General features: G+C 45.3%; 5 protein-coding genes, 1 long non-coding RNA gene and 1 pseudogene across 8 annotated transcripts; 3 read left to right on the top strand and 4 right to left on the bottom strand.

The window, feature by feature from the left end:
* Positions 1-2,247: 2,247 nt before the first annotated feature.
* On the top strand, positions 2,248-15,389 carry TBL2 (transducin beta like 2). Of its 2 annotated transcripts, XR_009534630.1 has the most exons (8): positions 2,248-2,426; positions 3,900-4,030; positions 4,291-4,475; positions 4,963-5,114; positions 5,444-5,570; positions 5,929-6,081; positions 6,320-6,844; positions 9,708-15,389. XR_009534630.1 is itself a non-coding variant. In XM_060120244.1 (7 exons), exons 1-7 carry the CDS (start codon positions 2,297-2,299, stop codon positions 6,780-6,782), a joined length of 1,341 nt encoding a protein of 446 aa, XP_059976227.1. In that variant the 5' UTR covers positions 2,248-2,296; the 3' UTR covers positions 6,783-15,389. The 2 variants fall into 2 exon arrangements, 1 of the variants encoding a protein (XP_059976227.1); XM_060120244.1 differs by having other exon boundaries at positions 6,320-15,389.
* Positions 15,390-20,430: 5,041 nt separating this feature from the next.
* Positions 20,431-39,169, top strand: BCL7B (BAF chromatin remodeling complex subunit BCL7B). 2 transcript variants are annotated; one of them, XM_060078736.1, is made up of 6 exons: positions 20,431-20,658; positions 23,743-23,851; positions 34,704-34,800; positions 36,992-37,162; positions 37,757-37,836; positions 38,093-39,169. In XM_060078736.1, exons 1-6 carry the CDS (start codon positions 20,567-20,569, stop codon positions 38,183-38,185), a joined length of 642 nt encoding a protein of 213 aa, XP_059934719.1. In that variant the 5' UTR covers positions 20,431-20,566; the 3' UTR covers positions 38,186-39,169. The 2 variants fall into 2 exon arrangements, with proteins under 2 accessions (XP_059934719.1, XP_059934720.1); XM_060078737.1 differs by having other exon boundaries at positions 20,432-20,658; positions 23,743-23,818.
* On the bottom strand, positions 32,675-33,240 carry LOC132476574 (glycine cleavage system H protein, mitochondrial-like). The gene has a single exon (XM_060078600.1). The coding sequence runs from the start codon at positions 33,238-33,240 to the stop codon at positions 32,731-32,733; it is 510 nt and encodes a 169-aa protein (XP_059934583.1). The 3' UTR covers positions 32,675-32,730.
* A 3,114-nt stretch (positions 39,170-42,283) lies between the features above and the next one.
* Positions 42,284-44,854, bottom strand: LOC132476468 (uncharacterized). The gene is made up of 3 exons (XR_009530143.1): positions 44,777-44,854; positions 43,007-43,141; positions 42,284-42,462 (listed from the first exon to the last, which is right to left on the bottom strand). It is a non-coding gene; the product is annotated as an uncharacterized LOC132476468 (long non-coding RNA).
* A 185-nt stretch (positions 44,855-45,039) lies between these two features.
* BAZ1B (bromodomain adjacent to zinc finger domain 1B) lies at positions 45,040-112,568 on the top strand. Its single transcript, XM_060120321.1, has 20 exons — positions 45,040-45,513; positions 54,258-54,374; positions 57,905-58,049; positions 64,717-64,918; positions 67,720-67,841; positions 69,984-70,181; positions 81,596-83,297; positions 86,931-87,069; positions 87,567-87,700; positions 89,787-89,892; positions 90,848-90,946; positions 93,536-93,713; positions 95,433-95,615; positions 103,081-103,228; positions 104,311-104,458; positions 106,284-106,396; positions 108,702-108,847; positions 110,008-110,111; positions 110,367-110,740; positions 111,247-112,568. Exons 1-19 carry the CDS (start codon positions 45,407-45,409, stop codon positions 110,722-110,724), a joined length of 4,449 nt encoding a protein of 1,482 aa, XP_059976304.1. The 5' UTR covers positions 45,040-45,406; the 3' UTR covers positions 110,725-110,740; positions 111,247-112,568.
* On the bottom strand, positions 75,781-76,103 carry LOC132476402 (large ribosomal subunit protein eL42-like; annotated as a pseudogene).
* A 4,096-nt stretch (positions 112,569-116,664) lies between the features above and the next one.
* FZD9 (frizzled class receptor 9) lies at positions 116,665-118,648 on the bottom strand. Its single transcript, XM_060078170.1, has one exon. The coding sequence runs from the start codon at positions 118,646-118,648 to the stop codon at positions 116,876-116,878; it is 1,773 nt and encodes a 590-aa protein (XP_059934153.1). The 3' UTR covers positions 116,665-116,875.
* Between the last annotated feature and the right edge of the window lie 22,988 nt (positions 118,649-141,636).

The raw sequence follows: 141,636 nt of genomic DNA, 5'->3' as shown, positions 1-141,636 counted from the left end.
ACATCGATAGACTGGAGTCACAGACCTGCACGTGTTCCCAGGTTCACTCTTCATCTGTGTCACCTCTGGAAAATCACTTAATGAGCATCTCCTAGAGCATCAGTCCCCTAATCTGTGGGGTGGGAATGTGAGAAGATTAAATGGAATGCAAAGCTCCTGGATCAATAAATGTCACCTGCAAAATGCTTGGTGAATGAAATTCTGAAACGTACCACTTTGTCTCTAGGAGAAAGTGGTTCATGGCTGGGCCTTCGGTTCTAAATAGCAAATTAAGGAGGAAAAGCCCCAGAATGCTCTGGACACCCCCTCCTAGCCCTCTCCACCCCACTGCCCACAGCTGAGTCAATGCCAGTCTCCCCTTCTCCCCTCACCAAGGACAAAAGGGAAGGAAATGAGGCCACTTCACTTGCTCTCTGACTGGATCTGTCTCCTCACCCGAGGTTGTAGGTGAATCTGCCTGTCATCTAGTCTCTGCAGCAGCCTCTGTCCTCATAGGATCCTTCTAAAGGCCAGAGGACCTGCACTGCCAGGAAGGGCTTTCTGGTGGCCATGGAAACGTTTGAATCTGGCATCCCTGACCCTGGCATTTCGACTCGCTCTGGGTTGTGGGCCTGGGAGGCCCACGGAGCATGCTTGTTCTGGGAATATTCCCTCTCCAGCTAGTCTGCTCCAAATTCTATCACTAGTCTTTCAGAATCTCTCTTTTTTTTGGTGAATAAACTCTGTAGATTGTATTAATGCCAATTTCCTGTTTTTTTTTTTTTTTAATTGGGTGCTGTCTCAATTATCCTTTATTTGTAGTTTACCTTGAATTACTCTGGTAACCTATTGAGGGTTTTTTTTTTTTTCTCCAATTCGCGCTGTCTCGGCGCACGTACGTGTCACCAGCTCTTTTTATTATTTATTTATTTATTTATTTATTTATTTATTTATGGCTGTGTTGGGTCTTCGTTTCTGTGCGAGGGCTTTCTCTAGTTGTGGCAAGTGGGGGCCACTCCTCATCGCGGTGCACGGGCCTCTCACTATCGCGGCCTCTCTTGTTGCGGAGCACAGGCTCCAGACGCACAGGCTCAGTAATTGTGGCTCACGGGGCCAGCTGCTCCGTGGCATGTGGGATCTTCCCAGACCAGGGCTCGAACCCGTGTGTCCTGCATTGGCAGGCGGAATCTCAACCACTGCGCCACCAGGGAAGCCCCCAATTTCCTGGGTTTTATATTGCACTATAGTTATGCAAGATGTTACCATTGGGGGAACCTGGGTAAAGGATACATGGAACCTTCCTCTTCATTTTTTTTCCCAACTACCTGTGAATCTATAATTATTTCAAAATTAAAAGTGTCTTGTTTAAAATCACCTTTTCAACTTCCTTTCTCTCCCCAGGCCACCCCGAGTCTAGGCTCTTATCACCTCCCTCTTGGACCCTTGCAACCACCTCTTGGTTTTCCTTTTGTCTTTGGTCTTGGCACACACTAGTCCATCCGAAGAATCTCCAAGATCCCCATTTTGAGCTATCTCACCCTGAAATAACTACCAGAATCTACTCTGTTTGCTGGATGGAGCTGGCACTCAAGGCCCTCCAGACTTTTCCAATCTTACCTAATACTTTTTTTTTTTTTTTTTTTTTGGCCCATGCCGCGAGGTTTGCAGACTCTTAGCTCTCCGACCAGGGATCGAACCTGTGTCCCCTGCAATGGAAGCGTGGAGTCCTAACCACTGGACTGCCAGGGAATTCCCTTACCTGCTACTTTTTATTTTGCTCATGCCCTGCCTCCACACAGCATCCTCCTGCTCGGGAGGATGAGGCTGTCCCACCTCCTAATTCCAGAAATACCCTTTCCCTTCTCCATTAATAGTAAAAGCCCATCTGAATTTCCCCTGATACTAAGAAGACTTTCCCACCGCTTGAATGGAAGTAATAATTGGTCCCATGTCTCCTTGAAAGGATCCAATGTGATGACGACTGGAATAACGCCTTTAATAACGATTATCAGTAAATTCTTCAAGGGGAGGCCTGAGCAGAGACTGCATTACCTGCCCCCTATCCTGTGAGGCCACACAGCCGCAATGGCCAGACCCCCTTAAATAGCCAGGCCTCATCCTTCCGGACGCCCGACGGTCAGGCCCCGCCCCTCGGGACGCTCCAACAACAGGCCCCGCCCCCGGAGACGGGCCAAGGACTAGGCCGCGCCCCTCGGGACGCACTAACGGCCAGGCCCCGCCCCGCGTGCGTGCACCGCCCCACGGAGACGTGCAGGCCCTCGCGAGGCCAGAGGCTGAGGTGGCAGTAACTGCCGACATGGAGCTGCTGGAGATGCCGGAGCTGATGGGGCTGTCGCTGTTGCTCGGGCTGCTGGCCCTGGTGGCGACGGCGGCGGTTGCGCGGGGGTGGCTGCGCGCGGAGCAGGAGACGTGCGGCCGGTCCGCAGGTTAGTGGGGCGGGAGCGCGTGGGGGCGACCCGCCGGACCTGTCGCTCCCGGCCTCCCCGGCGTCCGACCGGCCGTTTTGGCCTGCGGGGGTGCCAGAGATCCCCCCCTCCCTCCGGCCTCAGTTTCTTCTCTTGGGACATCAGTTTCACTTCGGGACGACCTGTTAGAACCTAGGCCCCGCGCTGCCGAGCTCTCCGTGGCCGAGGCTAAGCCGCCTTCCCTCGGAGCCTGAGCTTCTCCCCGGGGCTGCTGCGGGGGCGCTAGGAAACTCTCCAGTGCGCTCCTTGATCGTTATTTTCTGAAAACGGGGAGGAGGGGACGGACATTCATTTGTGAACGCTCTGGTTCCCCGACATGCAGCATTTATTGAGTACCTGCTACCTCCTGTAGGCTTTGGGGTCTTTTCCTTTAGGGAGTCCAATGTCGGGTAAAAAAGAGCAGGTGAAAATGTAAGTGAAAAATATAGTGTAGTAGGTTTCATAGGAAGGTCAGTACTAGACACAGGAAACCCAAGGGTGGGAGTGGTCAGCCCTGCTTTTGACCGTGGGCGGGGGGGGGGGGGTGTCAAGTAGGGAACGCTTGACATGGGGTCTTGAAGGATAGACGTGTAAGAGCTTGCCAGGAGGCCAAGAGAGGGCGAATATTCCTGGCAATGGCAACATGCGTGAAGCCAAGGAGTCCTGGAACAGCATTTGGTTTGACTGTAGTGTGAGGGGAGAGGGGAGGGCTTGTTAGACAAGGCTGGAGAGGCAAGCGGAGGGCAGGCAGATTTGTCTTTGTATGTGGCCTCAGGAGCTTTCTTCCTGTAGGAATTGAGGAGCATCTGTAGCGATCTAACACATGCCAGCTTTGCTCCTGGCCTGATTTTCAAGTAAATTAGCTATTTGATACAAAAATGACTGGCACCATTTCCAGCACACGGGATGTACTCAACTCACGTCAACTACCTCTCACCTCTGGGTTCTCTCTGGGATTCCTTTGAGCCTTTTAATGCTTGTGTTGGGTATTGTGCTTGTCATTTTGTATATATTATCTCACCCAATTCTCAACTTCTCTTTTAGAAAACCAAGGCCCAGGGCAGTTACCTGAGATCAGGGTCACTAGATTCCAGTGTGCACATTATCCCCCACTTAGAGATGTCTGGCCAAGAATCTGCATTCCACTGGCCATTCTGTGTACTTGCTGAGCTGTGCCTGCCCAGAGAGGGTGCCTCTTCTGATGTGCAACGAGGTGCTATATGGTTATGTTATATACACTAACAGCAAGCAGCCTCCTCAAGATCACTCAGTGGTAGAGATGCAGTCCAAACCCAGGTCTGATTCCAAAGCCTCTGTTTTTTCCCATATCACTCTCTTCTTGAGAACAGGGGCCATATCTGGTCATCTCTTGTGCCTCCATTCAGTGCCAATCATAGGTGGTCAGTAAGTGCTTATTGAGTGTGAATGGACGAATGACATGGGCCTTCCTTATAGGCCAAAAAGCAAATGGATTTCCACCTGACAAGTCCTTGAGATCCAAGAAGCAGAAACAACATCAGCGGATTCACAAGGAAAAGCCTCAGCAACACAACTTCACCCACCGCCTCCTGGCTGCAACATTGAAGGTATGTGGTGCCCATGCACAGGACATGTATACAAAGACTCACACCCCCATAGACTTTTCCGTTGTAGTATTCTGTGCATGTTACAGACCCCTCTGCCTCTGACCAAAATCAGTGGGGATGCCCCATCCTATCCCTTCTCATCACATCCCATCAGCAGCTTGCTGGTAATCTAAGCAACAGGGCTCCAGAATCATGGCTGCATGGGTTTCCCCATTTGCCCAAGGGGTTCCTGTTCATACTTGCTGCAACCCTTCCCCTAGAGCCACAGTGGGAACATATCTTGCATGGACTTTAGCAGCAATGGCAAATACCTGGCCACCTGTGCAGATGACCGTACCATCCGCATCTGGAGCACCAAGGACTTCCTGCAGCGGGAGCACCGCAGCATGAGAGCAAATGTGGAGCTGGACCATGCTGTCCTGGTGCGCTTCAGCCCTGACTGCAGGTGGGACAGGATGGAGCCCCAGGTTTGCCTGCAGAAGCCCTAACCCAGGCTTATGTCTTTCCCATACCTTGTTTGGGGTAGTGAGGGGGGACCCAGGGTCTCCCTTGAGGTGGCAGAAAGGGAACATCCAGACAGCTTCAACACTGCCTGAGGCTCCTTGGAGGGCTATGGAGCTACATAGCAAGGAAGCAGAGAGGGGAAGATCTGTTCCTCCTTGGGAAGTACCAAAGCCTGACTTCCAGAGTAGTCTTGGAAGCTCTAATGGTTTTCTAAACCCTAGAGAGAAGCTAAAGGAGCCAGAGCTATGAGAGACTTACCTTGTAAGGAGTTTTAAGAGATTTTGAATTAAGGGTTTAAGTTGTGAGGCTGCACTATAAGTCCTGAAGGGAGATCTTGATTTTCCTCAGAGCCTGCCTAGCATAGGACCTGGCACACACAGGTCTCCGTGCCCAAAGGAGTGAGGGACTTGTCTGCTCCCTGTCTCTAGAGCATTCATCGTCTGGCTGGCTAACGGAGATACCCTCCGTGTCTTCAAGATGACCAAGCGAGAGGATGGGGGCTATACTTTCACGGCTACCCCAGAGGACTTTCCTAAAAAGCACAAGGCAGCCGTCATCAACATTGGCATTGCTGACACAGGTGAGGCATTCAGAGGATGGAGCTTGCCCAAGGCAAGAGGGAATGGACCCAGTTTTACTTACTGAGTGAGCGAATGCAGCCTGAGAACTATGCTTAGCCCCAGTGTGACAAAAAGGGCCCTGGCTCTGGGCTCCCCTGGAGTCCTGGGAGCCACAGCAAGTCCCCTGGGGGAGGCAGGTAATAGCCACAGTCTTCAGCCAAATCCTTATCTGTGGTGACCCTTGGCTTGGAAGGGAAGCTTGGATACATTACACTGGGCAGCAGACACCTTCATAAGTCAGTCGATCAGGTCATGGACCTCAGCTCATGGCACTCCTCTCGCCCTTCAGGGAAGTTCATCATGACTGCTTCCAGTGACACAACTATCCTCATCTGGAATCTGAAAGGTCAGGTGCTGTCTACCATCAACACCAACCAGATGCACAATACCTTTGCTACTATATCCCCTTGTAGCAGGTGAGGAAGGAGGGACTTTGGCCTCGGGCATGGGCAGAGGTTGGGGCTGGGGGGCCGGGGACAGAGCAGAGAGCCAGCTTCAGAGAGCAGAAGGGGCAGGCAGTGTGGAATCAGGACACCTCGATTCAAGTCCTTAGTCTCTATTTCTTCATCCATAGTTTTCAAGAGGTTGGGGTGGGGGTACTATTATCTTACAGCCTGGCTGTGAGGATGGACTGAGATCATGTATAAAAGCAGTTTTCAAAGGTAGTGTTTTAGGTACAAGATTAATTAACTTTCTCAAGAAAAAGTTTTGGCGGATTTGCAGAAAAAGATGCCCTTAAAATTAAGTTTTAACGCAACCTGGGTTGTATGGCAGGTTTGTGGCCTCATGTGGCTTCACCCCAGATGTAAAAGTTTGGGAAGTCTGCTTTGGGAAAAAAGGGGACTTCCAGGAGGTTGTGCGAGCCTTTGAACTGAAGGGCCACTCTGCAGCCGTCCACTTCTCCGCTTTCTCCAATGACTCCCGGAGGTGAGTGACTCCTCTCTGATTTCTTACCCATGACTTGCAGCCCCTCTTGGCGTCCAGGATCCTTCTGCCGTTCTCTGCAGCGGCTCTGAAGTGGGGCGGGGAGGGGGGGGTGCCTGGCCCTCAGCAGGAAGTAGACGTAGCAGTGGAATTGGCTTCCTAGCTGGTGTCCCTAGGGCTGTCCCAGTGCCCTCCCCTCCAGGGTATGTTGGGGCTAGAGCCGTGACTTTCCCTGCTGCAGGATGGCCTCTGTCTCCAAGGATGGTACGTGGAAACTGTGGGACACAGATGTGGAATACAAGAAGCAGCAGGACCCCTACTTGCTGAGGACAGGCCGTTTTGAAGAAGCAAGCACCATGCCGTGCCGCCTGGCACTCTCGCCTGACGCCCAGGTTTTGGCTTTGGCCAGTGGCACCAGTATTCATCTCTATAACACCCTGCGGGGTGAGAAGGAGGAGTGCTTCGAGCGGGTCCATGGGGAGCGTATCAGTGACTTGTCCTTTGACGTCACTGGCCGGCTTCTGGCCTCCTGTGGGGACCGCGCAGTGCGGCTCTTCCACAACACCCCTGGCTACCGGGCAGTGGTGGAAGAAATGCAGGGCCTCCTCAAGCGGGCCTCCAATGAGAGCACCCGCCAGAGGCTACAGCAGCAGCTGACGCAGGCCCAGGAGGCCCTGAAGAGCCTGGGTGCCTTGAGGAAATGACTCTGGGAGGGCACAGCAGGAAGGATCTGGCCTTCTGCCTTCGCTGCCGCGGCTTTTCCCAGGTACTCCCCAGCTGGAAGCCTTTTGAAAGGGGTGTGCTGATTTTCTTAATGGTGACTCCTCTCTCCTTTTTCCCATTGAAACTATTCTTGCCTACTTAGATCTCTCTCTCTTCTTGCTGGTGTGACTCCTGGCCTTACTTGACCTCCCAGGCCAACGACCAAGGTGCTTCTCTTTTTCCTGGGCCCAAGGGGTGGAATCTGTCTTCACCAGGCACTGAGGAGAGTGGTAATTAGAAGAGAAAGAGAACATGGTCTTTGACCTTGTGGCAACACACCCTGCTATCCAAAGAAGCGTGTAATTGTGGGACTTCCCTGATGGTCCAGTGGTTAAGACTCTGTGCTCCCAATGCAGGGGGCCTGGGTTTGATCCCTGGTCGGGGAACTAAGAAAAAAAAAAAAAGGCAAGCTTGTAATTGTGGAGGCAAAACCTAGGGAACACCTGAGTACTAACCAGCAGTCTTGCAGGGATGGGAGATTGGGATATCTTCCAATTCCATAACTGTGGTATGGCTCAGGGAAAGGCTGATCTTAACCCAGCAAAGCGCCTAACTTCATCAAAAAGTGATTAAGGGATTTCATTCTGTGCCTCAGTTTTCTTATTTGTGAAATGGAGAATAATTATCTCTTGACCTGATTACAAAGATGTTGTGAGAGTATGAAGTCCCTAGATTTGGAAGAAAAGTAGAAAAGAGTCATAACATATGTTACCTGTTGTCCCATATCAGTTATTAACTACTGGGTGAAAACAGGGCAGTTTGAAACTCAATTAGAAAGAAACATATCCCTTGGGAAGGCCAAGTTTCTGGGACTTGATGATACATTTCATATCTGGTTCTGCTTTAAGTTGTGTGGGAGAATCACAGAATCCCGAGATAGGGCTCTTCGCTTCCAGGAGGTTATATCCTGTTTGAGGAGAACTTCTTTTCAGTTCACCAAACATTTGAATGCCTACTCTGTGCCTAGCACGCAGCACTGGACCCTGGAGATAAGTATGAATAAGACATGGTTTCTGCCATCAAAGGTGGCTGGTGAGAGAGAGGTTCACATGTCTGTGAAGTGCTTTTGTTAGTTTATTCATAGCTGGAGAAGGCTGTTGTAAAAGTCAAAGCGAGAGAGAGAATTGAATCAGGACAGAGGCAACGAATATGGAGTTGAAGTTGAAGGGTAGATTTGATAGATTAGGTATTTCGAAGTTCAAATTTTGGGACTTTGAGGACTGCTTGGATGTGAGATGGAAATGAGGAATCTTAGGAAGACTTGAGCCTAGGGAAAATTTACTCATCCAGAACAAATTCTTCCTCCCTCTCCCTAAAACTGGGACCTCTGCTAGTCACCCCAACTCATAGAGATATTTGAACAAGTCACAACCTTGGAGTTATCCTTAGTTACTCCCTCTTCATACTCTCTCCGCCCTACTGCACTACTGCCGTCTACTCCACCAGAAAATTCTTTTGGTTACATTCCAGTTTATATCCTGGATCTGCTACCTCTCTCCATCTTTTCTGTTACCATCCTGGTCCTAGCCACTGTCGCCTACTAGACTGCTATAACATAGCTTCCTCATTGGCCTCCCTACTTCCTCTTTTGCCTCATTAAGTCACTTTTCTACGTAGCAGGGTGATCTTTTAAAAATGTAAACCAGATCACATTGTTCCCAAGTTAAAACCCTGAAAAGACTCCCCATCACAGCTGGAATAAAATCCAAAACTCTCACCATGGCCTACAAGGTCCTATGTAATCTGGCTTCTTCCTTCCTCCGTGACCTTGTTACCACTTTCCCAGCCACGCCAGCCTTGCTGTTCCTTCACCAAGCCAAGTTATTTCCAGCCTCAAGGGGGACTTGTGCCTATGCTTTTTCCCTCTGCTTAGAAGCATTTTTTTTCTTCTGTTGGCAGTCTTGTCATGCCTGTCATAATTCAGTTCTCAGTTTCAATTATACTTGAGAGAAACCCTCCCTGACCACCCAATCTGAAGTAGCCCTTTCCACCAATCATATCACATCCATCACATTAGCTTATTTTATTTTATTTTGCATTACTTAATGCTATCTGAAATTATCTTGTTTGGATATTTGTTGGCTTCAGGGGTTTTCAGTTTAAATGCTTATGGATGTCAAGTGGGTAATATAAGTGGGTGATTTGGGCCACAGTTGTCTGGGTGTAAGACAGTAGGAAATGGTGGGAACTGAAGTGATCTCTAGGGGGCATGTGTCCTGGGTAAGGGGCAGGCGTGGCTGCAACTTAATATTCAGGATTCCCGCAGAAGTTGCCTGTTTCAGAGAAGCTAGAAGTTGACAATTCATTATAAACAGAAAAACTTAGGCACTGTAGGGACCAAACAGAATGCTACTGTGGGCAGGATGCAGACCAGCAGTCTCATTGGCAGCTTCTGGATTGTTCATTAACCCACTGGAATGTGACAAGAAGCCTTGTCTGTCTGATTTGCTCTGTATCCCACACACGGTACCTGGGATAGAGTAAGCACTCAGTAAATGTTGAACTCAAACCAGGGCAGTTGACAGAAATTTCAGTACCCTCTGTGTATTGTGGTTTTATGTTCCTAAGAATAGACTTGTGATGGATAATACTATGCACCTGGGTCCTGGTGAATACTTGCTTTCTGATTGTTTGAAGAATGATACTAAAACACTTTGCATATCTGCTTGGCTCTGGCTTTACTCTCGTATATCCAGGAGAGGAAGTGACCACAGAATGTTGACTTACGGAAGTCAGAAGTCTTCAGTTCCAATTTCAGCTGGGGCACTTACTGACTTGAGACCATGAACAGACAGATCACTTGACCTCTCTGAGTTTGTTTCCTCATCTGTAAAATGGGAATAAATCCTGTCCTTTGTGCTTTGCAGGGCTTTGAATTTCTAATAAGATGAATGAAAGCACTACAAAAAAGTCATTACAGAGACTTCCTGAGGACAGAAAGCTCCTCTCACTAAAGATGAGGCTGCTTCTCTTGTAAGCATGGAGAAGTAACCTGGATATTCATGTAGCCTAGAGGCCACCATGTTATTTTGGTTAAAAATCCTTGTGTGTGAAGGCAGTGTTAATACTTTAATATTACTATTTCAATGTCTGTGGGTTTGAAATTTTTCAAAATAAAAATTTGGGAAAATATTTTTAAATGGTGGTTTATAGATTATTTTTATCAGTCATCAAAAATAGAAAAAAATATTTAAACCACAGAAGTGCACATCTAAACGCCTGTTGATAGTCTTCATCAATTTCAATTAAGGTAATGAGAATACTCTTATTTAAAAGATGTTCTGGGGGATTCCCTGCCTGTTCAGTGGTTAGGACTCCGTGCTTCCACTGCAAGGGGCACGGGTTCGATCCCGGGTCGGAGAACTAAGATCCCACAAGCTGCACTGTGCAGCCAAAAAACAAAAGATGTTCTGCAATTAGAGATTATAGGAGGTAAGTAGGAAACACATACTCTGGTGATGAGTTATCAATGATGATAGGTTGAGACTTCCCTGGTGGCCCAGTGGTTAAGACTCTGTGCTCCCAATGCAGGGGGCCCGGGTTCGATCCCTGGTCAGGGAGCTAGATCCCACATGCATGCCGCAACTAAGAGTTCATATGCCACAGCTAAGGAGCCTGCCTGCTGCAACTAAGACCTGGTACAACCAAATAAATATTTTTAAAAAACGATTATAGGTTATATCAGAGACCCAACATTGCCCCAAATTGGCCACATATCTAGAAACAATAACTTGGGATTCATGTTCTCCTCTAAAAAATTCCAGAAATATGAGTCTTCCAGGTGATCCTGGCTTGTTTTGAGCGCACAGCTCTTGAGGCTGAGGCCCACTGATAGAACAGGTTGGCACTGCAGAATCAACCACAGCAATTGAAAGCATGATTCATATACACAAACCTGGGAATGTCTTCTTGAGATTGTAACTGTATGTCCAAGTCTTCATTTCTTCAAGCTTCCAACTCTGATCCCAGGGTTCAGGGCAATTGGAAAATGAGTGTGGTTTCCATTTGCTTTCTATTCAGTATACATACCCAGTTTGAGTCCATTTGCATTTTCTTGGTCACATTAATAGTGGCTAAGATTGATTGCGAAGCCTTCAATCCCTACCAACTCACTATTGTTTTTGCCTCAGCAAAACCCAGTAACCAACCACATCTTAGTTTTTATTTGATGGAAGTCCCACTTCCCCAAATCTTAATCTGTACAATTTATAGGGGATAGACCCAGACCCTCCATGGTGGGCATATAACCAATCAGCATATTCCTGGACTTTGCCAGAACTTTAGAAAAGTGAAAATATGTTTAATTTTCTGCTGGGATTGCTTAGTAAGTTGAATGTAAAGAAACTATGTGTAGTCCTGTCCAAGAATGAAGCCAACACAGGAAAGCAGCCAAAGATGTAGAGAGATGTTGTGCTGAGGATGCTGCTTGTTTAGACAGCTGGATCCAGACACACCTGAGGTTGCCACCACTGGACTGTCAGTTATAAGAGCCAATAAATTCCTGTTTATGATTGTCCGTTCGAGTTGGGATACTCTTACTTGCAACTGAGAGAGCCTTACATCAGTATTATTAGAGTCCAAATAAATTGCCCAAAAGGCACATAACCAATAAATGGCTGGCCCAGATCTTTAAGTTTAGGCCTATCTAGTACAAAAATACATTCCTTTAGGGAATTCCTTGGCAGTCCAGTGGTTACGACTCTGCACTTTCACTGCCGAGGGCATGGGTTCAGTCCCTGGTCGGGGAACTAAGATCCCACAAGCTATGTGGCCCAGCCAAAAAAAAAATTAAAAGAATAAATTCCTTTCATTTGCAAAGCCAGAGGCAAGAATACAAATGAAGGTCCACATGCCATGCCATGTCTTAATATTTCTTATAAATTAAGCTGAGCTCAAATATGTTCTGTCCTCCTACCTTCATATAACTTCCTGGAAGGCCAAGTTCAAATTTAGAATTCTTAGACTGAGGTCTGTGCCACAAAGTGTTGTCAAAGCCAACCATCCCATGATCGAGGCTGTCCCCCTTTTCCCACCTGATTCTTTCCCACATTGCAAGAGATACCCCAGCCCACACCTCACATGCCATCATATCCCTGCAGGACACCACCCGCCCCTTGGCCACCAACCACTCGGGCCTTAGGGTGTGCACCATGGCAGCCCCACCTTTGGGAGAATGGACCTGGCGAGAGGCTGGTACAAGCCCTTGAAGCAGGCTTGTGTCTGTTTGGACAGGGAGTCCAGGGTCTAGTGGATGAGATGGGGACAAAAGCTCTGGGTGGTCACATTTCCCTGGTCCTGCAACTGAGCCTCGTGGGGAGGGGCATGGCAGGAGGAGGGCCAGGACAGGTCCCTCCGGAGGAGTCCTCTTTGCCCACATCTAACACTATTAAGACTGTGTTGACCGCACTCCATCTTTTCCCTGCAATTCCAAGTTCACTATGCTAAGCTCTCCTCAACACGTCAGAAATGTAATACAGTATTTTATTGTGAGTTCCTGGGGGTTCGACCAGGTATGTGTCAGAGTTTCTCCAAAAGTTCTGGATACGTGAAAGCAGTCTTGTGCGTTTTCTTTACCGGTATCTGTGGTCTGATTACTGACTCTCCATTCTCACCTTCAAATTCTTCCAAGCATCCCAGAGGCCAGCTGCACCCAGGGTACCAACATGGAAACCATGTACACCTTGATCCTTCATCACAGTCCTAACCACTGGACCGCCAGGGAATTCCTATACCCTTTGATTCAAAAGCCCTCTTTTGCATAGTTTCTGCACCCAATACTCAGTGCTTGCCACTGGGAAGCAAAGATGGATAGATGGCATTCCTTCCATCCAGAAGGTGCTTGATCTGGTATCAGGAAATACAGTAATAGTAACAACAGCAAATACTGATTATGTGGTAGGCAAGGTTGTAAGTGCTTTGTACACATTAGGCTATTTAAGCTTCACCACATCCTATTTGGTAGATATTGCTATTCCCATCTTAGAGATGGTGAAACTGATAAACGAAGAGGTTAAGGGACTTCCCTAAGTGACAGAGTTAGGATAAGAACTTGGCTCCAACGCTTGTGTTCTCAGCGCACTCTTATGCAGCCTCCCAGCCATGCCTGTACCCAGAACATAGGCCAGAATGTGGTTACCTGCCATCAGCGAGGCACAGCCCTGTGCCCAGCACAGTGCCTGGTACTCAGAAATGACAAAATGAGGACAGCCAGGGTATTACTGAATATCACAGAACCCGTGTGTAGAGGGGTCTGGAAGTAGCAAGAGAGGCTGGAGAGGAAGAAAAAACAGGCTTACTCAGAGAGGCAAATGGGAAACCAGACCCAGTGTCAGGAGGATGGGTAAGGAGAGCTCCCGCCCCTCTCCTTTTTTTCCTTCCTCCCTCCCTCCCTCCCTCCCTCCCTCCCTCCCTTCCTTCCTTCCTTCCTTCCTTCCTTCCAGGGATAGTTGCTAAACATCTTCCATGGGCTATATTTGGAGTATACAAGATGTTTCCTCCCTGTGGCTGTGGGGAGAAGGAAGGCCTGGATGTACATGACTAGGTTACAGCTCTCAAATAAATAATATTTTTGTTTGCTTGTTTTTTATTTAAGGAGACTATTTAAATAGTAAAACTGGGTCAGAGCTCCTTAGTCTGCCTTGCAGATTCTTTCTGATCAGGGCCTCCGCATTGGTTCCCAAACTGGGCTGCACATAAGATCATCTTTTTAAAAATACACTAAATGTACTTTCCTCTTGTTTGGACAAATTTCTGTGATGTGGTAGCAGAACAATGACCCCCCCCCCCCCCCGCCACAAAAATGTCCACATCCCAATACCTGGGACCTGTGAATTCGTTAGGATACATGCTGTCTTAATTTGGGCTGCTATAACAAAGTACCATAAACTGGATGCTTAAACAACAGAAATTTATTTCTTACAGTTCTGGAGGATGGGAAGTCCAAGATCAAGTTACTGGCAGATTTGGTGTCTGGTGAGAGCCTGCTTGCTGGTTCATAAATGACCATCTTTTCGTTGTGTCCTCACATGGCAGTAAAAGGGCAAGAGAGCTCTCTGGGGTCCCGGTTATAAGGGCATGAATACCATTCATTTATGAGGGCTCTACCCTCATGACTGAATTTCCTCCCAAAGGCCCCTCTTAATTAAAAAAAAATTTTTTGGCCGTGCCGCGCAACATGCAGGATCTTAGTTCCCTGACCAGGGATGGAACCCTCACCCGCTGCGGTGAAAGTGCGGAGCCTTAACCACTGGACCGCCAGGGAAGTCCCAAAGGCCCCTCTTAATACCATCACACTGGGGGTTAAGATTTCAAAATATGAATTTTGTGGTGTCACATTCAATCCATGCACATGCCAAAGGGGAATTAAGGTAGCAGATGGAATTAAGGTCACTAATCAGCTGGCTTTAAAATAGAGAGATTATCCTGTATTATCTGAGTGGGCCCAATGTAATCACAAGGACACAATGTCCTTAAAGGTGGAAGAGGCTGGCAGAAGAGAAAATCATAGAGATGGAAGCAGGAGGAGGACTCAGCCTGATGTTGTTGAACTTGAAGATGGAGGAAGGAGCCATGAACCAAGGAAAGTGGGCAGCTCCTAGAAGCTGGAAAAGGAAAGGAAACAGATTTTCTGCTAGAGCCTCTAGGAAGGAATGAACCTTGAACTTGGCCCAGTGAGATCCCTATCAGACTTCTAATCTACAAAATAACACATTTGTGCTGTTTAAGCCACTAAGTTTGTTGTGATTTGTCACAACAGAGAACAAATACAACAGTGTGTTACACAAAATATCAAAGTACAGAATAATGCACAGAGTGTGCTGCAACCGGTTGTGTGAATATGTACTTTTGCACATATGTTTGTAAACGGGGGGACGAGTGGGTCTCGACATTGGCTGTACATTAGAGTGATCTGGAAAGCTTAAGAACAAATCCCAATGGCCAATGGCCAGGCTGCAGTCCTGTAAATGAGAACCTCTAGGAGTGGGGGGATGGGGGAGAAGAACCCAAGCATTAGTATCTTTTGAAGCTTCCCACGTGCAGTCAGGTTGAGGCCATTGGTATAGACTGTCTCATCTCTGGAAGGTTAAGCATTGGGGAACAGGGTGACTGTGGGACCAGGGAGGGAAAGAGAGACAGACTTGCTTTAGTTTTTTAATTTTGAACTTCACTGTATCCCTTTTTTTTTTTTAATCATTTATTTGGTTGCACTGGGTCTTAGTTGCAGCAGGCAGGCTCCTTAGTTGTGGTATTTGAACTCTTAGTTGCGGCATGTATGTGGGATATAGTACCCTTACCAGGGATCGAACCCAGGCCCCCACGATTGAGAGCACGGAGTCTTAACCACCGCGCCACCAGGGATGTCCCTTCACTGTACCCCTTAAAAAAACTTTTTATCATGGAAAATTTCAGCGTATACAAAAATAGAATAGTATAACAAACCCCTACGTTTCCATTACCTAGCTTCAACAATTACTAACATTTTGTACCCTTTTAATTTTCTAGCATGTGCATGTTATATATCAAGATAAATAAATAAAATGAAAATAAAATACATGTGCCAAAGCTGTACCACAGAGAAAACCTTGGGGACAGGGCCCAGGAGCCTGCGGGGTTTTTTTGTTTTGTTTTTTGGCATGCGGGATCTTAGTTCCCGGACGAGGGAACAAACCCGCGCCCCCTGCAGTGGAAGCACAGAGTCTTAACCACTGGACTGCAAGGGAAGTCCCCGGAACCTGCATTTTAACAAGCTTCTTGGGGGTCCTCATGGTTGGGGCAGCACTGGGCTCTCTCTGCCTCTGACTGGCCCTCACTGGCTGTTTTCTTGTTTCTTTCTGGCACTTCTCATTAGCAAGGCATCAAGGACGCATGCCTGTGAATGTTTTGAGGGGCTTTTTGAACCGTTTCCATTTTTAGCCCATGTAACCTCTCTTTTAATGAATTCCAGTAGGTTCAATGTTGCTGCCTAAGGACACACAGGGAGCGCCCACAACCTCCTACAGGTCTCCTTGACTCCTCAGGACTGTTGCGTAGGCCTTGGTGGCCTTACAAAGGAGCACAGCCTACGAAGTGGCTTTCAGAGGAAGAAGACCTGATCCAGGTCCTCTGTCTTCTCTCTTAGCTGGGCTCTAACACAATCCAAGAAGGAGAAAGGAGAGAACATCAGCGTAGTTCAGGCTCTTAGTCTTCAAGGCTTTTCCTCAAACAGATTTTCATAGATACCAGTGTGGGAGATGAATACACAGATTCTAGGCTAGAACCACGAGACTCAGAAGGTTCCTCAGACCCTGTCTTCCACTGAAGCAGCCTGGGTGAGGATCTCACCTTTTTGGGGGGTAAAATAAAAGGAAAGGGCCGAGAGAGGTGAACTCAATGCTCTAGGGGGACCTAAGCAAGGGTGGGATTACATGCTTTTGGAATAATTGTGGAGGAGGTTGAGTCTTAAAAGATGGGTATTTCAGAAGGAGGATGGCAAGTGGGTAAGGAGAGGGGGTGGCATTCCTCAGGGGAGAAGCCTTGTGAGTAAGAGCACAGAGTGATGTGCAGAGTCTGTTCAGGGAACAGGGACCAGGTTTGTTCAGCTGGAGCTAAGAGTATGGCAGGAGCAATGGCACAGGAAGCCAAAAAGAGAATTTCTGCCTGCAAGGCACTTTGTGGTTTACAAAGCTTGTCCGGTCTCTACCTTACCAGGTCCTTGGTACAAGCCTATGAAGTACAGAGCCATTGTTATTGCAGTCATTTCACAGAAAACAAAACACAAAACAAAACTAGGATTCAGAGTGGTTAAGTGACCTACGCAAAGCCATGAGACAAGTTCATGGCTGAGCTGAGATTCCGACCCAGGGTTTCTGCCTCCTAGCATTCTTTTCCCTGTGACTGAGATCATATTTGGGACCCTGATTAATACTATGGTATGAGGTTGAACTTGGGCAGTGGGGAGGCATGGAAAGGATTTTGGAAGAGGCCTGGTCATCAAAGGCGCACTGGCCCTGGGCACATGTCCTGGTTGGGAGAGGATTGAGGATTTAGCTCCTAGCTGCCTAGGAGCTAAATCGCTCTGACAAAGAAAGTGGGATGATTTCCAGGTAATGTGGATGAGGCAGAAAGGGAGAAAACAGCTGATGGCAGGCCCTAGAGAGAGCCTGTGGGGAGGTGTGGTGGTCATTCTCTCATCCATTCATTCGATAACACTCTATTAAGCACCTCATCTGTGCCAAGTGCTGTGCTAGGCATCGGGTATGTGCTGGTGAACTTGACGATGGGGTCCCTGCCATCACAGGGCTGCCATTACAGGGGATAGCCAGATAATACAGAGCAAATGAAAAGTCAAAGAACTTCTAATTGTGATTAAGCTTATGATCTTCAGGAACATCCGAGGACGTCCACCCAGGTCATGTGGTCTTCAGGCTGGCTTCTCCTACCTGCCTATGGTGGTTCAGGGGAGCGAGGCTTCCTTCCTTCTTCTTGAAGTGATCTGGGGAAGGCTTCATGGAATAGGAAGCATCATGGCTGGGAATTCATTCATTCAACAGATACTTAATGATCACCCACTGAGTGCCAAGCTCTGTTCTAGGTGCTAGGGAAAATCAGTGAACAAAACAAAAGGGACCATATTGCTACCTTCATGGAGCTACTGAAAGGAGATAGACAGTAAACAAGACAGAGGGTAAAATAGTGTATCAGACGGTGATGAATACTCTGGAGAAAAATATATTGGGGGAGGGGGATACAGAGTGTGTGTGTGGGATTGCATACTGCAGTCTTAGGGTGGCCAAGAAAGGCTGAATTGAGAAGAGAACATTTGAGTAAAGACCTGAAGGAGGTGAGGGAGTGAGCCATGTAAATACCTGTATGCAGAATGGATGATCCAGGTAGAGGGACCTACAGTGCAAAGAGTTTTACTGGGTGTTTTCAGATGAGCAAGGAGGCCAGCGTAGTTGGAGCAGAGACAGCAAGGGGTAGATTGCTGGTGGTGAGGTCAGAGGATTAATGGGAGGAGGTAGACGGTTGGGGCATTGCAGGTCTCTGTAGCTTTTACTTTGAATGCAAGTTGCCCAAGGCAGAGGTCTGGGCTGCTCATCTCAGCACCCAGCTCTGCATCTAGCACAGGGCTTTCACCTAGAAAATGTCAAGGTGAGATCTCTTTAAAGAGAAGTATGTCAACAGAGGGCATTTGTGCAGGCTTCGGGGAATAGTTGGCAGGTGCCCATTTTGACCAGTCTCTTACACAGAGAGAACTTCAGTGGGAGATAGATGGGGAATGTAAGGCCAGGTGGACAAATGTGAGCGGGAAACAGGAGGATCACTGGGTCTTCAGGGGATGGCCCGAAGAAGCTGGTGACTGGCAGGGTGGGCTGGAGGAGAGATGGGGGCAGGAGGCTAAAGCAGCTGAGAGGAGCAGTGGGCTGTGGAGTAGAGAAACTATAGGCAAGAAACCTTGGGGTGGGAGTGGGGTGCTGGCCAGGACTTGGACAAGGGTAAGAGAGAAGTGAGACATAAATGTCTGGTGATGTGTGCCTAGACCAGGGGGCCCTATGAACAGAACTGGAGAATTCTAGAGAGCTGGCCTCTCTCACAACACTTAGCATGCTCTGCCTCGAGTTTTATTTTCCTCTTGCTTTCCTTATCCTTGCCCAAAGGGCGGGGAGTGTCTTACTCATCTTTGCGTCACCCAGTGTCCACTGCTGCAGGGCATATAGCAGGTGCTCAGACAGTTCTTCGGTTCAGTTATTTTGGATCAGTGGCTTTGAGAAACAGACATGCCACCTTTGATCCCGTTATTTCTAGAATCATCCTTCCCTCCACATGCTAGTTCAGCTCTTCCACTCCTCAAGTGCTTATCAAGCCATGATGTTGGTGGATTATGAAAGGGCAAACAGTTATAGAGGCTATGTCAAGTTCAGGGTTAGCTAGACACTTCTCTGGGCACACAGAAGGAAGTTCCTCTAGAGGTGAAAGAAGTAGCTGCTACCAAGCAATGCAAACTGTCACCTACTTCCTTTATGTTTCCTGAAGCGGTTGCTCCAGGACCCTCTCTGCATACTGCAAGCATCAGTAAATGCCTGGGGTGCTGGGGGAAGACTAGGGAGCTGCACTGAAGATTGAACATTCACCCAAACATCTACTGAGCATCTACAGTGTCTGTGGACACAGGACTTAGAGCAATTGCACCTACTGTATTCTCAAAGTTCAAGGTCATTTTTCCCGATGCCTCTAGACACCCCTCATCTAGATTAGGGTTGTCATAGCACCTTGTACAATACTTCTCTTAGCCTAGCGTTTATAAAATGGCATTTTATTTTTTATTTTTATTATTATTAAAATATTTATTTATTTATTTCTATTTATTTATTTTTGGCTGCGTTGGGTCTTCGTTGCTGAGCGTGGGCTTTCTCTAGTTGTGGCGAGCAGGGGCTACTCTTCGTTGGGGTGCATGGGCTTCTCATTGTGGTAGCTTCTCTTGTTGCAGAGCACGGGCTCTAGGCGCGCGGGCTTCAGTAGTTGTGGCGCATGGGCTTAGTTGCTCCAGGGCATGTGGGATCTTCCTGAACCAGGGCTGGAACCCGTGTCCCCTGCATTGGCAGGCGGATTCTTAACCACTGCGCCACCAGGGAAGTCCCCTAAAATGACATTTTAAATGCCTGTTTTCTGGTCTGCATGTTTTACTAAACTGGAAGCTCTTTGAAAGCAAAATTTTGTCCAGATTTTGTCCTCAGCACTGAGCATGGAGTCTTGCACAACGCAGACATCATATAATCACCAATTGCTGAATTAAATGAGACAGTGATGTAGAGCAGGGGTCCCCAACCACTGGGCCATGGACCACTACCGGTCCTCTGCCTGTTAGGAGCTGTGCTGCAGAGCAGGAGGTGAGCAGGACGGGCGAGCGGGTGAAGCTTCATCTGCCGCTCCCCATCGCTCGCATTACCGCCTTAACCATCAACCCCCACCCCCGCCCCCGCCCCAGAAAAATTGTCTTCTATGAAACCAGTCCCTGGTGCCAAAAAGGTTGGGGACTGCTGATGTAGTGTCAAGGATGCACTAAGTGGCACCCCAGGATATCAGGGGAAGACTTGTCGTAGTTCAAACAGGATGTTGGAAGAGTAAGTGGTCATTAGGTGAAGAGACAGAATTCCAGGTGGGGAACAGATGTGTGCAAACGTTGGAAGGCATACTAAAGGTGTGAAATTCTCTGTAGTTGGAGCACGATGGTGTTATCTGGGGAGCTAGGGCCCCAGACAGGAGCGGCAGCAGGACAGGATGGTGCAGACCCTCAGTAACGTTAGGGTCAAGCCCATAAAATACAGGTTATGACGGCAGCTCTGTCCAGAGGATTAAGATGCTCCCCTGGGAAAGAGCCTCCCACCACACCCTGCACACAGCACGTGCCACCAGCTCACCTGCTTACCCAGGCCTGCTTGGAAGCTCACTGGACTCGGGGACGCCCAGGGAGGGGTGCCCAGGCCGGGACGCCCAGGGTGGGTCGACGAGGGCGGGGCGCGCTGGGTGGGACGCCCGGGGTGGGGCACCTGAGACTGGGCGCGCAGGCGCGCTGATGCCTCGAGCCCCATGGGGAGGGCGGGTGCGCGCGCTTCCTCGCGCACGCGCGCACGGAGGGGGTGACGGCCGCGGTGACGCTGTTTGCGCCTGGCGGGCGGTGGCGCGTGAGGCGCGCGATTCCCGGTGCCTTGGGAGCAGTGCCCCGGCCCCCGCCGCTCTCGTTGCCGTCATGTCGGGCCGGTCTGTCCGGGCTGAGACCCGCAGCCGGGCCAAGGATGATATCAAGAAGGTGATGGCGGCCATCGAGAAAGTGCGGAAATGGTGAGGGGCCAGGGCCGAGGGTGCTGGAGGTGGATGCCCGCCCAGGCCCAGAGCGGCGGTGAACTGGCGGGTGGGGTGGGAGCAGACCGGCGGGCGCTTGGGGGAAGGGGGGCGGAGAAGGCGGGAGGAGGGTGCCGCTCGCGTCGGCGTGAGGTCAGAGGGCGCGCCAGCCGCAACCAATCAGCGGGTCGCCCGGCCAGCGGGTCCGCCCACCTGCCCTAGGGCAGCGCGGCGCCCGGAGGAGCTGCGGGCCTTTGGCGGCGCTCGGTCTTGGGTCCTGGTTCGCATGCCGGTCCTGGCGCTGGCCCAGTCCCCGCGCCCGCCTGCCTCGGGAGCCTTTTGCGTTCTGAACTGTCCCGTATAATAGCTAACAATCTCTGAGAATTTCCCGTTGGCCAGACTGAGCGCTCTACGTATTAAGTCGTCTAAGTTAGGTGAGAGCTTCTCGGCAAACCTACATGCCCCGGGACCAAGTGGTTATTGGAATTAAAAGCCCTGTGTTTCGCCTAATACGGACCCACACGAGCGAGCTGGGTAGGCATTTTCTCTTTCTGGCCTGGGAGCTGTTAGTAGAGGAGTCAGGATCTACTCTTCATTTGGAAACGGCTCCTGTAGCGTTCGTTGCAGGCGCCGGTTGACCGCCTATTTTGTACCAGAAACAGTAATGCGTTATTACCTTCAATTTTCACAGCCAACTGTTTGCGCCAACTTCTTGAGTACTTTTCTCTAGCTGATTACTAATAATAATTTTAAAGTCCGGGTAGGTGTTAGCTTCCTCCAGGAAGCCTTCTCCAAGTTCTCCTGCCCTTCACCCTCCACTCCCTTTATTATTATTTTTAAATTATTTTATTTTATTTTATTTATTTGTTTCTGGCTGTGTTGGGTCTTCGTTGCTGCGAGGGGGCTTTTCTCTAGTTGCAGCGAGCGGGGGCTACTCTTCCTTGCGGTGCGTGGGCTTCTCATTGCGGTGGGTGGGCTTCTCATTGCGGTGGCTTCTCTTGTGGCTCACGGGCCCTAGGCGCGCCGGCTTTAGTAGTTGTGGCCCACGGGCTTAGTTGCTCGTGGCATGTGGGATCTTCCCCCACCAGGTCTTGAACCCGTGTCCCCTGCATTGGCAGGCGGATTCTTAACCACTGCGCCACCAGGGAAGTCCCTCCACTCCCTTTAGGGTCATTACCTTGGACTTTATTTTCGTGTTTATTTGTCCATTTCTCTACAAGATCAAGTTCCTTAACTCTTTATCAATAAGGGCTTCATATATAGTTGGACTCATAAATACTAGTTAAATAATTAATGATTTTTCCCCTCCAAATCTCATCCTTCTAGGTTTTTTTAGGAAACCTAAAAATGGGCATACCTTTCTCTTCTGGCCATCTCCGTCCTCACCTGCAACCTAGGGCAGATGAGCATATTCTCTCACCCAGAACTCTTGTACCAACTTCCCTATGATCTGCCTGCTTCAGGACTGGCTCATTCCCCAGTCCATTCATCACATTGTATTTTTATCAAGTGTGAATCTTCTAGCACTCCTCTGCTTGGGAAATAATGCTTCATTGATCTCTTCTTGCTCTTAGGATAAGGACCAAAGATGATCCTTCTTGCCCCACCAGACTGGTTCAAACTGCCCTCTTTCCCAAGATGCTGGCCATCTTTCAGTTGGGGCCACACTTCTGTTTCTGCTACCTGGTGTCCTTCCTTTACCCTCTCCTCCCCCTTGCCTGGTTAACTCCTAGTTCTGCTCTCCAGTTGCTTCCTCAAGGACACCTTTCAAGATCCCCAGTCTAAATCAGGTCCCCTACTGGAACTTTCCACAATTGTATTAGGTCGAACCATAAGATATCACCTGTATTTGCCTTTTTAACCAGCAGAAGCGGCAGTTTGATATGGTTAAACCTAGTGATTAGGTTTCTAACTGTGAGATGAGTTGTGTGATGTCTGTTTCCGGTTGGAATTTTGGGTCTGTGAGGGTCAGGACTGTGCATCTTGTTCCCTGTGTGCCCAAGACTTAGCATAGCGTCTTGAATATTAAATATTTTTTAGTAAATGAGGAATAAATGAGTGGCTTGTCCAGGAATTAATTCCAGTTTCCTAAGTCTTTAGTTCATTCTTCTTTCGGTTACATCATAGTCTCTACATTTCTGTGATGTCACCATTTGCTGAATAGCATCATCAATAGCAGCAGTAACAGCAGTTACTTTTTTTGCTTTTTTGTCCTCAAATTGGGATGCGAAACTTGCAGAAGTCATACTCCAGACTCCCCAACTCTGGCCGTTCATAATCTCCACTCTTATTCAACAACGTCACTTGCCTTTCCCTCCCCAGGTATGTGCAGGGTGGGGAGAACAACTACTCATTTTTTAAGGCTCATCTCAAAAATAACCTCTTCTGTAAAATGAAACCTTAAAGCAGTCTTTCCATGGCGGCTTGGCCTTCACCTCTTCCAGAAGCCAGTGTGAGGCTCAGGTCTGTTAGTTGGAAGCATCCTGTCCTGCTCCTGTGATTATTTTTAAATAGCATCGTGTTTCAATCCAGAGTTCCACAGGAGTCATAGGAGTTCTGCCTTCCATGGGATATCCTGGTCTTACTCTTTCAGCCTTCTTCTTGCCACCTTCATGTGTTACAATGATTTCTTTACTTATCTTTTCATTGCTATGAGTTCCCAAGAGAGGGACCCTATCTTATATATCCTTTATCTCCTATAGGGCCTTGTATATTAGGGCTTTGTAAATATCAGTGGAATTGAATTAATTTGGGGGAAATAAAGAAGTTTATGCCAGATAGATACCTGAGTTTGAAAATGTGCTGATACTCTATACTGCTGTAGGCTGTGAGGAACAAAAGGTTTTGGTACACTATACATGAGCAAAGGTGGCAAGTAGAGGGTTCAGAGCCAAAGGCATTTGATAGCAAAGTGTTTCTGGAAGGGATGATTTTGTCCTGAAAAGTAAGGTATGATTTGACGGAGAGGAAGTTTAGAAAGCACTTAAGATTGAAGGAATGGTCTGCTGAGAAGTGGGAAAGCACAGTTATGATCAGAAAATCTATTTTATTGTTTATCAGTTCTAAGAAGTGTCTTTGTTTTAGGGAGAAAAAGTGGGTGACTGTGGGTGACACGTCCCTTAGGATATTTAAGTGGGTTCCCGTGACAGACAGCAAGGAGGTAAGTGTGGAAGAAAATCGAAACAACAAAAAGGTAATGTCTTCTTTCTTTCTTTGATTGCCTCTTAATTATAATGGAATGTATTTTCCCAGAATTGAGTTGAAAATACTTCAAGGCATCCTCTGTCATTGGTCCACACAAAGCCTCTTATTTTATTATTTCCCCCCCTTTATTCCCTTTCCTTAACCCATTCCTCTTTTCCAGGGCTTGGCAAACTACAGCCCAGGCCTACTCTCTGTGATTCAATATAGTTTTATTTGAACACACCTATGCCTGTTTGTTTCCTTATTTGTGGCTGCTTTTGAGTTGTAATGGCAGAGCTGAGTAATTGCCATAACACCTAATGGCCTGCAAAGCCCAAGATATTTATTATCTGGCCCTGTAAGAAAAAGTTTGTGGACTCCTGCTGCCCACTGTAGTTTATTACATCATGTGTTTAATATGTATATATGCCTTACTAATTCCTCTTCCATGGGTTTATTTGGACACCTGTATATTCTTTTTTTAAATTTTTGTCTGCATTGGGTCTTCATTGCTGCGCACGGGCTTTCTCTAGTTGTGGTGAGCGGGGGCTACTCTTCGTTGCTGTGGGCGGGCTTCTCACTGCGGTGGCTTCTCCTGTTGTGGAGCACGGGCTTTAGGTGTGCAGGCTTCAGTAGTTGTGGTGTGCGGGCTCTAGGGTGAGCGGGCTTTAGTAGCTGTGGTGCGCAGGTTCAGCAGCCGTGGCTCGTGGGCTCCAGAGCGCAGGCCCAGTAGTTGTGGCACACGGGCCCATTTGCTCCGCAGCATGTGGGATCTTCCCAGACCAGGAATGGAACCCGTGTCCCCTGCATTGGCAGGTGTATTCTTTTTGTTTGTTTGTTTGTTTGTTTGTTTGCGGTACGTGAGCCTCCCACTGTTGTGGCCTCTCCCGTTATGGAGCACAGGCTCCAGACGCGCAGGCTCAGCGACCATGGCTCACGTGCCCAGCCGCTCCGCGGCATGTGGGATCTTCTTGGACCAGGGCACGAACCCGTGTCCCCTGCATCGGCAGGTGGTGTCTCAACCACTGCGCCACCAGGGAAGCCCAGCAGGCTTATTCTTAACCACTGCGCCACCAGGGAAGTTCTGGACACCTGTATATTCTTGAAAAATACATAGCGTTGTTTCATATTTGTATTTTTTAAAAATTTGCATCTATATATAGCATTGTGCTATAAACCTCTATTCTCTTTTTTAGAACTCTGCATGTTTCTGTAATTGTAAATAAAATTATTATCATTACTCTTGCATTGTATTCTCTTATGTGCAGTGACCACATTTATCTATACATTCCGAGTGATAAACACCCAGATTTCTCCAACTCTTTTTTTTCCTGATTGTTTTGAAAAGATCTGAAATATAAAACACGTACAGAAAAGTATCTAAAACATATGTAGTATATAGTGAAAAAATATAAAGCTAATACCCTTGTAAAAACCACCTAGGTCAAAAAATAGACATTGCCAGCTCCCCCAGAAGGCTCTGTAACTCTTCCCAGCATCCCCCTCCCTCCCCTCTAGAGGAGATCACTCTCCTACTTTTGCTTTTACAACCACTTCCTTAGTCATTTGTAAACATTTTTTACTTTATATAAGCAGCATCGTGAAGTATCTATTTTTGTATATCTTGCTTTTTTTGCCTAGTTTGTAAAATCATCCATGTTGTATTTGGAGCTGTTTGTTCCTTTTCATTGCTGTATGGAGGTGTTTTTGTTTTTGTTTTTTAATTTAATTTAATTTTTATTTTTGGCTGCATCGGGTCTTAGTTGCGGCATGCGGGATGTTCGTTGAGGCATGCGGGACCTTTCGTTGTGGCGTGCGGGCTTCTCTCTAGTTGTGGCCCGTGGGTTTTCTCTTCTCTTGTTGTGGCGCTCGTGCTCTAGTTGAGGTGCGTGAGCTCAGTAGTTGTGGCATGCGAGCTTGGTTGCCCCGTGGTATGTGGGATCTTAGTTCCCTGACCAGGGATCAAACCCATGTCCCCTGCATTGTAAGGTGGATTCTTTACCACTGGACCACCAGGGAAGTCCCTGTATGGAGTTTTATTATAGGACTGTACCATAATTTATCTTTCTTATTCTCCTGTAGATGAATATTTGGGTTGTTCCCCATTTGGGATAATAGGAACAATGTTCCTGTGACATTCCTATTCAGTATGTGGGTCAACACATGCATGGGTTTTCCTAGGATATATTCCTAGGAGTAGAATAGCTAAGTCTTAGGATATGTGTATTTTGACCTACACTAGCGACTACCAAACTAGTTTCCAAAGTGATTGTACCAGTATATATTCTTAACAGCAATATGAGTTCTCACTGCTCCAAATCCTCATCAACAGTTGGTATAGTTAGACTAAATGTATTAAGATATCTCATTGTGGTTTTAATTCGGTGATTAATGATGTAATTACTAATGAGATGGAGAACCTTTTCAGCATCCTTTTGGATTTCCTCTTTTTTTTTTTTTTTTTTTGCAGTACGCAGGCCTCTCACTTTTGTGGCCTCTCCCGTTGCGGAGCACAGGCTCCGGACGCACAGGCTCAGCGGCCATGGCTCATGGGCCCAGCCGCTCCGCGGCATGTGGGATCTTCCCAGACCGGGGCACGAACCTGCGTCCCCTGCATCGGCAGGCAGACTCTCAACCACTGTGCCACCAAGGAAGCCCTGTTTTTGTTTTTTTAATTTTATTTTTGGCTTCATTGGGTCTTCATTGCTGTGAGCAGGGGCTACTCTTTGTTGTGGTGCGCGGGCTTCTTGTGGTGGCTTCCCTTGTTGCAGGGCGCGGGCTCTAGGCGCGCGGGCTCAGTATTTGTGGCTCGCAGGCTCTAGAGCGCAGGCCCAGTAGTTGTGGTGCATGGGCTTAGTTGCTCCGCCGCATGTGGGATCTGCCTGGACCAGGGATCGAACCCATGCCCCCTGCATTGGCAGGCGTATTCTTAACCACTATGCCACCAGGGAAGTCCCGAGTAACAGAAGTTTTTAATTTTAATGTAGACAAAATAATCTTTTACTTTATAATTGGTGCTTTTATTATTATTATTATTTTTTTTTTTTTTCCTTTTTGCGGTATGTGGGCCTCTCACTGTTGTGGCCTCTCCCGTTGCGGAGCACAGGCTCCGGATGCGCAGGCCCAGCGGCCATGGCTCACGGGCCCAGCCGCTCCGCAGCATATGGGATCCTCCCAGACCGGGGCACGAACCCGTATCCCCTGCATCGGCAGGCGGACTCTCAACCACTGCGCCACCAGGGAGGCCCTAATTGGTGCTTTTAAATGTCTTAAATCTGTTCCTTCTTTGAGGTCACAAAGATATTCTTCCATATAGTCTTCTACAATCTTGTTATCCTGTTCCCATTTATAACACACCTGGAGTTGATTTTCGTGTATTTTGAGTTGTAGAGGTTAGGTTGGAGACCATGTTTTATACTACTAGGCAACCCTGCCTCCTCTTTTTTTTTTTTTTTTTTTTTTTTTTTTTTGTGGTACGCGCACCTCTCACTGTTGTGGCCTCTCCCGTTGTGGAGCACAGGCTCCGGACGCGCCCGCTCAGCAGCCGTGGCTCACGGACCCAGCCGCTCCGCGGCATGTGGGATCTTCCCGGACTGGGGCACGAACCTATGTCCCCTGCATCGGCAGGCGGACTCTCAATCACTGCGCCACCAGGGAAGCCCTAATTTTTGTGTATTTTGAAGTAGGGGCCCAATTTCATTTTTTTTTTCCATGTGGATATGCATTTGTCCCACCACTTGAAAAGACTGTTTTCCTCCTGCTCTGTAGAACCAACTTTGTCGTATTCCAAGTGTCTGAATATGGGTCTGTTTGTGTGTGTTGCCTCCAGCTTTTTTTGGTAGCACAGATGACTCTGGTGGACATCCCTTAAACCATTGTCCTTGAGGACCTGTGGGAGGTTTTCTCTGGATTAGATGCCCAGGAGTGAGATTGCTCTGTTACTGGCTGTACATACATGATTGTTTTTACTAGATGCTGGCTGTCAGATCTGTCTCCTGAATAGCTGCACCCAGATAGTTAGTACACTTCCCCAGTTGTGCCACAGGGCTCCCATTTCCCACATCTTCAGCAACATCTGATATCATCTAACTCCTAATTCCTAAATCCTGCCAATCTGATAGACGTAAAGTGGTATCTCTTTGTTTATTTTGCATTTCTCTGAACACTAGGGAGGTTGACAATTTTATCTCTTCAGATTTCCTTTTTATTCATTTAGATTTCCTCTTTTCTGATTTCTTTTTTTTTGCCCTGAGGCTTGCGGGATCTTAGTTCCCCAACCAGGGATTTAACCCAGACCCTCGGCAGTGAAAGCACAGAGTCCTAACCACTGGACTGCCAGGAAATTCCCCTCTGATTTCTTGTATTTTCCTTATTCTTGTATTGGGTTTCCTCTTTACTCTTCTGATTTGCATGGCTTCTTTGATTGATATTCTAGATATTCTAGAAGATACCGTGTCTTCTTTTTTTTTTTTTAATTTATTTTATTTATTTATTTTTGGCTGCGCTGGGTCTTCATTGCTGCACGCGGGCTTTCTCTAGTTGCGGCGAGCAGGGGCTACTCTTCTCATTGCAGTGGCTTCTCTTGTTGCGGAGCATGGGCTCTAGGTCCACGGGCTTCAGTAGCTCTGGTGCACGGGCTTAGTTGCTCTGCGGCATGTGGGATCTTCCCAGACCAGGGCTCGAACCCATGTCCCCTGCATTGGCAGGCGGATTCTTAACCACTGCGCCACCAGGGAAGCCCCCGTGTCTTCTTTTGATTTGTATTTCCCTGGTATGTCTTGTAATTCTGTCTTTCCCCGTTTTACATTTTTCTGCTTATTGGGCATATTGGGTTTAGCTGTGGGTGACAGAAAACTCAAAGTAGTAATGGTTTTAAAAAGTTTTATTTTATTCTTAGAGGAACAGAAATATGCAGTCTAGGACTGGTGTGGCACTTCCACTCTAAGAGTCCCCAGGGACCCAGGTTTCTTGCAACCTTTCTGTTCCTTTTTTTTTTTTTTTTTTGCGGTACGCGGGCCTCTCACTGCTGTGGCCTCTCCCATTGCGGAGCACAGGCTCCAGACGCGCAGGCTCAGCGGCCATGGCTCACGGGCCCAGCCGCTCCGTGGCATGTGGGATCTTCCCGGACTGGGGCACGAACCTGTGTCCCCTGCATCGGCAGGCGGACTCTCAACCACTGCGCCACCAGGGAAGCCTCTGTTCCTTTTTTTAAAAAATAAATTTATTTATTTATTTTTGGCTGCATTGGGTCTTCGTTGCTGCGCGTGGGCTTTCTCTAGTTGTGGCGAGCGGGGGCTACTCTTCGTTGCGGTGTGTGGGCTTCTCATTGCGGTGGCTTCTCTTATTGTAGAGCATGGGCTCTAGGCCCACGGGCTTCAGTAGTTGTGCGTGTGGGCTTAGTTGCTTCGCGACATGTGGGATCTTCCCAGACCAGGGCTCGAACCTGTGTCCCCTGCATTGGCAGGTAGATTCTTAACCACTGAGCCACCAGGGAAGTCCCACCTTTTTTTTTTTTTTAGTAATTTATATTTAAGAGAGTAATGGTTCTATTCATTTTACTTTATTTCTATTGTGGTAAAATACACATATCATAAAATTTACCATCTTAACCATTTTTTAAGTGTACAGTTCAGTAGTGTTGAATACATTCACTTTGTTGTGTAATCCATCTCCAGAACTCTTCATCTTGCAGAGGTAAACTCTATACGCATTAAACAATTGCCCATTTTCCTCTGCTTCATGTTTGACCTTGTATCCAAGTTTGAGCTCCAGCCATCATTCAACACATTCAAGTTCAAGGCAGCAAGAGAGTGGAAGGATGGGCAAATGGTATTTTCATGAATTTAAGGAGTTTCCTAGAAGTCTCCTCAGGACATGTATACTAGCTATGTGTGTTCATAATAGCTGTGGCACCATTTAGGGGCCGGAAAGGCTGTGAAAATGTCACCATCTAAACATTCTACTTACATGGACAAGGATTTCTGCCATGATACACTTTCTCTTCACCTCATGATGACTAGACAAATTTTCTTCTGATTTGAAAGTTCCACATTTTATTTTTAATTTTTTTATTGGCTATCTCTAACCTAATAAGAGTTATACTTACTATTTTTCTGTATCAGTGTATAAAGCTTATCAAAATCTGTTTCCCCTCTGAGCCTGAACACATTTTTAACCACCCCTGGTCTCTACCCCCGCCCCCCACTTTCATTCCTGCCCTCTCCTTAGTTTTGAATGGAATTTCAGGTCAGATATTCTGTTCAGATATTTCTGTTTTTACAGACATTTCTTGTTTTAGTCATTGCTTAATTAGACAAAGTAAACATTACTAATTATTTACTAACCCTTTATACCTATTTTTTATTGCTTTCTCTTAGATTCATTTCTTTTCTTGCTGGAATACACCCTTCAAGAATTTTGCCAAAGAGGACTTGTGTGGAGAAAACTTTTGATGTGGAGAAAACTTTTGATCATCTTGATCAGCCAACCATCTTCATAACATACTTTCATGTTTAATTGATCATTTTACCTGTATATGAAATTCTAGGTTAAAAATTATTTTCTTTCAACATTTTGAAACTATTACTCAATTGTTGTGCTTCTAGTTTTCTGTTGAGAAATCTGATGTCAGTCTAGTTCTTGATTTCTTTGTAGGTGATTCTTTTGTATTCCTGGAAACTTTTAGAATTTCTTCTGTTTGACCTGGAACTTCTGTAAGAATATTCTATAATGTGAACATCTAGCTTCATTTCTTAACTTTTAGTTTGTTTCATCTCTTTATTTTGTCCTCATATATTCTGACTTCTCAACCCAGGGTTTGCTCATTAATCTTTTCTTCAGCTCTATTTCTGCTAATAAACTCGTTCACTTAATTGTTTTTTCTTTCCACACTGCGCAGCTGGCTTGTGGGATCTTAATTCCCTTCCCAGGGATCAAACCTGGGCCCCAGGCAGTGGAAGCGCGGAGCCCTAACCACTGGATTGCCAGGGAATTCCCTCATTCACTTAATTTTTATTTTGAACGAGTTTATTATTCATACCAAATTTCCTTTGTTGTTGGTTGTTCAAAACAACTTTCCAGTGTCATCCTTATCTTTCTGAGGAGATTTGCTATGTTTTATTTCAATTTTTCTGTCCCTCTAGTCTGCTTCTTCCGGTATAGCTTGTTCTGTTTATTGTCTTTCATGGTGCTTGTTTTCCTCCAGTGTCTGGTTAGTTTTTTCTGTGCACTCATCTTTTATTCCTTTTGAGTCTGAGCTGCATTGGCTAGAAATGTGTAGAAATGAGGCTTTGTGTTCCCTCCTCTAAATGGATTTAGGGGATGGGATTAGCCTCAGGGTTCAGCCTTTCCCTTTTCCCCTCTCTCATCTTCCCCTGTGTCTCAGGGAACTCCCTAGTACCAGTCTTCCACGTGCTGCCTTTATCTGGGAGCAGCCGTCCTTGTCCAGCCCAAGGAGCTGGTGGGTGAAAGTTAGGGGGGCTCTGGAGTCACCCTTTGTTTTTCATCTAACCCTGGCTCTGGTGATGCCAATACCCATAAGGGTCAAAGGTCAGGCTGCTAGATCTCTTGGGTAGTGTGTACATATGGGGGAACCCCCCGCATGTACAGCAACCCCCTCCCCATTTCTCACATATAAGACCCTGGCCCTTTCCTATTTCAAGTTCTCCTGCCCAGGACTCAGCTCCTTTTGTCTCTCCGAAGGGCTTCTTACAGTGTTTGTGTTGGTTTCTGAGCTGGGCCCTGAGGTCCATCGGTTTTGTACCTTCCAGTGGTCCATGATAGTGTGCCATCTTCTAAGGTACTAGCATAGAACAGTTAGGTTAGGAAAAATAGAAAATGACCAAATTGGTAAAGAAAAAAATGTGAAGGACATAAGGGAGTGGGGCACTGCTGATGGGAGAGTAAATTGGGACAAACTTTCTACAGGTGAAGTTGATCATATATGTATACTTAAAAGCTTAATTAACCAGATGGTGGGAATCCTTTCACAGTGTTTATGTATATCAAATTAACCCAGGGTATGCTTTAAATATCTTACAATTTTATTTGTCAGTTATACCTCAGTAAAGCTGAGGGGGAAAAAGCTTTCAGAATATTTATGCCTTTGATCTAGAAGTTTTACCTCTAGAAATTTATCCTCAGGACATAATCATGATGTGTACAAGGTACATCTATAGTGTTGAGCATCACAATATTATTGTTCGTGGTATTTAAAAATTGCAAGCAAAATGAAGATCTTATTGTAGAGAATTCATTAAGTTATTGTGCACCTGTATATTGTAAAGCTTTGTAACCATTATAAAAGATGGTATAGAAGATTATTCAATGGCATAGAAAAAAAAATTTTTTTTAGGAAGTTGCATATTTTATTATTAAACTGTTTCTTTTTTTCCTGCAAGGCTGTTGCTTCACTGTATAAAAATAGCACAAGCAAACACAGTATATTGCAAAATTAAGATAGTAATTTCTTAATTGGACACTATACAACTAACAAACTTTTCTCCACTGCCATTTATTTCCAGTGGCAAGTTCATTGAGTCTTTTGACCTAAATCCAGGGATGGCTGTAAGCAAGTTACTATATATATATATATATATGGTTAAGATAACAATGTTATCCTTGAAATACATAATTTTTTTTTTTCTTTTTTTTTTGTGGTATGTGGGCCTCTCCCGTTGCAGAGCACAGGCTCCGGACACTCAGGCTCAGCGGCCATGGCCCACGGGCCCAGCCGCTCCGCGGCATGTGGGATCCTCCCGGACCGGGGCACGAACCCGTGTCCCCTGCATCGGCAGGCGGACTCTCAACCACTGCGCCACCAGGGAAGCCCAAAATACATAATTTTTATAACTAGTTTTGCCACAGATAATTTATTTAGGGGTTCCATTTTCACTCCTCAATAGATTTTATATATTTCTCATATGCTTCCTCACTCATTAGTTCATCTAGTTCTGAAGGCTTACTGAGTGTCATCTTGATCAGCGAACCATCTTCATAACAAGATTTGTGGACAAGTCCAGGATTTTCATTCATTTCTGTTACATCTCCTGATAGAGGAGAGTGGAGTTCACTCACAGCTTTCACACTTTCCAAAGCACCAAATTCCTCTTGTTTGTTCAATTTTGTCCCAACTTCAGGCAGACTGCAGTAAACAACATCTCCCAAAGCTTCCTGTGCAAAATTGCTGATTCCCACTGTTCCAACACCGTTTTCTGTTGTTACCCACTCATGTTTGTTTGTGAATTTACAACCCGACAGCAGAGCGGGTCCGGTGCGCAGCACCCGGTCGGCACCCGCCCGCAGTCCCCAGGGCCGCAGCGGGCAGGGCGTGTTGGGTGCAGAGGTGGCGCGCAGGCTGCAGACCACGGCCCGCACGCTCCACACCACTCGCAGCGCCATGTTCGCAGAGAAAAATGTTTTTAATATGGTGAATGGGGGAAGGGGAGCAAGTTATAATGCTGAATCATGAGCCATTTTCATACAGTTGTATGTATAGGTTGTCTCTGGTTGTACAGGTGATTTTTCATTTCTTTTTCTGTATTTTCAGAATTTCTTATAGTGAATGCATATTTTATATGAGCACAGAATCATTAAAATAAAGATAAATGAGAGATCAGAAAAAAATAATGATAAAGCCAAATGTTGGCATGGGTGCCCTGATGCTCGTACTCCAAATATATTGCCAACCTCCTTGTAGAGAGTGGTGAGTGAGCCACAGAATATTTTAAGAAAAATATGTTTAGTTTATACTTTTTGATCTAGAAGGAATTCTTTTTGTGAATTTAGTCACATAATCCAGGAAAAAGTGAAAGTTGAGCATTGTGGGCTTATTCCTACTAGCAACAAACAAAGACAGTCCTAAATCAGGTAAAGCTAAATGTCCACTAGTTGAGTAGTGATTAAGTGATTATGATATCTGGAATATTGTGCAGCTAGTAAAAATTATGTTTATGTAGCCTCTGCAGTAAAATGGTAAAGTGTAATTACATTAAAATTATGTCTGTATATGAAAAAATGAAGGGAAGGACTGCATATATGTGTACAGTTGATTTATTGCCGAGCTAGTATTGAGAGTATTAAGAAACACTAAGTTGTATTACTAGTACAATGCACGTACAATAAATAGGCAAGTATAAAAAGTATGAATTAGTAAATTTGAGATTATTCAGATTTGAACTTTTGGCTGTTGGGATGCTCTCCTTTGCAAATGCTTGGATTGATGGTTTTCTGTCCTGTGGATTATTTCCTTGTTTGTTGCAAGCTAGTGCTTACCTTCCCACTGTGGTTCCCCCACATGTGTAACCTGCATCCTGCTTGAAGGCAAAGGTGGACATGGGAGATCATTTTGAGTGGATGTGGTGGATTGGTGAGGAATAGAGCTAGCAGGGGCCCCTTGTCCTGTCACTGCTTGCGTTACATATAAAGTGACTCCTTCCTTTGTCCAGTCAGAGGTCCTTTCTTCTTTCACTTTTTTTTCTTCCCTGCTGTGCTACTAAAACAGGGATCTTTCTCAAATGGGTATTTTGTGTTTCTCACCCATGCATGTAGGGAAGGACTGGATAGAGCATTCTCATCAGGGCAGAAAGCAGAAGAGTCCTACAGGGAGCTCTAGTGGAAGATATGTATCTGCCTCTCACTTGCGATTCATGATATTAGCACTGGAAGGGTCCATTTTACTGACAGAGACACTGAGGCCTGGGGACACCTTGTCCAGGATCCTGTTATTCCTCGGGTCCTGGATTCTGAAACCGCTGTTGTTCCTCCTGTTCCTAATCCAGACCTCTCTGGTGTCTCAACACCTTCTCTCTCTCTGTGAGTCTTCTGCTTGGCTCTGTCATATTCCTCTTTTTTTCCTTTTCTAGAAAGAAAAGTCAAAATCGAACAGTTCAGCAGCCCGGGAACCTAATGGCTTTCCCTCTGATGCCTCAGCCAATTCCTCTCTCCTTCTTGAATTCCAGGGTGAGTTGCATCCATATGTCTTCCTTGCAGGAAAATGAAAATTTAGATGACCCATTAATAATCAGAAGAATAGTCTGTGTGTCATTTCAGTGCCTGCTGTTTTGCTGGTATCTTCCTGGGCACTTTATGGAAGGCTTTTCATTTAAACCTCACAATAACCCTGCAAGAGAGACGACAGTCTCCTCACTTTCCAGTTACGGAAACTGAGCCTCAGAGAGGTTACATATCTAAAGTCACATCACTTGTAGGTGGCAGACCCCATGGTGGGTCCTGGTTTTCTGGATCAGAAGCTCTCTTCTTTAGACTGTGTATTTGATGAGAGTGCCTCAGAGGAGACCCGCCCCCCCCATGCCGGGCATCTGCCTATCCTCCCTTAGCCCAAGCTCTGCCTCCTAAACCAGTCTTCGGTAGACGTCTGGCCTGAGTCAGCACTACACTCATAACATCACCTTGTATACCTGTGTGGCACCTACTGTTTATGAAGCACTTTCACTTCAGTTTCTCATTTTTATCTTTACATTAGCCTGTGATATAAACCAGGCAGTTATCGTCATCCCTATTTCAGAAAACTGATGCTTGGAGAGGAAAAGTATTTGCCTAAGCAGAAGAGTGACAGAGCTTTATTCTTTTTTGTGATAAAATGCTACTTCCATTTCAGTATAGAAGGTGGTGGTCATTGTTGGATAAAGACTGGAAAGGGCTTACAATTTTCTTTTCGGAACTAGACTGGGAGTGACCAGGTATCCCCTCCTCACTTCTCCCCCAACCCCTGCAAGGTCAGTGTGGTACAGGAAGAGAATACAAGGGAAATGTTCTCTAGCTCTGTGAGATGTTCCATCATAAAGCTCTGGGAGACAATGGGAGGCTCCATTTCCTCAGTCTGGGCACTATCTCATCCTTTTCATTCACTGAACATTTAATGAACTCCTACTGTGTGCCAGGTACTGTGTACTGCACTGGAGATTCAAGGACCAGGAAGCCACAGAGCCTGCCTGCGCAGAGTGTAATGGAGGGAGACTGGTGTGTAACATAGTAAACGCAGGTGTGCCCAGGAAACAGCAGGAGCATAAAAGAGAGGGTGGTCATTTCCACCCAAGGGAGCCTGAGACATGAGGCTCTGTGGAGGAGGTGATGCCTGAGCTGAATGTTGGCATGTCTAGAGGCTTTGCAGGAAGACCGGAAAGAGCATGTCATAGCAGACACTGGTACTTGAAGCTGCTCTTAGGTTAGAGTCCAGTTTGGCAGGAGCCAGGGTGCATGGGGAAGAACAGCAGGCGGTGAGCCTGGAGATCAGAAGGGAGTTTGTAGGTTGGGATAGGGCCATCTCGTGGGCAGTGGGGAACCGACAAGGGTTTAGAAAGATCACTCTGGCAGTGGTATGAGGTCCAGTGGGGGTGCCTGAGACTGCGGGAAGGGCAGTTGGGTAGCTGTGGCTGGAGGCCAGGCGAGAGATCATGAGGGCTGAGCTGAGGCCACGGGAGAGGAAGGAATGGGCACAGGCTGAGTCAGGGCAGTGGGTGGGGCAGATTTGGTGACTGGCTGCTGGAGGTCAGGAAGAGGAAGGCCCTGCTGACTCTGTGTTTTTAACTTAGGTGGTGACTTTAAGCCTTCAGACAGCGCTTCCCAGGTGGGATCCCACGGTCCTTGAGGCGGTGAGATGGAGCCTAGGCAGGTGCAAGGGCCCGAGCTGACCACCTCCAGACACTGTCACCCTCCTTCAGACAGCCGAGAATTGCAGACAGACTATCATTTTCTACACCTCTTGTATTGTGAGAAAGGTTGAGAGGCACAGATGTGTTCCTCCCTTCACTGCACAGTGGGAAAATACCAGGTCCCAGCTGTAACTGGTGGATAATAAAGAAGGGATTAATAAGCATATCTTGACCTTCCTGAAATATAAATGTTGCATAAACTTAAAGATTCTGGCTGCATCTTGTGGTGCTTAGAATATGTGTCATAAAATAGAACATGCTTAAATTAATCAATTTAGACTCTTGTTGGTAAGTTGCAGTGCACAGAAGCCCCGAGAATGTCTGCCTTTGGTTCAGGGGCTGTTTACAGCCGTCCGTGATCATTGTGTGCCTGGCTGTGTCCATGCTGTCTGTAGAGACACCAGGCCCTTGGCTCTGTACTGAATTACTCTCAGAAGTGACCACCCTCAGCTGTTGCCTTTGTCATGTTTGGTTTTCAGATGAAAACAGCAACCAGAGTTCCGTGTCTGATGTCTATCAGCTCAAGGTGGACAGCAGCACCAACTCGAGCCCCAGCCCCCAGCAGAGCGAGTCCCTGAGCCCAGCGCACACCTCTGACTTCCGCACAGATGACTCCCAGCCCCCCACCCTGGGCCAGGAGATCCTTGAGGGTGAGTCTCTGTTGGCCCACAATGAGCGTCTTGGAGGGGCCTTGCTCTTGCTCTTGATGTTTCTCTTCTTTAGAGTCACAGGTTAGAGAAGTTGCCCCAGAGCTGGCAGCTTCAAGCCGCTTGTCAATTGTTTGAGGCTATTTTGGGAATGGTTGTATTTTCCCCTTTCACAGAATGAAGAAAGAAAACAGCAACACAACTGAGCGCCAGGCTCTCTGTAAGGAAGGCACTTTTCATATTTGATGCCTGGTATGATTCTCTCAAAAACCCCATGAAATGGCAGCTGTTATCTCCATTTTACAGATGAGGAAGTAGTCTTAGAAAAGTTCAGTTGCTTGGCCATGATCACAGAGCTAGTAACTTGTGGAACTGTGTGTCTCATTTCATTCCTTCTAACTTCAGAGCTCGTGCCCTTTGCACTAGATGCTGCAAATTTCTTCTTACAATGTTTATTGATTCTGCGGCTTGTGTTGCCTCTTCACCAAGGCGTCTCCACATAGCTCGCAGGAACACTCCCCCAGCTTGGGGCAGAGATTCCACAGGAGTCTCCTGCCTCAGGAGGCCCTGCAGCTACGCCCACCTTTGCTTTTGCAGAGCCCTCCCTGCCCGCCTCAGAAGTTGCTGATGAGCCTCCCACCCTCACGAAGGAAGAACCAGTTCCATTAGAGACACAGGTAAGGAGGTGCTTTGGGTTTCCCAGTTTCTAAGAAAAAAGTAAGGGCTCTGTTAATGTGCACTGGCGCTATAGCACGGGATGTGCTGTAGTTGGGAAGGCAGCACGGACGCTGGGCTCCAGGTTATAAGGTAGGGGAAGAGGTTTGGTTATCTGTGAGACAGTGGGGGGTGGACTTCTGGGTTGTAAATTAGGGTGGAAGGGGAGGTCTGGTTCAGAGGGATGGCCCTGTGATTCCATGCTCTGGCTGCTTCTAGATTGCTGAGGAAGAGGAAGACTCAGGTGCGCCTCCCCTGAAACGCTTCTGTGTGGACCAGCCCGCAGTGCCGCAGACAGCGTCAGAAAGCTAGCACCACCCTGGCACCCTTCGCCTCCTGGCCCCAGGCCTCTCTTGCATTCTGGTTCTGGCTGTGCTGTGCTGCTGGGCTAAGGGCAAGCACTGGGCTCCAGAGCCTGCACATAGGAGCCTTCTGGGCTGGAAGGCTGACATAGGACTGGGGGTCGTAACGTCATCTTCCCGTCCCTGGCACCTGTGTCTGCTTGATCCTGAGAAGAGGAGCACTCCTGTCCTTTTTGCACCCCAAGTAGGCTGGAGCATCGGCCACTCCAGGGTTCATCTGTCACCTCCAGGTAGCAGTTCCTGCTCCGGAACCTCTGGACTGAGCTGCTGGTGCTTCTACAAGAGGAAAGAGATGTGGAAGGCATCCTCTAGAGAAGAGAGTGCCTAGGGCTTACTTGAATTGAATGGAGACTGTAGATTCATGGACTTTCCCATAGGGCTAGGGGCCCTGTAGGCTGCTGTTGGAGAATGCCTGAGTAGACTCCGGAGGCAAGGGAAGGGCTTCGCTCCATGAGAGGGTGGAAAAGTCCATATAGATTTCTTGCTATCCTGGCACTTCTGCCCATTCCTGAGGTTATCCTGCCTCCCATGGGCTCTCTGGCTGCTGACAGTCCTTTGTCCCCCACTGTAACCATCCCCTTCCCCAACACACACGTGCGCGCGCGCACACACACGCACGCGCAGCTTTTGTTGTTTCCACCTGGACATTTCATTCCAGCATCCCCTGCCTCCTGCCACGGTCCCCAGCACTCCTGCCGCAAACTCTGCCCCAGCGAGAATTTGAGGTTCTGACAACAGCACCCATTCCCACAGTACTCCTTCAGCTCAGACTTTCTAGAAAGTTCTTTTCTTTGAAATCTGCATGTTTAATTGAACCTCGTGATTTTATTTTTTGTTTCAAAAAAGTTTAAGAAAATGGAAATGGGCAACAGTGAGTGAAGACATATTTTAGCACCGAATAGAATATTTTTAAAATTAAACTATTTGAAATATGTCTTGTTGGTAGCTGAGTGCTTCATTCTTTTTTTTTTTTTTTTTTTTTTTTTTTGCGGTATGCGGGCCTCTCACTGTTGTGGCCTCCCCCGTTGCGGAGCACAGGCTCCGGACGCGCAGGCTCCGGACGCGCAGGCTCAGCGGCCATGGCTCACGGGCCCAGCCGCTCCGCGGCATATGGGATCCTCCCAGACCGGGGCACGAACCCGTATCCCCTGCATCAGCAGGCGGACTCTCAACCACTTGCGCCACCAGGGAGGCCCCAGTGCTTCATTCTTGAAGGTTGTGGAGGGCAGGGGCTGGGGGGCGTGGTGGCTGAGTGCTAGCGAAGTCACTGTGAGCTGGGCCCTGCCAATTGTCTTCACTCCCACAGAGTGACTTTCTGATGAAAATGATTTGGAGACTCCATTTGAAGTTGTAATGTGCTTGGAATTATACTTCTGTCCCTGTGTGACATGAAAACCTGTGTACCTGTGTAAGATGAAAACCTGTGTACACTGTACAGCTCCAGGTCCTTAGGAGGCTGACTTTTGTTCTTTAACTTTTTTTTTATTATGGTAAAATACACAACCATAAAACGTACCATTTTAACCATTTTAAAGTGCACAGTTCAGTGGCACTAAGTACATTCACAGCATTGCGCAGTCATCACCACTGTCTAGCTCCAAACATTTTCATCACTTCAAACAGAAACCCATACCCTTTAAGCCCTTTAAGCCCTCACTCCCCATTTGCCCCTCCCCCGAAGGCCCTGGCTATCACAAGTCTGCTTTTTGTCCATGGGTTCCTTTTTGCTCCCGATTCCAAAGGAAAACAGAGTCATGGTGGAAAAGAATTCTACATTCTATATCTCCAAGAATTTCATTTCCTGGACTTCCCTGGTGGCGCAGTGGTTAGGACGCCACGCTCCCAATGCAGGGGGCCTGGGTTCAGTCCCTTGTCAGGGAACTAGATCCCACATGCCGCAGCTAAGAGTTCACATGCCACAACTAAGGAGCCCACGTGCCACAACTTAAGGAGCTGGCGCAACCAAATTAAATAAATATTTTTTTAAAATTTCATTTCTGTATTCCCTAAAGTGATTCCTTTCATTTCTCTTAGGGGCTCCAGGTGTCATGGATGGAACTAGAATCCCAGTTAATTCTGTTGCCTTTTTTTTTGTCATCTCTAGTTGGTTTTTTCGTCATCTTTAGTTGGTTATTTCTTAAAAATTTAACAGGTACTAAAAAACTTTAATGTCACAGATACTAGAATCATATATGGTACATGAAGTATGTCTTAATTTGTTTAAACAAAGGAAGCTATTGAAAGTATAATGACCAAGAGACCATAAAAAGTGACCAGGCAAATTTTGGAAAAGAATCAAACAGAGGATCCTTTTAGTGGGGAATAGTATTTAGAAACCTAGATAAACCTAGTTTTGCTGAAGAGGAAGGAGCCTGAGGGAAGAAACAGAAACACAGGACAGATTGTGGAGGGCCTTGAAGGTCACGTCATGGAGTTTGGTTTTACTCTGTTGGCTTTAGGGAGCCAACCATTAGAAGCCAAGAACAGGGGAGTGACATAGCAAGATGCCGTGGAGAGGAAAGAGAGGGAGGCAGGGGGACAAGTTGGAAGGACCCTGCCAACCTTATCTAGATATGTTTGCACTTATCAAGAGGAGACTTACAGTTCTGTGAGTTTGAGGATAGAACAGCGATAGGTACATGGAAAACAAAGTAAAATACATGAGGCAAACCAGGGGAAAAGAAGAAAGGAAATGCAATCAGTTCACCATGTGGATCATCTGTGAATAATTCATAATCATAAGTTATACACTGACTTGATTGAACTATTGCAACATAATTATGTTTGTATACATGTATGGTGTTTCTGGGAGATATAAGAGGGCTAAGTTCTCATCTTCCACTGACGAAAGTCAACAGCTAACATTAAAACTGAAAAGCTAAAAAAAACAGCAATATATATGTTATTTAGAAATAGGGAGGTAAATACCAGAGGAAACAGCTTAATGTATTGAAAATGGATGCCTGGGGGAAGCAGGAAGTGGATGGGGGAGAGCACTGCAGGGCTGCTTTTTGTAGAACTATTTGTTTTCTGAACTCCATTTATATGTTTCCTTTTTGGAACCATGTCCATTTTACCATGAAAAAATACATAATTTTAATGTAGTTTAAAACATTTTTAAAGAAGAAAGTCATTACAGTAGTAGTTTTGGCCAGAAATGAAGTAGGATGCAGTGGGGATGGCAGGAAGGGGGTGGTTAATGATTTTAGGCAGGCTGATTGCTGTCATCTGATTGACCCTATGGCTGTGGAGCTCAAGAGAGGTCAAGGCTGACTGAGACTGTGAGGTTGTGAGGAAGGTGGGGCCATTAATAGAAATAAAAAACACACAGAGCAGGTGATGGAGGGAACAGAGATCATAGACTGCAGATTTGGGATGTTTTGAGGTTTAGGAACCAACAGGACAGGCCGGAAAATACCAGCCAGAAACTGAAACTGTAGGGAATTCCCTGGCGGTCCAGCGGTTAGGACTCCATGCTTCCACTGCAGGGGGCACGGGTTAGATCCCTGGTCAGGGAACTAAGATCCCCGCTAGCCACATGGTGCAGTCAAAAAAAAAAAAAAAAAAAAAGACAAGCTGAAACTGTCTAATCAAGGGTTTCAGTCTGCATCAGTGAAAGAGGGGTGTTAAAAAAAAATCTTGTGTTAATTAGCTCCATTGTTTGTAAACTGGAGCCATAGAAAGAAATGGAGGACAACCACCAAGCAATAGTCACATTAAAGTTTATTATTTTTTTCTATTTAAAAATGAAAATATAGGGCTTCCCTGGTGGCGCAGTGGTTGAGAGTCCGCCTGCCGATGCAGGGGACACGGGTTCGTGCCCCGATCCCGGAAGATCCCACATGCCGCGGAGCGGCTGGGCCCGCGAGCCATGGCCGCGGAGCCTGTGTGTCCGGAGCCTGTGCTCCGCAACGGGAGAGGCCACAGCAGTGAGAGGCCCGCGTACAGCAAAAAAAAAAAAAAAAAAAAAAAGAAAATATAATCACTATAGAAAAACAAATGGAAAAATATACAAAAAGATAACGAAGAAAATAAAACCAACCATAACTCCATGTCTCCAAGGTAAACACTATTCTTTGGAGAGACACTTCTCAGCTCCTTGTCTTGGGACTCCAGCTAATAGGCTGTATTCACAAAGCCCCACTTCTAGCTTCCACTTCGGTCTGCAGGATTTCCAACTGTGTTCTGGATGGCTCTCCAGGGTACCTCCGGTTCTTATGGCTGAAACTGAGCCCATCACTGAGTCTCCCATTTTAGATCTCTGCTTTACCACCACCAGGGCTGGATTCCAGTTCATAGCAGCCCCAAGCACTGAAATGACTACAGTGACCATTCTCATGTGCAATTAGATGCATTTTTTGAAATATCAAAAGTTTCCAAAACTTGTTTTTTGGATGTTTTTGGAGTTCTTATTCTGTGTGTAGTCTGCCGTTAGTCATCTAGTTCTGCAAGTGTCCATCCCGTTAGCCACTTAGTCTGTGCCTCACATCTGGCCACCTGTTTCCACTGATCTTGCTACACATTTGAGGCCCTTGCCACTAGTGCCACAAACTACTGCAGTCCCCTTCTATAGGGTCGCTTCAATTCAACCCTCACACGCTTTGGCCAGGATGATGACTTCCTCTGCCACTCTCATCTCTTGATACTTTCTGCCTGAAAAATCCCTATGTTTTAGGCACATTGTCCAGAATTTACCAAGTCTGCTCTGCTGCTCCCTCTGCCTAGAAAGTTCGTCCCTCATTTCCTCTGCCTAGTGGAGTGTGCTACTTACCTCTTCACAATCAACTCAGATGCCACATCCTCTAAGGTTTCTCCTAATCCTCTTAGAAGAAACTGCTACTGAAGGAAGAAGAGATCCCTTCTCTGCTAGGTGATCAGAAGGGGCTTCATAGAGATGGCGTCTGACCTATATCAATGGGGGAAAAAAAATGTTGCCTGCCGTATCAGTAAACAAAGGATGTTGCAGGCAACAAGCCATCACCTTACAGCTGAGCCATGAGGGAACTCAGGATAGAAACAGGATGCCCGCCATCTAGCAGTGCCCCGCCCCGACCCCCAAACTCAGGAAGAGAAAGCACAGGATACTGGCCCCAGATAGCTGAGGTGTATATCAAAGGAATGATTTCAGTGAGCCCTGACTTTTGCATCTTCCCATACATAGAAAAGCAATAAATTTCTTAACTTGAGATACCTGGTTTTCTTTAACAGTAATCTTTCGATGTTCTGACTACTACCTGGTCTTTGTTGCAAAAACTCCTATGTATCCTGGCTCCTCCCTTACCTCTTCCAAGCAGTCTCTCAGAGCTATCTGAGATGTTGTGTCCTGGACTTAAATCCTCGGTATTGTCTATCAAATAAAACATAATTCTCAACTTTTAGGTTGTGCTTTTTTCTTTTTTTTTCCAGTTGACACCTAGAACTTTACCTTTTACCGGGGGGGGGCGGGTATCCTTCTCACTTCAAGGTGAGAAGAAAAGGAGAAAAAGGTCTGGCATTGGCATGCTGCCATTCAGGGACATCTAGCAGTCTAGCCCTGTCGAAGACCAGGCTGGGAAGGTATGTTGTGGGCACTGAAGATTTTTTTTTTTTTTTTTTGCGGTACGCGGGCCTCTCACTGTTGTGGCCTCTCCCGTTGCGGAGCACAGGCTCCGGAAGCGCAGGCTCAGCGGCCATGGCTTACGGGCCCAGCCGCTCCACGGCATGTGGGATCTTCCCGGACCGGGGCACGAACCCGTGTCCCCTGCATCGGCAGGCGGACTCTCAACCACTGCGCCACCAGGGAAGCCCTCTGAAGATTTTTTAACCAAGGGAGACAATTTAACCAGGGATGAATGATTAATAAGTGTGTTTCTGACTGTACTGGATAGCCAAGCAGATTTTGGAGTATGTGGGTGTAGTGTGCTTGGAGAAGTAGCTCAAATGTTCTCACTCTCCAGGCACAATTATTGCTGTTTTCTTACTGCGCACTTTGTACAGCATTCATCACACAGAACTGTGATTATTTGTCTCTCATTTTTTCAAGTCTCATTTTTTCCCCCTGTAGCACCCAACGCAGGGCCCTGAACATTGTAGGTGTTAGTAAAGACTATTTGAATGAAGATATGTATTTTTAATAGACATGTCGTTTAATATATTTTTCCAAAGAAGCCTCTGTATTATCCTTTCCAGCAAGCCCCTAGAAGCAAGCATTATACTAATATCCAGATCTCAACCACACTCTAGTCTAGAAGCAGGTAACTTCGTGGGGAGCAAGGCTGGGGCTCAAATCATCCCTCGTATAACCTTTGCTAAGGTAAGGTCTGGAGGTTACTTCCCGCCAAGCCCTCCTCCCATCCGCCCCACCCGCGCACCTCCGGGCGTGGCCGAGAGCGGCGCCTTTAAGAAGGGGGCGGAGCCCAAGTGAAAAGACAAAGCCCCTGGCCGCGCGCTCCCCCTCCCCCCTCCGGCACACCACACGGACAGTGGTGCCCGGATGTCGGTGTCGCCTTCGGTGACAGATGGCGCAGTGTCTGTATATGTTAGAGGGCTTCTCTGGCCTGACCTCTTTGAATTACCGGCCTTTCGGTCCCCCGCTGTCCCCCACTTTCAACTCCGCCGCTGGAGGCCCGCTCCTGTCACTGGCGCTTACATAACGTGACCTTTCACCTCTTCATACTGCCCTCTAGTGCGCTGCAACCCAACTAGGCGGCCCGGGAAGGGGGAGGGACCCAATCGCAGAGCGGCAGCTCCTCTAAGCCAATAAACTCTGGGTGCTGACCAGCTCTCCGCCTATTGGAGCATTCGCCACCGGCGCCACAGGGGAGCACGTTAGTGTGTGCGCTGGCCGGACCGGGGGGAGGAGGGGAATCTCCCGCCATTTTTCAATAATTTCCTCCGGTGCAGCTGAGGACGAGTCGTGACTGCCGAACGCGGGGACCCGTAGCGAAGGTTGGCCGGAGGCTTTGGGGCGGCGCGGCAGTGTGCGTGGGAGTTCTGTGCCCTTGCGTCCCTTTCCATGGCCCTAGCGCGGCGGCGCCAGCAGTGAAGGAGCCGAGTTCGCGCCGCCCTCTCACCCCTCCCCTCCCCCACCCCACCCCCGGGAGCCAGGCGCTCGCTCCGGGCCGCGGGGCCTAGTGTTGCGCCGCGGGCTCGCTGAGGAACAGCCGCCTTCCCCGCCGCTGCCGCCTCCGCGATGGCGCCGCTCCTGGGCCGCAAGCCCTTCCCGCTGGTGAAGCCGCTTCCCGGCGAGGAGCCGCTCTTCACCATCGCGCACACTCAGGAGGCCTTCCGCACCCGGGAGTATCCTTTTCCAGTCGCGCCGGCCAGGCCGCCCGCGGGGTGGGGTGGGGCGGGGTGGGCCGCGCAGCCCCGCGCCGGTGGCAGCTGTCAGCGCGCCGGGCGCTGGCGGGCCAGCACCCCGAGCGTGAGCCCCAGGCCCGCCGTTCCGGGGGGGTGGGCGGGCGGGCCGGCCCGGCTCAGGCCGCCCTGGAGCCCTGCGCCCTCCATCCTTTCCTCGGCCCCGCACTTTGTCACCGGGCCTCGCTGTCGATGAACGACCCTCTGTCCCGCCCCCCCCACCAGGGGGTTGGTTTTAGGCCCTAAGTACCGAGGGTTGAGCGGGGTTTCCTTTGCTGCTGCTTTTTTCTTTTTAAATTAAGCCTTCCACTTAAGTTTTGGAAATTGTACTTGAGCGGCCTCGTGATTTGGGTTGTACAAGTCGCGACTGCGTCTTCCCGGATCTCTGCGGGGACATTTGTGTTTTGCTTCTCCTGAGTGGACTTTAGGCTGGTGATGAACTGACAGGATTGTGAGGCACAATACCAAGAATGAATGTCCAGACTTAGAGAAAAGGCAGTAAAAAAGTTACTTTGGAGGAACGGATGCCTTCCTTCCCTGGGCATGCACAGATTTGGAATTTTGACGATGTACAGGAGATCAGTATTTGTCTTAAAACAACGTTTCAGAAAGACACGCTTAAAGTTTTTATGTTGTATTTTAGAAACACGAGGCTGATGTTTTAAATAAGAAGCACCCTTTCTTCTAATCATTGCTTAAGGTTTCTTGCACAAGCTTATTAGTCTTTTAGTTGAAAGTTGTACGACTCTTATTTACTTTTTTTATGGATGCCAAATGCGTCCTTTTTGAAGCTTAAGTGTGTAAAAGTTTTCTGAATCAAGCTTTCTTTAGTGTACAGAAAGCTTCAAGAGTGAAGGGTAATGTATTCTTTAGTTTTATCACCCCTTTCCCTTTGGAAGGACTTGATTTCTTAGTAGTTTCAGTTTGCTTGCTTCAGTATGGAAGGAAATGCCGGTGTGAGCTATATCATTTGATTTCATTTCTCTTTGATCCTCCCTTTAATGTAATGCTTTATGGGATAACCTCATTCTTGTTTGAGTGCAGTTTGTGGATGTTAGGTGTTTACATACAAAGGAATTTGGCAAGTGAGTCCATGCTTTAGGAGGGCTCATGAAGAAATGCAGCTAGAGCATCTCAGAGCTGAAATGGATCTTGGAGATGGTGGGGTTCTCCTGCCTGGGTATGCCAAGTGGGCCCACACAGTTGAGGTTGGCTTGCTAAAGGTCACACACTCCGTAAATGATGAGAATCAGGAGTAGAATTCAGTGCTCTTCGTACCTCATCCCTGAAAGTAAATCAAGAGAGGAACATGGAATGCTGTTCTTTCACTTTTAATAATGTTAGTCCATTGTTTGTGTCAGTTTGTGGTATGACAAGGTGCATTTACGGGAGGGGTCGGAGTGGTAATCTGGTTCTTTTTCTTGTCCTGTTAGGGCTTTTGGGTTGTTTGGGAGAAGTGCTCTAGCTCTACCAAATACTTTATTCTAAAAGTGCCCAATTTTTTTTTGTTGTTGTTTTTTTAATAACATTCCAAAACATCAGTGAAGTAAAAAATTACTTTTGGGAATCTGCCATATCCTTTTCAGATGTCATCTTTTGAGCAGTTGATGGTTATTCACACTAATATTACTGGATGTTGATTTTTCAGGTCTGGTTCTAGTGGAGTATCAGAAACTGTGATAAGGAGGAGACAAATTCTAAGTCTGTACTAGGTACTGAGCTCTGTAAAAAATGGCTGTAGATAGCTAATTTAGAACTGGCAGCCCCGGCTTTTTCATATCATTTACTGAAATCACTGAAATACAGTGATACATATGAGGAGTTTCTTTTAATGATGACAGTTGAAAACTGATACGTGGAACTTTTTAACTGTTATGTATTTAATAAAAATTCTTCATCTTTAAAATTTCCCATACCAGTATTTAGAACCCTTTTAACAAAGGAGTTCTTAAATTGTGTTACATATTGGGGGAAAATTGCTCCCTTGGTAATTTCTACAAGTGGAAGCACTTTGAGGATGGTTTTTAAACAATTGTACTGTGTGGTTGGCAGGTTGGCATATTTCTTTATTAGGCTATTAGTAATTACATAGAGGAGAACAAGTATGTGGTTGGGTAACTGCTGCATTTGAAGTATTGTTATTTCCAGTTCTTAATTTATAGTTATAATTATGTTTTAATAGGACTTCATATTAATTTTCTCCTAGTACCTACCTTTTGGTTGTATGTATATTCTATGGCAAATTTGTATGGTGTTTTATTGGCTTAAAGCTGTGAGCATTGTGTTCTTGAAGGTATTGTACATCTTCATTAAACTTACAGTGGTTGTGAATGATGCACACATTTAATGACTGGCTTATATATTGATGTTTATTGTACTATAGCTTTAAATCTGTGGTACATTGCTTCCTAGGATAGTACTACTGCAGGCAAGACAGTAGATCTTGGTTGGAAAAATTAACTTTATTGGAATCACTTCTTGATGTGATTATTTGACAATAGAATTCACACTGACTGTTTAAGTCAAGATAGATTTTAAGGAGGAACTGAACCTACAAGTAGACTGCTGTAGATTAATTTTTTTTTGTATTGCTTTATCCTAGTTTCTAAAGCCTAGAAACTAGTTCATAACCTTAGTAGCATCAATATGAGAACTTTTAGATGGTATAATAAGGAGGGGGTATTAGAATATACAGTTATTCTGGCTCTAGGCAAGAATAACTTGATTTGCCTAGAGTGTTTTAAGAGCTGGGGTTAAGTTGTAGTTGCAAGACAGGATTTTATTGGGCAGTTAGAATACTGAGCTCTTATGTCGATTTTTATAATTTAATTTCTTTAAAGTAACAAGTTATTATCAGATTAGAGTTATTTTTAACTTAATGACAGACTGGTCCAAAGAGAGAAAATAAGATAAAAAGCAGACCTTGAGTTGGTGCTTTGTCTTCTCACTTAGAACTCTTAGCATTATAGTTATGCTTATTTAACCTCCATACTTTTATGGGCCACTTCCTTTCGGGCTATCAGGTACTTTATTGAAAGAAACAATACTTACAAGGCTAAAGAGAACAAAGAAGCGCAGCATATGGTGGTAAGGAAGTAGCTCTTGAACTCTTGAAAAAGTAGATGCATAATGAGATAGTCTAGGATTTGAACTTATCATTTATAGCTTACACAACCTTTGGAGAATTGCTTTGACATTTTGTCTGCAATTATAAGTGCCGCAGTCGCTGGAACATAAAAACCACAATTGGCATTTGCTTTGAGCGGTTATTTGAGAGTGAGTGACTTATTTTGGTAACCTAAAATCTGAAATAGGATTTAGAGCCAGCTGACTCAACATCCTTCTTTTTGTAAAAAATTAATTAATTATTATTATTTGGGGGGGGCTCTGTTGGGTCTTCGTTGTGGTGCGTGGGCTTCTCATTGCGGTGGCTTCTGTTGATGTGGAGCACGGGCTCTAGGTGTGCGGGCTCCAGTAGTTGCAGGCCGCGGGCTCAGGAGTTGTGGCGCATGGGCTTAGTTGCTCCATGGCCTGTGGGATCTTCCCAGCCCAGGGCTCGATCCCATGTCCCCTGCATTGGCAGGTGGATTCTTAACCACTGTGCCACCAGGGAAGTCCCTGAATATCCTTCTCATGGGCTTTTTTTTCCCTCCTTTCATTTTTATTTTTTCTTTAACCTTTCTCTTAGCATAAGTCAAAGTAATAACCAGAACAGAGTTACATAAACTTAAAACTACCTAATGTTAGGGGTGGTTGTAGAAATTTCAGTTTTAGACCTTTGAAATTAATCTAATTTGAATGACTAGTCAGTTAAAAATTGTGCTGTCAGAGGACATTCATTCCTAGACGTAATCGTTAGGTTTATAGTGCTATCCAACAGAAAAATGATGTGAGCCACATGTAATTAAAATTTTTCTAGGGCCACATTTGAAAAAAAGGAAACGGGTGAAAAAAAAGGAAAGGCACATTTTTCTTATTCCAAGTTTCAGGCTGAAGGAGCAGTCCCTGTCTGCAGCGACCTTTTCTAGTGGCAGAAAGATCAGGAGGAAACCATGACAGCTGTTTAAGCTTCTTCCTGGAAGTGGTGTCTATCACATCTGTTGGTCAAAGCAAGTTATGTGGCAGGGCCCAGCATCTGTGGGGAGGGGATGTGCTTTCCTCTTCCCAGGAGGCATTGCAAACCACATGGCAGTGGGTGGAGGTGTAGAATCCTCTTAGGGAAGAGAGGTGGATATTTGGAAAGAATAATACAGTCTGCCACATTTTAGGGTTAAGAGAATGTTTCCTGGGGAAGGTTGCTTTTAAGTTGAGATCCAAAGGAGGGTTAGAATTTAGTTTATTTTGCCAGTTATATCTCAGTGAGCTGTTTTTGTTTGTTTGTTTGTTTGTTTGTTTTGGCTGCACTCGGCAGCTTGTGGGATCTTAGTTTCCTGACCAGGGCTCTTACCCAGGCCCCTGGCAGTGAGAGCGCTGAGTCCTAACCACTGGACCGCCAGGGAATTCCCGATTTTAAAAACTTGAAAGAAGTTTCATATGGCTGGAGTGAAGAAGTAGGAATGGAGATGCAGTGATGAGAGATACAGAAAAGGGGTGCATCACAGGTCCTTGTGAGATAGGCTGAGGAGTTTGGACTTTGCCTTAAATTTAGTGGAGGCTGTTGAAAAATTTGAACAGGAAAGAAGCAGGCTTTTAGGTTAGGAAGATCACTGTGGCTGCAGCATTGAGAATGGATCTGCAGCCTTGAGACTAGTGGCAACTAGATGGTGAATCTAGGCAATAGATAATTGTGGTCTAAATAAATTTACTAGCCCTTGAGGTGGAGAGAAGTACAGTTGATGGATTTCTGAAATTAAGTAAATTTGACAGGGTTTGGTGACTGGGGAGGAATCAAGGGTTATGTTTTGGTTATCACTTGGTTAGTGGTGTTCTTCTCTGATATAGAGGACCCTGTGAGACAGGAGGGAAGGGGGCAGGGCACAACCTTAAAAGAATGACATAGCCCCTGAGGACATAAAGTGGTTAGAACCGATTAGGCCCAAGTTGGCGGAAGAATCTACTTCCAGTAGACCTTGAGCCTCATCATACACTCATTGTGATACATTAGAATATTGTAAATGACATCCGCAGGCGCCCTGACTCTTTGAGGCCAACCGTAAAAGGCCAGAAAGTGGGCAGTGGTCCAATTCCTGGAAATCCCTGCCCCTTCCCCAAAATAGTTGGAGTAATCTTCCTATTGCTTAGCCTATGAAATTACCCAGCCCATAAAAACTAACCATCCCATATTCCAGGGCCTATCGCCTTCTGAGAGGGCCCACACTCTGTCTGTGGAGTGTGTATCTCCCTAAATAAACCTGCTTTCCCACTTAGGTCTTGGGGAAAACTCCCTTGCCTGACTGCTTGCATCCTTCACAAGCATCCTATATTAATAAATCTACTTCTTGCCTATGGCTTTGCTTCTCGCTGCATTCCTTCTGCACTGAGGCATAAAGAACCTGAGCTTCATTAGTCCTGAGACCAGGTGTGTGGTTTCAGCAGGGAGATTGTGGGTTCAAGTCCCATCTGAAATGTGATTGGGTTTGAGTCCCAATCTGAGGTGTGGGGTTTCATGGAAGAGGATCAAGTGTTTCTTTTGTTTTGACTGTCAAGGGTGGTGGGGGACGGATAGGAAGTGAAGTGTTTAGTTGGGGAGGTTCTTACATTGAATTGCTGAGTATATCCAAATGGAGATGTATATGTTGCTAGTATATATATGGGCCTGGAGTTCAGAGAGAGGGGACTGAGCTGGTGATAGAAGTTATTAGCATATATAGATAGTAGTTGAAGTTACGGGCATGGATGAGGTCACCCAGAATGAGAATGCTATACTGATGATGATTTTCAAAGGAGGGTACGAAAGATCTGTACTAGGGTAGAAGAGGCTATTTGAAAAACCACACTCAATCAATCAATATTTGGTATTTAAATACATATTGTTTGAAAAAAGTTGGAAAAAGAAGTTTCCTCCTTTTTTTCCCTTAAAATAATAAAAATCATAGAAAATAAAACACAATAAAATCTTGATGGGTGGAGTGATTTTCAGAACTGGGGGGGCCAGAGGATTTTTCCCTTTGCAACAACATATTTGTATTTTAGGAGGCCTGAGGCCAAATGAGATTTTTAAATCAGAAGAAATGGGTTTAAAAACAAGACTGAGAAAAAAGGTTGTGAGTGTGAGAATCACAAAGGACCAGAGAAGAAGAGGATTACCAGTAAGGCCAATTAACATGTTTTAAAGTGTTATGACTGGATGAGAAATGAGGATCAAAAGCTGGATTTGGATAATGGTTCTTTTATTGGAGAGAAAGGACTTAATTGAGAAACACCTAAGTGGTTACAGTTAGGGACTGAAGAGGTTAGGATGATTCCCTGATTTCTGACTTGGACACTAGGGCCATTCAGTGAGATTGGGAGTATCTGTTAAAGAGCAAGTTTGGGAGGGAGTGGAGGAGTAGTAGGAGTTTAGTTTTAGAAGAAGTTGGATTTGAGGGATTACTGAGGCATCCAGGTGACAGCAGTCTTGTGTGTTATTGGCCATATGGGTCTTGATCTAAGGAGAATGGACTGGGCACCTTATTCCTACTCCCCCCACCCCCCCAGGCAGAGCCTCGTGACTTGCAGGATCTTAGTTCCCTGACCAGGGATTGAACCCGTGCTCTCGGCCACTGGACCACCAGGAAATTCCCACATTACGGAAATTCCCAGATTATTCCTCCTTTTTAAAATAACAACTAATAATAAAAACTTAATGTTTTCTCTTTAGGACATTTGTTAATCTCACATTCTCTCTGATTACACAGTGAATTTCTTCAGTGTAGCTGAATGATATATTAGAATGTTACTAAGCTTTTTGAATGTTTAAATAAATCCACGTACTGATTCTTTATTTTACCTCCCCTCCCCAGGTGCAAACAGGCAAACAGAAAACAAATCCATTTTGTTGATAAGTTAGTTATGATAATGTCCCTGTAGAAACCATGCTATTTCCTTTTCTCTATGGGATTTTATAAGTTTTCAGTGATTGGATTTACATAGCTTTCTATGTACATAGCTTTCTAAAAATCTCCTGATTTTTACTGGTGCTCTATTTTGTTTAATCATTTAAATATTAGCAACAGCCCGGTGAGGAAAAGAGAGATATTGCTTTGTTTTTGGCAGATCCAGAGAATGATATGGTGAGAGAAGGTCCTTATACTATTGACTACAACTACAGTTTGGGATTATTTTTGGATTTATCCCTGTCATTCGTCTTTTAACTGATCATAACCCTAGAAAACCAAGAATCTCTTTTATATTAAAAATGAATTATTTGTTTAGTTGTGAGGTAATATTACAAGGGGAGCTGTTTAAATACTTTTTATTTCAACCATTATATATAAAAACTGTCACTTGGAAAGTACAGAGATTGGCAGCTAATTCTCTAGTGGTGGTGTAAGTTTATTTTCCTGCATAACATCTTTTGCTGTGCATAAAGTAAATTAGTTACTTGTCATTTGAATTTGAATATGGCTGGGTGATAATGAATTACAATTGGGATGGTATGGGAAGTTACCATATACATGGCACTAGTTATAGGATCTCTTCCTCCATCTCCCTCGCAGAGACGGAATAATGGCTGGTAAACAACTTGTGGATGTGGTATTATTGGAGATAACATAACCAGAATTATTTTTAGTACTTTATGGAATTTATTTTATTTTTATTTTTTTTTATTTTTTGCGGTACACGGGCTTCTCACTGTTGTGGTCTCTCCCGTTGAGGAGCACAGGCTCTGCTCTGGACACGCAGGCTCAGTGGCCACGGCTCACGGGCCCAGCCACTCTGCGGCATGTGGGATCTTCCCGGACCAGGGCACGAACCCGTGTCCCCTGCATCGGCAGGTGGACTCTCAACCACTGCACCACCAGGGAAGCCCGGAATTTATTTTTATTTATTTATTTATTTATTTTTGCGGTACGCAGGCCTCTCACTGTTGTGGCCTCTCCCGTTGCGGAGCACAGGCTCCGGACGCGCAGGCTCAGCGGCCATGGCTCACGGGCCCAGCCGCTCCGTGACATGTGGGATCTTCCCAGACCGGGGCACGAACCTGCATCCCCTGCATCGGCAGGCGGACTCTCAACCACTGCGCCACCAGGGAAGCCCCGGAATTTATTTTTTAAACCTTAGAGAATCAACAAGTGTTTCCAAGGTAGACTGGAAGGCTGTTAGTAAATGGATCATTAGCATATGCATGGGGTTATTCCAAACTGCCTGTGAGACTGCTGGAGCCATCTCATCTTACTGTGGAACTGATTCTTAAACTTGCTGACCATCTGAGTTGTGTAACAGTTTCACATACCTTAAATTCTTATTCCTTGTGTCTTGTATTTTATTTTGCCTTTATTTTTTCTTACTAATTTTTAGTACTGTGTGAGGCTTGTGAAATGAAACTTGGGTGAATTGAAGAAAGCACAGTTGTAGACGGTCCTAACCATACTTTTTAGTGTTAATCATCTTGTTTGGATTTGCCAATTGAAAACTCTGATTTCAGTTTTATCTTATGCTGTACATTATAGAAAGGATACTATAGTTTTTTCCCATGTATGATAAGTATTTTGTGGATTAGTTGTCTCTGTTGCTTGAATATTGTGTTCCTGAGCCACTGCTAACAGAGAGTATGAAGCCCGCTTGGAAAGGTACAGTGAGCGCATTTGGACGTGTAAGAGTACCGGAAGCAGTCAGCTAACACACAAAGAGGCCTGGGAGGAGGAACAGGAAGTTGCTGAACTGTAAGTAGTAGAAGCACTGCCCTTCTAGCGCTATCTTCACATTATTAGGAAAGAGGGAATATTAACCATAAAACAATATTTGTATTTAAATTTATGTGGCATAAATTGGAATATATTACGTTAGTATAATGTACTTGTGTCTTGCGTATTGTCATTTTGCAAGTAACAGTATGTGGAATATATAGTTGTGTGTACACTTATTTAGGTATTTACTAGGCTTTTGAGTGTTCTTGCTGTATACTTTTACCTTGTAAATACTCTGGAAATGTGGTTCTAAGCAAAGGAAGCTGATATAATCTAGAAGTAATATGGAGGCAGCAAATTAGCAGAAAGTTTTCTTTATTTTGTGGTCATTTGAAATTTAAGATAGTATTTAAAGCAGCTATCAAAAATAAGTACACAGTTTGAAGACAGTTTATCTGAGTGGGGTGGTTGAATGAGGTGTCTTAAAAATCCTGTCTGTTTTCAAAGGGCCTATTTGTCTGGGTAGTCTCTCAAAAAAAACACTCAGAATTTAGGCAGTAGAAGCATGCAGAAGATAAGTAGAAACTAGGGATGATAAAACAGTACCCCCTTTTTTTTAGTGGTTTTTTTTAATTGAAGTATATTTGATATACAGTATTATATGTTGCAAGAGTACAATATAGTGATTCACAAATTTTAAAGGTTATACTCCATTTCTAGCTACTATAAAAAGACAGTACTCTTTTAGAAATTTGGAGTAAAAACTTTTTCTGTGGACTTCTCATTGACTTCTCTTGATAGTATATAAGCAGAGAGCATACAGTTTAGTAATTAATACCATTCTGCTCTTTTGCCTGTGTAACAGAGCACAACCTTTAGTTGAGACCTGGGGTCTAGTAATGCTTCCATCACTGATTAATAATTAGTGCAGTCTGTTAACCTGGTGCCTGTTTCTTCTTTGCTTGGGTCACTGACGTAGAGCTGTTTTGGATTATTGTTACTTATGTATATGCCCTGTTTAGTATACTAGGCTCGGGGTTGGCCTACCTTTTCTGTAAAGTGCCAGTTAGTAAATATTTTAGGGTTTGTGGGCCATGTGGTCTCTGTCTCAGCTATTCAACTCTAAGGTTGTACAGTGAAAACAGCCAGTGATAATACGTAAATGAATGGGAGTGACTAGGTTCCAGTAAAATTTTATTTACAAAAACTGGGAGCAGGGTGGATTTGGCTCATGGGCTGTTGCTGACCCCCTGCAGTAGCCTGTAAACTTGAGGGCAGGTCTCATGTTTGACTTATTCTTGTATTGGTCACAGTGCCTAGGCACAATCCTCTGTACTGTATAAGCACTTACTGGTTGCTCTTTGCAAAACAGATGAAAATAAGTTGCTTTCCTGCACACGAAGAGAAGTACGGTGGGAATTTAGAGGTTAGAGAGACTAACCTAGAGTTGCTAGGGAAAACTCCATGAGACTTAATGAAGACAGTAACAGTTGAAGGGTAGTTTGTGCCCAGTTGCAGAAAACAAGATGAGACGTTTGTATTTACTTCAGTGACCAATGTGAGGACAGCAGTGCTTTTTTTTTTTTTTTTGCGGTATGCGGGCCTCTCACTGTTGTGGCCTCCCCCGTTGCGGAGCACAGGCTCCGGACGCGCAGGCTCAGCGGCCATGGCTCACGGGCCCAGCCGCTCCGCGGCATATGGGATCCTCCCAGACCGGGGCACGAACCCGTATCCCCTGCATCGGCAGGCGGACTCTCAACCACTTGCGCCACCAGGGAGGCCCGACAGCAGTGCTTTTTGAACAGCAGAGGCACATATGACCGTTTTGATGATTGGGGTTGTGCTTTGAGAAGATTAATCTGGAAGCGGTGTGCAAGATGAGTTAGAGAGGGAAGAGGAAGGTGGGAAATCTGTGTAGGCTAGCTAAGAGTATTCAGGTCGGGAGCCATGGCATTACTGGGAATAGAAAGAATGAGATGGATTTACATTCTGAAAAAGGGGGTTTGGTCATAATTTTGGAAAACCACTACAAACTTTGTTCTTGAAAAGTCATAATACACATTAAAGATTTTCAGAAGACTGTAGTAAAGAAACTCTAGCTTGGTTTAATCTTATGGGTTTTAAACTTATTCGACCTTTGAACCCATTACAACAGAGGGAAGTTCTGAAAAACACACTTAGGGAATGTTTTATGTGATTTGATAGCTAATAGAATATAAGGGGTAATGGGAGAAATTGTTGAAAAAGACGGTGAGGTTTTATAATTTTTATTCAAAGTAGAAATACTTTTTTCTGATTATAAAAGAAATGTATACTTGTTATAAGAATGTAAACAATACAGAGTTAGTGAAAGAATCTGAACATCATTGTCCAGCTTCACTCCCCAGAAATAACCACAGACAATGAAGCTTTAAGCCTGAGTGACTGGGAGGCTTAATGGAAAGAGACAGTGAATTTATAGGGGCCAGGAAAGGCCTCATGGAATTAAGGAAGTCTGAGGACATCTTGGAAGGGTGATTAAGCTGGGAGGGAAGACAGTGGGGAGAGGACAAAGGTAACAGTCTTAACAAAGGCAGGGAGACTTGAAGGTTATTGATCATGAGGGAAATAGCAGATAACTTGGTAGGTTAATTGTGAACGGAATATGATAAGAGCTTTTAAGTCTAGCAGTTGTAGGAACATTTGTTATGAACAGCACAGAGAGTGATTGAGAATATTGTAGTATGATAATGAACGTACTACTTGCATCTGTATGAATATTCTCATGCCTGATCCTCCCTTTTGCCCTGTCACACATATGTTAAACTATCTGGTCAGAATTGGATATCTAACAACTCTCCATTTAGGTTGCTTCCCATTTTCTGCTGTCATCAAGAATCCAGCAGTGAATATCTTTGTGTACCTATGACAGTTCTCCTAACTGTTGTCAAACTGCTTTCTAAAAGAGTTGAAACATGGGCTTTTGGCAGAGTATGTGTGCTGTTTTGCACCATTCACTTGCTCCTATCAGGGTGTGATAATTAAAGTTCTTTTTTGCTAGTTTAATAAATGAAAAGTGGTACATCATTGTTTCACTTTGCAAGGAGTTCAAATCATGGTTCCAACATATTAACCATTCATGATTTATCTTTCTTATCAATAAAATGAAAATTCTAGACCCTTCACAAGGTATTGTGAGAACTAAATGAAGAAATGCATTTTTATTGATTGAGACATAATAATTAAGTTATGGTCTCCCAACCAAAAATTGGGCAAAGGATAAGTATAAAGAATTCATACCTGAAAAGGGAAGTCAACTGCAAAAACAAACGAATGGGAAAATGTTCAACCTTACTAATGATGTGCTTATTATTTCCATTTTATAGATGAGAAAATTAACATGGATAGGTCAGTCAGACAAAGCTATTTAAAAGTTCTTTTTTTAACTTGTATACCACATAGGTTTTAATCTTTGTATTCTCCAGTGCCTTGCATGTATTTGGTAAAGAGCTTTTTGAATTGATCTGAATAACTCTCTGGATAGGCTCTCCTGCATTTTCTTGGTAACTGATGACATGTTTGTTTAGTTTGAAGGAGGAGTTCCCTGCCTGGTATGAGAAACTTGTTCTGGAAATGGTTCACCATAACACAGCCTCCTTAGAGAAGTTAGTAGATACTGCTTGGTTGGAGATCATGACCAAATATGCTGTGGGAGAAGAGTGTGATTTTGAGGTGAGTGCCTATTTTTATTTATTTTTTTAATGTGATTTGACTCACCAAATGTCAGGATTGGAGCTTCCAGCATAGATTATAGAATATATTTCTATGTGAGTAAAATTGTTTTACATTTGAAGTCCACTTTACTTAATATCAAATATTTTAATCACCAATTTTTTTTTTTTTAATGTGTTGGGTTTTCGTTGCTGTGGGCGGGCTTTCTCTAGTTGTGGCGAGCGGGGGCTACTCTTCGTTGTGGTGCGAGGGCTTCTCATTGCTGTGGAGCACGGGCTTCAGTAGTTGTGGCTCGTGGGCTCTAGAGCGCAGGCTCAGTAGTTGTGGCGCACGGGCTCAGCTGCTCCGTGGTGCGTGGGATCCTCCCAGACCAGGGCTCGAACCCATGTCCTCTGTGTTGACAGGTGGATTCCCAGCCACTGCGCCACTAAGGAAGTCCCTAATCACCAAGTTTTAGAACCACATTTGTTATTGAGAATGTTGACTATTACAGTAATTGTTAGACTGTGTATCATTGCAACCTTGTTTTCCCTGTTTTGTCCCTTTTTGATAACTCGATGCTGTATTGGCTTTTTTTGTTTTGTCATTTTATTCATACTTTGTTTAAAAGACCTTTAGATATTTTTAGTCTAAATCTATGGAATCTGTAGGCAAAAGATTTCATTTCCCTGCAACAGTGATTGAGTTGACTGTTTTCTTTTTCTATTTAAATTTTAAAATTTTCCAGCCCATTACTAAAGGATAACTATTACTGAAGTAAATAGGTAGGTTAGCTATTACTATTACTAAAGGTTTTACTAAAGTAGATAGGTAAACTGTTTATGTAACACTAAAGCAATCTCTGTATAATCCTTTGAAAACTTGAGTAAGATTCAGGCGGATGGGAACTAACATTTGTTGAATTTCTGTATGTACTGGATACTGGGCTAGTTGCTTTACATAATGTCTTAGAGAATGTGCACAGAAAGGTGAGGTGGTAAACAGGCGCAGATGTTTAAGTAGCTTGTTCAGGTTGATATAATGTACTAGTTAGCACTAGTGATTTCATCTGTATGTAATGAAATAGCTGACTGACAGTGGCCTGGACTTCTCAAACTTTAGCCTAAATAAAATCACTTAGAGGATTACTGAATGTACATTCTTGGGCCCCATCCCTTGAGAGCTTGATTCAAAAGGTCTAGGGTAGGGCCTGAAAGTTTGCAGTTCTAACAAGCTCCAGGATGTGATGATACGAACACTCTGGGGACAACATTTTGAGTAGCATCGGCTTAACCAATGAAGACATTTGATTATCTCACATAATAAGTCTTAGAGGCAGGCAATTCCAAGTTTGGTATAGAGGCTGAATAATATTGTCAAGGACTTAAACTCCGTCTCTCTGCCTCTCTGCTCTGCTTTTCTTGGTGTGTTTGGTTTTGTCCTTAGCTTTGTTGCCTCTTGGTTGTGAAATTGTGACTGTGAGCACAATTGTTTGCTCACTCGCAATTCAGAGTGAGCAAAAATCTAAGCACAGTAAGAAAATCTTTATCAGAAGCATATTCCTCCTGTCCCCTTTTATCTTTACATGTTATTGCCTAGACCATGGCTTACATAATCCATCCTTAGCTGCAGGCGGGGCTGAGAAAGTGAATACTACCTTTTTTATAAAGCCTCAAAAGAGACAGGCTGGCAAGAGAAGAGGAGGAGGGGAATGGCTTAGGTAGCCCAACAATAGCTAGTAAGTCTGTGTCTGTCTGGTTCCAAAGTCCTTGTTCTTTCCTTAATTTACTTTGACTCCTTGTATCTCCTAGCTACTTTTTTAAAATTTTGTAATTGTCTGTGGAATCATCATTGGGTTTTAATCACACACTATATCATTCAGTGTCCTGGCAGGAAACAGATGGCATATTCATATGGTGTAATCGAATTGAGTTTAATAAAGGAACTACACACAGCAGACAACAGTCTGATCTAGGTCAAGGAAAACTAACAAGGTTAAAGTACCTCATGGCTGTCAATAGCGGAGAGGCTTTACTACTTCTGAACCCCAAGTAAATGAGGGGAGGGAGTGGATACAGGAACTAGGAGAGAGTAATGTAATTGTAGAAAAGTACTTTGATAGTGAGAAGTAACCAACCTGCTAGGGAGACAGTGGAATGAATATACCATATGATTTTCTGCTTATGCTTCCCATGGGTGGAACTCACCAAAATCTAGAGGGCAAGGGAGCCCTTTGATGTAGTTCATAAAGATCAGCCTGTTTAAGCACAGAGCAAGGCAGAGAAGACTGGAGACAGATATGGAGTGGCAAAAGGAAGATACTCTGCACACATCTGCAAGGTGGAAGAGGAAGAGTTCCAGGAAGAGGGAGAGAGAGGTTAGGGAGATAGGCGTGTCCATAAACATATGAAAAGATGTTTAAATTCATTAGTAATCTAGGAAATCAACTTGAAACCATAGTGAGATCATTTTATACTCATCAGATTAGTAAATAAGAAAAAGTCAAAATAATGCCAGGTTTTGACAGGAATCTGGAGCTGCTCATTCACCGCTAACTATTTTTTAAATGCTTTGGCATTATTGAATACAGTGGACTATGCCCTTTGACTAGGGTTTTTATTCTTGAATATTTACTCTCTTGATAACTAATAATGTTGAGCACCTTATGTGCTTGTTGCTATCCTTTTATTTGTATTTTCTTTGGTGAAGTGTCTATTCAGATCTTTGTCTATTTTAAAATTTAGTTTAAATTTAAATTGTTTATTTTCTTGTTTTTAAGTTGTGAGACTTATTTATATATTCTGCATACAAATCCTTTATTAGATATGTGCTTTTGCTTTTTCTCCCAATCTGGGGCTTGTGTTTTTATTCTCTTAACAGTGTTTTTTGAAGAACACAAGTTTTTAGTTTTGATAAGCCAAATAGAAAGAAAGTACCTAACCATATCTGTAATTATGTGTAATATAAATGTTCTAAAGACTTCACTTAAAAGGTAGAGATTGTCAAATTGGATAAGAAAGCAACACGCGACTATCTGCTGCCTATAAGAAAGATACAAATAGAATAATATTAAAAGGGTGGAAAAAGGATACCATCCTAACATTAGTCAAAAGAAATCTGGTATGGCTATATAAGTATCAGACAAAGTAGATTTCAGGACAAAGAATATTACCATGAATAAAGAAGCATTTCGTAATGACAGAGGGATCAGTTTATTAAGAGGGCATAGCAGTCCTTAATGTTTATGTATTTACTAATGAGAGCTTCATAGTACATGAAGCAAAAATAGAACTACCAGAAGAAATAGACCAGTCAAAATTATAGATGGAGATTTCAGCCCCCTCCCCCTTTCTCAATAACTGGTAGAAAGAGTAGAGAAAAAGTCAGCCAGAATATAGAAAACCTGAATAACATTATCAACCAACTTGACCTAATTATCATTTATAAAACATTCCACCTAATAACTGCAGAATACACATTCCTTTCAAATGCATAGTTTATGATGGTAGACCATAGTCTGGGCCATAAAAAAAGTCAGTAAACTTACAAGGGTTCAAATCATACAAAGTATATACTCTGACCAGAATGGAATTAAATTAGAAATCAATAACATATCTGGAAACTCTGCAAATAACTGGAAACTATATAACATACCTTTAACTTACTCATAGATTAAAGAAGAAATCAAAAGGGAAATTAGATAATATTTTGAACTGAGGGCTTCCCTGGTGGCGCAGTGGTTGAGAGTCCGCCTGCCAATGCAGGGGACGCGGGTTCGTGCCCCGGTCTGGGAGGATCCCACATGCCGCGGAGCGGCTGGGCCCGTGGGCCATGGCCGCTGGGCCTGCGTGTCCGGAGCCTGTGCTCTGCAGCGGGAGAGGCCACAACGGTGAGAGGCCCGCGTACCGCAAAAAAAAAAAAAAAAAAGAAAAAAAAAATAGATAATATTTTGAACTGAATGAAAATGAAAATACAGTATATTAGAATTTGTGAGATACTGCTTACAGTAGTGTTTAGGAGAAATGTATAACACTAAACATCTGTTAGAAAAAAAAGAAAGGTCTCAAATCATTGACCTTGGCTTTTACCTTGGAAATAAGAAAAAGAACCCAAAGGAAACAGAAGAAGAAAGGAATTAGTAAAAATCAGAGCAAAATCAGTAAAATAGAAAACAGGAACACCATAGAGGAAATCAGTGAAACCAAAAGCTGGTAATTTGAGAAGATCAATAAAATTAATAAACCTGTAGGCAAACTCAGGTAAAAAAGAGAGAAGACACGAATTAACCAATATGAAGAATTAAGTGATATCCCAACAGAGCCTACAGATGTTGACAGAATAATAAGGGAATATTATTAACACCTTCATGCCAATAAATCTGACAATTTAAATGAAAACATTCCTTGAAAGACACAAACTACCAAAACCGACTGAAGAAGAAATAGAAACCTTTAATGGCCCTGTATCTATTAAATAAATTGAATTTGTAATTAAAATCATCCCACAAAGAAAACTTCAGGCCCAGATGTTGTCACTGGTGAATTCTACCAAACATTTAAGGAAGAAATAATACCAATTCTATATGTTATTTCAGAAAATAGAAGAGGAGGGAATTCTTCACAGATCATTTTATGAGGTCAGCATTACCCTGATACGAAAACTGTATAAGCACAAGAAAAAGCCACAGACTAAGAATAAAAAGTATGTTCACAAAGCTGTCTTGTGAACCTAGATGTAAAAGTTCTAATAAAAATTTTAGCAAGTGAAACCCAACATTATGTTAAAAGGATAATACATTATGACTAAGTGGGGTTTATCCTAAGAATGCAAGGTTTTAAATTTCTAATTCTCCTTACTGATAAACCATATGATCATCTCAATTTACACACAAAACGCATTCGACAAAATCCAAATTCCTAATAAAAACTCCCAGAAAACTGCAAATAGAAAGAAACTTCTTCAACCTCATAAATAATATTTACAGAATAACAACCTACAGCTAACATCATACCTAATGATAAAAGACTGAATGTCTGCTTTCCTACTCTACTTAATATTGTACTGGGGGTTCTAGTCAGAAAAAGAAGTAAAAGGCATCCAAATTGGAAAGGAAGAAGTAAAATTGCAGACAACACGATTGTCTATGTAGAAAATCTCATGGAATCTACCATATAAGATACTAGAACTAATAAGTGAGTTTAGCAAGGTAGCAGGATACAAGATAAATACAGTCATCCCTTGGTATCTGTGGAGGATTGGTTCCAGGACCCTGTGGATACCAAAATCTGCAGATGCTTAAGTCCCATATATAAAATAGTGTAGTGTTTGTATTTAACCTATACACATCCTGCAGTATACGTTAAGTCACCTGTAGATTACTTATAATACCTAATACACATGTAAATGCTGTGTAAATAGTTGCCAGTGTGAAGCAAATTCATATTTTGCTTTTTGGAATTTCTTTTTTTTTCTTTCTTTCTTTTTTCCTTTTTTTTTTTGTTTTTAATGTTTTCGATACTTGGTTGAATCCACAGATATGGAACCCGTGGAAATGAAGGGCCCACTATACAAAAAAACAATTTGTATTTCTATGTGTTAGCAGCAAACAGTTGGAAATTGAAATTTAAAAATTCAATACCATTTATAGTAACATCAAAAAATCTGGAATACTCTGGGAGTAAATCTGACAAAAGATGTGTAAGACCTATACACAAAACTATAAAACACTGCTTAGGGAAATTAAAGAAGGCCTTAAATGATGGAGAAGTAGACTTTGTTCATTGGTCAGAAAACTAAATATTGTTAAGATGTCAGTTCTTCCCAAATTGACGTATAGATTCAATACAATTAATAGTAAAATCCCAGCAGCTTGTTTGTAGGGATTGCCAAGCTGATTGTAATGCAAAAAACCTAGCCAGAACAACTTTGAAAAAGAACAGCAAAGTTAGAGTCCTAATGCTATCTGATTTTGAGCCTTGTTGTAAAGTATTAAGACCGTGTGAAATTGGTATAAAGATAGACCAGTAGATCAGTGGAACAGAATAGCATCCAGAAATAGACATGAGCACGCACACACACACACACACACACACACTGCTGCTTTTTGATAGAGGTGGAAAGGTAATTAAGTGAAGAAAAGATAGTCTTTTCAACAGATGGTTCTGGAGAATTGGATATCCATATATATAATTTATTTTTTTAGAAAATGGAAATTCTTGAACTTTATTTACACATTTCTTAGGTTTGTGCAGTAGTTGCCCTTTGGCATTAGTACATTGGTACATGAATTATGAACTAGATTGTGATCATTTTATTTTTTAAGATGTCATATTTCAACCTGGAGAGCTGAGAAATAAAGTTGGAAAAAATAACTGTGCTTGACTACTTAAGAGTTTCAGTGACTTTTGTCAGGTGAGATGGAATGTGTATTGGATAATATATTCTAAATGTTACCTTTAGGTTTCTAGTTCTTAAAATCTTTTTTTCTTAATATTTATTTATTTATTTGGCTGCGCTGCGTCTTAGTTACAGCATGTAGGATCTTTAGTTGTAGCATGTGGGATCTAGTTCCCTGACCAGGGGTTGAACCTAGGCCCCCTGCATTGGGAGTGTGGAGTCTTAGCCACTGGATCACCAGGGAAGTCCCCTTAATTATTATCTTTGATTCTTTCTCCTATCTCCCTTATAGGTTGGGAAGGAAAAAATGCTAAAGGTGAGGATTGTGAAGATTCATCCTTTGGAGAAAGTGGATGAAGAGGCCACTGAGAAGAAATCTGATGGTGCCTGTGATTCTCCCTCAAGTGACAAAGAGAATTCTAGCCAAATCGCTCAGGACCATCAGAAGAAGGAGGCAATTGTGAAAGAGGATGAAGGAAGGAGAGAGAGTATTAGTATGTATGATAGTAGCTTTCCTTAATGAGTTATGCAACTCATATTATGCGCAAATCTTTTTGAGTTCTCTAGCAATTAAATTTGTAATTGGGTTTTGTTGATATATAGACATGATTTTGTCTATTTATGATTCGGAAAACAACTAAAATACCTACAAAGTGAATCAAGATTTAAATCTCCCTACACAATTAAGACAATTGGGAAGTCATTTCCTCTAGTAGCTTGGAAATCTATGTGCACATACCTAGCTACTCAACATGGGAAAGAAAGTTTGCCTGCCTTTTCTCTTGAAGTTGGAATTATGTATATGTGTGGAAGGGGTGTGATCAGAGTATGAAGGATAAATTCTAATCTCTGTTTCTCTTCACGTTGCAAGCCAGTGTGACCGTTTTGAGATACTTCCTTTTATCTGTATTCTGTAACTCAAATTCCTCTCAGATGGGAGCTGCCAGAATTCTGAAACACTATGATATCTGAAAGTAATTTTTAGGGACCTGGAGATCTAACGTAATGTTTTGAAAGTTGAAGAACTGAGATATTGCCCATTGGAAAAATAAATCGTCCTCTGAGGTCGTCTTTTTTTTTTTTTTTTAATCTGTGTCAGTAAGGAATTTGACTGGGATAGGTATCTTCTGTCTCCACAAATATGAGTACTCAGGTATTCATGTATATTGATCCCCCTCCCCATGATTGTTCAGAGGATCAAATTTTACCTCATTATTTAACTATTACAAAGTTTGAATTAGAACATTTCATTATAATGTTATGCTGTATGTCTTCCATTCTATTCTTTGTTTCTCCAGATGTTTTGGATATGTGCAGATGGTTTTAAAGGAATGTTCTTATCTAGTCCCGAGGAAACTTCTGAGACTCGTCTGCCCCAGTTGTTGATGCTTCAGTTTTGTTTTCCACTCTGCATTTTGAATGCTAATGTCTATGTTTTTCAGTTTCTCTTTTCCTTCTTTTTGATACTGAAGTTTTCTAACATGTATATTACTTATAATTCCCGACTTGAGGTTGATAAGTGTTTTGGTTAGGTGTTGACTGATGATATGTCTTCTAACATTTCTTCTAGAATCAGATCACTGGAATACCAATGATGTGTTACAGTTGTTAGTTTTATGCCTTAAACATTGTGTACTAGGAACCCCTAGTTTTAGGCTTTGGCTTCTTTTTTAGGGTGTTATATGCCTTAGTTTAGGTTTTAATTTTGGGATATAATGTTATTGCTAGTATGTGGAAAGAATGGTAGGCAGGCTAAAGAATGTTATGATGTACTCTGAATGTTTTCAGGGGGAAAACTGATTAGAATTTCCATAGAAATATGAGAGACAAATTCCAGTATACAAAATGTTTTCTCACAAGGTAACCTTCTTTCTACTTTATGGGGGGAAAAATGTATCAGGCAGGAACTTTTCAGTTTTGTGTTTTTAACCTCACTGTTACGAATGTCTGTGTTCTTCCTTCATCTCAGAAGGGAGCTGTCTGTCCTTCCTCTTGGTCAAGATGCTTGTGCTTTGAATTCCATTCCTTCCTGCTTTCTCAAGGATTGGGTTAACTGTTATTATTCTGCTCTACAGTGTTTTTAACCCTCTCTCTAATGGTTCTTCTCAACTTAAAAACAAAGTCCCATTTTCTAAAAACAACATACCCTCCCTTGATCCTGTTGTTCTGTTTCTGTCTTACTCATTCAAGCCAAAGTTCTTGAGAATGTTGTCTCCACTTTCTGACCATCAGTTTATTCCTTATGCTATTATAGTCTAACTTCTGCCCCTTTACTCCTAAAACTGTTCCTAATAAGGTTATGGGTGACCCCTAATTGCCAAATCCACTGATTTCTTCTTAGTCCATTTTACTTTTCTTTTACATTTAACACTGTTGGTCACTCTCAAATCTTTTAGTTTATTTGATACCACAGTCTCCTATTTCTCTAACTACTTTTTTTTTTAATTTCCTTTTTCCCCACTGCCATTCCTTAGATTTTTTTCATATGGTTTTGTTCTGCCTTTTTATTTTTATTTTTTCTTTTTTTTTGCCTTTTTATTTTTCAATACATCATCATCTACTTGATTTCTAAGGCAGAAAACTTGGAAACCTTTAACATTCCCACATCTAGTTGGTTACCAAGTCTGTCTTCTTGACTGTTTCCTTCACCATTCTGATACATTAATCCAGATGTTTAAGATTATATCTTATGATTCCCTTTCTTCAGTCTCACCTTCCCATTTTATTCATTTTCTAACTGCTGAAAGTGCTTTTTCTTTTTCTTCATTTTTTCACACTAGTGCTCTTTCCAAAATGTACATCTAGTTAGTTAGATCAAAAATCCTTTGTTTCCCTAGTGTCCGTAAGACAAATTCCAGCCTATATGAATGGTATACAAGGTTTGTTATAATTTATAAGCCCCTACTTACCTCTGTAGTCTGATTTTTTTAATTGTACTGTAGATCATATTCACCTGTATCTCATTATTTGCAGTCTCTGAACAAGTCATATTCTTTCTCGGTCTTCCCTGCCTATCTTCCAGACTAAATTAGACATTGCTTCTCTCTTTTTGAGCATTTTTCTCTCTAATCTAGTATTTTTCTATACCAGCCTCTATTATAATATTTACCACATTGTATTGTAGTTATTGTTGACTCCTCCCATAGACTTTAGCTACTTGAGACAAGGAACTTATGATTTACCTTTGGGCCCCATCACTCAGTGCTTGGTTGCAGAGTAGGTGTTCAGTAAGATAACTGAGTGGATAGAATTAAAAGAATTATTTTTTTCACTAATTTTCTATTGATTTGACTAGATGACAGAGCACGTAGATCTCCACGAAAACTTCCTACTTCATTAAAGAAAGGAGAGAGGAAATGGGCACCTCCAAAGTTTCTGCCTCACAAATATGATGTCAAACTACAAAATGAAGATAAGGTTAGTTGGCACTTTACATTAAACCTCTTACATGTAGTAGATGTTGTTTAAGAAAATATCAAAGGGCTCGTTTTCTCGTAGAAAATGTGCTAAAGAAAAATGTAAATAAATATGTTTCTACAACAAATTCTGGGTGATTTTCTGGTCTTCGTAATTATGACTTTAAACTGTATTGTCTTTCCTAGGAGGTAGCATGCTTTTTCCTTTTTAATAGGAATTATTAAGGTGTAAGAGTAGTTTACATTTGAGCTTCAAACTTAGTTATTTGAAAAAATAAGACTCTGTTTCCAGTGGTTATGGACTTCCTGAGGAAATAGCTCTTCCCAGTTAAAAGCAGAGCAATTTGTAATATAATTAAACTCAGAAAGTGAGTTAACTCTAACCAGTGCTTTTTCAAGGAATCTGAAGCTAATAATCTAAAATGGTAAATACCCTTTAAATAACTTAGTACTATGTTTTATTGATTCTAAGATGTTCAACTTTCATATTTTTACATTTCCAGAATCAGGATATGTATCTTTTTCTTTTAAATTGAAGTATAGTTGATTTACAATATTGTGTTAGTTTCTGGTGTACAGCAGAGTGATTCAGTTATACATATATATATATTCTTTTTTATATTCATTTCCATTATAGTGTATTACAAGATATTGAATATAATTCCCTTTGCTATACAGTAGGACCTTGTTGTTTATCTATTTTATATATAGTAGTTTGTATCTGCTGGAATCAGGATATATCTCAATATCAATTGGCAAGAATTCTTTTCTTTGTGGTACATAATGTGTCTTTCATTAATAGCATCTTAGATTTCATGAAATATGCCATGTTGCTTTCGGGTACTCTTATTCCTATATGTGTAAGATCTCATCATTAGAAAGAAGCAGGAGGGCGGCTAGGTGTGGAAGGCAGTTGCACATTTGTCTTCATGTCTAACTGTTTTATAGAAGAAACAGCTATGGCCTGAGAAATTAAATAATTCTATCAAAGTTCCTAATTTAGTAAATGAGATTAGGAAGGATTATAACCTGGATCTCTTGCCTCTTTAGAGTGTTGTTTTTTTTCCCACGTCAGAATGCTGACAAGTCTTATTTCATTTTGACTCATTTGTTTTATAGTTAGTGACCTGAAGACATTACTGGATTGTTAGGATTTCTTTATATTTGACAATTGGGTGTTAAATACAATTTTTCACTAAGTTTCTTAGCTCCCGTTCAGCAAGGTGGCTAGTTAAAACATCATTGCTGGGACCTCCCTGGTGGCGCAGTGGTTAAGAATCCACCTGCCAATGGCAGGGGACACGGGTTCGAGCCCTGGTCCGGGAAGATCCCACATGCCGCAGAGCAACTAAGCCCGTGCGCCACAACTGCTGAGCCTGCACTCTAGAGCCCGCAAGCCACAACTACTGAAGCCTCCTCGCCTAGAGCCTGTACTCCGCAAGAGAAGCCACCGCTATGAGAAACCCGCGCACTGCAATGAAGAGTAGACCCCGCTCGCCACAACTAGAGAAAGCCCGCACGCAGCAACGAAGACCCAGTGCAGCCAAAAATAAATAAACAACAAATAAATAAATAAAAGAAAAATGAATCCCTAAATTGATGTACCTTTATGTAGTATTCCCTTCCTTTCCCCCCCTCCTTTTATAAGTGATTGATGATGACTTTACATTTACTTAAAAAAAATTTTTTTTAATTAATTTATTTAGCTGCACTGGGTCTTAGTTGCAGCATGCAGGATCTTCGTTGCCTCATGTGGAATCTTTAGCTGCGGCATGCAGGCTCTTTGTTACAGCAGGCGGGATCTAGTTCCCTGACCAAGGATCGAACCTGAGCCCCCTGCATTGGCAGCATGGAGTCTTAACTGCTAGACCACCAGGGAAGTCCCTCCATTTACTTCTAAATTTTTAACAAGAGGAACTGTTGGTTCAACAGATACACCCATTTTTAGGACTTTGATACATATTGACACATTGCCTACAGATATCTTTAACATTCTGTCTCTGAAAATTCTTCTTCTTCTATCTAGTATATAACCTATTTTATAGGTGTAATGATGAGTTTTCCAGAGAGAATATAAATCTTTGTTCTCATTGGTTAATTGCTTTTTACCCCAGTAGTGAGTTATTTTTATTTGTTAACCTAGATCATCAGTAATGTGCCAGCAGACAGCTTGATTCGTACAGAACGCCCACCAAATAAGGAGATACTTCGATACTTTATACGGCATAACGCATTACGGGCTGGTACTGGTGAAAATGCACCTTGGGTGGTAGAAGATGAATTAGTGAAGAAATATTCCCTGCCTAGCAAGTTCAGTGACTTTCTACTTGATCCATACAAGGTAAGGTCACTTAAGTTTTGGACAGCAGGATGGAACACTATTGAATGAATTTATTTCCTCTGATGGTTACAGTAGATTTTGAACTCTTAACTTCAGATAATGAATTCAAAGTTTTCATGTATATCTATTTCATATAGGTTGTGATATGGGGTTGGTAGGGAAGAGGCCACACTGAATATCTCCTCTTCTAATTTGACTTATTTTACTATGGTTGCATAATTAAAACAAAGAAACAAATTACATGCATGTGCTTTTTTGTCTCAGATCTTTCTTGGAATGAGGTATGGTATTAAAATTATTTTTGAAAATTGATTACTAAAAATGAAAACTCATTTTGTATGTCAGATAAGAAGATCAGATATACTGGCAGCCTTGAAAAGGACTAAGTATTGCTTTGTATGACAGATTAGTAGAAAATCTAGCACTTCTCTCTATTATTTTTCCTTTAATTATCTCATTTGATTTTCAGAATATTCTTACAAAGTTGTATGGTATATATACATTAATTTTCATCTCTTTATTGTAATTATGAAAAACTAAGGCTATCTTACAACTGAGTCATACAACTAAATTACTTCAATTACCTTATGTTGTTATTGTTAACAAAAGTATATTGAGAAATAATTTTATTTCTTCAAACATTGGTAAAGACCTCCAACCGTTGTTTAGCATTAGCATGTTTTCTTATTCTAGACCAGCACGATCAGGCATTATCTTCCATTATGCTCTTTAAATTTTTAACATTTGTGTAAAAAGAAAAATTTAGGGATTAGTTGACTTTTTCTAGATCAGGACTAAAATTTCCATGGAACACTATTTAGTAAACCTAAACTTTTTCTTTTTATTATTATTATTTTTATTTTTATTGGAGTATAATTGGCTTTACAGTGTTTTGTTAGTTTCTGCTGTACAATGAAGTGAATCAGCTATATGTATACCTATATCCCCTCCCTCTTGGACCTCCCTCCCACCCGCCATCCCACCCATCTAGGTTGTCACAGAATACCGGGCTGAGCTCCCTGTGCTATACAGCAGGTTTCCACTAGCTATTTTACACATGGTAGTGTATTTATGTCAAACCTAATCTCCCACTTCATCCCACCCTCCCCTTCCCCCCGTGTCCACATGTCCATTTTCTATGTCTACTTCTCTATTCCCGCCCTGCAAATAGGTTCATCTGTACCTAGAATTTTTCTGGATTCCACATATATGCGTTAATATACAATATTTGTTTTTCTCTTTCTGGCTTACTTCACTCTGTATGACAGACTCTAAGTCCATCCACATCTCTGCAAATGACCCAATTTCGTTCCTTTTTATGACTGAGTAATATTCCATTGTATATATGTACCCACGTCTTCTTTATCCATTCATCTGTTGTTGGACATTTAGGTTGTTTCCATATCCTGGCTATTGTAAATAGTCCTGTAATGAACATTGGGGTACATGTGTCCTTTTGAATTATGGTTTTCTCAGGGTATAAGCCCAGTAGTGGGATTGCTGAGTCATTTTGGTAGTTCTGTTCTTAGTTTTTTTTTTTTTTGCGGTACGCAGGCCTCTCACTGTTGTGGCCTCTCCCATTGCAGAGCACAGGCTCCGGACACACAGGCTCAACGGCCATGGCTCACGGGCCCAGCCACTCCGCAGCATGTGGGATCTTCCCGGACCGGGGCACGAACCCGTGTCCCCTGCATCGGCAGGCGGACTCTCAACCACTGTGCCACCAGGGAAGCCCTCTTAGTTTTTTTAAGGAACCTCCATACTGTTTTCCACAGTGGCTGTATCAATTTACATTCCCACCAACAGTGCAAAAGTGTTCCGTTTTCTCCACACCCTCTCCAGCGTTTATTGTTTATAGATTTTTTGGTGATGGCCATTGTGACTGGTGTGAAGTGATACCTCATTGTAGTTTTTTTTTTTTTTTTTTGGGGAAGATGTTGGGGGTAGGAGTTTATTAATTAATTAATATATTTTGGCTGTGTTGGGTCTTTGTTTCTGTGCGAGGGCTTTCTCTAGTTGTGGCAAGCGGGGGCCACTCTTCATCGCGGTGCGCAGGCCTCTCACTATCGCGGCCTCTCGTTGCGGAGCACAGGCTCCAGATGCGCCAGCTCAGTAGTTGTGGCTCACGGGCCTAGCCGCTCCGCGGCATGTGGGATCCTCCCAGACCAGGGCTCGAACCCGTGTCCCCTGCATCGGCAGGCAGATTCTCAACCACTGCGCCACCAGGGAAGCCCCTCATTGTAGTTTTGATTTGCATTTCTCTAGTAGTCACTGATGTTGAGCATCTTTTCATGTGTCTCTTTGCCATCTGTATGTCTTCTTTGGTGAAATGTCTATTTAGATCTTCCACCCATTTTTTAATTGGGTTGTTTGTTTTTTGGATATTGAGCTACATGAGCTATTTGTATATTTTGGAGATTAATCCTTTGTCCGTTGCTTCGTTTGCAAATATTTTCTCCCATTCTGAGCGTTGTCTTTTTGTCTTGTTTATGGTTTCCTTTGCTGTGCAAGAGCTTTTAAGTTTAATTAGGTCCCATTTGTTTATTTTTGTTTTTGTTTTTATTTTCATTACTCCAGGAGGTGGGTCAAAAAAGATCTTGCTGTGATTTATGTCACAGCATTATCTTCCATTAGGCTCTTTAAATTTTTATTGTTTGTGTAAAAAGACAAATTTACGGATTAGTTGACTTTTTCTAGATCAGGACTAAAATTTCCATAGAACTATTTAGTAAACCTAAACTTTTTCTTAAATATTTTTATTTACTGAGGGGAAATTTTAATTTGTTTTCGTTTCATTGCTGTAGAGTTTTGGAACTGTGATACAGCTTTCAGTGGTTATAACAGGAACTTACTACCTTTACTGTATGAAAATTGTATATAAAATCATCTCTAAATGGGTTTTAGACTCTTAGATCATTTGAGTCCTAAATATTTTCTTCTTTTTAAATTTTACAGTTGTCTTTTATGTATTTTAGTTCAGTGATTCAAATATGTGAATAACATGAAAGAAAGACTGAGTATAATTTATGGGTGAAAGGTCTGGGTTTTATTAGAACAAAAAAGCTGATCCACGCTTTTTGTAGGAGCCAGAGACTTAGAATTCCAGGAATTTATGTCTTTTTTGTTTGTTTGTTTTGTTTTAAGAATTTATTATATCTTGAAAAGCAATTTCTGAAGAAATTGGCTACTCTGAAATTTTCTAATGAGAGCTTAAAATATTAACTTAATGAATTTTGGCTGTAATTCTGATAGAGACTAGAAGTGCAAGCTCGTTTACACTAAACCGCTGTAAGAAGGCAGTGACTCTACTTAGAGAAATTGAGTCATGTAAGATACCAGTCTGTAAATTCAGAGCATATACTTATGTTTTAATGTATTTTGCATACCTTAAACAATAATTTCTTATTCCCCAATACTATTTAACATTTCACTGATTTTATCTTTTGAGTTTATGTATGTTTATTTTTCCTTTTTATAAAATTGGTTTTCTCAAAGAACTTTTGGCATCTCAGCCAGGACAGAATATAGTAAAAGTACGGATAAGTAGACCATAAAAGAGTGCTTTGGATTCTTTCCTGATCTAAAGGAAATTTAAAATAATGCAGCGGGGACTTCCCTGGCAGTCCATTGGTTAATACTTCGCCTTCCAGTGCAGGGGGTGCAGGTTCAATCCCTAGTCAGGGAGCTAAGATCCCACATGCCTCAGAGCCAAAAAACCAAAACATACAGCAGAAGCAGTATTGTAACAAATTCAATAAAGACTTTAAAAATGGTCCACTTCAAAAAAAATCTTAAAGAAGATAAATAAATAAAACAAAATAATGCATCGAACATCAAAGTTGATCACATGTGATCTGCCTGTCCCAGAGGCAGTGGGTTTGAGCTTACTTTGGCAGCAGGTACATTGAAATGGGAACCAAAAGCAATAGGTTAAAATTTTTTTTCTTTGGTTTTTGTAGAATTTAATGTTCTGCTAGGCTGCTGAATATAACTACTATAGAGAGAGATGAGTTCTGGAGAGAGGAAGCAAGTTGTAATAGTTTTAGGAAAGGATCAACTGGGAGAGCTTAGGTGGGAAAGAGGAAAATTATTTAGAAATGTAGAATTTTGGAGTGTTATCTGAGTAGGGCCTAATATGATGATGGGGGTGTGCTTGTGGTCTTGTAGAACCTTAGAATATAAATTACTTGGGATTAAAAGCTATCTTACTAATTTTATATCCTGTGATGTTTAGCATAGGTATAATATGTACATGGCTAGCGAATTCATTTCTTTAAGAAGTTCCATTCTGTTCATTGAGGAGAAAAATGCAACTGACAGTTGAGTTTAGGGGTAAATATTTTGTAGGCCTAATGACTTGGAGGAATGATTTCCAAGGCACTTGGATGATAAAATAACTGTCATCTAAGATGAAATCAGCTATCTTAGCTCATTTCCATATTGTAATACATTGCAGCTCTAGTGTTTTGTTAGTCTGTCCATAATGTTTTGCCTTTTTTTTTTTTTTTTTTTTTAATAGTTGCACCACGTGGCATGCAGGATCTTAGTTCCCCAATCAGGGATTGAACCTGTGCCACCAGCAGTGGAAGCTTGGAGTCCTAACCACTGGACCACTAGGGAATTCCCTGTCCATGTTTTGAACTCTTATTTTGGAGTGGTATATCCTAGTAAGGAAGCATTTGGTTAGAGACGTAACAAGAAAAATAACACTTTTTAAGACATTTGGAGTCCTAAAATAATTTGGATTGATTTAATATGATTCTGAATACATTTTTAAAATGTTTTATTTTGAAATAATTTCATATTGAAAAGGTGACAAATACTATAAAGAATTTCTCTGTACTCTTCAAGTAGATTCCTCAAATTTTAACATTTACCACATTTATTATTTTTTCTGTTTTTTTTTTTTTAATTTGTTTTGATTTGACTTTTTGGTCATTTCAATTTATTATTTACTGCCCTCCAAGTTCTGGATTAGGAGCTATTGAGCAGATGATTTTTTTAAAATTAATTTATTTATTTGGCTGCATTGGGTCTTAATTGGGGGATCTTTGTTGCGGCATGCAGGATCTTTCGTTGAGGCGTGTGGGCTGTTTGTTGTGGTGTGCGGGCTTCTCTCTAGTTGTGGTCTGTGAGCTCCAGAGCATGGGCCCAGTAGTTGCAGTGCACAGGTTTCTCTAGTTGAGGTGTGTGGGCTCAGTAGTTGTGGCACTCAGGCTCTCTAATTGTGGTGCAGGCTTAGTTGCCCTGCGGCATGTGGCATCTTAGTTCCCCGACCAGGGATCGATCCCACGTCCCCTGCATTGGAAGGCAGATTCTTAACCACTGGACCACCAGGGGAGTCCCTATTTTTTTCTCTTTATACACATTATTTTTTTCTGAGCTGATGGTAGTAGGTTGTAAGACAGGATGCCCTTTTACAAAATACTTGAATATGTGTTTCCTAAAAGATAAGGATATTTTCTATAATAACTATAGTACAGTGATCAAAATCAAGAAATTAACATGAAAACGATACTGTTATCTGATCTATAGTTTTTTTTAAAGTAAACATAATCTCAAGATTTTATTATCTTCATAATAAAACAAAATATGAAGCTTAGAACTGGATCACTTGGCTCTTTCTCTTCTTACGTTCTCCTGGCTCAAAATGCTTGCTTCTCTTAATAGCCAGCATTCTCTTAGATCTGCAGTTGGGCTCAGTGCATTCAAGCCTCAGCAAAATCTTCTTCGTGGTTTTATTTAGCCTTTTTCTGGAAAACCAGCTTAGTCTGTCCACCATAGCCACTCTCCTTCCTGTCATAATGTTCCTTTCCTTGGAGAATACAGAGAATCCTTGCGCTTCTTGTACTGTATCACTTTGTGGGCAGGTTTGCAACACTAATTACAGAAAGTCCAGCAGGTTTTAGGAATGGTTACCATGTATGCGAGAGCACTGTCAGTGTGGAAAGAAGTGATTTACAGTTTTTACTCAAATTTTGCCATTTGTCCCATTAACATCCTTTTAGCCAAACATATTTTGTTTTGGCCCTAATAGGATCCAGGGTAGTATCATGTATTACATTTACTTGTTATGTCTCTGTAGTCTTCTCTAATCTGGATTAGTCCCTCAGTTTTCCTTTGTCTTTTAAAAACCTTGATAATTTTAAGAATACAAACCAATTATTTAGTATAATGCTCCTCAATTTAAGTTTATTTCCTCATGCTTAGTAATACCACAGAACTGATGTTGTATTCTTCTCAGTGAATCATTTCAGAAGGCACATGGTGTAATTTTGTTTCATTACTGGTGATCCTAATTATTGTACATTTTAAAAGATGTTTCTGGGCTTCCCTGGTGGCGCAGTGGTTGAGAGTCCGCCTGCCGATGCAGGGGATGCGGGTTCTTGCCCCAGTCCGGGAGGATCCCACATGGCACGGAGCAGTTAGGCCCGTGAGCCATGGCCACTGACCCTGTGCGTCCGGAGCCTGTGCTTCGCAATGGGAGAGGCCACAACAGTGAGAGGCCTGTGTGCCGCAAAAAAAAAAAAAAAAAAAAAAAAAAAAAGATGTTTCTTATCTCTCCTAATAACTGATGTTTCAAGTAAGTGTTTATAGTCTTAAGATTTTTCTTTGAATAAATTTTGGTGCTTGAAGTTTGTTTATGAATTAGACACTAGAGCAACAGTACTTTTTCCCAAAAAATTATTTATTTTATTATTATTATTTTTTTTGGCTGCGTCAGGTCTTAGTTGCAGCACGCAGCAACTTCGTTGAGGCATACGGGATCTTTTGTTGTGGCGCAGGCTCTTCGTTGTGGTGTGTGGGCTTCTCTCTAGTTGTGGCGTGCAGGTTTTTTCTCTTCTCTAGTTGTGGCGCCTGGGTTCCAGAGTGCGTGGGCTTTAGTTGAGGCACGCAAGCTCAGTAGTTGAGGCACACGAGCTTAGTTGCCCCATGGCATGTGGGATCTTAGTTCCCTGATCAGGGATCAAACTCGCATTTCCTGCACTGTAAGGTGGATTCTTTACCACTGGACCACCAGGGAAGGGCCGTAGAGCAATAGTACTTTAAAAAATAAATTACATTAATTTCAAAGCACTTAAAAATATTGTATAGTAACACATTTCACAGATTTGCTGATAAAGGCATCTAGAGATTGAGACAAGCACACTATATGAATGTTGCCTTGAAACTCCTAACATCGTTCCTGGGGTGAATGAGAAGAGTGAAATAGAATCAGAATATAGATTGCCAAAGTTTTCTAGTTTAAGGTTCTGACTGCTTACTATTCAGTTAAATTTAGCATCTAAATGAGCTGCTGTAAATATTAAGTTTCTTCATTTTTATCTTATTTATTAGATTTCCTTATTTGTGGTGGTGGTTCATTCCAGGTGACAGGGAACAAGTATGGAATTGTATACACTATTTTTTTTATAGCCTCTCGTGTTGCTGATACATACATAAATATTTTTCCCTGTTTAGCAGTTAAGAAGGGCCTTTTCCAAAAAACTATAATACTGCTAATCCAGATGCCCATTCTTTTCTCCTTCTCTATGCACTACTCTGGTAGATTACTTATGCTGAATGGGGGACAGGGGAGACCCTTAGCACATAAGTGGTTTTATACTTTTTCAGATTCCCCCTGAGTCCAGCCATGCCGGCTCCCATTGGCTGTGACTGCCCAGCATGCCCTATGCTGAGATGATCCAGTTACTGAAGGACTGCTCACGCGGGGAGCCGGCCTTTTGGGAGGGGGTTGGGTGAGTTAATTTCTTTCATTTTTAAGAAAAAAAATTATGTGGTGTGGCTTGGCAAAAAAACACACCTTATAGATAAAAATGGGCTGCTGGACCATCTCATGGCTAAGCCATCCCAGCTCTTCCTTGCATTATTTCTGCATAATAGAGTGCTTCTAAGTCGAAGAAATTTATGCTAAATTTGAGTGACTTTTTAAATAGAAAGAAATATAATCAGTAAATTAAGAAGTGGCCCAATTATAATAGACCCTATTAGATATTTACTTTAAATGGTAAAAATGAAACATAGTCTCACACTAAGCTCCTTTTTAGTGATCAATTTTATTTTAGAATGACTTTAGAGGTAATCTTTTATCCTGCTCACTAGAAAAAGTATCAATGTCTGTACTCTGAAGATTTTCCAAGGCTAGCTGAAGTGGATGATTAACTTTTGGAAGGCACATATTTGTCTTTAATTCCTGCCAGGGTAGTTTTGGGTCTTATTCGTGATTTGTAGGGTGGTCTCTGAAATATTGTTCTCTCTGGAGTTTTGGTAATATTACTGCCAACAAGAAGAATGGAATCATACATAAGTTATCTTTGCTTATTCTTTTTAACATTTTAAAATATAGTTCTGGGGAACTAGAACTGAGAAATTCTTGCCTCTGGGGAAGGTGTCCCCTGAGTCACAGATAATGTTTATGTTCTATAAACTATGAAACCTCTTTGTCAGCCCATACTGAGTATGATAATTGGGGAACAAAACATCCCGTTTTTTTTTTTGTTTTTTTTGCGGTATGCAGGCCTCCCACTGTTGTGGCCTCTCCCGTTGCGGAGCACAGGCTCCGGACGCGCAGGCCCAGCGGCCACGGCTCACGGGCCCAGCCGCTCCGCGGCACCTGGGATCCTCCCAGACCGGGGCACGAACCCGTATCCCCTGCATCGGCAGGCGGACTCTCAACCACTGCGCCACCAGGGAGGCCCAAAACATCCCGTTTTGATCAGGGAACAAAAACAGCCAGCTGAAGGAACAGTAACCTGCAATTGCCTATAGTTCTTAAAAGGCAGATTGGCCTTTAAAGTAGAGAACTTAGCCAGAAGAAGGATTTGTTAAGTATAGCCACTCATTCATTGCAGACCATATTTCTACCTCTTGTGCTGCTTAGGTTCTATGAGTTTGTTTCTCTGATGATTATATCCTTAATGTTTAAATCTTATTTGGCATCATAGTTCAACTTATTAAATTTTATTGTACCTGTTTTGTTTACTTCAACGGGAGCATAGGTGTTCTTCTGTAGCATCTCTGAGATTTATTTCACCATAGCTGTTTCTCTGTTGTCTTTTTAAAGGGGTCCTGATTTCATATTGGATAGTCTTCAGCTTTTTCCTGGCCTGTAGTCTCATCTCACACTAGCCTGTCTTACCCACTGCCTCCAGACTGCTTCTTTACAAGTTAGTCCTTTCCACTCAGAAACTTAAACTCAGCAGTCTCTGAGTGCCTTTTTTTTTTTTTTTTTTTTTGCGGTACGCGGGCCTCTCACTGCTGTGGCCTCTCCCGTTGCGGAGCACAGGCTCCGGACTCACAGGCTCAGCGGCCATGGCTCCCGGGCCCAGCCGCTCCGCGGCATGTGGGATCCTCCCAGACCGGGGCACGAACCCGGGTCCCCTGCATCGGCAGGCGGACTCTCAACCACTGCGCCACCAGGGAGGCCCTCTGAGTGCCTTTTATGTGCTTAGCTGCTTTTGGTAATAGAAGTCAAGTATTCTAGGGGTTATCTAGTCTTTCTCCCTATCACTTGAAACAAAAAAAAAATTTTTTTGAATTGGCTATACTTTTTCATTGCTTGGCTATTATTTCATGTAGTATGTGTTTTAACTGCCAGGCTTTTTTTCTTTGTAATTATATTTTAAAGCATCAAAATCAGCAGTGTTTTTGGTTTTGTTTTAATGCACATTTAAACAGAAACAATGGCAGGCTGACTGGGTTCTAACCTATTAACTAATTAACTAATTCTGTATAATGGGGATAAGGTAGAGATTTTAGGAGATAGGAAAAGATGTATATCCAGGAGAGTGAGAAGGTAAATGGACTAAGGGAATATATTGTGATTACTGAGTGGCATTCAGGATCCATCTGAGGTACCTGATTATGAATTTAAAATAAGTCCACACACTGTCATTGTGTCTTTTATTCTAGTCATGTTTAAGCTGAACAAGTGCAGGCTAGGAGTAACTTGATACAATAGAGCAAGAGAGACAAGGGAACCGTAGGTTTATGCAAGATTGATTGGAATGACTGACTGTGGAACTTAACCTGAGTTAAGAAGGACAAAGAAGTGAGACTGGTGAAAATGTGATAGAATTAACTGATGTAAGGGTCCTGCTGGGATTGAAGGATTGCAGAGTTGGGGTACTAAAGGGAGTGGATTTGAAAGATGTGAGGGGATGATCAAGAGAGAATTGTGTGAGTTTGAGAAGTTATCGGGGCTTGTAGTTTTGTTTTTTTAAATAAATTTATTTATTATTTGCTTCTTTGTTTGTTTATTTTTGGCTGCGTTGGGTCTTCATTGCTGCACGTGGGCTTTCTCTGGTTGTGCCGAACGGGGGCTACTCTTCATTGCAGTGTGCAGGCTTCTCATTGCAGTGGCTTCTCTTATTGTGGAACGCAGGCTTTAGGTGCGCGAGTTTCAGTAATTGTGGCACATGAGCTCAGTACTTGTGGCTCGTGGGCTCTGGAGCCCAGGCTCAGTAGTTGTGGTGCACAGGCTTAGTTGCTTTGTGGCATGTGGGATATTCCTGGACCAGGGCTCGCACCCATGTCCCCTGCATTGGGAGGCAGATTCTTAACCACTGCGCCACCAGGGAAGTCCTGTTGGGCTTGTAGTTAATAATGTATTCGTGGGAAAGAGTTCTTGAAGTGTGGGGCGAGGACAGAGAGGAAGTTAAGGAGCCAGGATCAGGAGGGCTGCTTATTTGTGAGCAGTGTTTTGTTGTCGTTAGTATACTTACTGATACTCTTAATAAGAAAATATGCTTCTGAATTTAAACAAAAATACTTAAATGGTGTACTTTGTACCATTCTAAACATAGAATACCCCTAGTTGTACCAAAGGTTTAAAGGATAAAAATACAATCCTGTCTCGAGCAATAATTTTAAAATTCCTCAGATGTTGACATTATCTAGATCAAGTATCCTTAGTCTGGGACCCATGGACTCTGAAATTGTATACATGATTTTTGTATGTTTCTGGGGAAAGAGTTCATAGATTTCGTTAAGGTATTTAAGAACTGCTAATCTATATATAGGCAGCAAACTAGTTATATAGCAAAAAATGCCTAATATTGGAGTATAGATGGTTTTTTTGGCCACATCGACGACATGCGGGATCTTAGTTCTCCGACCAGAGATTGAACCCATGCCCCCTGCAGTGAAAGCATGGAGTTGTAACCACTGGACTGCCAGGGAAGTCCCGGAGTATAGATTTTTAAGTCTGAGTATCAAGAGAATTTTGTGTTGATATGGCTAAAACATTAGCTAACATTCATGGCTTTGTTTTTTTCAGGGACAGAGTGTCTATGAAGAGAAATGAATATGTAGCTTTACCTGAATAGATGGGGAAGAGGGCCTTTAGGATGCTTAAATATTGCTTCTTTAAATTAGTTTTTAAAATTATTTTTGCTCCTGTTCTTAAATTCTAGTACATGACTCTCAACCCCTCTACTAAGAGGAAGAATACTGGATCTCCAGACAGGAAGCCCTCAAAGAAATCCAAGACAGACAACTCTTCTCTCAGTTCACCACTAAATCCTAAGTTATGGTGTCATGTACACTTGAAGAAATCCTTGAATGGCTCACCACTCAAAGTGAAGAACTCAAAGAATTCCAAATCTCCAGAAGAGCATCTGGAAGAAGTGATGAAGATGATGTCGCCCAGCAAGCTACATGCTAACTTTCACATTCCTAAGAAAGGCCCACCTGGCAAGAAATCAGGGAAGCATAGTGACAAACCTTTGAAAGCAAAGGGCAGAAGCAAAGGCATCCTGAATGGACAGAAATCCACAGGGAATTCCAGATCTCCCAAAAAGGGCTTGAAGACTCCTAAAACCAAAATGAAGCAGATGACTTTGTTGGACATGGCCAAAGGCACTCAGAAGGTGACACGAGCCCCGAGGAATTCTGGGGGCACACCTAGGTCCTCTAGTAAACCTCATAAACATCTGCCTCCTGCTGCCCTCCACCTTATCGCCTACTACAAAGAAAACAAAGACAGGGAGGACAAGAAGAGTGCCCTGTCCTGTGTTATCTCCAAAACAGCTCGTCTCCTCTCTAGTGAAGATAGAGCTCGTCTCCCAGAAGAATTGCGAAGTATTGTTCAAAAACGCTTTGAGCTTCTAGAGCACAAAAAGAGATGGGCTTCTATGTCTGAAGAGCAGCGCAAAGAATATTTGAAAAAGAAACGAGAGGAGCTGAAAGAAAAGTTGAAGGAGAAAGCCAAGGAACGGAGAGAGAAAGAAATGCTCGAGAAACTAGAGAAACAGAAGCGGTACGAGGACCAAGAGTTAACTGGCAAAAACCTTCCAACATTTAAATTGGTGGATACCCCTGAAGGGCTGCCCAATACACTCTTTGGGGATGTGGCCATGGTGGTGGAGTTCTTGAGCTGTTATTCTGGGTTACTCTTACCAGATGCTCAGTATCCTATTACTGCTGTGTCCCTTATGGAAGCCTTGAGTGCAGAAAAGGGTGGCTTTTTATACCTGAATAGAGTGTTGGTCATCCTCTTACAGACCTTGTTACAAGATGAAATAGCAGAAGACTATGGTGAATTGGGAATGAAGCTGTCAGAAATCCCTCTGACTCTGCATTCTGTTTCAGAGCTGGTTCGGCTCTGCTTGCGCAAATCTGACATTCAGGAAGAAAGTGAGGGCTCAGACACAGATGACAACAAAGATGCAGCACCATTTGAAGACAATGAGGTACAAGATGAGTTCCTAGAAAAGCTGGAGACCTCTGAATTCTTTGAGCTAACATCAGAAGAGAAACTGCAGATCTTGACAGCACTCTGCCACCGGATTCTCATGACATACTCAGTGCAGGACCACATGGAGACCAGGCAGCAGATGTCTGCAGAGTTATGGAAGGAACGGCTTGCTGTATTGAAGGAAGAAAATGATAAGAAGAGAGCAGAGAAACAGAAACGGAAAGAAATGGAAGCCAGAAATAAAGAAAATGGAAAAGAGGAGAATGGGTTAGGCAAAGCTGATAGGAAAAAAGAAGTCGTGAAGTTTGAGCCCCAGGTAGATATGGAAGCTGAAGACATGATCAGTGCCGTGAAGAGCAGACGGCTGCTTGCCATTCAGGCTAAGAAGGAGCGGGAAATTCAGGAGAGAGAAATGAAAGGTAAAGTCTTGTGTTGAGAGAAAAGGGGAAGCCCTTTAGAAGATAGTAGAAGGAAGGAAATAACTGAGGTAATGGTAGCGTCTTTGTTTGTCACAACTTTTTAGTTATTTCTGTGTGTAATAACCCGACCCTTCTAGGTATGTAAGATTCTAGCAGGAGTGTTCAGCCTGACATTCTGCAGTTAATGATAGTTTGACTTGGATTAGTGTGATGTTGGCATCTTTTCTGGCTTAGTAAAGGACCAAATCCACAAACAGACATAGTGGAAATAATATATGACCTGGGAGTGGGCTGACTTGGATACCTGCGACTTAGCTATAGTTCTTTGAGCAAGTTGCTTATCCACACCTCTGTTTCCTCATATGCTTAAGATTGTCATAACAAATGAATGACAAGGTATTTGAAGCCCTCAGCACAGTTGCCAACTTAGATATTAATCTTTCCCATATTAAGATGTAAGGAAATAAAAATTTGGGGCTTTCATAGCACCATTAAGTCTGAACTTTTTAAAAAACAGCTTTATTAAGAAATAATTCACATACTATACTATTCATCCACGTTTATTGTACAGTTCATTGTTTTTTAATATATTCACAAATATTTGCAGCCTTTTTCATAGTCAATTTTAGAACATTTTCATCACCTCAAAAAGAAACCCCATGCCCTTTAGCTATACCCATCCTCCCCAGCCCTAAGCAATCACCGTCCACTGCTCTGTCTCTATATTTGCCTATTCTGATACATCATATCAGTGGAGCTGTATAATAAGTATGTAGTCTTTTGTGACTGGCTTCTTTCACTTACCATGTTTTCAAGTTTCAGGCTGTAGCATGTCTCAGTACTTAATTCCTTTTTATGGCTGAATATTATTCCATTGTTTGGATGTGTCACATTTTGTTTTTATCCATTTATCAGTTGATGAACGTTTGGTTTGTTTTAATCATTTTTGGCTATTATGAATAATGCTACTACAAGCATTGGTGTACAAGTTTTTGTGTGGACATATGTTTTCATTTCTCATGGGTATATATACCTAGGGATGGATCTGCTGGATCATATGGTAACTAGGTTTAACTGAGGAAGTCCTAGACTGTTTTTCAAAGTGGCTGCACAATTTTACATTCCTACCAGTGGTAAATGGGGGTTGTAATTTCTCCACTTGTCTGCATCTTTGCCAAAGCTTGTTATTCTGTGATTCTGATTATAGCCATTCTAGTGATTGTGAATTGGTATCTCATTGTGGTTTTGATATGCATTTCCTTGATGACTAATGATGTCATCTTCTTTTGTGCCTATTTGTCTTTTGTATATCTTCTTTGGAGGATATTAATTCAGATCTTTTGCCCATTTTCAAATTGGGTTATTTGTCTTTTTATTATTGAATTACAAGGGGTCTTTATATAGTCTAGATACAAATCCCTTAAGATACATGATCCAAAAAGATTTTCCCCCATTTTGTGTTTGTTGTCTTTTTACTTTCTTGATAGTGTCCATTGAAGCACAAATTTTTAAAATTTTGATGACATCCAATTTATTTATTTTTTTCTTTGGTTGGTTGTGGTTTTGGTGTCAAATGCAAGAATCTGCTGCCAAATCCAAGGTCATGAAGATTTACTCCTGTGTATTCTTCTAAAAGTCTTAAGAGTTTTAGCTCTTACATTTAGGTCTTTGATTCATTTTGAGTTAATTTGACTTTGGACACATCAACTTATTTCTGGCTATGTGTGTCTTTACACCAATACCACAGTGTCTTGAATAGAATTGAGAAGCCAGAAATAAGTTGATTATTGATATAGAGAAACAAGAAACAATATTATAAATATATAATATAATTATATATATATATTTAAATTTTATTTATTTATTTGGCTGCGTCGGGTCTTAGTTGTGGTACGTGGGATCTTCATTGTGTCGTGCTGGCTTCTCTAGTTTTGGCACTCGGGCTTCTCTCTAATTGTGTCACGTGGGCTCTAGAGCGCATGGGCTCAGTAGTTGCGGCACGCGGGCTTAGTTGCCCTGTGGCATGTGGGATCTTAGTTCCCCAACCAGGGATTGAACCCGCGTCTCCTGCATTGGAAGGTGGATTCTTAACCACTGGACCACCAGGGAAGTCCCTGTAATGTAATTATAAAATATGTAATAAATAGCAATACTTTGCCAAGGATAGTATTTGAATTAGAGTTCAGGTCTTTTGATGTCTAGCTCAGTACTGTAACCTCTGGAACTAAATTTGGTCTTTTTTTTTTTTTTTTTTTTTTTTTTTTTGTGGTACGCGGGCCTCTCACTGTTGTGGCCTCTCCCGTTGCGGAGCGCAGGCTCAGTGGCCATGGCGCACGGGCCCAGCCGCTCCGCAGCATGTGGGATCCTCCCGGACCGGGGCACAAACCCGTGTGCCCTGCATTGGCAGGCAGATTCTTAACCACTGCGCCACCAGGGAAGCCCTGGTCTTTTTTTTTTTTTTGATGACTTTCCCTAGATTGTTTTTTGTTTGTTTGTACCTGCAAGAGAAGGAGCTTTTCCTTTATTGTGATTTGGCCATTACTCTTTTTGTCATTTACCTTTGTACTGATTTCTACTGTAATCATTGTTGGAAACGTACAACTCTGTTCAGGCTAGAAAACCCATTTATTAAAAGTAACAAATACCATACCGTTCTGTTTTGGTTTTTGTCCGCACTGTGCAGCTTGCGGGATCATAGTTCCTTGACCAGGGATTGAACCTGGGCCCACGGCAGTGAAAGCACTGAGTCCTAACCACTGAACTGTCAGGGAATTCCCCCATATTGGTTTTAAATAGATGAAATTTGTCTTAAATTTTTAAGTAACATCTTTAGACTGATGCATTTTCCAGATTCTTGCTACATTGTGGATGTTGTCATCAGTAAGAGTACCAGCAGTAAAATTGCTGGCATTGTAAATAGCAGTGCCCTTTACTTACAGTATCAAAATTTGTGACAGTTATGGAAAAACTTAAAAGGAAAGATTCCTGGGTGTCTTTCATTATTGAGGGAAATTTCTATCTGGGTAGAATAAACTTATAAAATGAATGATCAGAAATAAATTGATTAAAACTTTTTTTCATCATTAACAGTAGCAACTTGCTGAATAAGTCAAAGAATAGTATTAAAGAGGCAATAATTACTATTATCTGCTGATGCTTCCATGCCCTTGCTTTCTCAATTCTTTTTCTGAATTCCTCAGGACTGAAATATGTTTTATTTTGAAATAGCTATTTCGGTTTTATTCATCCTGATCATTTTGAGGATCCTGTGGCTGGTCCTGTCAGAAAATATTTCAGTTAATTCCGTTTAAGGACTATTTTAACTTTACATTTAAAATTAATTATCAATAAAATAAAATTAATTTATTATACAACTAATAAGAAGTTAAATTTTGGAGAGAAAAGATTTTGCACTGAGTTGATGGCTGAGACATCACCAAAATTCAAAGAACATAGAAGGACCAGATAGAAATTGCTGCCTTACACATTATTTCTTATAACAGTTTAGAATTAGGAGAAGGAAACTAAGATTTCTACTTAATACCAGGCACGTTTCACTCCATATCTTACTTAAATTTGTAAGAGTAGAATTTACTAGGAAAAAACTTAATTGATTCATTTTATCTTTAACAGTGAAACTAGAACGTGAAGCTGAAGAAGAACGAATACGAAAGCACAAAGCAGCTGCTGAGAAGGCTTTCCAGGAAGGAATTGCCAAAGCAAAACTAGTCATGCGTAGGACTCCAATTGGTACAGATCGAAACCATAATAGGTGAGTTATTAAACTTAACTTTTATCATCTTTTAGGGCTGCTATATTGTTGCTAGTTAGTACTAAGACTAGACAAGCTTCCCTGTTCGTGGATATTGGAAACAGAATTGCTCATCACACATTTATTTGAATATTTACTGTGCCAAATGCTAGGGTTACGAAGTTAAAGACATGACCCTGTCCTCAAAGATACCACAGATACGAAGCTTAAATTATGGTGATAGGAGAAATGTAATCCTAATAGAAGTCTTTAAAAATGGTAAGGTATTTTAAATGCATACATTGTGTGGAACCTAAAGTAGTGAAATATTAGAAGTTATAAAAATTACAGATATTAAGTGAATCTCAAATTCCCAAAATTTTAGTATTCTGTGCTTTACTTTAGGATTTGTATCTGCTGAATGTTCAGTGATATTCTGTAATCATCTTCCTCAACAATGAAGTCATCCTGTGCTCATGATCTTTCACTAACACATAATATGTGGTTGTGATTTGTAGATACTGGCTCTTCTCAGATGAAGTTCCAGGTTTGTTCATTGAGAAAGGCTGGGTACATGACAGCATTGACTACCGATTCAACCATCACCGAAAAGACCACGCAGACTCTGCTGATGAGGATTACTGTCCCCGTAGTATGTATATCTATTAGTTAGTTTACCCTGCTCAAGTAGGGTCAATATTAAGACTGTCTTTCCTCTGTCACTTTTTTTCACTTTCTAAATTTCTTTATTGCCTTCTTAGGTAGATTTATTTGAGTGAGGTGGGAAGATGTGAAATGCATAGCAGAAGGAAGGAAACTTAACATTTGATTATCGACTTTGTTCCAGGCATAGCGTGAAAAGATAAAGAACTTGAATATTAGGATATTTGGGTATTAGATTTATACAAGTAGTTTTCAAACTTTGTTCCTTGGAAGTCTCTTTGTAGGTACTTCAAGGGCTGGAATTGAGGTAAGGGGTCAAGAAGGCAGTTATGTGTCTTTTTCCTCCACTTTAAAAATTCATTTATTTAATATTTATGGAGCATCTCTTATTTGCCAACCAATTTTTCATGTGCTGTGAAAGAAGGTAGCAAACAAGACATAAAAGGTCCTGAATGTCAATTAACTAAAATTCTAGTGAGGAGAAACACAGCAAATATGTAACTAGAAATAAGTGACTGAGAAGGGTCATAAGGGGCACTGATAATGTTCTTCTTGACTTGGGTTCTGGTTACATGAGTATGTTCAGTTTGTAAAATAGAAAAGTGTACTTTTCTAAATATATATATATGTGTGTGTATGTATTCTTTCTTGACCTATACATAGATGTGTGTGTATGTGAGTGTGTGTGTGTGTGTGTGAATATGTATATATATATATATATATTTCTTTTTTTCCCCCCAAGAAAGAAATTAAAAGAAAAATTTTAAATTTAAAAATACCAGATGGTTAGGTTAGATCAAGTTTTCTCAGCCTCACTGTTGTTGACATTTTGGGCCAGATAATTCTTTGTAGTGGGGGGTTGTCCTGTGTGTTGTAAGTTATTTAGCAGCATCCCTGACCTATACCCACTGGATGCCATTAGTGACAACCAGATGTCACCAGATATTGCCAAATGTTCCCTAGGAGGCAGCATGGCTTTCTGTTGCGAACCATCGCGTTAGATGATACATAAGCTTCCTTCCAGCTGTACTTTATATAACCTAATGAAAATTGCTTCTCAAAAAGTAGTTTTCTTTCATTTTAGAGAAACTCATAACCCAAACTTTTAAACTCACAGAATCATTAAATAAGGAAATTAGTATATAGCCCAAAACTTCAAATTTAAGGCATTTTCTTGTTGAATTATGTTATTTGTTAGATTGTAGTACTTAGTATAAAAGTCTAGTTTTGGTAGACTTTGTATATACTCAGGTGAGGGCAGTAAATACGAAGTTAGGATCTTCAGACTTGAGAGAGATTCCAGTGGGATGAAGGACTGTAATTTTATGTGTCTCAAAAGCTTAATGGCTATTTTCAGAAATCAGGTCCACACAGTTACAGCTCTCGGGAGAAGACTGGCATCTACATCCCTTCACTTCTAGAGCATCCTGGTGGATGTTGTTCCTTCATGTTTTCTAGTTCCAGCATGGCAGAGTCTCTTCAGAATTACCTGACTGAAAAGACTAAACAAGGTTATGTGTTAGTATTGCAGGGAAGATGCTGCAGGTTAAAGGGGAGAGAAGGGGAGCAGGGGAGAGAACCAGTTGTAGAATTAGGTAAGGCCTCAAATACTGGCTTAAGATCTATCTATAGTAATGTCATATATTAGTGTATAGGAGCTGGTTTACAAAAAAGCTAATCATATTTGACATTTGAAGCCTCCAGGGGTAAGTTTGTAGTAGTTTTATATATTTCAGTTGTGTCTACTTCACCACAGATGCCTTTGTGCTAAGCATCATGTACAAGGAACAGATTATTTATTTGCTCTGAGACATTTAGTCATCTCTCTCCATTCTATTGCAATAACTTGTGATACTCTTAAACTTTGCCTGTTCAGCTGTATAGAGAGCAACTCTCTCAGATAATGTGCTGTATGTAAGATGTTTAAGAGAAATTAGCATCTACTGTACCTGTGGATATATTTAATAGGCAGCATCTGTGTTATTGGTTGTTGAATTTGCACTGTGTACTGCTTAGGTTTGAAACTAGGAATTGAGTATGTACTATATTCAGCCTAATGTATAAATTTTTCTTAGGTAAGAAAGCAAACCTAGGCAAAAATGTAAGCATGAACACACAACATGGACCAGCTACAGAAATTGCTGTAGAGACCACTATACCCAAACAGGGACAGAATCTATGGTAATGTGAGCATTCATCTGGTTGCTCTTTCTTTTTCTTTTTCAGTGTTAAGAAAATAATCTATATAGTGAAACCAGTGAGTTAGTGATTATCTATTAAGAGCATTTTGTGTGATTTTGATTTCTTGGATCTGTAATCTCATTGCTTTAAAAGCAGACTTGATTTTTTTATAAGTATATGTTTGCTTTAAGGTTTAGAATTTTATTTTTTCCTTGTAATGTAACTTTGTATATTATATGATAGATCTTACATAGCATTGGAAATGCCTTTCAGTCTGCTTGGGAATAAGAAGTATTTAGGATTTTCATCTTTATTAAAGAATAAGGAATTGTAAATATAGCCATTAATCTTCCTTTGTGTCTATCCTGCTTTTAGGCAGGGAGCTAGGTTTTGAGAGGGTCCCTTCTACTTTTGTGATCACATTAACTGCTTTAGCTATGATCACCTTTAGTTTAATGAAAATGACCTTTTGTCTTTTATTTTTTGATATAACTTTACTCTGTGAAAGGGATATGGACAAGTGTGCCTATTTACTTTATAAAATTTGTCTCATATTACATTTTATTTTTATTTATTTATATGTTTGTTTGTTTGCTTATTTATTTATTTGGGCCTGCTCTGAGCGGTATGTGGGATCTTATCTTAGTTCCCCGACCAGGGATCGAACCCATGCCCCCTGAAGTGGAAGCCTGGAGCCTTAACCACTGGACCGCCAGGGAAGTCCCCTCATATTACATTTTAGTAGGAAACATTGGCTCCAGTGTCCTAAGATAAAGTTAACATTAGGTCTCATGGAAACAGTAAATTGTTCTACTTCTGAGCAAGGTTGGAATTCTGCTTTCCCAACTCCCACCACCAACCCTAGATCCCTTTCTTAATGTTTGATTCTTCTCTTTTATTTCAGAGTTAATGGGGTTTTTTTTGATTTTTTGTTTTTGGTTTTTTGCGCCTACAGGTTTTTATGTGACAGTCAAAAGGAACTGGATGAGTTGCTAAACTGCCTTCACCCTCAGGGAATAAGAGAAAGTCAGCTTAAAGAGAGACTAGAGAAGAGGTAAGGGTTTTCATCTCGCTCCTCATATCTCCTCTTCAGCATTAGATATTATACATACCTTAGGGTTTTTTGTTGTTGTTGTTTATACATAAAAGCTTAAGTGAAAATTTAAAAAGTCTGTAACTCTTACGTTCTTGTTGTTTGGTATTTTCTTTTTCTTTTAAAATATTTATTTATTTATTCTGGCTGCGCGGGGTCTTAGTTGCAGCACGTGGGATCTTCGCTGCGGCTTGTTTAGTTGTGGTATGCAGGATCTTTAGTTGCGGCATGCATGCTTCTTAGAATAAGTGGCATGCATGTGGGATCTAGTTCCCCGGCCAGGGATTGAACCTGGACCCCCTGCATTGGGAGCATGGAGTCTTACCCACTGGACCACCAGGGAAGTCCCGTTGTTTGATATTTTCTTGACGCCTCATGCTTGTTTGGAAGAGTATGCTTTTAAACAATGTATATACAGGATAGCAGGATTATTCATTGACTAACACACCATACACCACCAGGCTGAGAGCCTGATTGTAGTTAGGCAGCCTTGTAAATGCAGTTCCACATTGGTTGATATTCAGAAGTATTCTGTCGGTATCCAGAGTAGCACCAAAAATGAAAACAACCTAAATATTCATCAGCTGATGAATGGATAAACAAAATGTGGTATATCCATAAATTCAGCCATAAAAAGGAACAAAGTAATGAAATATCCTAGAAAGTGGGCAAACGTTTTGCTGAGTCAAAGAAGCCAGACACAGAAAGGCCACATATTGTGTGATTTCATTTATATGAGACATCCACAATAGGCAAATTTATAGTCAGAAAATAGATTAGTGGTTGCCAGGGGATGAGGGACGGGGAGAATTGAGAGTGACTGCTAACCCGTATGGGATTTCTTTATGGAGTGATGAAAATGTTTTGGAATTAGGTAGTTTTGATGCTTCTAAAATGTGAAAACCACTGAAAGTATAGGCTTTAAAATTGTGAGTTTAATGTTATGTGAATTATATCTCCAAGAGAAACCACACAAAAAAACCTGCCTACAAAATTAGCATCAATATCAGTGCCATCTAGATTTGCTAGTGTCCCTCCTGTTCTAGCAGTTGTTTCTATCAAAGCTGGGATAGGTTTTGCCTTAAGGCCACCTTTTTTTTTTTTTTTTTTTTTTTTTTTTTTTTTGAGGTATGTGGGCCTCTTACTGTTGTGGCCTCTCCCGTAGCGGAGCACAGGCTCTGGATGCGCAAGCTCAATGGCCATGGCTCACGGGCCCAGCCGCTCCACGCCATGTGGGATCTTCCCAAACCGGGGCACGAACCCGTGTCCCCTGCATCGGCAGGCGGACTCTCAACCACTGCGCCACCAGGGAAGCCCAAGGCCACCTTTAATATCTGCATGCTTTCATGCTGGAATTTAGGTTTAATTGAGGAGAGAAGGAAAATTCTGTTCAGTACATACTCTGCAATTTTGAGACACTTTTGAGAGTGATAATGGGTACATCATTGGTTTTGGTCCACTGCTTAATGTATAAATGAATTAAAATTGTATTCAGAATAGTCCTGTCTTGATAACACTTAGATCAAAGAAGAAAATAAAGGGGAAATTATGTGATAGAAGGCAGTGAAAGCAGAATCCTTTATAAGAACACCAGTGAGGGCTTCCCTGGTGGCGCAGTGGTTGAGAGTCCGCCTGCCGATGCAGGGGACACGGGTTCGTGCCCCGGTCCGGGAAGATCCCACATGCCACAGAGCGGCTGGGCCCGTGAGCCATGGCCACTGAGCCTGTGCGTCCGGAGCCTGTGCTCTACAACGGGAGAGGCCACGACAGTGAGAGGCCCGCGTACCGCAAGAAAAAAAAAAGAACACCAGTGAGACACAATGAAGTTATAGTCAGAGGAAAATAATATTAAAACTCCTTATTATTAAGCATGAAAAGGAAACTTAGTACTCAACTTCGATGACCTTGAACATTAGTTTTTGGTGTAAGAAGCCAACAGTGAAGCTTATGGAGAATCCAGGATAGAGAGTCTTATTAGAGTCTTTATTACTGTGACCTCAAAAGGTTAATCTTTAGTGTGAAAGTGAACTCTGAAGGTCCTTGTATAGGTTTTCAGCTCAAATTCATGTTTCTTCTGTGTTGTGAAGAATTCCAGGCAGACGATTCAAAGTTGGTCTCCGGTTGGTAGCAATTTCTTGACAACTAACATAAGCAAATGCACACTCTCCCTGGAGGAGCATAACTTCAAACCAGGCCTCAAAGAATTGCCACAGATAAAATATCAAGAAACTCATGGTAAAAAAAAAAAAAAAACAATAAACACCCCCAAAAAACCACACAAACCAGTTACCATGAATGAGAGCTAGGTAAAGAAACACACTTCAGATACTGGAATTACCATATACAGAACAAAATGTATGTTTTTTAAGTGAATCAAGAATAAGAGAAATTTGAAATTTTGTGTGAGAAACATGAGACTATTAAACGAGAGGTGAAAAGGATCTAAATAAGTCTTCTAGAAATAAAACATGTCATTCAAGTAATTGAAATTAATAGACCATTTTTTTAAAGTTCCTTTATTCCTCCTCCCCTTGGCCTCAACTTTTCTAGGTACCAGGACATTATTCATTCTATTCATCTGGCCCGAAAGCCAAATTTGGGTCTAAAATCCTGTGATGGCAACCAGGAGCTTTTAAACTTCCTTCGTAGTGATCTCATTGAAGTTGCAACAAGGTTACAAAAGGGAGGACTTGGTTATGTGGAAGAAACATCAGAATTTGAAGCTCGGGTAAGAATATAAGGAAAACACCCTTTGAAATGTTACTCAAGGAAACTCAATTTGGAATTGTTCCCTGATATTTATTGTTCTTGATTTTCCTAGATGACCCTGGGAATCATTTGCATTTGTCTTGAAAGACACATGTGGAACCCTAAATTCTCTATGTACATATGATACTTTTCCTTTGTTATATTCTGTTGGTATCCAGGAAAATCTAATAGTTGGCTCAGAACCTTTGTTCAAAAAGAGCTTTTCTATTAAGTTGAATGAAAACTAGTCCTGAAGTCTTAGTCATATAACATTATTTAACCTATCCATTCCCATGTGATGCCTGTGCTGTAAGGTATGAAACATTTGTGTATCCTGCTTTTGTTCATTCTCTACACTTGATCAGCTCAGTAGAGTTATACTTGTGTTGGGCAGCACTCATGCTGTTAAACAGGTACATTTCAGTGAAGGCACTTTTGTAGTCTTATCGCTTACTGTTCAGAAGGACCCTTAAGTGTTATAGGTGAAACAGTTAAAGAGACCCTGTGTCCCACATTAGATTTTAGGTATCAAAGCAGGAGAAAAGATTGGAGAACACTGTCCATGGGTTATCACTGTAGAATTTTTTTTGTTAATGTCACTTTGGGGTACATAATAACACATGGAGTTGATATGGTAAATCTTTTACTGCCAGACTTTTGTATTTTTATTTCTTTGCTATTAGAATTAACAGATTATATATGCATCTTATATATGTAACTTTTTTTCATTAGTCTGGTTATGAATTCTTGGTACATTCCCTGGGAAAAAGGTTTAACAGTCTTTATTCTTAAAGATTTTTTTTAAGGAATTACTCAACCAAAAGAATTTCGCCTGTTTCAAATATTAGTTACTTTTTTGTTTATTTAGCAAATATCTATCAGTTGCCTACTTTGTGCCAAACCCGGGCCCACACCTTGCTAACGTTGGATTATCATCATTCTTTGTTTCTCTTTGTAGTTATAGAATGGTTTGGGTTTTTTTGTTTTTTTTGTTTTTTTGTTTTTTGCGGTACTCGGGCCTCTCACTGTTGCAGCCTCTCCCGTTGCGGAGCGCAGGCTCAGCGGCCATGGCTCACGGGCCCAGCTGCTCCACGGTATGTGGGATCCTCCCAGACCGGGGCACGAACCCGTGTCCCCTGCATCGGCAGGCGGACTCTCAGCCACTGCGCCACCAGGGAAGCCCCTAAAATGGTATTTTTTTAATTGGCATGTGTTGTGTGACTGAGAAGGTAGTTTCAGTCCTTAAGAGCATGATTTGGATTAAAGTGATTTAGCTTATGCTTCCTCATCCATAAAATAAATGTGAGGCTTAGATGAGATCAAGTGTGTAAAATGTATTATCTGGCTTATAGGTTGTAAGCTGTTAGGTTGGTAAATTTTTACTTTCCTTCTCAGTTTTTCTTTGCCTTGAGACTGTCATTTGCACGTCGTAGGCACTCAGTCACTGAGTGTATGAATGAGTTCAGTAACTTCCTTTAACTAGAGCAAGTTTCAGCCTCCCGTGGATCCCTTCATCAGGGAATCCAAGTAGTCGGCTACTTTCAAATGCATAAGCCATCCATTGAACTGAGGAACCCAGTTAAATTAATGTTATGTGACCAATTTGGGTCTAGGTTGATTTGAATTTAATCGAGGATTGTCTGCTTTCATCTTTCTCTTGGCCTTTTACTCAGTCTGGTTTTTAAATCTTTTTCTGTAGGTGATCTCACTAGAGAAACTGAAGGATTTTGGCGAGTGTGTGATTGCCCTTCAAGCCAGTGTCATAAAGAAATTTCTCCAAGGCTTCATGGCTCCCAAGCAAAAGAGAAGAAAACTCCAAAGCGAAGATTCAGCAAAGACTGAAGAGGTGGATGAAGAGAAAAAAATGGCAGAGGAAGCAAAGGTATTTAGCTAATGAATATGTAGTTTTATGACTGCGTAGAAGTATGTGATCTGGTTTTAAAATTATCTAACCCTATGCTTTTTAGTTACATAAACACTGTTCCCTAGCCAGTGTTTGATCTTTATCACTTTCTCCAAATGTTGTAGTTTTCAAACTGGTCTGTGGAGCACAGCCCTGCCTGTAGAGCTGGATAGTGTGTCAGAGTCCCCCCTCCCACTTTACCAGAGCTAATTCCTTTTTTTAAAAGGTGGTGGTTTTTAAATTTTTAAGAATTGTAAACTATACATAATGAACAACTTAGCCACTTTTACATGTATGGTTCTATGTCATTAAGTGCATTCACATTGTTCTGCAACTATTACTACCATCCGTCTCCAGAATTTTTTAATCTTCCCAAGCAAAACTATGCCCTTTAAACACTAAACTACCCATTTCACCCTCCTGCCCAATCCCTGGCAACCATCATTTTCTTTCTGTATCTATGAATTTGACTACCCTAGGTACCTCATATAAAGTGGAATCATACTGTATTTGTCCTTTTGTGACTGGTTTATTTAACTTCTTCAAAGTTATCTACATTGTAGCATATGCCAGGATTTCCTTCCTTTTTAAGACTGAGTAATATTCCATTGTGTTTATAGGCCACATTTTGTTTATTGGTCCATCGGTAGACACTTGGGTCACTTCCACCATTTTTTTTTTAATTAGTTAATTTATTTATTTTTGGCCGCGTTGGGTCTTCGTTGCTGTGTGTGGGTTTTCTCTAGTTGCAGCGAGCGGGGGCTACTCTTCGTTGCGGTGCGCGGGCTTCTTGTGGTGGCTTCTCATGTTGCAGAGCACGGGTTCTAGGCACCCAGGCTTCAGTAGTTGTGCCTCACAGGCTTAGTTGCTCTGCGGCACATGGGATCTTCCTGGACCAGGGATTGAACACGTGTCCCCTGCATTGGCAGGCGGATTCTTAACCACTGCACCACCAGGGAAGTCCCGAAGGTTGTCCTTTTTGACCAAGCTTGAAGGTTCAGGAGGGATGGGGTGCACATGGAATAGTGAGGGAGGATGGGCACACCCACTTAGCCAGCCATATCAGCTGAATCAACTCTGGTGATCAGTGGGATGACAGACATCACAGTCAGATTACCCTCACATCCAGTAATGCTGCTGTGAACATGGGTGTACAAATATCTGTTCTAGTTCCTACTTCAAATTCTTTTTGGTATATACCCAGGAGTAGAATTGCTGCATCACATAGTAATTCTATTAATTTTTTTGTGGAACTGCCATAATGTTTTCCATAGCAGCTGCAGCATTTTACATTCTCACCAGCAATGTACAGGGGTCTTAATTTCTCCACATCCTTGCCAATACTTGTAATTATCTGTCTCTTTTATAGTAGCCATTCTAATGAGTGTGAAGTGATACCTTGTGGTTTTGATTTACATTTCCCTAATAATTGGTGATGTTGAGCGTCTTTTCATGTGCTTATTGGCTACTTATCTTTTGGGGGAAATGTCTTTCTGAGTCATTTGGCTATTTTTAAATTTTTTTGTGGGGGTGGGGTGGGGAGATGTGTGGGTTCCCTGTATGTTCTGAATATTAATCCTTTATCAGATACATGATTTGCAAATATAATCTCCCATTTCGTGAGCTGCTTGTTCAGTTTTTTTTTTTTAAGCCGTGCCGAGCAGCACGTGAGATTTTAGTTCCCTGACCAGGGATTGAACCTGTGCCCACTGCAGTGGAAACGTGGAGTCCTAACAACTGGACTGCCGGGGAATTCCCTGCTTTTTCATTCTGTTGATGGTGTCTTTTGATGCAAAAAAGTTTTCAACTTCGATGAAGTTCAACTTACCTATTTTTTCTTTTGTTGCCTCTGCTGTTGGTGTCAAATCCAATGTCATGAAGCTTTCCTCCTGTATTTTCTTCTACAGGTTTTATAGTCTGAGCTTTTACATTTAGATCTTTGATCCATTTTGAGTTAATTTTTGTATATAGTATAAGGTAAGGGTCCAACTTCATTTTTTTGTATGTGTATAATCCAGTTTTCTGTTTTTTTTTAATTTTAGAAGTAGCTCATTGTAAGTAAATCAAATGTGAGAGGTAGGTATAATATGAGACAATTCCCATTTTAGTTTCACCCCCCCCCCAAAGGATATCACTCTTTAATAGTTTGACGTGTTTCTGTGTACATACAAAGATAGTTTCGTTGGATTTTTACAGAATGGAACCCTCTGCATAATATTCTGCAGTTTTTCACTCTTCAGCATATCCTAGGCATCTGTCCTCTCGCTCTGTCAGTCCGTATAGATCATCCTGATATTATTTGGGTTTTTTGTTGTTGTTGTTTTGTTTTGTTTTTTTAACATCCTAATTCCTTATTGATGAACATTATGCTGTCTCTGGTTTTTCTTTTTTAGGATAATTAGCAGCTCCATTTTTTTCTGTTTTGTGTATTAGATTTCTGCTTAAGATTACTTGTGAAGAAAAGAATTTGAAAACACTACAGTAAGGGAGCTTTCCCAGCCATTATCCAGTGGAATACTTTCCCTTGTTTTTGACTTCCCTCTCTCCCTCCGTCCTTTTTTTTTTTTTTTTTTTTTTTTTGCGGTACACGGGCCTCTCACTGTTGTGGCCTCTCCCGTTGCAGAGCACAGGCTCAGGACGTGCAGGCTCAGCAGCCATAGCTTACGGGCCTAGCTGCTCCGCGGCATGTGGGATCTTCCCGGACCGGGGCACGAACCAGTGTCCCCTGCATCAGCAGGCCACCACCAGGGAAGCCCCCTCCTTTCCTTTCTTTCACAAACATCTGGTAAAGGCTTGCCTGTGGCAGTCATTGTGCAAAAGTCTTGGGGTTTTGGTCATAAGTAGAAGCCAGAAGTCCTTGCTCTCAAAGAACTCTGAGTGTGAGAGATGGTTGGAGTAGAGTGACAAGTATGGTGAGAAAGAGCAGTGCTTGGCTCTCCTGTGAGGGATACCAGGGCAACTTAGAACTTCCCAGAGAAGAGAATCTGTCAGCTGGATTTTTGAAGAACAGGTAGAAATTAATTAGGTTGTGGAAGGCGGGTGGGCATAATGTTTGTTAGATTGAGCTGAAATTGCCCTCTCATCATTGACAGCTGGTCCTTGTTTTGCCCTCTGAGTTTACACAGAATGAGTTTACTCTCTAAAGCTCCTCCGGTAGTTGTACACAGTTGTCATGTTTCCCCTGGGTTTCTTCCTGAGGCCAAGAATGATATGTGATACAAGAAAGAACCTGTTGGGTCAGAGGTGAGTAGAGAACTAAGGTTCAGTTAGATAAACGTTTAACTGTTAATTCATGGCATAGACTCAGAGATTTCACACATGTAAAGTCTTTATTGAATTTGTTACAATATTGCTACTGTTTTATGGTTTGGATTTTTGTCCAGGGAGATGTGTGGGATCTTAGCTCCCCAACCAGGGATGGAACCCAGGCCCCCTGCATTGGAAGGCGAAGACTTAACCACTGAATCGCGAGGGAAGTCCTAGTATTCTTCTTGATGTAATCTTTCCTTGCCATTTCTTGACTCATAACATTTTTCTTCTCATTGGGAACTAGTAGCTGTAGAGTTCTCATTTAAGTTCTTTTTTAGTATTCAACCCCATAGCGAAGTAACCTCTTTTTAGCTTGTCATATGAGACGATTCTTAGATTGATTGGGGAGGAAAATATGAGCACTTTGCAGATTTAACCTTGAGGCCCAGACACAGTACACAAATGGAAAACATGGAAGAGTTTCTTGGAAAATCAATTAGGCTGCCTACTAAGTAGTTCAGCAATGTTCTCCATTAAAATGGCATTATGCCCTGCAGTTCCCCACCGAAGGTCAGCCTTACCACAGCTCTGAAATTTTCCACTGTCCTTTGCTTTGAAGGTTTCCACTTAGCATGGGCCAGGGCCTTTTCAGTTGGCACTAGGTTGTTGCATGAGCTAATATCAGTCCCTAATCTGTGCTTCAGTTTCCTTATTTGTAAAAGTAGATTATCTCTCAAATCCCTTTTTGTAATAGTCAGTTATTTCAGATATTTAATGTTTATTTCATTTTCTTGCATTAAATGGGAAAGACGTATAATTTGGCCAAATCCTGGGTTCTGTTAGGCTCTCTGTTTGCTTTGGGTGCATTTGTCCCTCATTATCTGTTTTTCCATTTTAAACGTTCTTTTATGGAAGAATATGGTCTGAAGCCTCATTATATTCTTGCCAAGATATATTGCCTTTTTACTGTTAGGTAAAGGGATTAATGGTGACTTGCACATAAGGTGGCTTCCCCTTAATTTTATTATACACACTTCTACCACTTGTAATTAGGTCCCAACTTTATTTAAATATGCTAAAGAATTGGACTTTTTCATCAGCGTAGTGTGTCCAGCTTCCCAGCAGTACTGCGAAACAGAGTATTTATTTGATGCTACCGTGTTGTATGTCAAAACTTTATCTTGCTGCTGTTCCTGTGTTTTTAAAAATTCTTCCATATGGTGGGGTTTTTTTTGTTTTGTTTTTTATTTTAATGTTCTGGACTGGAATTTCGTGCAGTGGGAGGATACTTAAGATGTTCTTTAAAATCTGAGTGCCTATTGTTTTCGCCCTCGAAATTAGAGGCTAGCTGGCGGCGAGGCTGGTCTAGATGGATAACTCAGTGGATAAAACAGGATCTAATGTATAATGCCAGGAGCGTTGGATTGGGGGTCAGGAGACCTGGCCCTAAATTGCTGTGAGACCTTGGGCAAACTTTCTTTTCATGAAAAATAATAAATGAACATTACACACATGTGCACAGACATTCATAGCAGTGTTTGTTATTCAGCATAGTCAAAAAGCAGAAACAATCCAAATGTCTGCCAACTGTTGAATGGATAAACAAAATGGATGTATTACTCAGCAGTTAAATGGAGTGAAGTGCTGTTACATGCTGGGATGTGGATGAAGCTAGAAAACATTATGCTCAGTAAAAGAAGCCAGTCACAAAAGGCCACATGTTATATGAAATGCCAGAATAGGTAAATCTATAAAGCAAAAGAAGATTGTGGTTGCCTAGGGCCGGGGAACTGGTGGGTTAGGGTAGGGAATGGGGAATGACAAGGTTTCTTTTTTGGGTGATGAAAGTGTTCTAAAGTTAAGATTATGTTGATAGTTGTACAACTCTGCAAATATATGAAAAGGCATTGACTGTACCCTTTACAGGGGGAACTTGTTGTCGATAGTATATAAATTATATCTCAGTAAATCTGTTTTTAAAATGAGACTAAATAAGCTTATTCTCAAGACCTCTTCCAGTTTTTTTTTAAATATATATATAAATTAATTTTATTTATTTATTTTTGGCTGTGTTGGGTCTTCGTTGCTGAGTGCGGGCTTTCTCTAGTTGCGGCGAGCGGGGGCTTCTCTTCATTGTGGTACGCGGGCTTCTCACTGTGGTGGCTTCTCTTGTTGCGGAGCGTGGGCTCTGGGCGCACGGGCTTCAGTAGTTGTGGCTCGTGGGCGCTAGAGCGCAGGCTCAGTAGTTCTGGCGCATGGGCTTAGTTGCTTTGAGGTGTGTGGGATCTTCCCGGACCAGGGCTTGAACCCGTGTCCCTGCATTGGCAGGCGGATTCTTAACCCCTGCGTCAACAGGGAAGCCCCTCTTTCAGATTTTTGTTTGTTTCTTTTAATGAAGCCACATGTTCTGGGTGCTCAGATTTTATAATTTATAGGAAATAAGTAAAAAGCAGTACTGTATACTGATGATTTTTTTTAATGCTTTTGTGCATCTGACTGTCCACTAGAGGACAGCAAAGCCCATTTTAACCATTCCCTGGCTAATTGAGTGTTCTCAATAACACTCTTTTAGGAACTGAACCTGAAATTCTTAAATATGTATTCCATTGAATGAAGAGATTTGCATTATTACAGTAAGAGAATCTGTGGTACCGTATGTCAGCTCTCCATTACATTAGGGGAGAAGACCTGCAAGGCACCTGTGATTGTAGATCTTACATCCTACTGAGGAGCTCTGAAAAGGGAAGGAAGGAAATTGTATTTCAGAGGCAGATGTTGAAATATCTGCACTGCAGGTTGGAGTAAGGAATGAGTCAGTTTCCATTAGAACTTTAGCAGCCTCTTAAATAGATTTTTTCAATGTGTTTGTTACTTATCCTTGTTATTCATAAATTTATACACACAAGGCTCTCAGTGGTTCTCTGTTTCTATAGGAAAGAGAAAAGACAGCCTTTGGTCCCCTCCCTGAACTCTCACACCACAGCTTCAGAAGTAGCTCAACTGTCTTTGTCCCTTGGCAGCTCTGTTTCAAAGCCTGTGGCCTTCCAGGGATAACGGGCCTTTCTTATAGGACGAAGACTATTACTTAAAATAGGCTTTTTGCCTAGGACAGGGCAGTGAAACCCAGCAGTGCTGTTGTCAGTTAGCTAGAGCTAGCCAGGTTGTATAATAAAAGTAGCCAGCATGGCTAACTTTATTTCAGTCATGAATGAGTTAAGCAGTATGCCCTCCACAAGGTAGATGAGAGTGAGATAACCTAGTCTCTCAGCTTCTGGTATACTGCCGAAGCTTTATCTTGTCCAGCTCTGTTGTATTTTCTGACTGTCTGAGAATGATGTCCCCTGTAATGGCATTTGTTTACATGGATGCTCACCTAATTGTTTAGGCTTTTTTAGTGCTTTGAAAATGTCCCCCCAAATCACCTTTTAATTAATAAAACAGCAATACAAATAAATGAATTATCCTAAAATGGCATTTTTGTTCCTCCTCAGAATGTATATTTTATAGAGGGAGGGTTGAAAATTCCTAATTACATTTTTCTCCATCCTCTTTTACTTTGCTAATTCTAAATTAATTTGCATTTTCTGATGATGAGTGGAGGCAGTGTGGATTATGCTGAGAGTAACTGCCCAGAATGAAATCAGACCAACCCCTGGGACTTCACAAATTTCACTTAAGTTAGAAGTTGGTGATAAAGTCAAGAGAATATTTCATATCAGTACTTAATGCTTTTAAGGATTATAGAAGGCTTTATAGATATTTACTATTTCTAGGCCCTATAATCTGGGATTATGGTACATATTAGTGCAGAAACTGATCATCTTACTGACCAAGCTACATGACATTGTTGCATACTAGCATTATTTACACAGTACAAGTGTTCCTGCTTTTAAATGATACTGAATCTTTAAGTGGATTTCACTAGAAGAGACCTGTTTCTAGTCATTTCCCCCTCCTTGAATTCTTTGTGTGACCTCTGGCAACTTTTTTCCACCCTTCCGAGCCTTGGTTTCTTCTGTAAGATAAATGGGTTAGACCAGAGGAGCTCCGGGAGGTGAATGTATCAGGATGCTCTTGTATCTTTACCTAGTTGTAGTCCTCTCTCAGTGTATACTGTCAGGATTATGTGAAAAATCCACATTTCATGTCTTTGAAGTCATTGTAGTAATGCTGGCCTGGTTTGGTCTCTGCTTAGGTCGCATCTGCTCTGGAAAAATGGAAGACAGCAATCCGTGAAGCTCAGACTTTTTCCAGAATGCATGTTCTACTTGGGATGCTTGATGCCTGTATCAAATGGGATATGTCAGCAGAAAATGCTAGATGCAAAGTTTGTCGAAAGAAAGGTATATTTAAATCAGAGTTGCTTATCTGGGTGTATTAGGCACTAGGACTTCCATTTCCAAGATCTTCTTTCCCTCAAGGATTCTGTGTGCACAACTTTTAAATGTGGTGGCGGTGGTCCACATTTTACCTTCTCCTGAAAGCCCATGAAATGCTAGTCTTTAAAGTCACGCGCTCGCAAATCACAGCAGGCCCTTTGTGCCTCAGTTTTGAGTATAAAATAAGAGCAGTTGATCTCACCAATCCTTAGATTTTCTATAGGGAACAAATTAGTTTTAACTAAAATTTTAAATCTCTCTTATTTCTGAATTTTAGTCATCCATGAAGTAAGGTGGGTGTTACCAGTAGAGGGCAGTATTTGAACGTCGTGAAGAATAGTCGGGTTTGGACCTTCTGGCATGGAATCCTACAGAGTGAAGCATTTGGACTGTTTAATGCTGAGAACTTTTAGAGCCCCATTATGTGTAAAAGGAACTAGATGGCTAAAAGCCCCCCAGTGGTTGACTTCTCAGTGGCTAAAGCTGTTTTGTGATTTACTTTACAAGGATGAAAAGACCTATGTAAAATCATTCAGTTGCTCTAAAAACTGATGTAGAATGAAGGTTGGAGAGGGGAAGTTATCATTTAAATTGGTTTGGTGTTATTTTCAAATGTAGGGAAACCGAATGGTTTAGGAGAACCATATCAGATATGAGTTGAGAAGCATTTGTGTGGTCGGGGAGGAGGAGGAAGGGCAGAAAATGTAATACGTCATGGGAGATTCGTTTCTTAGTGGGACAGGGGCAGCAAAAATCTCCTGCTACTGCTTGATTTTTTGCTATCTCCTAGTAAATGTTAACTGTCGTCTCCCAGCCCAGAGTAGATTTTGGGATATAAGTTAGAAGACCTGAACCCTAAATTACCTATAGTCTAGTTTAATGCTGCATTTCTTTTCAGAAGATGACTGCGTTTTTTTAAATGGGTTAGCAGTGTACTAGAATGTTTGTTCTTCCATTGGGTTAATTGAGGCTGAGCAGCTCTTCCTTACAGCTCACTGACCACTGCCACACTCCCTGCAGTGCTGTACAAGTTTATCTCCTTGCAGGTGAGGATGACAAGCTGATCTTGTGTGACGAGTGTAATAAAGCCTTCCACCTGTTTTGTCTGAGGCCGGCCCTCTATGAAGTACCAGATGGTGAATGGCAGTGCCCAGCCTGCCAGCCTGCCACTGCCAGGCGCAACTCCCGTGGCAGGTGAGAATTTCTTCTTTTAAAAACAAATTAATAAATAGCTGTTATACTTGAGCTTCGGTTATTCAAACTGAATGATGCTGAGGAGCTTTAAGTTCATCTTTTGTGTGCAGAGCCCCATCATTTAAGGTATTACGTGGGGGCTCAAAGGGCTCTGATTTAATTTTAGCTTAATTGTCGACATTTCTTGTTTTCATTACCAGCCGTGTTTTATGTCTTCTTGGTCATACGTTCTTCTCAAATAACATATCCTTTGTCTTTTGCTTCCACTTTGCCCACTTCTTAGTTTGTGATGACTTCTGATGACTGCTAAAGATCCTGAAACTCATTATCTTCCTTACCTGTACCTACTCTTCCTTCCTTAACATGATTAGAATTTTGGTGTCAACTTGGTGTCTTCCTCTCCCCCGTCTCCATATTCATTCAACTTGCCAGATGTTAACAATTCAGTGTCTAGATGTCTTAATGAGTCAGTATCCTGATGTCCATTCCCCATGGTCCCTGCTGTCATTTGGCCCTCTCCATCTCTCATCTGGGCTCCTTCAGTGGCTTCTCAACTCTACCTCATATCTTCCTCCCTCTTATCCATCCAGCTTTTGTGGTGATACCAGAATGGTTTACTTAAGACAAAGATTTGCTTATGTCACTGTCGTGTTCAAAAACTTCCATCTTCCCCTTGCCTCTAGAATAAAGTCCAAACTCCCTAGCCTAACTTTTGAGACTCTTATTATATAATACTAGCTGATGTTTTTATGAGCCCTTGTTCCCATATTTGTGTGCTTGTTACAGGCTCTTCATTGTGCATCCTTGCCTCTTGTGCTTTCCTCCCAGCTGGGAATATTCCCTGTCCCCAGAACTCCCACCTGGCTAAACTGACCATGGCCTACCTAAAATTTCACTGCTTTTTGGAAACATCCTTACATCCTTAGGATTAATTGTTCCTCCTCTGTGTTCCAGTTCAGCTTTCCATGTCCAAAGTTGTTTTTTGATGCATCTTGCCTTTTTGGTCAGTTTTATCCACAGCTGTCTTCCTATGAGAATGTTTCTGCCCTGAGAGTAGAGGTGGTGCTTTGTTCTTCATCCTCATCCCGGTAAGGCCAAACATAGGGCCTTGTAAAGAGGAGATGCCTAATGTTTGCTAAAGTTAATAACGTTTTCCACGTTGAAATTTGAGGTTGTAGAAGAGCAGCTTGTAGCAGTCTGGCTTGGTGTCTCTTTGAAAGGTCAGAGCTGTTTGATCCTGACCCTGCCTAACAGCATTACTCGGTTATTTCTCACTCCATTCCAGCTACACTTAGAGAGATGAGGCTGCTGCTCTGAAATGGTGAGGCTTTGGACCAGCTGTTCTGAGCTGGGATTACCAGTGCTTTGATGTTATGGTCATCTGCAAGCTGTTTCAGCTCCTGGAAGGGGGCCATCAAGGTGGAGTAACACCTGTCTGGGCTGTTTATCCTTTCAGCCCACCCCAGCACTGGGGACAACTTTTAATACCTGAAATGTTACATTATCTGGCTGTTTTTGTGAGACAGAAGGAACAGAGTTTTGTTTTGTATGTTGAGGGGTGGGGTTGCATTTTGGTCTTGTTTTTTGCTGCCATTAGTATCGTAGCCAGAGGGTTTGGGGCCTGATAGAGGAGACACTCTGTTAAAGCTTAGGTTTTCATTCTGCTTCCTGTGTCCTGGCCTAGATTCAGGTTCCCTCCCCTTAGCATGAAATCTGTCTAGTCTGTGAAGAGGGAAAAGTTGCCGCAATTTATGTGGGACTTTACCTTTCTTAGGACCCCTTTGGCCTAGATCCGTGTTCTCTACGAGTGTCTTTCCCCCGACAGGAATTATACGGAAGAGTCTGCCTCTGAGGACAGCGAAGATGATGAGAGCAACGAAGAGGAAGAAGAGGAGGAGGAGGAGGGGGAGGAAGATTATGAGGTGGCTGGTTTGCGACGTAAGTGTTCAGTTTGCTTTCATGGTTAACCTCACAGTCTTGTAAGCTGAGTTGGAAAGACTGGGTTGGCGGTAGATAACCCAACAAGGCCATCATGCCGTCTTCTTTTTTTCACAAGTTGTGGTGGAGGGGCGACTGCTGCCATGTTTTAAATATGGGTTTTCAAGATGCCAGTTAACTACCTTCCTAGTAAGAGGTTGGGTGGCTTGGTCTCAGAACATCAAACTATGGCAGATCCACTTGGTCCAAGATTTCATGGAATTCAAGCCCCCAGGTCTGTTTATGACGGGTCTGCTGGTTCTGAGCCCCTCAGTGTGAGGCTGGGGTAACGAGGGTCTAGGTCCATTGCTGCCTCTTGCAGTTCTTTTGGCCTCTGGTGCAGTGTGGCTTTTAAAGAAGTTGTTTTTTTCTGTGGTTACAGTGGTTCTTCTCTTCCCTGTAGTGTTCAGGGCTGTAGATTTGCTAGTTGAAAAGGGAAGACTTTTTTCCATGGTATAGGCATAGTTGTTAGGAAGGTTCAGATCTGTTTCTCTCTAGATATCAGTAGGGGGAAAAGGCCTCATCACGTAAGCTCACCTTGTTGACTCAGTCTCTCATATTCTTTTTTCTTGAGGCTTTGAGAGTTGTGTCATTTTTGTTAAATCTTAAGTCCTGCAGTCGAGCCTTTTAACAGGCTTCCTTTTTGCAAAATATACCCTTCTTTGTAGGTTAATACAAACACAAGATTTTGATGAGCTTTTCAAGAGAGGTACGGTTCCCAAGATCATAACTCCCTGGACAGTCGTACTGGTGTAAGGAGCGAGAGGACGTGTGGCACTCCTGGTCCTTACTGTACTGGTGCTGTCAAAACCTGAGGGCTTTGGGCTTGCACCCCTGCTGCCGTCTTCCCCGATCCTGCAGGGTTTTACTTTGGGACACCTACACTTCTCTCATTCCTCTAGGGCTCCTTTTGTTTGTTCCCAAGGCATGATTTTTCAGGTATCTGGGTAAGGAGACAAGTAGTCCATTAACCCTGCATTACAGAGAGACCACGGAGTACTGCCAGAGTCGTGATTTGGATGCATGGTTGTCTGGGAACAGATTCTAAATATAGCAATGGACTGATTTTGTTTATTTTCCAAGTAATGGTTGCTTTCCACTTTCAAGTTATTCCTCTCTTTCCAGGGAATTGTTCCCTCTCCAGGTTTCTAGGGCCTTGTCTACCAAAAGGATCCAGGAAGTGTTTGGAACTTCAGAGCTTCTTGTCTACTCTGCCTTGTAGGCCACCAACGATGTGGTTCCCTAGTGCAACTCGAGGCCCTGGGCCGGTGGCTGTTCCCTGCATCCATCATCTCATCCTTGGCATCAGCTCCTTACCCTCTCTTCCTCACCTAGTCTTACAACTTAGAGAACCTAAAATAGTCAGTGAGGGGTCATCATAGTCTGGAAGTAGAATATAAAACATTGTTTATTGATTCTTTGTATCATTACCCCTATCTCTGTCCAAATTGCCCCTCACCATTTTCCAGGGGAAAATTTGCTTAGTGGAGCAGCCTTGAGCTAATCCTGATGGAGCGTTGTTTCCTGAAGATGTATTGAGAAATGTTGGTTTGTCTGACATTGAGCGCCTGTTGTAAACCTGAGAAACAGGCAGCTTCGGGTGCGTTTGTAGTTTTTATTCTCTCTTGGGGGATCCCGGGCAGGGCTCTTGTGGAAGTGGCCGGGCCTACTGTCTATGGTTTTTAGAAATCTCAGAAAGCAGGACTGGGCTAGCCTTAAACTGTATTCAATGAGGCAGACTTCACATAAGTACTTCACATAAGTATCAGCTTTTCTCTGAAAAGACTGTGGTGGTGAGTATAGGATAACTCTGGGAATTATGAAACAGGATCTGTTCCACACTCAGATTCCATCTTACATGTAAATACATGCATTCTCAGGCTGAGCTTGGGCTGAAGGAATTCCCAGGCAGACCCATCAGCAAGTGGCTTTTTCTCCTGAGTGAGTCAGTTTACAATTGATTCCTTCCAGGCCCTCATTCCTGAGAGTAACTGAACAGGGTGGGGACAGAGAGTAGACATACTAAAGGAACTACTGGCCTTCTGAAGAGACTCTTAAAAGGTCTTTGGCAGTTGCTGAGAAGTATCCATTCTTCCATCTGCTACTGCTGCCCTTAAAGTGTCCTGTGAGGTCGGCAGGAGACGGATAGCAAGAGCACCTCCTAACCAAAGGAAGCCATTGCTTTGCTTGTCCAGAGTATCACCCCTTCCATGGGCATGCTCCCTTCATCCTCAGGTCTGCTCTGAATGTATATTTTTTATTTCAGTGAGACCTCGAAAGACTGTCCGGGGCAAGCAGGGTGTCATCCCCCCTGCAGCAAGGCCAGGCCCACGACCAGGTAAGAAGCCGCATCCTACCAGGAGGTCTCGGCCGAAGGCGCCACCTGTAGACGAGGCTGAGGTTGATGAGCTGGTAAGAATTATTTATCATCTGCCCTCTAGCGTTTCTGTTTCGTATCCCCCTCTCCAGCATTAGGAATTCAGCAGGCAACAGGTGGGAGCCTCCCCTCTGCTCCCTCCTCCCTGACTTTGGAGACTGATGAGGCAGATGGATGGGCCTGTAGGCAAACGCGGCAGCAGGCCCTCCGGGAACAGCTATGTCCGGCATTCCCCTGCTGCAGCCTGCAAACATCTCCTCTAGTTAACAGGCAGCCTGCGACTTGTTAAGGATTTTAAAATAGTATCCATGTGTCTCCCATGGCTCAGAGGGGCTGGGTCTCCGTTGTGGGAATGTCAGCAATGTTGGAGCCTCGCTTACTCTTGGGTCTTTTGCCGACAATTGTCATGGGAGGGACATTACCCTCCCCTCTCCTCATCCAATGTAATTTTAGTGGTTTTACTTTAGGTTTCACTTGAAGTTTAAAGAACAGAAAGAGGCTCTTGAAAATTTGCTTCTTTTGACAGATTAAATTGGAGTTGGAGGTGGGCTGGAGGCATAAAGCAAGCCGTTAGGGTGCTCAAAGGGCATTGCAGGCACTTCCTGTGTGCCTGGCCCTAACCCCTTCAACTCTGTGCCCCTACTGCTGTGAGTCAGGGCCTGTTCCTGCCACCGGGAAGGGAGGCACGCCCCTTTCTCTTTAGCCACTTAGCTGCTGCAGGCCTGCAGGGGAGAGCCCAGGAAAGGAATTGTACCTCTTGCTTTTCTTCCCTCTGACACCCCACCCCCACAAAATTGGCTGTGGGTGGTCCCCATAACCCACCTGGCTTTCTGCAGTTGCTTGTTTAAACTCATCCGCAGTGTGACCGTAATCCCAGGTCCATCTGCTCTCAGAGGGCTAGCGTCCTGGTGACAGTGGCCCTCTCTAGCTGGCCCCTGGCAGGACTGCTGTAATACAGCAACTGCTGCATGTCCTCCACTGCTTTGCTCACCGTCCACCAGGGAGGAGGCAGGTGGGCTAGTGCCCCCTGCTGAGAGCGCTCCCTGCATGCAAGTCAGATGATTTTGACCGCCTCTGCTCCAAGAAGGTGATTGACCTTTTTCTTTTCTGTGTTAAGCAGATATATGCGTTTCCTGCCCTGTCCACTCTTCTTTTCTCAGACCTGTAATAACATGTCGTCTTTCTTTGGCGCCAGGTACTTCAGACCAAGCGGAGCTCCCGGAGGCAAAGCCTGGAATTACAGAAGTGTGAAGAGATCCTCCACAAGATTGTGAAGTACCGCTTCAGTTGGCCCTTCAGGTGAGCTCCGTGGCCGCAGGCGCAGGGGAGTAGGGCCAACCTTGCAGCTGAACCCCGAGGACACATCTCAGTGGCAGGGAAATGAGCTTCCAGACTAGCAGAGCCCGCTCTGAGTGCAAGCGAACACAGTTGCTCTGCCTGCCAGTGGGCTGGTCTCAGCAGGGTGGGCCTTCTGGGGCTGGTGGTTTGATAACAAGGTTTCTGTCCATTGGATTCAGTGCTGCGCTCATCTCCCTATTTGGTTCTTCTCCACAGGGAGCCCGTGACCAGAGATGAGGCTGAGGACTACTATGACGTGATCACCCACCCTATGGACTTCCAGACAATGCAGAACAAATGTTCCTGTGGGAGCTACCGCTCTGTGCAGGAGTTTCTTACTGACATGAAGCAAGTGTTTACCAACGCTGAGCTTTACAACTGCCGAGGCAGCCATGTTCTAAACTGCATGGTGAAGACAGAACAGTGTCTGATGGCTCTGTTGCATAAACATCTTCCTGGCCACCCATATGTCCGTAGGAAACGTAAGAAGTTTCCCGACCGGCTTGCTGAAGATGAAGGGGACAGTGAGCCAGAGCCCGTTGGACAGTCCAGGGGACGAAGACAGAAGAAGTAGAGAGGCAGGGGCCCTGGTAAGGGAGCTGAGGTTGGGGGAATTGAGGGAGAGAGTGAGGGAGGGGGGAGGGAGGCGAGAGAGGAAGCTGGAGAAGAACGTGGAAGGGAGGAGGTCACGGGGAGCCCAGGAATGCCTGTCATCCGAGCTTGTGCCGTGTCTCCAAAACTCTCCATGGGCCTTAATCAAGCAGAGCACTTTGGAGAGCCTAATACTGGGTTGGTGGTCTTTGCCCAGAAATACTGTGGGGATAGATGGCCTTAACCCCCCTTTCCGAGAGTTTCCAGGAAGAGTCCCAGGGTATGGCTTTTCTTGTGAACCCAATTCCTTTTCTTTCTTCTTTCCTAAGGTCCCTCCCACTTTGGCCACCACAACAGTGCCAAGCCCTTTGGTCTCCAGGGGAGGGATTACTGTATTACGTAGAAGGATGAAGGGTAATCAGGCCAACTGGGTTTTTTAATCTATATTTATACACAGTCTTGTTTCTTTAAGCCTGTGCTCTGTCTTTCCCTCCCTCCCTCTCAGGTGATGGTATCAGTGAGTGCCATACAGAATTCTGTGTTCACCAGCATCATGAAACAGTTGTGGTCTGTTGAGTTGATCTTGGCAGAGTAAAGGGATACGTTCTGTAGCCATTCCTGAGCACCCCTCCCCTTCCTTGTGACAGCTCTCTCCCCAGTCCCGCCCCACCTCGCCCCCTGAAAAATAACCCTAAGGCACTTCACTCAGAGACTGGAGCCCTGCTTGTAACCATGCATATAACCTTTACTTTGATGGGTCTGGCCAGAGGGGTGTTGGAGCCCAGCCCACCCACATACCAGACAAGCTCTTAGGGGAGCAGAAGAAAAGCAGGAAGAATTTAAATGTTTAATTTTTTTTAAATTGACTTTTCTAGTTATTAAAAGTTGCTTGTTTCAGCAGTGATATTGTATAAAGAACATCTTGTAAAAATATTTCTGTCATCTTGCTTTGGCACATGTACAGTACAGTTTATATGATAACGTGTTTGCTTTACTTTGCCCAGTCTCCTCCCTTGGCCCATCGTCTCTCCTTTAGAGAAGTTGGGTTGGGGCTCATCAGGGCCAGCAGTGGGGACCTGGACATGGACAGTCCCTCTGCCTGCCCTGGTGGCTGTTTCCGCCGCCTCTGTGTGCAGTGCCCCTGCTGTGCTGTTCTGGCCTCAGACTCAGGCTCCCCGAGAACCTGAATCTCTCAGTGCTCAGTGCCGGGGTGGGGAGCGGAGGGCAGGAGGAGGGGCTCCGCGGCCCCTTCCCACAGTGAGTCTAGCACTAGTAGCTATGTTTAGGCAGAACTTTGTAGTCTTCTTTCCCTTTTATGGCAGATTTTGATAAAAATGCAAAACAGGGTTTAATTTCCTTTTCTGTCAGCTTTGAATTTGGAAAAATGGGAGCACCTAAGCTCTTCTGTACCTATTTAAAGTAAGGGAAAAGAAGTCCACCAAGGGGATTGCAGCTCACAGAACCTGAGAATAAAGCCTCTTAAAGTGAAACTTCAAGGTGTGATCCTGTCCCCTGGCCTCCTTGCCTCCTTGGGGTTTGCTCCAGGGGCTGCTGGATAGGTTTACCATCCTGGCTCCCCCAGGCTTGGAGTTAGCACTGACGTTACAATTTCACAATCCCAGCCGCGGACACCTGCCCTGCCTCTTACCCTAGAGCCAGTCTGTTCTTGTTAACAGTGAGAATTCTGTGTTCCCACTTCAGTGACACCTGAGTTTTGTTGTTTTTCAAGTTGTCTTTAAGGAGGAAGGGCCCCGTTAAAGGGTAAACTTGTAATAAATTGGAATTTCAAATAAACATTATGTACTTGTGTTTATAAAGAAGAAACAATTCTGGTGAATTTTTCTTTGTGCTCTTGGAGGGTGGTGCAGTCCGGAGCGAGCGCCGTTTTCTCATGGACTCTTGGAGCCTGTTTTTCTGGAGAGGACCTCCTCTGACTTAGTCTTTTTAACCACAGGTCAGATCCATCTACTGCATTTGTTTGCTTCCAGGAGAGAGCTCTGGTGCCCTGGGTAATCGAAGCCGTGACCTTCAAGCCTCTCCTGGCCTTGTCTTTGTCTCAACACCCACCCCCCTCCCCCCCATTCCATTTGAAACTTCTAAGAACTAGGAGAAAGTATTTTTTAAGGCTTCGCTGTGGGAACTTGTGTAGTCCTTCAGGACTTAATTTTGGGGGAAACCCGACATTTTCAAAGAAAATATAAAACATACGCAAAAAGAGTGGAAATAGAACAAATTCCCACCTACTCAGCTTCAACATTTCTACTACATAGCCAACCTTGTTTTATTCATGCCTTCATTTATATTTTATGCTGGGAGTTTTTATAAAGTCAGAGTGGCTAATTTGAGTAGATCACTGCTGGCTGGCAACCTGCCTGTGGAGTTCCAGGATTTTGTAGGGCCACTGCACGATCCCATTCACTGAGAAGCAAAACTGCCAGTTCCTGACCAGCTGCACCAGGGATGGCATAAGGTAAAATAGGAAGAAATCTGAGGAGAAACCTAAGTCCTGGGTGCGGGTTCTGCCACTGACTCCCTTTGTGGCCTTGATGAGTGTGGGCTTTGAGCCAGGCCTGCGCCAAGCACTCGGGGATTTTCAGTCCCGCAGGGGAGGAAATGGTTTGCCCCAAGGTCGAATTGAATTTGACCAGCCCTCAAAGCTCTGGAGGAGGGAGCTGTGTAACCTCCAGGCATTTTCCTCACAGGCACAGTTGGACTTGGGGCTCCCAGCCCACCCACACCTGTGAAGTCCTATTCCTGGAGTGGGTTTCTTAGGCTACACCAGGCCGGCGCCTGTGGGGTCCTGTCACCTCACCTAGGCTCTGTATCCTGGTCCTATTCAGCCATCCTAGCCCATTCCTCCCTATCACGAGAAACCTAACTTGGGCTGACTACTGCAAATGGAGACGAGAAAACTTTTTTCCTGAGGACGGGTCTGGATTACTAATGCTGGTAACCAACAGAGACCAACCCCTCTAACTGCCTACTCGTCTTTCTCCTCAAACCCTGTCCCTGGGGAGGGGGCACAGTCAAGGGTGGCAGTCAGCTGGTGACTGATTCCAAAGCGGCTACTCAGGGGCGGTGCCGCTTCCACTAGGGAACCAGGTCTCCCACTTGCCCGAGAGCCAGGGTCCCCTCCGCAGGGTACCGAGCGAGACACTTAGACCAGGTAAAGGGAGAAGGCTGCTCCTCTGTTAGGCCCCGCCCAGGGCTCCCAGGCCTTTTCACACGGGGACTGTCCTGGAGCTTCCTCCTTCAGGGTAGGATGAGCAGAGAGTGAGGGCAGCTACTGACCGCCCCCTGCGGGGGGCGCAGTCTCTCCTCAATCTGACTTCAGTCAAGATCACCCCTGCTGACTCCAGTGAACTTTGAGTTGTTTCCCTGGAACTGATACTGACTGAGGTCAGGGCTCAGAAGTTCCTTTAAGAACAAGCACAGGCTCGGCCCTCAGACAGGCTCAGCTGGCGTGGACACATGCACAGACGTGCTGCTCTAAGGGGCCCTGTGCTGGGCTACTAGGCCCCTGAGGGAAGGGGCGGGGGCTGGGGGCACAGAGCGCACAGGCCGGCAGGTGTTGGCTTCTGAGGTGTTTCTATTGGGTTTTGGAATCTCCTTTTTGGGGGTGGGGGGAGGTCCCACTGTGGGACCGGTTTCTCTGGACAAAACCGCCCTAGGTTTTATAACACTCACCCTGTCCATCTCACCCCATGCCCCGATGGACTCCATGGTGTGAAGTCACAAGCTCTGGAGGCCACAGTCTCCCTGGCTGTGTGAACTTGAGCCAACTGAGCCCTTCAAACACTTCCCTTGTCTGCACAACGGGGAGAGGAGGATCAGATGGAGGACTTCTGTAAAAGGTCTTTAATAATGTTTCCTTCCTCCTTTTCCTCTAGGGTCTGGGACTCTTCCATAATGTTGTCCAGCGCTGAGAAGCCTTAACTGGCAAGGCCTGCCCACCCTCCCTCCCTCCCAGGTCCTGGCCTATGTGAACCATCTCAGCCTCAAAGCAGAGCCCCCTTGGGGCCTGTCCTGATTGCACGCCCCCCCCCACCCCGCCATCCCAGTTGTCCTGGAAGCCAGTCTTGTTTCCGCTGAGTGGGACGCAGCCAGGTGCGCACTGACTGACAGGACCTGGGTGAACTGGTGCCGCCCCTGATGCCTACCCTCCCCGCCACCCTTGGCCCCTCCACATCACTTGCCTCTCTCCTCCCGTTTCCAGAATCCTCTCCTTTGCCTCCGGCTGCCCCTGCCCTAGTGCAGGCCCTCAGCAGTTTCAGGTCGGCTCCCCGCAAACCTGGCCTGTTAAGCCTGGCTCGGTGCAGCCGCTCCCCCTCCCACTCCCACCCTGGGTCCCTGTCATCTTCATTAAGCTCATTCTGTTTCTCAAGTCAGGGACCCTCCCCCGGCGAGTTGCCACATGTTAGGGTCACTTGGTTTCACTGGTCAGAGAAGGCATGAGGACTTAGCCTGTGTCTATGAGAAGGGAAGGATTTAGATTGGGGGGGCGGGGGGCGCATTCCACCTGCCAGCTGCAGAGGGGTGAGGGCTGCGAAATTCCCTTAGGGGTCAGTACTGTTCCTTGTGAGGGACAGCTCTCTCCCCACTCACCTCCTGAGGGAGCTGACGCCACCTGTTTGATCTCCATTTGGTTTCTTTCTTGTTCCTGTGAGATTGGTGGTTGGTGCAGGGTAAAGGGCGCTGGCTGGAGAGGTGCTGGGTTTGGGGGCTCAGCCCTACTGTGATATGAAGCAGTTGACCTTGGGCCGCCCCTTGGCTGGCAGTGGGGCTGGACCCTGGGGCCTCCTGACAGTGACGCTGAACGTGTCATGCGCCCAGGGACAGGAACCAAGACCCTCCCCTGGCTGGAGTCACAGAGGCCAAAGCAGAGGCTAAGATAGGACGCTGAGGTCTGACTCCACGCTGACAGGGTCTCTGGGATGGCCACACACGGAGGTGGCGCAGGTCCCGGCAGCCCCAGGGCCTCCCCGGCACACAGGCGCAGTACCTTTTCCTATCCCGGCACATGAATGTGGGAGCTGCCTCAGGGGAGCCATGTGCACACCCCAGCACCTGCCCCGTTTCTCACTGCTGTGCTCACAACTCAAACCTTTCTGCAGCCCTTTAGGAGCTAGGGACCCAGTCCCCACTATCTTCAAGGGCTGTCTCTATGCCTGTGTCTGCCACCAAGATGCCCATATAACAGTCCAGCCCCATCTCCACCCAGAGGGACGAGAGGGTAGGGTGCCCTGACTAGGGCCACAAGGAGTGAAGTGGCCACATCACATCAGCAATCTTCAAAGGCAGTGAGGACAGTCAGCTGGGCCTCGGCCCTCAGGCCCCAGGGAGGGGACAGCAGGATGGGCCAGAAAGACTGGGAACAGATCCTGAGCCTCTGAGGAAAACTCTGAGGTAGGCTGATGCCCTCATTTTTTATACAAAATGAGGAAAGCAGAGTCTTACCCACAGGCCCCAAACAGGCTAGACTCCCCTGGGCCAGAGGGGGACAGTGTCATCCCAGGGGATTCCCTGAGTATCCCAGCAGGCATCCCAGTCTCACTTTGGGAAGCAGGAACCCAGGGCCAAAAGGAGCAAAGAGGAGAATCTGGGACTCCTGCAAAACACAGCTGTTTCACAGCAGGATGTCCTCCCCATTGATGAAGAGCCAGAAAACGGGGTCAGGGGATGAGCCCAGAACCCACCCCCAGCTCTGCTCACATGGGAGACTCCTGCAGGGCCCTCACCCTCCTACCTTATCCCTCTTCAGTCCAGAGAAGACTCAGCGGTGCCACACGGGGGTTTATTCTAGTCACAGCTTCCAGAGAAACTCAACAATAAATTACATCATTAAATAAACTCTGCTGGACCACACCCCCTTCTACCCCTCCTCCTCTCCACATGGCCCCACCCCCAGGGCCCTGTGGGGGACTCAGCCAGGCCCACCCCCTTGCACTAGGCGACAGGGGAGTGAGCCTCACTGGGTCCTGACAAGTGAGGGTTGAACGAGAGTCTCCCCGCCCTGGTCCTCGGCCCCTCGCACTCACTTGCCTGACCTTGACAGCTGGGCAGCTGCTAGTCAGCTGTCTCCTCCGGAGGGGGGCTAGGAGGGGGCAACAGCCTCCCCACGCAGGCCTGTGTCCCTAGAGGTGTGTGGGGTTCTCCAGAGAAGGATCCGTCTTAGTCATGTGCAAGACCACGGTGGGGGCCTTATAGTGGCAGTGGGTGCCACGGCCATAGCCCCCGGGGGCCCGGCAGGTCTTTGCCCGCGCCCGGCCAGCTGCCATCTTGCGGTGGCACAGGCTCTGCCAGGTCTGGAAAGTCTTAGAGCTCCACACCCAGACGCCGCTGGTGATGCCCACCACCAGCGACATGAAGATTTTGAGCATAAAGACAGCCACGGTGGGCACTGAGCCCCCTTGCAGCGAGCAGTCCCTCCAGCCGCCGGGCGTGGTGGCTGCCGAGCAGGGCTGCTCTGTGGCCCGCAAGCGCCAGAAGTCCATGTTGAGGCGTTCATAGACGTAGCACACAATGACGCAGGTGGCGGGCACAGTGTAGAGGATGGAGAAGACCCCAATCTTGACCATGAGCTTCTCCAGCTTCTCCGTGTTGGTGCCCTCTGTCTTCATGATCTTGCGGATGTGGAAGAGGGCCACAAAGCCGGTCAGGAGGAAGCTCGTGCCCAGCACCAGGTAGCAGGAGAGGGGTACCAGCACGAAGCCCGTGAGTGCCCCCGCATCCATGCTGGCCACGTAACAGAGCCCGGTCAGCTCATCCCCTGCCACCTTGCGCAGAGTCAGGATAACGATGGTCTTGAGAGCCGGCAGCCCCCAGGCCGCCATGTGGAAGTAGCTGCCGTGGGCCTCGATGGCCTCGTGGCCCCACTTCTTGCCGGCCGCCAGGAACCAGGTGAGGGTCAGCACCACCCACCACAGCGAGCTGGCCATGCCAAAGTAGTAGAGCAGCAGGAAGACGAGGGTGCAGCCCGTGTTCTCCAGCCCCTCCTGGATCACGTAGAGCGCACCTGCCTCCTGGTCGCAAGCCACGCTCTGGGCCCCAGCCACAGCCCGGATGAGGAAGGCTAGCGAGTAGACGTTGTAGCACATGGAAAGGAAGATGATGGGGCGCTCCGGGTACTGGAAGCGGTGAGGTTCCAGCAAGAAGGTGAGCACGGTGAAGGCGGTGGAGAAGAAGCACAGCGCCGACCACACGGCCATCCAGACGAGCGCGAAGTCCTTGTCGCGCCGCGACCAGAACACCTCGACGCCCGGCCCGCAGCGCGGCGCGCACGAGCGGCTCTTCTCCACGTACTGGAACTTCTCGGGGTTCTCGCAGGTGCCGCCGGCGGCGCCTAGGACGGCGTCGCCGGGGGGCCGCGCGGGCCGCGGCGCCACGGGCAGCATGCCCAGGCCCTTGTGGGGCTCGGCGGGGCCGGCCGTGGCGTTCTCGGGCGCCTCCATGCAGAGCGCGTGCGGGTCGTTGCGCGTGGGCAGCCGGGCGCAGTCCAGCGAGTCCGGCCAGCCGAAGTTGAACTGCTCCATGATGGGCGCGCAGCGCAGGCGCGCCTGCTCGCACATGGGCCGGCAGGCGGGGATGGGCGTCGAGACCTGGTCGGTGCACATGGGCGCGTAGAGCGAGCACAGGAAGAAGCGCAGGTGGCTGTGGCAGCCGTACTGCACGAGAGGCGCGAACTCGGCCAGCTCGGCGGCCGCCTCGCCCTGCGACGTGTGGCCCAGCAGGTTGGGCATGCGGGTCAGGTTGTAGCCAATGCCGCGGCACATGGGGATCTCCACCGCCTGGCACGGCGCCGGCCCGCGTCCGCGCTCCGGGTCGAAGCGGCCGATCTCCAGCGCCGCGCCGCCCGCCGCCAGCAGCTGCCACAGCAGCAGCGCCCGGCGGAGCGGCGGCACGGCCATCCCGGGCGGCCCCGGCCGAGGGCGGGAGGGCGGCCTCGCCTCACTCTGGCCGCGCCGTCCGGCGCCCCCGTGCCCGCCCGCCACGTCGCGGGGCGCGGGCCATAGCCGAGCTGGCCGAGTGTGTCAGGGCGCGGCCGGGTACCCTGGGCAGAGCGCGGGGAAGCCGCCGGAGGGAAAGGAGACGCCGAGCCGCCGAACCGCCGCCACTCGAACGGCCGCCGAGCCAGAGCGTGCCCCGCCTCCCGGGGCCGCGGCTACAAACCTCGGGGCGGGGCGCCGGGCGGACGCGCCCAGAGGCGTGCCCTCAGCGCGCCGGGCACGCCCCCAGCCGGGCTTTAAAGGCGCCGCGTCTCGCAGCTGCGCGGGGAGGCATCAACCCGGCCGCGGTCTGGCGGGGCGGGGTGTACAAGCGACCTCGTCTGCCCGCTCACACTCGGTTCTTCCCTTTCTGAGTGGGTTGCTGCCCAACCTCTCCCCGCGACAAGACAGTCAGCCGGAGGATTTCCCTGCCACCGTACCGCGTCACCTCTTTTTACCCCAGGCGGGACGATTTCTAAGGCTTTTACGCGTGGGACGCCTCGACCGTGTACTCTGGGACAGTTCAAGTGCAGCCTCTGCCTCTTCACTAGTTGTATGTGGCTTTGGGCTCTTCGCTCTGTTTCCTTTTCTGTAAAACCGGCAGATAATCCTGTAGAAATGAACAATTCATTTGTTGCTCACGTGCTACTTACCCGTCACACTGCGCACTTGACCTCATTGTCTCTCTCCGCAGTCCAGGAATGGTACCTTCTCCCGTTCCCAGGTGGGCCTCGGGGGAGGTGTCACCCTATCCGCGGGAGGTTCTGCTGTCTAGGGTGTCCCTTGATGCCTCGGGACCGCTTGAAAACTGCTTCGCACAGAGCTGGAGGACCCCGCCTCCCTCTGCCCCCTCCCCTCCTGTCCTCTGCGCTCCCTTGGTACAGGTTTTCCCCTGGGAATTCCTCTCGGCCCAGAAAGCCTGCCGCTCACTGCCTGAACCACGTCCACCTCCCCCTTCCCGCCCCCGCCAGGCCCCCCAGACAGCAGAGCAGGGGACCGCGTACAGTGGCACCCGTGAAATATTTTAGTTCACCTCACACCCTCCTCACCTAAGCCAGATAGCTGTCAGGAAGATAACCAGCTTACTCACTCTGCTTCCACGGGCAGCAGCGAAACCGTGGGGAGCGGGGAGGACTGTCCTTCCCTTTGTACAGATGGAACGAATCAAGGCAGTCCTAGGGATATGACTCGGCCTCGTGGTGACCGGTGATAATAACCGGTGACCGCAGTCTGAGACTGCGACCCCTGAGCTGCCGACACCACCCCACTCGTCCACCCTCAGGTTGGGAAGGTGTTTCTGAGAGGCTGGGGTTGCCCGGGGCCGCCTGGAGTCCCAAAGCCCCTCAGCCCTCCTGCCTCTGCCCAGCCAGGTTCTCACCATGGTTCCCGGGTTTGTGGGTGAAACCCGAGTGCCATCCAGCAGGCCACCTAAAGGGCCCTGCTCTGGTCTGAAGCTCCCTGAGACACTGCCTCCCTCCTCCATGGCCCACCCCCGTCTGCCCTTACCCCCTTGGCCTAGAGGTACCTGGAAGACTCAGACTCAGCTTCCGCGTGAGCGCTCGGCGTAGGTCCAGCCCTAGCAGCTGCTCAGGGATGCCAAGCAGATGAAGGACTGAGGGAGTGACCTGCAGGGGGCCTAGGAAACTGGTCAAGGACCCACGGTGAGCCAAATGGGCCCTGGGCCAGGCATTTTACACAATGACTTTTTTTTTTTTTTTTTTTGGCTGAGTTGGGTCTGTTACTGCGCGGGCTTTCTCTAGTTGCGGTGAGCGGGGGCTACGCTTCGTTGCGGTGCGCGGGCTTCTCATTGCGGTGGCTTCTCTTGTTGCAGAGCACGGGCTCTAGGAGCGCAGGCTTCAGTAGTTGTGGCTTGCGGGCTCTGGAGCACAGGCTCAGTACTTGTGGCGCAAGGGCTTAGTTGCTCCGCGGCATGTGGGATCTTCCCGGACCAGGGCTCGAACCCTTGTCCCATGCACTGGCAGGCGGATTCTTAACCACGGCGCCACCAGAGAAGCCCTACACAGTGACTTTTTAAACTCTCATAACAGCCCTGCAAGGAATTTTGTGCCCATTTTACAGATGAGAAATTGAGGCTCAGAAAACTCGAGGGGCTTCCTTGGTGGCACAGTGGTTAAGAATCCGCCTGCAATGCAGGGGACACGGGTTCGAGCCCTGGTCTGGGAAGATCCCACATGCTGCGGAGCAACTAAGCCCGTGCTCTGCAACAAGAGAAGCCACGGCAATGAGAAACCCGCGCACCACAACAAAGAGTAGCCCCCACTTGCCACAACTAGAGAAAGCCCGCACGCAGCAACAAAGACCCAGTGCAGGGCCTCCCTGGTGGCGCAGTGGTTGAGAGTCCGCCTGCCGATGCAGGGGATACGGGTTCGTGCCCCGGTCTGGGAGGATCCCATATGCCGCGGAGCGGCTGGGCCCGTGAGCCATGGCCGCTGGGCCTGCGCATCCGGAGCCTGTGCTCCGCAACGGGAGAGGCCACAACAGTGAGAGGCCCGCATACCGCAAAAAGAAAAAAAAAAAAAAAACAAAGACCCAGTGCAGCCAAAAATAAATAAATTAAATAAATAAAGTTAAAAAAAAAAGAAAACCCAAGATATTTGCCTGGGATTACACAGCTCACAAGGGTCAGGGATGGCATTCAGGCTCTTCTACTGCATGAGGCTGCCTGTCACCACCAGAGCAAGGGCACCTGCCCAGCTGGCCCTGCTCGGCCAACACTGCCCTGCTGTAGAGCCTGGCATGTAGTGGAGGCACAGCAAGGAGTCGGGGCAGCAGCTCTAATTAGTGCTCACTTCCTCTTAGAGCTGGGCTGGAGCAGAGAAGGGAGAGGAACCCAGCCTCTTGCTCTCCAAGAGGACCCGAGAGATTGGGACTCCATGGAGATGCAGCCAGCCCTGTGCCCTGCAAGAAATACAAACTCGGCCCACCTGAGCCGTGAGAGGTGCAGCGGCAAGCTCCTGAGCTTCCCAAATAGGTAGCACAGAAATAGGGTAACTTTGAAAAAATGACCTGGCTTCGACCACCTGGTCAAAGAGGTTCCCGAAATGCCAGTGGCAGCTTCCCATTGCCCAGGGTGAAGGTCATGCTCCTGGGGATGCATGAAGGGCAGCAGAAGCCCTTCCAGGCATAGCCCCCATCCACCTCTTCCTTTCCTGCCACGACCAACTCCTTGGAAACCCATGCCATGTCATGCCTCCAATCTCCCCAGCCCAGAAGGCTCTTCTCTTCTGCTGTGTTGGGCACACCATCCTCTTAGGGGTAGCCCCCCAGCTCTGCGGGACGGGGCTGGAGGCTCTGCTCTGTGGGCCCAGAGTCCTTGCCCACACACTCTCCCCCACTTGTACACTCATGTACTGTTAGCCTTCCATCCATCTCCTCCCTCTGCCCCAATGCCAGCAGCTGCTCAAAGACCCTGGGGACATTTTATTTCTCTCTGTATCTTGCCCCAAGGAGGCGGAGACGCATGGATGACAGAGGTGCATGGCCTGAGCCCACCACATCACAGTGTCTGTAGGAGGCGGGGGCTCTGGAGCTGCCCCTGTGCAGGCAGCCAGATTGGGAGGCGCAGAAGGCTGGAGGCTTCCCCCTGCTAGGACTGTCCAGGGAGCCAGGTTTTTTTGTGCCCCCACCCCCAACCAGGGTCGAGAGGAGTCTGGGGGCCCTTCCTCCACAGCCACAGTGGGGAGGATGCCCCAGGAGCCATGGGATGCCAGGCTTGTCACCATGACAACAGCTGCTGCTGGAAGCCAGAGGTGGGGGGTGTAGAACAGCCCCTCCCCCATACAGATGCTGCCTGGGAGAGAAGAGGCCTCTTGGGCTGCCTGCCCACCCACCCTGCTTTGTCACTTGATCTGCCTCTTTACAAAGGCGGAACAATACGCCAGGCACTCACTGAAAGGGAGACTAGGAGGAGGACCGGGGGGACCGGGAGGAGGGAGATTACCATCAATGCCCACCCCCACTCCTGCTCACTGGGCAGAAGGGCCAGAGTTGGGCGAGGTGGGAATGGAACCCCTCCCAACTCCTCCTCCTGGGGCGGGGGGTGGGAGAAGACTCCCTTCCTGGGGGCCCTTGGCTGTGGGCCAATGAGCTGCCCTGCACAAGTGGGAAGGGACACCCTCCTGACCCATGTCCCCCAACTCCAGCACTCCGGTCTTCCCTTCTTACCACGTCCTCCCTGACCGAAGCCACCACTCACCCCACAGGACACATGCTGACCTTTCCGCAGCTTGACCCTGGTATTGCCTCCTCCAGGATGACCCCCTGCCCGATGGCCCTGGTGCCTGCCTCTGTGCCCTGCAGCCACCACGACTGCACCTGTCTCCCCATAAACGTGGGAGTTTCTGGAGGTAAGGGGCCAGGCTGTGCTCCTGGGTGTCTTGGTGCCTAGCCTGGAGTAGGCTCCCATAAATGTTTGTTGAATGAAAGAACGTCATAATGAGGAGGTGGCCGTAGATCCTTCTGGAAGAGGCTGCATGCAAGTGGGGCCTGAGGTTGGGGGAGGGGTACTGATTAGAACCTGGGGGACAGAGGTGTCCGCATGAGTAAGCAGGAACCAGGAGGAGGGCCGTGCTGCGCTTCCTCCAGGCGCCTGGGGCAGCCCTCAGGAGGGGCTGCCTGCCGGGGGTGATGGAGGACTCAAGGGGTATCACACTGACACACCTGCTCCTGGGCAGGGGCGGCTGTGGAGTGACACAGCAGCCTGGGCAGACAGCAGCGGGCGCCAGCATATATGCATGCTGTGTATGTGGGTCTGGGGGCGAGTTAAGTATGTATACACACACAAGGACACGCAGGGGCCTGGTTATTCCCGAGTGTGCACACACTTGCCCACGCACCGGGCAAGCTCAGGGAATGGGCCCACCTCCCTGCAGCTTGAGCCCTGGTTCTGACTCAGGGTCTCTTTTTTTTTTTTTTTTGAATAAATTTATTCATTTGGTTTTGGCTGCGTTGGGTCTTCGTTGCTGCGCGCGGGCTTTCTCTGGTTGCGGCGAGCGGGGGCTACTCTTCGTTGCAGTGCGCGGACTTCTCATTGCAGTGGCTTCTCTTGTTGCGGACCACGGACCTCGGTAGTTGTGGCACACGGGCTTCAGTAGTTGTGGCTCACGGGCTCAGGAGTTGTGGCTTGTGGGCTCTAGAGCGCAGGCTCAGTAGTTGTGGCGCACAGGCTTAGGTGCTCTGCAGCATGTGGGATCTTCCCGGCCCAGGGCTCCAACCCGTGTCCCCTGCATTGGCAGGTGGATTCTTACCACCTGGTGCCCCCAGGGAAGCCCTCAGGGTCTCTTTATTGGGATGTCAGGGGCTGGACTAGACTGTTCATTCTTACTAAAGGAGCGTTTTTAAAATTTCTTATTAGGGCTTTCAAATTTTCATAACTAATTCCCTTGCAACCCTTGCCCTCAGGTAATCAGCATCAGGGTTCAGGCATCTCCTGCAACCAACAAGGGCTTAATTTCCAAAATAAACAAAGAGCTCATACAGTTCAATATCAAAAAAAAAAAAAACCCAAATGACCCAACCAAAAAATGGGTGGAGGACCTAAACAGACATTTCTCCAAAGAAGACATACAGATGGCCAACAGGCACGTGAAAAGACGCTCAACATCCTGAATTATTAGAGGAATGCAAATCAAAACTACAGTGAGGTATTGCCTCACACTGGTCAGAATGGCCATCATCAAAAAGTCTACAAATAGTAAATGCTGGAGAGGGTGTGGAGAAAAGAAAACCCTACTACTCTGTTGGTGGGAATGTAAACCGGTGCAGCCACTATGGGAAACAGTATGGAGGTTCCTTAAAAAACTAAAAAATAGAATTACCATATGATCCAGCAATCCCACTTCTGGGCATATATCTGGAAAAGATGAAAACTCTGAGTTGAAAAGACACATGCACCCCCGTTGTTCACAGTGGCACTATTTACAACAGCCAAGACATGGAGGCAACCTAAGCGTCCACCCACAGAGGAATGGATAAAAAAGATGTATACACAATGGAATACTACTCAGTCATTAAAAAGAGTGAAATAATGCCATTTGCAGCAACATGGATGGACCTAGAGATTATCATACTAAGTGAAGTAAGTCAGAGAGAGACAAATATATGATATCACTTACATGTGGAATCTAAAAAAAATGATACAAATAAACTTATTTACAAAACAGAAACAGACTCACAGACAGAGAAAACATATTTATGGTTACCCAAGGGGAAAGGGTGGCGGGGGTAGGGGGGGTGGGATAAATTAGGAGTTTGGAATTAACATATACATACTACTATGTATGAAACAGATAAACAATAAAGGCCTACTGTATAGCACAGGGAACTATATTCAATATCTTGTAAAAACCTATGATATTGTAGAAAAGAATCTGAAAAAGAATATCTATATCTATATAACTAAATCACTATGTTGTACACCTGATACTAACACTACATTGTAAATCAACTATACTTCAATTAAAAAAAAAAGAGTTCAGGCACCTCATCTGATACTTTTTTCTAGACTTTACAAACACAAATACACGTAGTGCAGTCTTTTCTGATCTTTTCTTTCTTTTACTAAAATGGAAGTCATATTGTACATTTTACACCTCATTTTCTCACCTAAGAATCTATCATGGACAGATGGATGGACATATGATAAAAAATAAGTGTAGTAAAATATTAATGGTAGAATCTCATGGTGGGCATTCAGGTGTTAGCTATAAACTTTAAATAGTCTGTGTATTTTTACATTTTCGCAATAAAATATTTGAAAAATAATCTACCATGAATGGTCTTTAACAGGTCAACACACAGGATCCAACCCATCCTTTTTAATAGTCATTCTAATTTCCACAGTGTGGGTTTATTATAAATGATTCAACCAGTCCCCTATGGATAGACATTTAGGTTGTTTCTGTTATGATCCTGACATAGGTAGACGTACCTAGATTCAGGATCTGCAAACTGTGGCCCGTAGTCCAAATCTGGCCCTCTGCCTGTTCTTTTTTTTTTTTTTGCGGTATGCGGGCCTCCCACTGTTGTGGCCTCCCCCGTCGCGGAGCACAGGCTCCGGACGCGCAGGCTCCGGACGCGCAGGCTCAGCGGCCATGGCTCACGGGCCCAGCCGCTCCGCGGCATATGGGATCCTCCCAGATGCCTGTTCTTATAAATAAAGTTTTACTGGAACACAGCTATGCTCATTGGTTTATGTAGAATCTATGGTTGCTTTCCAGCTATAACACATTGGCAGAATTGAGTAGTTATGATAGAGACCAAATGGCCCGCAAAGCCGAAAACATTTACTATCCGGCCCTTTGCAAGAACGTTTGCTGACCCCTGAGTGTACTTGTGCTTTTATTTCCATAGCACAGAATCTGAGAACTTGCTGGGTCAATTGGTCTTTGAATTTTTTTACAGCATTATTGAGGTACACGATTGATGTGCAATTAGCTTGTACATATTTAAAGTGTACAATTCGATGCACTTTGACATAAGGATATACTTGGGAAATCATCACCACAATTGATCCAGATAATGAATATCCTCTAGTTAAAATGCAACTCTCTTACTGAGAAGTAGTACATTAAAATGTTAATAAATGGTATATGTATTAATATATGGTCAATACAGTGTGAAATGAGCTTAATAAAACTACCATTTATTAAGTATTAATTCACATCTCATTTAATCCTCATAACACCCTCATGAGGTGGTTATTACCCTAAATGCTAGATGAGGAAACAGGCTTAGAAAGAATGGAAGAAACTCGCTTCAGGCAAGTGATAGCATCGAGATTTAAAAAACCCATCATATTCTTTATCACTTGTATGTGGAATCTAAAATATGGCACAAATGAACCTATCTACGAAACAGAAACAGACTCACAGACATAGAGAATAGACTTGTGGTTGCCAAGGGGGAGGGGGTGGAGGAGGGAAGCACTGGGAGTGCGGGTGGGGCAGAGGGGGGGATTAGCAGATCTAAACTATTATACGTAAGATGGATAAACAACAAGGCCCCACTCTACAGCACAGGGAACTGTATTCAGTATCCTGTGATAAACCAAAATGGAAAAGAGTATTATAAACAAGAATGTCTTTATGTGTATAACTGAGTCACTTTGCTGTACAGCAGAGATTGGCAAAACGCTGTATAAATCAACTCTACTTCAGTAAAAGAATTAAATTAAAATATAATTTTAAAAAACATCATATTCTTCACCACCCGAAGCTTTTCTTTCCCTCCGTCCCTTCCCCAGGCAGCCCCTGAACTGCTGTCGCTACGGGTTAGTGTGCATCTAGTTCAGGTACGTAGAAGGTGAGTGTGACGTTACGGGGATGTGGAGCGGCAAACTCTAACTGGGCGCCTCCTCTGTGTCCCCATAGCACACAGCACGGCCGGGCAGGGCGCTGGGCACACGAGATGAATCTGCCCTCTGTTTGCTCATGGTCAGGTGATGAATCGGGACCACTCTGGGGGCAGCTGATGTCTGTGACAAGAGAGAGAAGCTGGGGTGGGCATCAGAGGGGGTGGTACTTGAACAGGGTCGCTTAGCCCAGTGGAAGCCAGGCAGGAGACGGGATGTTCTAGACAGAGGGAACAGCCTTCGCAGAAGCTTTGGAGAGAAAACAGAAGCAGCCTCTCCTGGAGCCCACAGCGGACGCTGGAAAGCCGGGCTGGACCCTCCGGCCATGGGGAGCCGTGCGTTGGAAGGTTTTAAGGGAGGGAGGGCTTTACACGGTCAGCGCAGAGTGCTGTCAGGGTCGAAGGGCAAGTGTGGGCTCTGCTGGGGGTGGGCAGGGACCGGAAGAGGTGACAAGCGTGTGAGTCCCGGAGAGGGAGGGAGGGCATTTAAGGCGGAGGCTCGGGGGGTGGGGTGGGGGAGCTGCTGGGAAGGGGTGTGGCGTCTGCGTGCCCACCCCCCACCCCCCACCCCCCAGGGGCGCTGTGGCCACCCTGCGGCCAGGATGGGCCAGAGGTGCCTGACGCTGCTGAAAGCTGCTTTTGTGCGGCCGCTGGGGCTCCTGTTTCGTTGACGTTGGAACCTGCTGCTTATTTATCCAACTCGAAGGGAAATTCAGCAGCAAACGAGGGGAAAAAAATAACCTCAGCGGCCAAGCTAGGAGGAAAGAGGCCCTAGCCTGGCCCCCACCACCCCGCCCGGCCCAGCCAGGGGCCTCGGATGGAGCCCAGGCTCTCCCAGCAGCTGTGGGCCTCATTCTGCCCCTGGAGAGGGGGGCCTGGTAGGTCTGGGACCCCCACCCTGTCTGAGGCTGCTGGCTGGCTGGGGGTCCCCCTGTGGCTCCTCCCAAGGAAAGTCACCTGCCTCCAGGACAAGCGGGCCTCAGTTCATCACGGTGCCCCGCCTCTGCTGGGGGAGGCTCCGGGAAGGCCGTCCCTAGCGTGTTCTGGAACCCTTCTCTGCCCCCACAAGCCCTCTCCGAAGCCAGCACAGGCCCTGGCTTCAGGCCACACTGCCTCTCAAGGTGCGAGGGCGGAGCCCAGTGAGGCCGTGACCTTTAACCACTCCAGACCCTGTGGTCCCTCAGGCAGGGGTGGAGGTGTGGAGGAAAAGGTGTAGACATTGCCCCCAGCCCAGGGAGGGCCTTCCAGCTCTCCACCGCACAGCCTGCCTTCCCTTCCTTTCGTCCAACAGTCCCTGTGCCTGGCGAGGCCCTTTCACACCCATGACCTTGTTTGCCCCCATTTTACAGATGAAGAAACCGAACCTTGGGAGGCTGCAAGGTAGAGCTGGACCCCAGGCCTCCGGACACTAGACCTGCAGCCTGCCTCACTTCTCTCTGAGGTCATCCCACCGGATGGGTCCACTTGCTCCCCTGGCCTGGTCAGCGGGTCTGAGAGACCTGCTGGTCTATCTGCAGGGGGCTGCTCCAGAAACTCCCGTGGGCAGGGAGCGTGTCCCTATCCATTTTGGCTTCTCTTGGTCCTTGCCCCGGTCCTGGCTTTTCCTAGGTGTGCGGTGGGGAGAGGCCAGGGGAGTTATTCCACGTGAAGGACAGAAGCGTCCCCCACTCCCCAGCCCCCTGCCCACAGGTCTTTTTCTGCTGCTTGTGTTAACGTTTCTGCAGGCGCCCACACAGGGAACATCTCAAGTATATTTTTGAGGTATTCAGGCCGTGGGAGGCCATGACATGGTTTCTGGATCCAGCGGCCTGGATTCAAATCATACCCCACAGCTGTCATCTTAGCTAATCTGCCCAACCTCTCTGGGCTGCGCTTTTCCCGGCAGTTAAGGGAACACTCCAGCGGTGCCCGCATCCCAGGGCTGCTGGGAGGGTTGGGTGATCTGCACAGCGTGGGCTGGGGCTCTGCACTCAAACGGGTGTCACAGTCACTGCCGGTCCACACCCCGGCCTGCTCTCACTCCCTCCCTCAGACACACATCCTCCACTCAACTCTCGGGGACTCTGGGGTGAACTGTTGTCTCAAGCTGTCGCTTGAAGCCTGGGGCCACATTTTGATTTTCATGGTCTTTAGGCACTTTTGCTTTCCTGGGTCCCTTCCACCATTAAAATAAAATTTTTAAAACTGTATTTTGGGCTTCCCTGGTGGCGCAGTGGTTGAGAGTCCGCCTGCCAATGCAGGGGACACGGGTTCGTGCCCCGGTCCGGGAGGATCCCACATGCTGCGGAGCGGCTGGGCCCGTGAGCCATGGCCGCTGAGCCTGAGCATCTGGAGCCTGTGCTCCGCAACGGGAGAGGCCACAACAGTGAGAGGCCCGCGTACCGCAGAAAAAAAAAAAACAAAAAAACAACTGTATTTTATGGCTACACTAGTATAAAGATGAATATATTATCTATGAAAACACTTTTTGACCTAAAATTGATTTATTTTTTCCTGCTTTTAAGAGAAAGCCTTTCGGTGGGCCCCTAGAAGTGCTGTGGGCCTGGCGTGGTGCCCTCTGAGCCTGATGCATAAGGCCTATTAGGTGGATGTTGGACCTCCTGGATTGATCTCTGATACTCTTTTCTCTCTGTCTACCGCTTTATCTTTTCAGTGGCTTCCTGGGAAATTTCCTCATTTTTATCTTCCAACCTTGTATTATTATTTCTCCTTTTCCTTCTCCTTTTTACTTTTAACCACCATTGTTTTTAATTTGCAAGAGCCCTTTCTTGTTCTCTATTTTTTCCTTTTTTACATCATCCTGTTTTTGTTTTATTATAAAATTTTTTTAAATTAATTTTTGGCCGCGTTGGGACTTTGTTGCTGCACGCGGGCTTTCTCCAGTTGTGGTGAGCAGGGGCTATTCTTCGTTGCGGTGTGCGGGTTTCTCGTTGCAGTGGCTTCTCTTTGCTGTGGAGCACAGGCTCTAGGTGCGCGGGCTTCAGTAGTGGTGGCTCGCGGGGTCTAGAGCACAGGCTCAGCAGATGTAGCGCACGGGCCTAGTTGCTCCGCGGCATGTGGGATCTTCCCAGACCAGGGCTTGAACCCGTGTCCCCTGCATTGGCAGGCGGACTCTCAACCACTGCGCCACCAGGGAAGCCCTGTATTTTACTATTTAAGAAGGAAAAGGCCCATAAAATACATGTGGTAAAGAGAGAGAGTCCCCACCCTTCTCCCCTCTGCAGAGGTAATGATGTGGTTTCATTTCATTTCCTTCCAGATGCTTTTCTATGCACTTACATCCCTATAGACAAGTGTATACAGGTTAGGAGTTTTCTTATGTTTCCCTTAAGTGATACATGTGTCATTCTGTAACTTTTTTTCGCCTGATGGGTCTTGGGCCCATCTGAAGCTCAATGGGCCATCTTCTCTATAGCATTAATATATCATAGCTGGACTGAATTAGTAACAGTACCTACCTCAGGGGGTGCTGTGGGAACTAACTGACATCCTGGATGCAAAGTGCTTAGAACAGGGCCTGGGGCAGACCAGGCTGGCCTAGAGCTAGTTTCCTTATCTGTACCACGGGATTAATGCAAGGATCCAAGGGGTCAATAAAGGGAAATCTGTTCCTGACAGTGACTGACACAGGTAAGAAGTGCACCACAGCGCTGGCTATAACAGCAGTAAATGTGCAGGAAACACTCATTTTCATTATTGTAAACATGCAGTTTCCTTTTCTGCTGGAAGGCGGACTCCCTGCCTTTGTTCTTTGTTTTGATGATTGTCTTGGTTCTGTCTCCTCATTTTCTCTTCTAGATGAACTTCGTCATCTAGTCCCAGAAATAATCTTACTGGATTTAGAGACTGATTTATGGAAGTTTACAGATTACTTTGGGGGGAACTGACATCTTTACAACATTGAGCCTGCCCATCTGGAGATGAACACATACATGGAGTGATGTCGGCTGCAAGGACAGCAGGGCTGGGGGCAGAGAGTGATGCCTTGAGTGGGGGTGGGAGGTGGCAATTCAGCTGGGAGGGGCTGTCCTAGAAGGACGTGGAGGCATTGGCCAGGTGACAGCCGTGCACATTTCTTGTCCCAGGTCTTCATCCCCATTCTGAGGTCCCTCGGACTCCCTTTCAACTGGAAGGACATGCCCACCCAGAGCCCCTCCCCGCCCCCCCAGTGCTGGGTGGGAGAAATCCATCTCACCTCTGACCCCCTCAAGTCCCTCGCCCCCCCTCAACCCAGTCATTGGTGTTCATGGGCCTGAGGGGCAGGTGGGGCTGAGCTCAAAGGGCCTGTGAACCTCTTTGCCCAGAAACAAGTAGGAAGTCTCTGAAGACCTTGAGAGACAGGAATGACGTAATCAGATCTACATTTCTTTTTTTAAATTATTATTATTAGTTTCTGCTTTATAACAAAGTGAATCAGTCATACATATACATCTGTTCCCACATCCCTTCCCTCTTGCGTCTCCCTTCCTCCCACCCTCCCTATCCCACCTCTCCAGGCGGTCACAAAGCACCGAGCTGCAGATTTACATTTCTCAAACAGCACACTGGGAACCGGGGAAGGGGGCTTGGAGGACGCTGTCACTGCAAGTTAGGCGATTGGAAGAGAGAGGAAGGGAGCCCCAGTGTTGAATGAATGAACGGATGGATGGGTGGATGGAAGATCAGCCCGTACAGACACCAGCCGGTCAGTGAGGAAGACTGCAGGGTTGGGGAGGGGTCAGCCCTCGCAAGTGCCCCCATGACGACATCAAGCCACACGCCAGCCTGGGCCTGTTCAGCCAGGGCCAGGCTCTGACCGCAGGACTCTCCCGCTTCCAGCTTCTGCCGGGCAGGGAGGCCTGAGGTCGGACCAACTGCCTGGCAGGAGCTGGGACAGGGGAGGGGAGGCTGAGGGCAGGACGTCCCTCCACTGAGGGTTGGTGTCTGCCCAAGAGAAGCCAGGGGCACCAGGGCCAGCCGGCTCCCGGGTCTCTTCCCTCTGCCCTGGGCTGGCAGGTCGGTGGCCGGCAGGTCGGTGCCTGGTGGGCCCTAGGCTGTGATGAGGGGCCGCCGCCCAGCATCCCCGCCTCATCCACTCACTGGCGGGGTGGGGATTCGGCAGCCCCCCGTCCCACCCCTGCACAGAAGCCCTTTCATAGGCGGGCGGGCTTGGCGCGCTGGCAGCCCTCAGCCCGCACGCCTCCTTCCTGCCAGGCCCCCAACCGGTCCCCCTCTCCGGGCTCTTCGCAGGCCCAGGGTGGGGAGCGACCAGGCACGGAGCACAATGTGGCTCCTTGTTCCCCCGCCCGGCGAGCCTCCTGGAATTGGCCCGTTTCCTGCCTGGGCCACAGGGCCTTTTCCAAGGTAAATAAACAGATACGGAGAAGCTGGGGCCAGGGTCAGAAAACAGGGTACCGGGGTACTGCTCCCTGCACCCCAGCCCCATGGCCACAGGTGGCGTGGAGCCGCGAGCGTGGGACAGGGAGGCCGAGGCCCCACCCGCTGAGCTTTGCTGACCCCCGGGGGAGCAGGACCTTGGAGGGTTTGGGCTGCTCCATGCCTCCAGTCCCCACCCTCAGCCAGGGGCTGCCCCCAGAGAGGAAGCCCAGGAGCCAGGGACCCCCGGCAGGGATTCCCGGGCAGGGGAGACAGCAGCTGATGGCGGAAAGGGCTCTGGGGTGGACGGCAGTTCCCTGGGCTCCCGTCCCAGCTGTGCCACCTCGAAGGGCTGACCTGGGGAAGGAAGTACGCCACCAGCTGCAGCAAGGGCTCAGGAGGGGCTGCCAGACTGGAGGGCTGCCCGGAGTGGGTCTCAGCCCTGTGGGCAAGGGGATGGGCACACGTGTTAAGCAAGAGAATGAAGACTGCTCAGACTCGTGTCAGGGGAGGATGATGCCAGGAGGATTACTCTGTGGGGCTGCATTAGGGTGATGGGCAGGGGCCTGGAGGCTGGGCAGGAATCCTGTATGTCTGCTCTGTGAAGTCCATTTAAGTGGCTCTTAGTCTCTCATAGATTAGAACAAACCCTGTCTCTCTGAGAGCCACACTTTCCACACGCCTCTTCTCTGTAACAAAGAAGGTGACAAAGAGGGTGGCCTGGATAAGGGGAAAGGGCGAAGGGTCCAGCTTCCTGCTTGCCCACGACCTGGGCTGGCGCCTGCTGGTGTCTGTGGGCTGCCCCCGCGGCTGACCCGCTCACTTTTAACCCAGGGGCTCCTCCTGTAGGACCCTCGAGAAGGCCTCGGAGAGCTCTGCGTCCCAGGCTTCCCCGGCCCGACCACGCCGGCCACCGTGTCTGCTTTGACGTGGCTGAGTCCCCACGGGTGGCAGCGCAAGACAGCCCTGCCCGTGGCGCCCCTCTCCGTTTATCCCTCGCAACTGCCCCTCCAGGCAGAAGCCCAAGTGGGGACCCCCAAACCGGGACGCCCAATCCCGTCACTTCCTCTCCCATGACTCCCAGGGTCCAGGAAGTGGAAGACCCCTCCCCTTCTTCTCGATGGGACCATTTTCCTCATGATAATCTCTACGGAAAACGAATAGTTCACCAAGCCTGGACCCTGGTAAGTTACAGCGGGAGACACTGGCGTTAAGTTCACTCATTTTCAAGAAGGTGAGATTGTATGTTTGAAGGTCAGAGGGGCCCCTGTGTTCCCTCTTTCTCTTTGCCTCCGTAACAAATCCTGGCCTCCCCAAGGCTGACCAAAGGACGTGACTCAGAAATGCACGAGTGAATGAAGCACATGAATAACTACGCTCCTCCCCCCACTCCCCACCTGCAAGGCTCTTCACGGCTGGGGATGGAGCCGGGTGGGAGATGTTGCACCCAAGCTGCTCCTTCTCCCTCTCCCTGCCCCAAAGTACGTCCAGAAACCCCCGATCGTCATGCAGTGCAGAGCTAGAAAGTCAGTTCATTAGATAATCAGTCAGCAGTAGTCACTCCCTCCCCTCTGACGCCCCTCCAGGGGAGCAGTGTGTCCCCACCCCATTTAGGTTGGGCTTGGCCATGTGACTTGATTTGGCCAATGCGAGGTAGGCAGACACGAGGTGAACAGGAGGTTTGAGAAGTGCTTGCCCCCCTGGGCTTCCTGTCTTAGCCCTAGGAAGCGCATGCCCTGGCCAGCCCACCGGTCCTAGGAGGTTGAGAGATCCATGGAGAATGCGGGACCCAACCAGGCTTACAGCCAAGCCCAGCTGCCCGGCAGAAGCAGAAGCAAGTAAACCCTTGAGTGGTTTGTTCCGCAGCATTATTGGGGCAATATCTGACATCTGACTGGTACTGTTAGATGAACTCTGAGGCCCCTTATAGCTCTTAGCCTCTACAAGAGGACCAATCCTGGCCAGGTTTGAACATCCACTTGTCTGGACTGGATGTTGCATTGAATGATCCCTGTCTCCCAAGAGTGAAGGAACTGAGCCCCAGGGGCTCAGGGAGAAGCAGCCCTACCTCCTCCCCCTTCTCCAGGCAGGACAGAGGAGGGGGGTTCTCTGATCAGTGTTGCCCTTGTGCCCCTGCAGATGAGGGACCAGGGTTCCTCAGAGGAAGGGGATGATGTCGGACACAGGCTGGGCTGCCTGCCTGAATATCTCCCTTGTCAGCCCAGCCTGGCCTGCATTTCACACACATCAATCCAGTAGGCAGGCGTCTTTGTGTCCATTTCCAGAAGAAAAACTTGAGGGTCAGAGAAGTTAAAGGACTTGCGGAAGACCACACAGCTGGTAAGTAGACCAACCCAGCCCCCGTTTCCCACGCCAGGGCTGTCTGCCCTTCTGCAGCTGAAGGAAGGGGGTGGCAGGGACCAGTCCTGGGCCCAGAGAGGCCCCTCTCCAGCTGGCCTGCCACCTTCCAGGAGGGGACTCTGGGCAGATGGGTACATCTTGGGAGAGAGGCAGAGTTTTTCTTAAGCCCCTTTCCCCTTCCTATTATCTATATCCGGCCCTTGAAGGAAGTGTGAACCCCAGATTTGAAGCCTCTCTCCTCTTCCCTTCATCAAAGGCAGTTCGCAGATAACCGTCACTCCTAACAGCATCTGAAAAACTCACTCACACTGAGGCCCTGGTGACTGAGGAGAGCTGGGCCACCACAGGGGGACAGCTGCATAGGGGAAGGATGCCCCCAAGAAGGCCACGTATGGACACGGCCCAGTGAGGCAGGGAGGGAGGCAGGAGAGAGGACGGGGCCTGAGTTTCCCCTCCAAGTGAACGAGAGCATGGGGCCAGGTGTATTTATAACATAGCCCTGAAGGGGACCAGGCTTCCCATAAATCACACTGTCTCCTTGACAGGAGTAAAAATAGCCCCACGGCATCCTGCACATGCCTGTGCATGGAACAGAGCTGGCCCAGCCAAGCCCTCCGCCCTCTGGTCATTGGGACAAAGTTTCCACCTCCTCCTCCCCACCGGGCACCAGGCTTGCTGCTGGCCCCTCACCTCCACAGAGGGGATGCCCCAGATGGAGGGTTTGCTCGGTAGGCCCCCCGAAGCTCTGTCCACCAGGCCAAGACTGCTGACTCAGGCTAGCCACAGAGGGGACAGCACATGTCTTCGGCCAGGTCAAGGTGGGGAAACGGTCACAGCCCAGCAGTGGGTGAGGAATAAGGCTTGGGGCCAGGGGGCGGGGGACTTAGGCTGAAGACCCCAAATAAGCATCTGAGATCACCATGAGGCCTTCCAATACCTGACACCAGATGAAACAGGCAGAAGGGGAAGGAGGGACTCAGGGCAACCCTGAAGCAGGGTTGGACATTGGGGGAGACCCCTCAGCCCATGCACCGCAAAGGGCAGTCTGAGGTCTGCATCAGAGTGATTGGTGGAGCTCCTGACGGTGGAGACTCCCGGGCATGGACTCTGTCTGTGTGTGTGGGGGGACGGGGAGGGGGGACACTGCATTTTTAAACAAGACCCCGCAGTTCTGAGGCCCACTGCACCTGCCTTAAGCCCAGGCCGCCCCGCTCTGATGCGCCCCCACCACTAGACTGGAGCCCTGGCGGGTGGGAGGCACGACACGGGGCGGGGCCCGCTGCCCCCCCTCTACTGCTCCTGCTCGGCAAGCCAGTTTTCCCGCAAAAGTGACCTATCTGAGGCATGATCACACCCTCCCAGCCTCCCAGCCTCTCTCTGGGAAATCCACTCCCACAGGGCTGGGGGTAGGGAGAGGCTGCCTGCTCAGGGATGCGGCCTGGGCTCAGGTCTGGGAGGGGCCGATGGAAGGGCCTGCCGAGTGCTGAACCTTCCCTGCAGGTTATTATTACCAGTGTTTTCACACAGGAGGAAGCAGAAGCTGAGATTTGAACTGGGTTCTCTCTCACCAGAGCCCATGGTCTAGGTCACAGGGGAAAACCCCGAATTCTTTCCTGTGTCCAAGCTCAGTATTGCCACAGAGCTACCTTCAGCGTCTGTCTCCTGTGATGTCCAAGATGTGGGCGAATGGCCTCGACCAAACCAGAGTGGTGGCCGGGTACCCTCCCCCCACCCTCACTGGGCCCTGCCTTCCTGGAGCCCCACCCTTCTTCCTGGGCAGCAGCCTCTGCCCAGCAGGACCTGGCCATGCCCTGGGGGCTGAGGGGAAAGGCTCTCACTCTGGCAGAGACTGCAGGTACTTAATTCGTCTAATTAGACCAGGGCAGTGGTTCCGGCCACACGGCACCCTAGGAGACCTCAGAGGAGTTCCTCTTCTCTGAGCCTCGCCGTGCAACAAATGCTTGATGAGCACATATGCCTCAGACAGTGACCACTGACCAGCTCCAAATCGGGAATTCTCTCATTCACTCTACCAGTGTTGATGGAGTACGTCTTACGGGGAAGGCACACTTCCAGGGCTGGGGTACAGCAGGGGGCACGACAGGCCAAGATCCTGTCCACATGGCACTTACATCCCAGGGAATATCACAGTGCCACAGCAACAGGGTTAAGAGTGGAAACTCTAGAAGCACCCGGGTTCAAATTCTAGCTCTGACTCTCAACTAGCTGAATGACCCTGGACAAAATACTTAACCGCTCTGTGTGTAGCTTCCCCATCTGTAAAGTGAGGGTAATAATGATACCTGCTTTGCTCTTGGGAGGATTAAATGAGCTAATGGCACATGGCACAGGCTGTTGGCTGCTGTCACTGTCAGTGCCTGACCCGAGGTCCTCACAGGGAACATTGGGAGGATTATGACAAGACCTTATGCATTGAAGTATGAAGTATCATAATTTGTCCTATGGCAGCCCCAGCATTCTTTCCCTCTTACGAGTTCAAATGTACCTGCCCTTGCCTTTTCCTCTTGGGCCACAGCCTCCTAGACAACAGATAACCTCCTGATTCCTTATGTAACTGGAAAAGGGCATGGACGAAGCAGCAGAAACACTGACCTCCCCTCCTTCCTGACTTGGTTTAGTTTGGGGTCTTGTAGTGGGTGCTACTGGCCCACCCCTAGTCTAGCCCTGATGGGAACAGAGGGTAACTGCAGCCACAAAGCCCAGCACCTTTGTGCTAGGAGAGGAACAGAGCTGCCTTCAGATCTGCAGGGGCCAGCACACCAATTTAGAAAAGCAGGCAAGATTATGGGGCCTAGTTAACAATCCTGCCTGGATGACTATCTTTCCTCAGCAATTGGTCTGAGCTATAAGCGGATCAAGAAGTAATAAAAAGAGACAGCTGAAAATGCTGGAAAGTCTAGTCATCTGGGTTATTCCAGTAAAAGGCCAAATAGTATTAAAATTTTTAACACCTGAGAATATCCTTATATCGAAAAAAAACTTTGGGACATATTAATAATAATGCTAAGGCTGTTTGGATGCCAGACACTATTGTAAATGCTTTACAGATGTTAATGCAATGATCCTTACCAACTCTGTAGCGAGGTAAACACTACTATTATTTATCCCCAGATATCAGAAAGGATGGCTGGAGCAGTAGTTCTCAAAGTATGGTCCCCGTATCAGCAGCATCACCTTTACCTGGGAACTTATTAGACATGTAAATTCTCTGGCACCAACCCAGATTTGCTGAATCAGAAACTCAGGGCGTGAGGACCAGCACCCGGTATGGTATTTTTAACAAGCCCTCTGGGGGATTCTAACGCATGCCCAAACTTGAGAACACTAAGCTAGATCTGCTGTGGTCACAAAAACTCCCTGCGCTCAGTGGCGTAAAACAGTAAAGGAATACGTCTCCCTCGTGCTACCTGTCCACTGTGGGTGAGAGGAGGCCTTTGCTCATCACAGCACTCAGGCGCCCTTTGGAAATGGTCCTGAAGGCTTAGAACAAATGAAGAAACATACAAGCAACTCTACTAAAACTTGGTAAGAACAGTCCGTGGTATTTGAACAAGATCCTGCCCCATCCCCACCCCCAGCTCAGCAGAATGGAAATTCCCCTCGAGGCTGCTGCAGCCCAGCACACAGAGGTCCCTTCCCTTCAGCTCCAAGGCAGGGGTCATCTTCCCAGAACAGGCAGGAAATAAGCATTTGTCAGCCTGCCCCCAGCTACTTGCTGCTGAGGCGTTGTTCTGGGCAAGTGTTGCCGAGAAATGGGGGCTCTCTATTCTGCCCAGCACCCACTCTACCAGGGGCGTGGCACCACTCAGAACACTGGGCCCCAATCCCCTTGCCCTGGCTTTCTAGGAAGAGGTTCCTTCCTGCGAGAGGCAAGCCAAGAAGGCCTGAGGCTATAGCCTTTCTCCTCCACTGAGCACTCAGCTCCTAAAGCAGGGGTGCCATTCAGAGAGAAGCACACCCTTGTCCCTAGTCCCAGCTCCAGAGCCATGGCACAGAGATTTTGCCCAGAGGGAGAGGCAGGCTGTAGAACAGAGAGCTCCCAATCTCTTCTCAAGGGAATTGACTTCATTTGCAACAAAGTGTGGAGAAGTTCAAGCCCAGAGGTGCCCTCAGAAACACTGGAGGCTGTGGTGGCAGGCAGTTGGGAGGAGACTGGTAGATTCATTGGAGATGTAGGCTAGTTAGTTTGTCAGAGAGAACCAGGGAAAGAGAGAGCTGTAAGGAGCCCTTCTGGGGTCAAAACAGATCTCAAACACTGACCTCAGGAACCATCCCTTCAAAGGAGTCCAGATTTGATTGGATTAGTCTGGGAACAATATATGCCACAGGGCAGTGATGAAAACAGAGGTGCAACTAACTAGCAATTAGTGACGCTTAACAGATGTGTTTGGTCAGGGAAAGAGAGAGTCAAAGAGAGCCCTGCCAAAACCACTGTCATTCCAGGGTGACTGTGGCCACAACCACCAAGCCTGTGCTCTCCGTAGAGCTCCGTCAGAGGCTACACATTAAGGGGAGAGGGTAGAATAGACCAAGTCACTAAACCAATAAATAAGCAGATAACAATGCCCCAGGGGAGGGGCACCATATTGAGTTGCTACAATATATTATCTAAAATGTCCACTTTCCAACAAAAAATATGAGGCATACAAAGAAATGGGAATGTATGACTCATACACAGGAAAAAGGCAAGTAATGGAAACTGCCTATGAGAATGACCAGGTGTTGGATTTAACAGACAAAACTTCAAAGTAGCCATTATAAATATGTTCAAAGAACTAAAGGAAACCATGATAAAAGAAGTAAAGGAAGCTATGATGGGAAAGCTGCATCAGATAGAGAATATCAATAAAGAGATAGAAATTATAAAAAGAACTAAATGGAAATTCCGAAGTTGAAAAGTACCGTACCTAAAATGAAAAGTTCAGTAGAGAAGAACAACAGTAGATTTGCTCTGTAAGGAGAATTAGTGAACTTGAAGATAGATTAGAGATTATGCAGTCTGAAGAACGGAGATAAAAAAAGAATGAAGAAAAATGAACAGAGAAAGGCTTTCACTTGAGTTCAATAATATAACAGCCTTATAAAAAGAGTCAGTAAGCATCCCATCTTTTTCTCTTCTCCAGAATATTTTGTTCATGATTTGTATTTTATGTTCCTTGAGTATCTGTAAGAACTCACCTAAAGAGTCACCTAAACCTAGTGTTCTATTTTTGAAGCTGTGAAACTACCAGTTCAATTTATTTCATTATTATAGGTCTATTGAGCCTTTCTATTTCTTCAGGCATCAGTTTTGCCTCTAATTTTTGGCTATTATGAATAATGTTGCTATAAATATTTATGTATACATTTTTGTGTGAACATGTTTTCAATTCTCTTGGTAATACACCTAAGAGTGGAATTTCTAGATCACAGGGTAACTCTATGTTTAACTGTTACCACAGAAGCTGCTCCATTTTACATTCCCATACAGTATGAGGGTCCAATTTCCCCACAGCCTTTTATTATTATTTTCTTTCTTTCTTTAAAAAAAAATCATAGCCATCCTAACTGGTATGAAGCGGTTTTGTGGTTTTGGTTTGCATTTCCCTCATGACTAATGATGTTGAGCATATAGTCATGTGCTTATTGACCACTTGTATGTCTTCTTTGGAGAAATATTCATTTAGATCCTTTGCCTATTTTTTTTTGAATTTTTAAAAAATATTTATTTATTTATTTAATTATTTTGGCTGTGCTGGGTCTTAGTTGCGGCACGTGGGATCCTTGTTGCGGCATGCGGGATCTTTAGTTGGGGGATCAAGGCATGTGGGATCTTTTTAGTTGCAGCATGCAGGCTTCTTAGTTGCAGCATGTGGGCTTGTTAGTTGCAGCATGCGAACTCTTAGTTGCGGCATGTGGTATCTAGCTCCCTGACCAGGGATCAAACCCGGTACCCCTGCATTGGGAGCATGGAGTCTTACCTACTGGACCACCAGGGAAGTCCCCATCCTTTGCCTATTTTTAATTGGGTTGTTGGTTTAGTTATTGCTGAGTTTTTAGAGGTTTTTTTTTTTTTTTTTGGCTGTGGTGTGTGGCTTGTGGGATGTTAGTTCCCTGACCAGGGACTGAACCCGGGCCACGGCCGTGAAAGCGCCAAGTCCTAATCACTGGACCGCCAGAGAATTCCCTAGAGTTCTTTATATATTCCTGATACTAGTCCTTTATCAGAGATATGACTTGTAAATATTTTCTCCCATTCTATTGGTTATCTTTTCACTTTCTTGATGGTACCCTTTGAAGCACAAAAGTCTTTAATTTTGATAAAGTCCAATTTATCTATTTTTTTTCTTTTGTTGCTCATGTTTTCGGTATCATTCTTAGAAACCATTGCCAAATCCAAGGTTGTGAAGATTTATCCATGTTTTTTTTTTTTTAATATTTATTTATTTATTTATTTGGCTGTGTCAGGTCTTAGTTGTGGCACACGGGATCTTCATTGCAGCACACGGGCTTCTCTCTAGTTGTGGCGCTCGGGCTCCAGAGCACGCAGGCTCAGTAGTTGCAGCATGCAGGCTCTCTAGTTGTGGCGCGCAGGCTCCATAGTGCGAGAGCTCAGTAGTTGTAGTGTGCAGGCTTAGCTGCCCCGCAGCATGTGGGATCTTAGTTCCCCAATCAGGGATCGAACCTGCGTCCCCAGCATTGGAAGGTGGATTCTTAACCACTGGACCACCAGGGACGTCTTATCCCTGTTTTCTTATCATTTATCATTTTAGTTCTTACATTTTTATACATTTTGAGTTATTTTGACTGATTTTTGTTTGCTG

The sequence above is a fragment of the Mesoplodon densirostris genome, chromosome 16, assembly GCF_025265405.1.
Source record: "Mesoplodon densirostris isolate mMesDen1 chromosome 16, mMesDen1 primary haplotype, whole genome shotgun sequence".
Lineage (NCBI taxonomy): Eukaryota > Metazoa > Chordata > Mammalia > Artiodactyla > Ziphiidae > Mesoplodon > Mesoplodon densirostris.
Note: the sequence above shows the minus strand (reverse complement) of the source record. Positions and strands in the feature narration are given on the sequence as shown.

Bases quoted from the DNA above. Each gene is read 5' to 3' on its own strand.
- TBL2 (XM_060120244.1), top strand. From the start codon at position 2,297: ATGGAGCTGCTGGAGATGCCGGAGCTGATGGGGCTGTCGCTGTTGCTC. The intron at 2,427-3,899 runs GTTAGTGGGGCG...CCTTCCTTATAG, and splicing joins GACGTGCGGCCGGTCCGCAG to GCCAAAAAGCAAATGGATTT. The intron at 5,571-5,928 runs GTGAGGAAGGAG...GTTGTATGGCAG, and splicing joins ACTATATCCCCTTGTAGCAG to GTTTGTGGCCTCATGTGGCT.
- BCL7B (XM_060078736.1), top strand. From the start codon at position 20,567: ATGTCGGGCCGGTCTGTCCGGGCTGAGACCCGCAGCCGGGCCAAGGAT. The intron at 23,852-34,703 runs GTAATGTCTTCT...TTCCTTTTCTAG, and splicing joins AAAATCGAAACAACAAAAAG to AAAGAAAAGTCAAAATCGAA. The intron at 37,837-38,092 runs GTAAGGAGGTGC...GGCTGCTTCTAG, and splicing joins CAGTTCCATTAGAGACACAG to ATTGCTGAGGAAGAGGAAGA.
- LOC132476574 (XM_060078600.1), bottom strand. From the start codon at position 33,240: ATGGCGCTGCGAGTGGTGTGGAGCGTGCGGGCCGTGGTCTGCAGCCTG.
- BAZ1B (XM_060120321.1), top strand. From the start codon at position 45,407: ATGGCGCCGCTCCTGGGCCGCAAGCCCTTCCCGCTGGTGAAGCCGCTT. The intron at 70,182-81,595 runs GTAAGGTCACTT...CTTAAATTCTAG, and splicing joins TTCTACTTGATCCATACAAG to TACATGACTCTCAACCCCTC. The intron at 89,893-90,847 runs GTAATGTGAGCA...TTGCGCCTACAG, and splicing joins AAACAGGGACAGAATCTATG to GTTTTTATGTGACAGTCAAA.
- FZD9 (XM_060078170.1), bottom strand. From the start codon at position 118,648: ATGGCCGTGCCGCCGCTCCGCCGGGCGCTGCTGCTGTGGCAGCTGCTG.